Raw genomic sequence first — 144,179 nt, forward strand, 5'->3', positions numbered from 1 at the left:
GCCGCCACCAGCGGATGGAATGAACAAGCCCTCATCACCTCTTTCCGTCAAGGATTGGAACCCAACGTGCGGCTGCATCTCGCTGCATACGAGGACTCAATGGGACTTGAACGCTTCATCCAACTCGCCATCAGCGTGGGTTCTCGTATGCAGTCGTGTCTCCTCGAGCACCAGGGCCAGTCATCTGCCACCAACCTCCTCCGCCGGTCAGAACCCGTCAGCTCCCCAGAACCAGCCACCGAGCCTATGCAAATTGACCATTCACGTCTAACCTCCAATGAAAGACAAAGAAGATTAACTCTGAACTTAGGTTTATATTGTGGATCTCCGGGGCATGTTCTCTCCACATGCCCAACCCGTCCTCCTCGGCCCGTGGTGAGTGCTATTTTCCCTTCCATTCAGAAAATGAAACCACTCACAACTATTGTAATTCTTACTGCTGCAAATACCTCTGTTCCAGTGGTGGCGCTCCTCGACTCAGGGTCAGCAGGAAATTTCATCTCTGGCGCCCTCTGTCGACAACTCAAGCTCAAGATCTCCCCGTCTCCGGTTAACTATCAAATCCACTCCATCACGGGCAAACCCCTGAGCCGTAAGAACATCCGTCATTGTGTGGGACCAATTCAACTCTGTGTTGGCATTCTACATTCCGAAAAAATACATCTGCTGGTTCTGGAGGAATCCACCGCTGATGTGGTTCTAGGGCGCCCGTGGCTCGAACAACATAATCCCACCATCTCCTGGCGCACGGGCGAAGTCCTGAAGTGGGGCGACCACTGCTTTCCAGATTGCTTCCCAACGCTTCCTGTTCCAAGGTCTCCACTCTCCGAATCTCTCTCCATGAACGCAACCTCTATTGAAAGCCCTGTCGAGAAACGCTCCGTGGATGTTCCCCCGCACTATGCCCCCTTCAGTGACGTTTTCTGCCCGCAACGCGCCTCCAAGCTTCCTCCACACCAGCCATGGGACTGTGCCATCGATCTGCTACCGGGTGAACCAGTGCCCAGGGGACGCATCTACCCCCTGTCAATACCGGAGGAGAAGGCCATGGAGGAATACATCAAAGAGGCCCTCAACCAAGGTTACATCCGCCCGTCTACTTCCCCTGCTGCTTCAAGCTTCTTTTTTGTGGCGAAGAAGGACGGAGGCTTGAGGCCCTGCATTGATTACCGTGCCCTCAACAAAATCAGTCAAATTCCGCTACCCGCTTCCCCTCGAACATCGAGGCCCTGGAACATCTCCGTGGTGCCACTGTGTTCACTAAGCTGGACCTCCGCAGCGCGTACAACCTCATCCGGATACGCGAGGGGGACGAGTGGAAGACCGCCTTTGTCACGCCCACCTGACACTACGAGTATCTCGTCATGCCGTATGGCCTGGTCAACGTCCCCTCTGTATTCCAGGACTTTATACACAAGGTGCTCGGAGTTTCTACACAAGTTCGTTCTAGTATATATTGATGACCTCCTCATCTACTCCCGGAGCTTGGCCGAACATCGCCACCACGTTGCAGAGGTCCTCCAACGCTTACGGCATTTCCCCTCTTCCTCAAAGCTGAAAAGTGCTCCTTTCACCAGCCCTCTGTCCAGTTCCTGGGGTACGTAATAGATCACAGTGGCATCCGGATGGACGAGGGGAAGGTCTCCGCTATTCAGTCCTGGCCCACTCCATCTTCAATCAAAGAACTCCAACGCTTCCTAGGTTTCTCCAACTTCTACCGCCGGTTTATCAAGAACTACAGCACCATCGTCAGTCCATTAACCAACCTACTCCGTAATCAGCCCAAGTCTCTGTCCTGGTCCCAACAAGCCACCAACGCCTTCGAGACCCTGAAAAGAGCCTTCACCACCGCTCCCCTCCTCGTCCACCCCAATCCAGAACTCCCATTCGTCGTGGAAGTGGACGCCTCCACCACCGGAGTGGGAGCGGTCCTCTCGCAGCAGCAGGGGACACCAAGTAGGCTCCATCCATGCGCCTTCTTCTCCCGCAAGCTCAACCCGGCGGAGGTCAATTACGACATCGGTGACCGCGAACTCCTGGCCGTCAAGCTTGCCCTCGAGGAGTGGAGGCATTAGTTGGAGGGGGCTACTCATCCTTTCCAAGTTCTCACTGATCATAAAAACCTTGAATATCTGAAGGCTGCCAAGAGACTCAACCCGCGCCAAGCTCGCTGGGCCATGTTTTTCTCAAGGTTTAATTTCTCTATCTCCTACCGCCCTGGTTCAAAAAATACCAAAGCCGACGCCCTGTCTCGCCTCCATTCCCCTGATGAAAAGCCTGAAGATCCTGAAACAATCCTGCCGGAGTCCATCTTCGTGAACCCCATCCAGTGGTCCGAAGAAACCATTCCCTCCTCCAATGCCTCCACACGCACTCCGCCGGGTTGCCCCCAAGGCTTGCAATACGTCACACGGGCACGTCGCACTCCACTCCTGCACAATACCCACTTTTCACTTGGCACTGGTCCCCCGGGGGTCAATGAGACCCTCTCGTTGCTCAAACAATGCTTCTGGTGGCCCAACATGGCCAACGATGTCAGAAGGTACGTGCAGGGCTGCAGGGAGTGCGCCATCTCCAAGAGCCCAAGCCATCTTCCCACCGGCAAGCTCCTACCTCTGCCCGTTCCTGAGAGACCCTGGTCACACCTGGGAGTGGACTTCATCACAGATCTCCCCGAGTCTGACGGTAACGCATGCATCCTGGTGGTGGTAGACCGCTTCTCGAAGTCCTGCCGTCTGATACCCCTGGAGGGTCTACCTACCGCTATGGCAACTGCTGAGTTAATGTTTAATCATGTCTTTCATCATTATGGAATACCTGAAGATATAGTCTCCGACAGAGGACCCCAATTCGTCTCCCATGTCTGGAAAGCCTTCTCGCTCCTGGGTGTGACCGTCAGCCTGTCATCGGGATACCATCCTCAGTCGAACGGGCAGACGGAACGCAAGATCAAGGAGATAGGCCGCTTCCTGCGTACCTTCTGTCACGGCCACCAGAACTCCTGGAACCAGTACCTGGGTTGGGCCGAGTACGCACAGAACTCCCTCCGCCAAGCCACAACTGGACTGACACCCTTCCAGTGCGTACTCTGCTACCAACCCCCACTGTTCCCCTGGGATGGGGAACCTTCCAACGTCCCCGCAGTCGACTACTGGTTCCGGGAGAGCGAGAGGGTTTGGGACTCAGCTCATTACCAACTGCAGAGAGCCCCGCACAGACGCAAGGCGACAGCCCACCTTCGGCACTCCGAAGCTCCAGTATACCAACCGGGGCAGAAGGTCTGGCTGTCCACCAGGGACATCAGGATGCATCTGCCCTGCAAGAAGCTGAGTCCCCGCTTCATTGGCCCGTTCACCATCATCCGACAGATCAACCCCGTCACCTACCGTCTTCAACTCCCAGCACAGTATAGTAGAATCCACCTTACATTCCATGTGTCACTGCTTAAGCCTCACCACCCTTCTGTTGTTCCCTCCACAGAACCTGACGTGGCAGCCGCCGAGCCCCCCCTTCCACTCATCCTGGAGGATGGCACAGCTTACGTGGTTCATGAAATCCTGGATTCCCGGCGCCGTGGTGGTCAGCTCGAATACCTCGTCGACTGGGAAGGCTATGGCCCCGAAGAACGCTCGTGGGTTCCCAAGAATGATATCCTTGATCCTATCCTATTACAGAACTTCCACGCCAATCACCCAGACAGACCTGCCCCACGCCCTAGAGGAAGACCACCACGACGTCGGGGTCCGTGGCCCTCAGGAGCGGGCCGTGGGAGGGGGGGTACTGTCTCAGACACGTCAGGTTCCACCTCACTCCCTTACCCACGCACTCAATCACCAGCTTACTGATCACCGCCACCTGAAGCTCATCAGCACCGCAATCAGCACCAGCATAAAGACACCACACTCACACACACTCACTGTCTGGTCCCGTTTGCACTACCTCAAATGTATGCTTACCTTAAGGACTCCCAACGCCATATCTACCTGCTCCAGACGTCTCCTCCAGCTCCCTTGTCTCCTGCTCCTCTTGTGTACTTACCTGCCTGTGTGTGTGAGTGTCTCCGCCAGCTCCTTCCATCATCTGCATCTGCAACACAGAATCAGGACAGTATTATATTCTCTTCATCTCTCATCTTCCCATTATCCGCTTACCATCACCCAGTGCTCTGCTTATTGTGAAATAAACTTACCTGGATTGTTATTATCTCTGCCTCCGTGTCTCTGTTGTAACAATCATTTCTGCCATTTACCTTAGATGGAGAGTTATGGAGATAGCATTACTGAAATCTATTTCATTGTGTTCAAGATGATCTGTATAAGGTGGGCAATATTGAGAGTAATGATGATTACTTTCTAAAGTTTTAGAAAATATTTTGCTGGCTAGGATAAATGTGTTTATTAACTCTGCAGATAACCAGTTTGGTTTTAGAGTCAAGTCACCTTTATTTATATAGCACTTTTTACAATGCAGATTGTGTCAAAGCAGCTTTACATTGATAACTGGTACATAATTTGGCTGCACAGCAGCTCTTAAAGAATAGTGTCAATGCAGGCAGATCAAAGCACTGTTGAATAAATGTCAAGAATACTGTTGAATATCAAATGTCAAGTGTCCCCAACTAAGCAAGCCAAAGGTGACAGCGGCAAGGAACCCAAACTCCATCAGGTGACATCAGGTGGCAAATAGGTGTTAAAATGGAGAAAACCTTGGGAGAAACCAGGCTTAGTCGGGGGGCCAGTTCTCCTCTGGCGAACAGTACTTTGTTACATTCAGGTTGCTATCATAAGTCTGATAGGATCACAACAAAGTATTTATTTCAGTTCCATCCAGTTGAGGATCGTATTCATCACACCGGTATGGACGGTCTGTTGAGGAACTGTGGCATTGGCTGTCGTGTTGATGATGTCTTCACAATGGATGATCTAGTCGACTCGATCTCTGCTGATACGTCAGGGCTGCGTTGTGGTCGTGTCATGGCACCGGTCCTCGGTCTCATTTGGATACGGCCCGGATCCAGCTGACTACGGTAAACCTCGGGATAAACAGAAAGACTAATATTAGCGTAGATGCCATTCTTTTTCTGATGTAACGAGTACATCTGGTGTTATAGGAAGTGTTCCCGGTTCCGGCTGACCTAATTTATGCAGCCTAATAATCCTTTAACGGATTTGAAAATATAAATTGATAATGTGTTATGTGCATGCCAGGTTAAAGAGATGTGTTTTTAGTCTAGATTTAAACTGACAGAGTGTGTCTGCATCCCGAACAATGCTAGGAAGATTGTTCCAGAGTTTGGGTGCCAAATAGGAGAAGGATCTACTGCCTGCAGTTGATTTCGATATTCTAGGTATTATCAGCTGGCCTGAATTCTGAGATCGCAATAAACGTGAAGGACTGTAATGCATTAAGAGCTCACTTAGGTACTGGGGGGCTAAACCATTTAGAGCTTTGTGAGTAATTAGCAAGATTTTAAAATCTATACGATGTTTAACAGGAAGCCAATGCAGTGATGACAGAACTGGGCTAATATGGTCGTACTTCCTAGTTCTAGTAAGAACTCTAGCTGCTACATTTTGTACGAGCTGTAGTTTATTTATCAAGCGGGAGGAACAACCACCCAGTAGAGCATTACAGTAATCTAGCCTTGAGGTCATAAACGCATGAACTGTTCTGCATTTTTCATTGAGAGCATATGTCGTAGTTTAGATATATTTTTCAGATGGAAGAATGCAGTTTTACAGATGCTAGTAACATGGCCTTCAAACGAAAGATTGGTATCAAAGTGCACACCCAGGTTCCTAGCTGACGACGGAGATTTAACAGAGCAGCCATCAAGTGTTGGACAGTATTCTAGATTATTGCGTGAAGAAGTTTTCGGTTCAAAAATTACAATCTCAGTTTTTTCTGAATTTAGTAGTAGGAAATTACTGGTCATCCAGTTTTTTATATCAGCTATACATTCTGTTAATTTAGCGAATTGGTGATTTTCGTCAGGGCGCAAAGAAATATAGAGCTGAGTATCATCAGCGTAACAATGAAAACTAATGCCAAACATGGCACTGATCTGTGCATTTATGCTCTAAAAGAAATAGAAAATAAGTATAGAGATAAAAAAAAAAAACAACAGTCAGTTCTTGTGTGTTGTATTGATCATCCAAAGCTTTTTATTGAGTTAACCATAAAGTTATTTCTTAAAATGAGACAAGGGGTGTCTGAATACATTGTGAGAATTTTGTCCTATTGATATGCTCACCAGCCACTGCAAGTAAAATTGTGTTGTTGTTCAGCACATAAAGATGAACTGCTTATTCATGATCTCAGACTGTGGTGATGTGGTTTCTCCACTGCATGGATCTTCATGTGTATCTTCAGGTGACTTTTAATAGAGAAACTCTTTCCACACTGATCACACGATATCTGCTGTGGATCCTCTCATGTGATTTCAGATTTGATGACTGATTGAATCTCTTGTCACAGTGTGAACACTTGTACGTTTTTTCTCCAGTGTGGATCCTCTCGTGTGTTTTCAGAGATGATGACTGATTGAATCTCTTGTCACAGTGTGAACACTTGTAAGGTTTTTCTCCAGTGTGGATCCTCTCGTGCAGTTTTAGTTTGCTGTAGTAAACATCTTCTCACACTCAAAGCACATGAACTCTCTCACACCAGTGTGTATTTTCTGATGTTCTTGTTACAGGTACCGGCTGACACCACGTAAACAGCTTATATGCTCTCTCTGGAAACAGAAGAAATAAATGAGACAGGGCAAACTCTGCGTCTGTTTTTCATCTCGCTCAGCAGAAAGAGAGAAACCAGAGGATTTATTAAACATTCACAATTTAAATCCTCCTCTGTTACAAACATTCAATGTTCACTATGAAATAAACACCACTTAAAAATAAAATACAATTTGTCTTTTTTTCCCTCTCAGGAAATACTGAGTTATAAGTTTTGTGTGATTAAATAAATCACAATGACAATAACCACTGTTACCCTGTAAGTTGTCTCTTTCCAGCTAAAAATAAAACAGTGTATGTTATCACTTACATATGGTTACATTTTGTTCCTAAATGCAATTTTACATTTCCAGATAAAGTAATTTTCTTACTCTTCCTAAAATGCTTGAGCTGACAGATTTTTAACTTATTTTTGTTTACCACTTTTAAAATATATCACATTTGTTTTTAACATTAGGCTTTAACCATTACATAAACTCAGCTTTAACATTTGCTTTTTTAACATTTTACAAAATATCATACATTTCAAAAGTATTGAATCTTTACAAAAATGTTCAAGGAGCTAAAAATTAAATCTCTGTCCAACGTGAATATGGTAGCAACAGGTGACATTAACATGCGCGAAAATGCGATTACTGCTATATGTATATATGTCCACATATTCATAAAACAGCCTTACTAGCGGACATTAAAACATTCAGCGACATGCCAACATATTACACTTCAGGTACTTAGCTTAAGTTACTATTCCACCAACCTGGAAACAGAAGAAATAAATGAGACAGGGCAAACTCTGCATCTGTTTTTCATCTCGCTCAGCAGAAAGAGAAAAACCGCAAAGCGGACAAAACTGACGTAAAGCCCCATGGAGCACAATAAGCGCCACGCTACACTCTGCTGGTGAACTTCATAATTACTCCTGACCTCTATTTAAAATATTTTAATGAAAGGAAGGTGGAAACAGGTTCATTACCCCTAAACAAATATTCAAAACATTAATTATAAAATTACAGAAACTACCACAAATGTGATAACACTTTAGTGGGCATCACACGCTCCCTGACAGAGAAGAATGGCTCCCGACATTTGAAAAATATTTACCTCAAAACCGTTTAACTTTTTCAATTCTTAACCTTGATTCTCAAATTTCTATTTAACAAACAAGCATGGTAGGTGGAATGTATGTGGCTGGTGCTGGGTAAGGGTATGGCATGTATGGTGCCTGGGAGTAAAGGAGTGGGTGTGAATATGGCATACAAAGAGGCGGGATGTATGGAAAGAGTGAGTGTGCAGGTGTAGTGTGATGAGATGCATCTATGACAGGTATATAGGGTGCTGTGTATCCGGTCACTGAGTTAACTGTGGTGTCTGTCTGAACTGATGGCTCACCTAATGAGTCATATGTGAGAAAACAGCGTGGCCTTTTCTCACGAACGGACCTTCTAACGTCTGACTAAGTGTGCTCTACAGGTGGGGTCAAAGGTCGAGCTTCTGAGTCAGAGTCTTGGTGTCCATTGTTTTCCTCCCCTTCCACAGGTCCAGTGGATAAAGGTAGGTTTTCATCAGCATGGTGTCTCTTCTCAGTAGGATTTGGTAAGTGTTCAGGTACACTATGTCTTTCTCTCCTTACAGGTGCTGGTTCTGACCCCGTACACTGGGTTCTCAGCAAGTTGACGTTCGACTATTCAATTCAATTCAAATTTATTTGTATAGCGCTTTTCACGATACATATCATTTCAAAGCAGCTTTACAGAAAATGGATGTCAACATTACAATTTAAAGAATGTAGTTAGCAAATAATATACTTTAGGTAATTACAATCACTGTTAGCAGTTTAACTGAAGGTAGAAGTAATGAGCTCCTGGAAAATGAATTACATTAACAATAAATTAGGATATAGAGATTGTGCAATGTGAATGTTGATCTAGATGATTGCGTCTCCTGAAGTCCTCGCAGGAGCTTGCGCCGTCTCTTCACAGGTGATGGTCATCTGAGGTCTTCTTAAGAGGCTGGATCCAAACTGAAGCTGATGTACTCTCTAGTCACCTCAGGGCGGGTGTCCCGAGGTAAAACAGAAAAGCAAAAGGAGAACAATTAGCGTAGCTGCTAACTTTAAGCAAAGATAGTCATGTGCAGTTGATCTGGTATGAGATGCGTTATGTGAATGCTTGGCTAAAGAGATGCTTCTTTAATCTAGATTTAAACTGGGTGAGCGAGTCTGAGCCCCGAACATTATCAGGAAGGCTATTCCAGATTTTAGGAGCCAAATGTGAAAACGCTCTCCCTCCTTTAGTGGACTTAGATATCCTAGGTACAACCAGAAGTCCAGAGTTTTGTGATCTTAAAGAGCGTGAAGGATTGTAGGGCGATAGAAGATTGGTTAAGTACACAGGAGCTAAACCATTTAGAGCCTTATAGGTCATTAGCAATACTTTATAATCGATACGGAACTTAATGGGTAACCAGTGTAGAGATGATAAGATTGGTGTTATATGATCATATTTTCTTGACCTGGTAAGAACTCTAGCAGCTGTATTTTGTACTAATTGTAGCTTGTTTATTGAGGAAGCAGGACAACCAGCTAATAATGCATTACAGTAATCTAGTCCAGACGTCATGAAAGCATGAACTAACTTTTCTGCATCAGAAATAGATAACATATTCCGTATTTTAGCAATGTTTCTGAGGTGAAAGAAGGCTGTTTTTGTAACATATGAAATATGATTTTCAAAGGACAAGTTGCTGTCTAATATAACACCTAGGTCTTTAACTGTCGAGGATGGAGTAACAGTACATCCTTCTAAATGCAGATTGTAGTCTGAGAGATTCTGTGTACAGGTTTTTGGCCCAATAAGTAATACTTCAGTCTTATCTGAATTTAATAGAAGAAAATTACTAGTCATCCAATGTTTTACTTCTTTAACACACTCTGTCAGTTTGGATAATTTAGAGATTTCATCTGGTTGTGTTGAAATATATAACTGAGTATCATCGGCATAGCAGTGGAAACTAATCCCATGTTTTCTTATAATATTGCCGAGTGGCAGCATGTAGATTGAAAATAGCAGAGGTCCTAACACAGATCCTTGCGGCACTCCATAGTTTACTATCGTTATCTTAGATTTTTCCCCGTTTATATAAACAAAATTGTGACGGTCTGATAGGTATGACTTAAACCACCGTAATGCCTGTCCCTGAATACCAGTTTAATTTTGTAGTCGATCTAGGAGTATTTTATGATCTATAGTGTCAAACGCAGCACTGAGATCAAGTAACACTAGTATTGAGACACAGCCTTGGTCAGAAGCTAGAAGCAAGTCGTTTGTAATTTTAACGAGCGCAGTTTCTGTGCTATGATGAGACCTGAATCCTGACTGAAATTTTTCATAGATAGATTTTTTTTGCAAGAAGGAGCACAATTGGACCGACACCACTTTTTCTAGTATTTTAGACATAAATGGAAGATTTGAAATGGGTCTGTAATTTGCTAATACGTTTGGATCTAATTGTGGTTTCTTAATGAGAGGCTTAATAACTGCTAGCTTGAACGGTCGTGGGACGTGACCTAGAGATAAAGACGAGTTGATAATATTGAGAAGAGGCTCTTCTGCTACAGGTAACAGTTCTTTCAGTAGTTTAGGTGGTATTGGATCTAATAAACATGTTGTTGGTTTAGACGCAGTAATAAGTCTATTTAGCTCTTCCTGTCCTATAGTTGTAAAGCACTGCAACTGTTCTTGAGGGGCGATAACTGAGGCTGAATCATAAAACTCTGTCAAAGGTTGTACATTTACAATTTTATTTGTGATACTTTCGATTTTTTCATTAAAGAAATTCATAAAGTCATCACTACTAAACTGTAATGAAACATTTTGTTCTGGTGATATCTGTTTATTTGTTAATCTAGCTACTGTACTAAATAAGAACCGTGGATTGTTTTGGTTATTCTCTATAAGTTTGCGAAGATGCTCAGCCCTGGCTGCTTTTAGAGTCTTTCTATAGCGGGACGAACTGTCTTTCCATGCGATTCTGAAGACCTCTAAACGAGTTTGTCTCCATTTGCGTTCTAGATTACGAGTTTCTCTTTTCATAGCGCAAGTAATACTGTTGTACCATGGAACAGTATTTTTCTCTCTAACCTTTTTTAATCTCATCGGTGCAACAGTATCTAATGTACTAGTAAAAATGGTGCACATACTGCTAGTCATTACCTCAAGATCATTTGCGTGTTCGGGTACGATGAGCAGCTGAGACAGATCAGGCAGATTATTTGTGAATTTATCTATAGTTGTCGGGAGAATTGTTCTGCCTAGTCGATATCGTGGCGCAATTTGACAAATATCATCAGTATGCAGTACGCATGTTACAAGATAGTGATCAGAGACGTCATCACTTTGCGGTAGAATTTCTATATCGGTAGGATTTATTCCATGTGATATAATTAAATCTAGAGTATGATTAAGACGGTGAGTGGGTCCAGTGACGTTTTGTTCGACCCCAAATGAGTTTAGTAAATCAGTAAACGCAGCCCCTAACGCATCATTTATATTGTCTACATGAATGTTAAAATCTCCAACAATCAGTGCTTTATCGACGTTGACCAATAGGTCTGAGAGAAAGTCTGCAAACTCTTTTAGGAAATCAGCATAAGGCCCTGGAGGTCTATAAATGGTAGCCAAAGCAAGAGATAGTAGCGACTTTTTACTTATATCTGAGAGTGTAACATTTAGCATAAGAATTTCAAATGAATTAAACCTATAGTTTGTTCTCTGAGTAACATTAAGTATCTCTCTATAGATTGTTGCTACACCACCGCCACGGCCAATCAGGCGGTATTTATTTTTATAACGGTAGCCAGGTGGACAAGACTCATTAAGACCAAAATAATCATTTGCTTTAAGCCATGTTTCAGTAAGGCAAATTACATCAAGACTATTATCCGTGATAATTTCATTTATGATAACTGCCTTCGGTGTCAGCGATCTAATGTTTAGTAGCCCTAGCTTTAGAGATTGTTTTTGTTCAGTAATTTTACAAAAATCTGGTTTGATCACGATTAGGTTTTTTCTAGATCCTTTATTTTTATTGTTAAACCTCACTATTCGGGGAATAGACACAGTTTCTATAGACTGTACTACACTCACATTTCTATCAATGAAGTGGGCAGAACACAGGCTGTGATTTGAGGTTTGACTTACTAGTCATATGGTGCGAAGCGTCTTGGAGATATTCTCTGACAGAAGATCAGCTCCGATGCTGCTGGGGTGCAGGCCATCAGCACGGAAAAGCCTAGGACGCTCCCAGAAAAGATTCCAATTATTTACAAAGAGCAGCTTCTGTTCATTACACCAAGACATCAACCATTCATTTAGAGCAAATAATCTACTGAACCTTTCATGTCCTCGTCGGTACGTCGGAAGCGGTCCGGACACGATGATCTTCGTCGCGGGCGATGTGGCTCGTACCGTCTCGATCAGGCTTCTGAAGTCCTGCTTCAGCACCTCCGTCTGCCGCAGCCTGGTGTCGTTCACCCCCGCGTGCAGCACTACAGCTCCGATGGTCTCAGCACCGTTGAGGATCGCGGGAATCTGCGCAGAGACATCGAGAACACGAGCACCAGGAAAACAGTGACTGCGCACCTTACCTTTGGCTGTGGTAGCGTGGACGTGGCGGACGATGGAGTCTCCGATGACCACAGCGTCGCGTTCTGCCTCACGAAGAGGGGAGAAGCGGTTCCATGTCGAGACGTCGAAGACCGGGGGCGGCGGAGGAGGAGAGGTCCTGGTCCGAGGCCTGGCTCGCGTCTTCCGCTGCTGAAACACCCAAGGTCCCTGGTGTGACGGCGCCGGAGTGAACGAGGGCTGGGATGAACACGTTGGTGCTCGGGCCCTGTGCAGAGAAACACACGGCGTAGAGGAAGCAGGAGTGTTAATATCGCGCTGCAAACTTACCGAGGGTTGGTGAGCGCCAGCGCGAGAAGTTTCCAGCGCTGTCTGCCGCTCGCGTAGCTCGGCCTGCTTCTCGAGAAGGATCCGGATCTGCCGCTCCACGGCCTCCAGTTCCAACTGCACCGCATGCAGCTCAAACGTGTCCTCACCTGCACACAAAGGTAGAGAAACATCCAATACACTCGCCATTAGAGTAACTTAGATGAAACAATAATATTGTGAGAGAGAAGAGTACAAACGCTAGCGTAGCGTGGGCGTGGCACGCCGCTAATGCTAACGGGCTAAAGCTAGTAGCGAAAGTTCGGGAAGTCGGATAAAACTAGCGATATCAAGGTAATCCAAATGTTTTTTATATAAAATAATGTTGGGGATGTGTTCCCCCACCGAAAAAGAAAGAGTGATAGATTATAAGTTAGATTTTACGAGGCAAAAACAAACAATTAGGAATCAGCTCGACGGAGCTCTGGCTCAAACAACGCGGCAGCAACAAACAGGACGTGACGTCTATGTATATAGTCTATGTATATAGTCTTCTCCCAGTATGCCCTTAATTTTCCTGGCCCTCCACGTTCACTGAGGTTCCGGACCAGCACTCTGTCCCCTGGTTGCAGTACAACCCCTCTTGCTCTCTTGTCATATGCCACTTTTCCCCTTGCACTGGACTTTTTGCTATTCTCGCCAGAAATGCGGTAGGCTTCCGACATCCTTTTAGCCCATTTCTCTGCAAACCCTCTAGGTGAGTATGGTTCCTTTTCTCCAACCAACCCAAACAGCAAATCGACTGGGAGATGTGGGTGACGGCCGTAAAGGAGGAAGAACGGGGAGTAACCAGTTGACTCATGTCTAGTGCAGTTGTATGCGTGTATAACATGCGGGAGGTGATCCTTCCACCGCAGTTTCTCACTATCAGTCAATGTTCTTAACATCTGGAGGATGGTGCGGTTCAACCGCTCGGCTGGGTTGCCTTGTGGGTGATAGGGCGATGTCCGCGAGTGGCCAACCCCTGACAACCGCTGTAATGATTGGAACAGTTTGTTCTCAAATTCACGACCCTGGTCATGATGTAGTTTGGATGGATATCCGAACCGGGGTATGAAATCATTGAAGATGCGCTCAGCTGCTGTTTTCCCGTTCTTATTCTTCGTGGGATATGCCTGAGCAAATCTAGTGAAATGATCAAGTACTACTAGAATATATTCATATCCCCCACAACTGGTTTCCAGATGCAAATAGTCAATACACACAAGCTCTAAAGGGAAGTTAGATGTAATGCTGCCCATAGGAGCTCTTGTGTGTATCGTGGGTTTTTTAGACCTGATACAGGGACATTTTCGGGTGACATAGTCTTCAATTTCTTTAGCCATAAAGGGCCAGTAAAATCTTTCCTGAGCAAGATGGAGCACTCTTTCTGTGCCTACATGACCCATCTCATTGTGTAGGTACTTCAGAGCAATCGGCCTGTGTTTCAGAGGGAGGACTAACTGCTTTTGCTGGTTCGTCATTCTATAAAGGAGGCCGCCTTCAAGTTGCAACTTACTCCACTCATGCAGCAGCTTTCGTGTGGCTCCACTTGCAGTTTGGCATACATTATCTGTCAGTTTTGTGTTTGACTCCTTTAACTCAATAATCTTGCCTATGGCTTGATCCTCTCTTTGAGCCTTAACAAGTTCATCATGGCTGATAGCTGGCAGGTGACTATGAGGTTGTGGTGGAGGATCCGGGGAACACGTTAAGTGTTGCCACCCAGGCCACATCTTTCCGTTCTGCTGCCTGACTCCCCTCCTATGTAGCACGCACTGCCTTGTTCGAGAACTCTTCTGTACAGGCCACCTCATATTTCCCCATGTCCAAGGGGAGCCAAGACAGTGTGTCTGCATCCACATTTGATTTTCCAGGCCTATATCTGATGTCGAAATGGAAATCTGATAGTTCTCCCACCCACCGATGCCCAACAGCGTTGAGTTTTGCTGTACTCATGATATAGGTCAGGGGGTTGTTGTCCGTATACACAGTGAAATGGGAGGCGTAGTACAGGTAGTCTCGGAACTTTTCACACACAGCCCATTTCAATGCGATGAACTCCAGTTTTCCACTGTGTAGGTGATAGTTACGCTCAGCAGGTGTTAAAGTCCTCGAGCAATAGCCAATGACTCTCAGCTTTCCATTCTGGCGCTGATAGAGGACAGCCCCCAGGCCCTGGTCTGAGGCGTCTGTATGCAGCGTGAAAGGTAGGCTGAAATCAGGATACGCTAAGACAGGGGGGGTTATAAGGAGAGTGACCAGTTGCTCTAAAGCTTCCTGATGTTGAGTGGTCCAGTCAACAGGCTGTCGGGAAGGAAGCTGTGGGCGTTTGGTGGTTTTCCCACATGTTGGAGTCTGGGCATTCCCTGACTTAGTTTGGAGAAGCTCATAGATTGGCTTTGCGATCCTGGAAAAATCGTGGATATAGGAGCGATAATATCCCAAGAAGCCAGTCAGTTTCCTTACTTCACCAACTGTCTGTGGTGTCTTGCTTGTTAAGGTTTTGACTGCTTCAAGGTCCCGTGGGTCTATCTTGACACCATCAGCTGACACAAGGCGCCCCACGTACCTGACTTCCTGTCTGAAGAGCTCACACTTTTCAGGTCTCAATTTTACTCCATGCTGTTGAAGAGCCTGGAGCACTTTGCGGAGGGCTTCCACATGTTCATTGAATGTTCTCGCGTAACAGAGCACGTCATCCAGATAAGGGATGCAGCATTCATCCCTGAGGGTGCCTAGCACCTCCTCCATGCTCCGCTGAAATGCTGCTGGGGCATTTGAGAGTCCGAATGGGATACGGACTCATTCATAGAGGCCCCATGGGGTGACGAAGGCAGTCAGGTGTCGTGAACCCTCGGCGATGAAACCCTGATGGTACGCCTTTCCCTGGTCCAAGATGCTAAACCAGGTGTAGCCCCCCAGTGTGTCTGTCAGGTCTTGTATCCTGGGTAGTGGATGTCGGTCAGGCACAGTCTTTTTGTTCAGGAGGCGATAATCAATACAAAGACGTAGGCTGCCATCCTTCTTCCTAACACAGACTACTGGGGCAGCATATGGAGACTTGGATTTAACAATATAGCCTCTCATCAACAGCTCCTGCACGTACTCCTTTACCTCCTTAAACAGTGGCTTCGGGACTGCTGAGTATGCTCTCTGTACAGGGATTTCATCTGTGAGGGTAATCGACATTTGTAAGCTTGGTATGCATCCAAGATCATCACCGTCACGTGCGAAAGCCCCGGCTTCTTCACACAGCATTTTGTTGACTTTTTCCCTTTGTTTATCATCAAGGTGACTGAGGTCGATGGGAGGTTGCCATGATGATAGACGGGCGTCAACAGGTGTTGATACAGCACTGTTAACAGTGACTGTGGGGTCGGGTGCTTCAGGTGAGTCTGTTGCAATCACTTTTTCAACACAGTGGATGCCGCCCAGTGCTGTCTTTCTTGGCAGAGTTACTGCATGTTTGGTGTTGTTACCCACAGGTACAGCTACATAAGGTTTTCTTGGATTTTGTACCTCCAACAGACCTTCACCCACGTCCAGTTCTGTCAACTGCACATTGTTGTCATCAGGCTCAAATAGGAAGACTGCGTCAGATGTACTCATGTGGGGTGGGACTTGGCATTTGACCCAGGCTACCTGACCTGCTGGGATAACCATGTCCTGTCTGCCCGTCCGTAGGCGCCCGCACTGCACAGAGGGTTTGTTGGCTTGGATGAAGCTCACCATTAGCTCTGCCTTCTCTGCTGGTATACACAAGGCATTACAGAGTAGGACGACAAGGCTTGAAATTAGCTTTTCAGGTCGTTCTTGTATCATCTCTTCCAACACGTTGAAACCCAACAGTGGCCTCTCCAGAGCAAGACTGCTGACAAGAAAAGGCACAGTGATTGACAGATTAGGGTCCTCATTCCCCATCAAATTGACTGTAAGGGCAACCCAGCCATCAAACGGGAGGACGTCACCGTTCACTGCATACACCCTTAACTCATCTTCGTCACCTATAATGTCACTGAGTGGCCTAACAGGAGTGTCAGGTAGATATTTACTCTTCCAGTCTCTATCAATCATACTGACTTGAGCCCCAGTGTCTAGCAGAGCACTGACTGCTAATCCATTTAGGTTACAATGGGTGAGAGCTCTCCTTCCAATGAGTTTGGCTAGACGTTCACTTTTGCTGTGAGGTAAGTCATAAGTGGATGGATTGGTTGTCTTGCTTGGTGGTTTCAGTCTCTTTTCCATTACTTTGTCTTTTTTCTGTCCTTCAATTCCAGGTTGATCAGTATGACAAATGTCAGGTTGGGACGATCGCTGAGACCCGGTCACTGTTTGTCCCTCGGCAGGGACCGGCTCCAGTTTCCCTGGCGTGTTGGTCTCTTAAGACAGCCCACTGCCCGGTGGCCTTCTTCACCACAGTGGAAACAGTGAGGGCAGTCAGGATGATTTTGCTCCACGCACTTTTCACAGCCATATGGTTTCTCTCTCCTACGGTCTCCTCTACCTTTTCCACTATGGTTGAACTGTCCTGCCGTCTGTGTCTGCATTGACTGTCTCATGAGCTCAACTGTATTTGTAAGCTGTTCAAGTTTTGCCGTTAACTGTTGAATCACATCTGTTTTCGGCCCCTTCTCCTTTACACTAGGACACTGCGAAGCATTGACTTCAGACTGAGCACTGTGCACATTTGTTAGTCTTTGGCGGGTGGCGGGACCCAGCCTTCGCTGCCTTTCACTTTCGTCACACATCACTTTCTTCATCTGTTTCAAAATTGCCTCATCCGATACTCTGGGGTCCACAAGCAATAGCTTCAACTCTCTGCGGACATCATCATGTTTATGACCTAGTCCCTGATACACGGTGTGGAGAAACACATCCTGCACTGTGCTTGCACTGTACTTGACAACTGTGTCAGCATGTTTTGAGGCCAGCATGATCTTCTGCTTAAGTCCTATAACTCTGTATAAGAACTGCTGGGGTGTCTCAGTGTCTTTCTGTTTGGTGCACATCAGTTCCTGGAACAGTTCGGTGTTACTTTGCTCACCCAGGTGGGAGTGGAGGAAGGCTTTTAGTTCTTCTACAGTCAGATCATCCTTATTCATCAACATGTCTTTAAAAGTCCCTGGCTTGATGACTTTGAGGACGGCTCTTACAACCTCTGCATCACTGAACTGCTCCTTTAAACCGTCTTCCATTTGCCGACAGACACTGTTATAGCTGAGATCTGACCCCTGGTCCCCAATCTGACCCTCCTGGATCTTCAGTTCTACCAGAAAGACTCAGGAGGCAAAATGACGTAACACTGATATTTATTACCAAACGGTAAGCAGAATATATAGAAAGTTTATGATCTTTGGCGTAGGCCCCGTCCGTAGCTCACGATACTGAGGGTTGCAGACGTTGCGTATCCTGCCTGAAGCTGAAGGCAGGGGCGTAGCCAACCCCCGAGGAGTATGGACAGGGACCATCCTGGTGGTGGTGGGGAGGATGGAGGTGAAAGTTTCCGTCAGCATCTGCGAACTCAGACAAGCGTAAGTGCTGATCTTTTATACTCCAAGTGTTAGATAATGATTGGTTAGATCTGAATTGATAAGTGACGTAACATTTGAGTCTTCCCAGCAGAACTTGCGCTAGAGCTTCATTTCTACCAGAAAGACTCAGGAGGCAAAATGACGTAACACTGATATTTATTACCAAGCAGAATATATAGAAAGTTTATGATCTTTGGCGTAGGCCCCGTCCGTAGCTCACGATACTGAGGGTTGCAGACGTTGCGTATCCTGCCTGAAGCTGAAGGCAGGGGCGTAGCCAACCCCCAAAAATGGTGGTGAGACGTGACTGCCGGGACGGAGCCCACTTCCCCTCAAAACTGTGAGGGGGAATGAATACCCACCCGAGAAGAATCTTGCAGTTCCTGAAACAGAGAAAAACATATTAAAACGTAAAAGGAAGAGAGCGACAAGGAAAACAAGCAACACGGAGAGGAGGCCGCAGTCGGCCACGCAGCCACGATAGGCTACACAGAGACAAGGCCGCGATCGGCCACACGGCCACGATGGGCCACACAGAGACAAGGCCGCGATCGGCCACACAGCCACGATAGGCCACACAGAGACAAGGCCGCGATCGGCCACACAGCCACGATAGGCCACACAGAGACAAGGCCGCGATCGGCCACACGCCACGATAGGCACATAGAGACAAGGCCGCGATCGGCCGCACAGCCACGATAGGCCACACAGAGACGAGGCCGCGATCGGCCACACAGCCACGATAGGCCACACAGAGACAAGGCCGTGATCGGCCACGCAGCCACGATAGGCCACACGGAGACAAGGCCACGATCGGCCACGCAGAGACAAGGCCGCAATGGGCCACACAGCCACAATAGGCCACACAGAGACGAGGCCGCGATCGGCCACACAGAGACAAAGCCGCAATGGGTCACACGGCCACGATAGGCCACACAGAGATGAGGCCGCACGAGCCCCCAAAAATTGAACAGCTATAGAAGCTGGAAATGATTAAATGAAATACGAAAACACCACCACCAGTATTTGCATGATTTTACCTTAAACTTGACTTGAGAGAGCTTGTTGAGCTTCGAGGATGGTTTTAGAATCTGGTCTAATATAGGATTCGAATGCAGAGGAGGACCATCTGCCCAGGAGCTTGATGGCTGAAGATGAAACTCCTCGTTGGGCTGCTGTGGTGGCAGCCCCGATCCTAAAAGAGTGACCAGTATATAGCGAGGGGGAAAGGCTGCAGCTTTCTATGGTGGTAGCTAAATGAGTCCTGAACCAAGCTTTAGTGAGGGGTGCTCCATCAGGTAAGAGGAAAAGGGGAAAATGATCGAGAGTTTTAGGCCGGACTTTGAGATATTTGATCATGGAATTGAAAGGACAGAAGCTGTTATTAAGTTTAGAAAAGGTTAGAGTGACACCAGATCCTTGAGAATCATTCTTAGAATGCTTCAGAAAAAGAGTAAAGAAATTGGGTGAAAAACCTAAATCAGAAAAAGACAGACCAAGGGCAGGATTGAAATGTTTAGAATCTGAAGTGAATTCCCCTGGGCGCATGAAACCGTAGAAGGCTGATAGAAACACTGCTTCCAGCAAAATGTTAATATAAGGGGAAAAGAGACCATTGCGGATGGAAAGAATTAATCTTTGTAAAATAGACAAAGTAATTGGAAGGCGGTGATCTGGAGGTTTGCTGGACGAGTTAGCCATCCCTTTGAGTAATAAGCGAATGGATGGCACGGAGAAAAGACTTGGGTAATTAGGATTAAAATATCTTGCATAAAATTGAATGCCTGCGAGCGACCTACGGATGGAAGAAATTTTAAGTTTGCGATTTTCAAAATTGTGAACTAGAAAAGCACAGACGGTCGATATTAGAATGGGAAATAAAGAAATCTGAAGGGAAAAACAAAACATAAGAAATGAAGACCATGCTGAAGTATAAGCTTTAAGTGTGGAAGGAGCCACGCCTTTGGAGATATAGTGACTAGCCGATTTGAGCAATTGGTCTAATTTAATATGATCCTTGCTAGTGGAGGGCATGGTGTTGGATCCTGATTGGCTGAAGGGCAGAGCCGTCTGAAAGCCTGGAAACGAAAGCGAGAAAGAGAGTCAGCAATGATATTACGGTGACCAGGAATGTGCGCGGCCAAAATAATAAAATTATGAACGACGGATTGCCAAATTAAACGTCTTAGAACTGGCATGATCAACAGAGAGGAAGATCTACCTTTGTTGATGATAGCGACCGTGGCTTCGTTATCGCAAAACATCATAATACGTTTGCGAGACCACTCGGAGCCCCAGAGAACACTGGCTACCGCCAAAGGGTAGATTTCATGAAGAGCGGAAGAGACGGAACCTGATTCAGGCTTGGGAAATGCTTTTGGCCATTCCTCGGCAAACCATTGCCCTTTAAAAAACCCCCCGAAACCGATAGAGGGGGCAGCGTCAGTGAACAATTGCAAATCTATGGATGATTCAGGAACATCATTATAGAAAAAGGAAATACCGTTCCAATGATTTATTAAGCGAGACCAAAAGCTGAGATCAGACAAACACCCTTCGTCTACCTGAATTGGGTCGCTTAATTTTGGCACGGAGTGCGCGAGAGTTAACAGCCGAGAAATAAATGTCCTGCCTTGAGGAATAATACTCATAGCGAAATTTAAGTGACCGAGCAGAGAAAGCATGTCGCGCTTAGATACGGAAGGTAACGAAGAAAAAGTTTCCAGAAACTCCCTAATTCGTAAAAGCTTCTCGTTTGGAAGAGAGGCTTGCATGTTGACAGTATCGAGTAAGATGCCGAGAAATTCTAGCGAAGTTGAGGGGCCCATGGTTTTTTCCTCTGAAAGGGGAACGCCGATATCACTAAAAACTTGCTTAAGCGTGTCGAGAATTGAAGATTGGGAAGAAGGAAAATCGATCAGCAGAAAATCGTCGAGCAAATGTAAAACGAATGGAAGTTTACAGGCGTTTAGCAGGATCCAACACAGGGCTTCAGAAAGAGAATTAAAAATATGGGGACTACTTCTACACCCGAACGTGAGCCTCACTGCAAAGTAAAATTTTGATTCCCATCTAACGCCGAATAATGGCCAGTCGGAGGGGTGAATGGGCATAGTCTTGAAAGCATCAGTAATGTCGGCTTTAGCCAGCCAAGCGCCTTGACCGGCTATCTTGATTAAATGAATGGCATGGTCGACTGAAGCATAATGCAGAGAAAACGGAGCTAAAGGGATTAGTTCGTTAACACTTGCGGTATGAATAGAATGAGGAGAAGACATGTCGAAGATGAGACGTTTTTTACCAGAATATTTACGAGTAGCAACGCCGATAGAATTGATCCGAAAAGGAGAAAAGGGAGGAGAAGCAAAAGGGCCAATAACGTAACCTTTATTTACTTCCTTCTCTAACAGAGCTGAAACCACATCAGGCTCTGATAAAGCGGATCGAAGGTTTTTTGTCACAAAAGAAGATGTAAGATGGGAAAGGATGCCCACCCGAAACCCTTGAGACAGACCGGTGATTAAGTAATCAACGAAAGTTGGATCGGGGTGAGAAGAGAGGTAGCTAGAGAGGACTGGAATATTAATAGGTGTTGATGGGTGTCTGTTCAGAATTTTTTCTGAATTTGGGTCTTCCCTCGGGTTGCTGGCCTGTACCGGCGAGGGCAGACTGATTTCGGGTGTGGATCCTTGCAAAAGCTACAAATATGAGCAAATTTACATTGAGAAAAGGAACACACAGACTCATTGAAATTATTACATAGGCTAATGCCGTTAAACTCCACAATAGGGCGACCTTTACGGTCGAGAGGAGCGCTTACGTTTTCAGCACTATGGACAGCGGCCGGGTCTTTAGTAGCGAATGCTTTAGGGCAGAATGAAGCCGAGTGTCCGTGAGCGCTACATATAGTGCATGCTAAGATCTTTTGACCGCCAAAATGACGGACGAGCAGTTCGGTGTCGGTAACTGACCAGTTCAGTTTTGTGTTGTACAGGCAAATGTAAGAAGCGGATTTGGCAGAAAAAGATTTGTGATATTCGTAAAATAGAGTTCCTCCATATCTTTGATTAAAATCCGCCATCATGGTTAGGTAAAGATCGAGCTCTTCCCTTCGATCTGGGAACACTTGGCACAGAATGTCTCGGTAGATGCTGAAAACAATAACGAATTCGCCAAATGAGAGATTTCGTTGTAATCTGGGATCGGACGTTTTGAGAAAGACTGCCACGTCACCACAGTCAACCATTTGTCTGTCAGCTGCAGGTGAAGGAAGCAATAAGGTTGCCAGGTTTATGTTCTTACCTTGGATGATGTTAGCTCTTATTTGGGGTGACACCGTTACTGCAGCAGGTGAAACAAAACTCCTACCAAACTCTTGAGCTGGAACAGCCGTGGAGAGACTGAAGTTTGGCGTAGCGGGCACGGCCGAAGCATGTTGGAATGGCGTCTGGATCGTAAGAGAAGCTGGCAAGGCAGAAGAGGTCGAAGGCACACACGATGAAAAGTTTAATCCGGCAGGTGGAGGAAAATCCGTTGGAGTTGCTAGAGCGCTTGGAAAAGAATTTGCTGAAAGGTTAGAGGACGCAAAGGAATTTTCAAATTTCGAAACCTTTGATTCTAAGCCTTTAACGGTGTCAGAAAGGCTTTGAACAACCTGAATGAGCTGCGAATTAATATCCACAGGTCCGGAAACGGTCGGAGGAGATGTTATCCGTGCAGACTGCGAGGATCTTTTGGCTGAATGTGGAGAAGACGACTTGGCGGCCCTCTTCTTTCCGACTTGTTTGGTGTGGCCTGACGGCGCTGAAGTTGAAGCAGCGGTGTCGGCCGTGATAGGTGGACTGCCTAGGGTATTTTGGGCCATGAGAAGCAAGTCTTCTCTGGATAATCCTTGGCTGACCGGGATTCCGACAGCCTCGAGAGTGTTGATTATTTTGTCCGAGGGCCACTGAACCCATGAGGTGTCGCGGCACTGAATGCGCGTACTACGACGCAGGGGAAGAGGAGATGGTGGAACGAAATCCTCCTCGGAATCTGAATAATCGCACACGGTATATCTGTTAGAAGACATAGCAAATTGGTTTGCGACTGACGCTCCGTTAACTGAAAGTTTCCGTCAGCATCTGCGAACTCAGACAAGCGTAAGTGCTGATCTTTTATACTCCAAGTGTTAGATAATGATTGGTTAGATCTGAATTGATAAGTGACGTAACATTTGAGTCTTCCCAGCAGAACTTGCGCTAGAGCTTCATTTCCCTGCGATGAAGGTAAGACAACTCTCTTAAGGAGAGCAACTTGTCATGTGTTGATGGTGTAGAGTGTTCACTTAAACCTCTGGTGCCTGCCACGTTACTACTCTGTGTGGTGTGTCCTATCTTTACAGATGACTCAGGCTGTGGAGTGGGTGTGTGTTTGTACTGCATAATTTTCTTACTCAGCTCCTCATAACTAGTAAGTATTTTCTGCAACTCTGTGTCATGTGTGTCACTAGACGTAGATAGTGCCATGTGGGTTGTATTAGTAATCCCAATATCGGTAGCCTCACTATCATCAGTTGGGTTAACCTTATTATTAGCATGACTTACATCCCCACTGCCCGATACATCAATTGTTACAGCAACTTGTGAAGCACGACCCCGAATGACTATGTCAATCAACTCCTTTAAGTTTAATAAATGTGCCATCCCAGAATCCTCTAACTCCAGTAAAAGCTCACTGGACATGAAACTGCAAATGTACTCAAAACAACCTTCCTCATCTGTCGACTCAACGCGAGACTCATCCATTCCTGACACTGGACCCACTGACTTGTCAATCTGGAACAGTTCATCTACAGAGAGAGTGGGAAGGGTCTTTTTGATGGCCCACACCAACCTTTTTCTCTCACCATCCGCCATACTGCTTCCCAATTCCTCGCACTTGGTCACAAGAGCCCAGGATCACAATTCGCGCTCTGTTCCTGATGAGTGGTGATTTCAGCACGGCACAGTCATCAGTCTTTATTCATTACAAGTAACCTCTTTATCCGTAGACAGCATCGATGGTATCTGGAGGTCTTTTTCACTGGCTGCAGCTCGCTGGTTGCATTAGGTCACTTCTGGTCCAAGGTTGCAGTATCACTAGATCAGCCTCCGGCCACAAGGTGGAAGTGATCCCGGACGAGCCCCCAATAAACTGTTACAGGTACCGGCTGACACCACGTAAACAGCTTATATGCTCTCTCTGGAAACAGAAGAAATAAATGAGACAGGGCAAACTCTGCGTCTGTTTTTCATCTCGCTCAGCAGAAAGAGAGAAACCAGAGGATTTATTAAACATTCACAATTTAAATCCTCCTCTGTTACAAACATTCAATGTTCACTATGAAATAAACACCACTTCAAAATAAAATACAATTTGTCTTTTTTTCCCTCTCAGGAAATACTGAGTTATAAGTTTTGTGTGATTAAATAAATCACAATGACAATAACCACTGTTACCCTGTAAGTTGTCTCTTTCCAGCTAAAAATAAAACAGTGTATGTTATCACTTACATATGGTTACATTTTGTTCCTAAATGCAATTTTACATTTCCAGATAAAGTAATTTTCTTACTCTTCCTAAAATGCTTGAGCTGACAGATTTTTAACTTATTTTTGCTTACCACTTTTAAAATATATCACATTTGTTTTTAACATTAGGCTTTAACCATTACATAAACTCAGCTTTAACATTTGCTTTTTTAACATTTTACACAATATCATACATTTCAAAAGTATTGAATCTTTACAAAAATGTTCAAGGAGCTAAAAATAAATCTCTGTCCAACGTGAATATGGTAGCAACAGGTGACATTAACATGCGCGAAAATGCGACTACTGCTATATGTATATATGTCCACATATTCATAAAACAGCCTTACTAGCGGACATTAAAACATTCAGCGACATGCCAACATATTACACTTCAGGTACTTAGCTTAAGTTACTATTCCACCAACCTGGAAACAGAAGAAATAAATGAGACAGGGCAAACTCTGCGTCTGTTTTTCATCTCGCTCAGCAGAAAGAGAAAAACCGCAAAGCGGACAAAACTGACGTAAAGCCCCATGGAGCACAATAAGCGCCACGCTACACTCTGCTGGTGAACTTCATAATTACTCCTGACCTCTATTTAAAATATTTTAATGAAAGGAAGGTGGAAACAGGTTCATTACCCCTAAACAAATATTCAAAACATTAATTATAAAATTACAGAAACTACCACAAATGTGATAACACTTTAGTGGGCATCACATTCTTGTAAACTACACAGCAGTGAAAAACTCTTTCCACACACAGAACATGAATGTGGCTTCTCCTTCGTATGAACTGCCAGGTGTTCCTTCAGGTTTGATGCCCTAAAAAATGTTTTGCTGCATTGATCACATGTGAATGGCTTCTCTCCGGTGTGGACTCTCATGTGACTTACAAGGTTTTCTGATCTGCCAAAGCTCTTCCCACATTGACTGCATGCATATGGCTTCTCTCCAGTATGAACTCTCATGTGAAGATCAAGACTATGTTTGATTGTGAAGCTCTTTCCACACTGATCACATGTGAATGGCTTCTCTCCAGTGTGGATACTCATGTGAATCTTAAGGGTTAATGATTGACTGAAACTCTTTCCACATTGATTGCATACATGCGGCTTCTCTCCAGTGTGAACTCTCGTTTGAATCTTAAGATATTGTTTGTCTAAGAAACTCTTCCCACACTGATCACATGTGAAGGGCTTTTCTTCTGAGTGGATCCCTGAGTGCAATTTAAGGTGTGATGATTGATTGAAGCTCTTTCCACATTGATCACATGTGAACGGCTTCTCTCCAGAGTGAACTTTCATGTGATTCTCAAGATAACGTTTGGTTGAGAAACTCTTTCCACACTGAGTGCAGGTTGTAGATTTCTTAGCTCTTCTTTTCTTTAAAAATGTCTTTTTATTCTTTGAGCGACTCAAAGGTTTTTCTCCAGGCTTGTCATGATGTTTCTCCTCCACTTCACTCAGTTCTTCACTCTCCTCCTTCACTTCCATCAGCTCTGAAATGAAAGAGAAAAAGTTTAATTTCATTTTCAGTAATTCAAAATAATTCAAAGAGAAATATGTGAATGGATGGATCGCAGATAAATCGCCTTTGATAATGAATGCGATATTGTGTGGTTTGTCAGTGATCTACGGCTCTGTCTATTAAATGCCGCTCCATTTGAAAGCAGGTGATGGCGATTTAGTGGTAATCAGAGAACCGGCTTTACTGACTATATGCGCGTGACAATCACATGCAATATATTGTCCAGCCCAATTTAGTATTAGTTTAGTATATTTAGTATTAGTTTAGTATATAGGGATGCACCGGTTGACTGGCCATAAATCGTAACGGCCAGTTTTTGTCCGATTTTTCCGAAAGTGGGCCCACGTGCACAGACTGCATTTGTAATCATTCGTGAGCATGTCTTTTGTGTGGAAGTATTTCGAAATCTGTGCGCAGAACGTAAAGATTGCAATCTGCAATGTCTGCAAAGGACAAGTTAATTGTGGAGGAACAACAGCGAAGTCATTCGGCACAACAAACTTGATCAAACATTTAAAAGTTCATCACCCGAAAGAACACGATGAGTATCAAAAGTCTGTTGATAATGCAAAACAGGCAAGACCTTCATCCCTCACTCAACCATCGGTGAAATCCGCCATTCTACAAAACCAGAGTTACAGCCGAGATAGTTCAAAAGCACAAGCCATTACAGAGAAAGTAATGGAATTTATTGTACTGGATGTTTTCTGTTGTAGAAGACCAAGGTTTCCGCCGTCTAATGGCACACATGGATCCGCGATACACACTACCCAGCAGACGATACTTTTCGGATGTGGCTCTACCCGAAATCTACAATGCTTTGTCAGCTCATGTTCGCAGTCTACTTAATGCTGAGGTCAGATACATTAGTTTTACCACCGATATATGGAGCGCTGATGTGAGCCCAATATATATGCTGAGTCTGACGGCCCAATATATTGATGCTGATTTCGAACTACAGAAAGTTCTCTTACATGCACAAGAATTCTCTGGTCCAAATACAGCATCTGCGCTTGTCATGGCTTTTGACGAAATGCTTAAAACCTGGAACATTTCCAAAAGCAAAGTGCATGTAATTGTGCGTGATAATGCCGCAAACATGCGTAAAGCAATGCAGGATGCTCACCTACCTAACCTGCCTTGTTAACTCTTCAACTGGCCATAAATGAAGGGTTGCTTTCACAGCGCAGTGTAACTGACATCGTAGCGACTGGAAGAAAAATAGTTGGCCATTTCAAACATTTGCCACTCGCATACTCCCGACTTCAGAATGTGCAGGCACAGCTGGGCCAGCCAAAGAAAAGGCTACAACAATATGTCCCAACTCGATGGGACAGCACATATGCTGTCAAGTCTTATGGAGCAGAAGCATGCTTTGGGGGCATATGCTGCAGACTACGAATTACCTGCAACCCTCAGCTCGTACCAATGGGGTCTAATTGAGAACATATTGACTCTTCTTGTACCATTTGAGGAGCTTACAAAAGAGATCAACTCTTCCACTGCGACTGCAACAGATGTCATCCCCTCAATCGTTGCACTGAAACGTCTCCTAAAACAAAGCGCTGAAACGGATCATGGTGTTAAAACCATCAAATCCAGTCTTTTAGAAGCGGTTGAGAAAAGATTCAGCAATGTTCTCTACATAATAAGGAGAGGGAGAGACGAGATATGCTGAAGGGAATGAAGTGTGCACGGAGGCGCCAGCAGAAAAAATACTACGCACAGCAAGCTCACTGTTGGCGAGGCACAATGAGATATTGGGAGAAAATTCTGAAGCGATTAAGGATACGGGCAGCCATTCAGCACTGGAAATGCAGAGCTACCTGTCTGAGGCACAGATACCAAGAAGCAAACAGCTGTTGGTGTACTGGCGCACAAATAAGAGCCGCTTTCCTGTGATCGCTGAAGTTGCGCGAGCTTACCTGTCCACACCCTGCAAAAGCGTAGACAGTGAACTGTCGGTATTGGCCATGAAAAATCGTGATCATGCATCCCTATTAGCATATTTAGTATATTTAGTATTGCTCATTTAAATTCTTTTTTCCTATTTATCTTTTAATGTTCTAATTATTTATTTGAACTGTTTTAGATTTTAGGTTCCTTAACTGAACCCTACACTGGTCTATTTCAATTGTTTAAATACTCTATAGCTTTCAATTTGAATGTGATATTCAAATACACAATTCAGGGGAAAAAAATAAAATAAAAAAAATAAGACAGATATTTCACCCAATAAACCTTATCTTCAAATTATTGTTACTTAAAAAATAATTAAGTATTGAATAATGAAACCAATAATAAAAACAAAACAAAAAAACAATACAACTTCTTAATGTGTAAACCGTTCAAACACCAATAAATCCAATAATGTACTTTCAAATACCAGTCTCTGAATTCAAAAGGAAAAACAATATTTTAACAATCCATACCCGATTGAGATAAGATAATCAATAATCCAGGCCTTCTTCTGTCGGATTGAACAGAATTGCACATACAAGAAGAAAAGAAAGTTCGATGTCTGTTCACTCAGTTTTTTTTTTCCTCCGTCCAGGGAAAACTAGCAGTGAATCTGCTAAAATCGCTCGACGATTTCGTCGTAATCAAGATTCGCTGGGAGGCTCGCCATGTTTTATGCGGTGATGAGCTCAATCTGCGTCATCGCCTTGTTCACGTTCAAAAACATTCAAAAATAACTCAAAATCACTCATGAAACAAAATAAAGTTAAGTTTGAAGGAAAATCAATGTCTTTCTAGACGTTTTGTCTGGTTTCAGTTCACAATTAGTCATATTTTCAGTCAGAATGATCTCTGCCGATCTTTCTAGTCTCCTCTCTTTTCTCTCTCTCTCTTTCTTCGCGCGCTGGTGACGTCATCCGCTTGCTTCACGTTGTCTCTCTCCTGATAGGTCGGAAATGAACTCTATCTCACATTCTCTTAAAGGCAACATAATATTCAACTATGTATATTTCAACATAACAAAATAACAAGAAAAATAACAAGAAAAAGAAAACACTCTTTTTGATCATTAATGAAAAGTTTTAACTTTGCATTTATGCATTTAGTTATTAAAGGTGCCCTAGATTCAAAAATTGAATTTATCTTGGCATAGTTGAATAACAAGAGTTCAGTACATGGAAAAGACATACAGTGAGTCTCAAACACCATTGCCTCCTCCTTCTTATATAAATCTCATTTGTTTAAAAGACCTCCGAAGAACAGGCAAATCTCAACATAACACCGACTGTTACATAACAGTCGGGATCATTAATATGTACGCCCCAATATTTGCATATGCCAGCCCATGTTCCCAACATTATGAAAGGCATTAGACAAGGGCAGAACGTCTGGATCTGCACAGCTGAATCATCAGACTAGGTAAGCAAGCAAGAACAATAACGAAAAATGGCAGATGGAGCAATAATAACTGACATGATCCATGATATCATGATATTTTTAGTGATATTTGTAAATTGTCTTTCTAAATGTTTGGTTAGCATGTTGCTAATGTACTGTTAAATGTGGTTAAAGTTACCATCGTTTCTTACTGTATTCATGGAGACGAGAGCGGTCGCTATTTTCATTTTTAAACACTTGCAGTCTGTATAATGCATAAACACAACTTCATTCTTTATAAATCTCTCCAACAGTGTAGCATTACCCGTTAGCCACGGAGCACTATCAAACTCATTCAGAATCAATGTAAACATCAAAATAAACACTGTACTTACGCGATTAGACATGCTGCATGAAGAACACTTTGTAAAGATCCATTTTGAGGGTTATATTAGCGGTTTGAACTTTTTTTATGTTGTTTAAGGCAAGCACAAGCTCCGGGGGCGTGGAGCACCAGATTTAAAGGGCCACACACCCTGAATCGACTCATTTCTAATTATGCCCCAAAATAGGCAGTTAAAAAAATGAATTTAAAAAAATCTATGGGGTATTTTGAGCTGAAACTTCACACACACATTCAGGAGACACCTTAGACTTATATTACATCTTTAAAAAAAACTTTCTAGGGCACCTTTAATTTACTTTTCTCTTCTTTCTTTTTTTAGTAACCCCTCTGGCTTATTTTTTCTTAATCTTATTTCTATTTGTAATCACTCTGGGTTACAATTACAATAATTTTTATGCCTTTTTATAAATTAATTATGCTCTCTGAATCTTTCCATGAATGAGGTTCACTGATCTTTTATTGTTTAAAACATTACAGACAAATCCCATGTTTCTGTAGTGAGAACTATTACATAAATTTGTTCAGTGACACAATTATCTAATGTGATATTAACATTAACTGTTAGATTTTATTGTACTAAAATATTTAAATTATTAAGGGCCGGTCAAAATACTTTTCCTTCCACTGACTTCCATTCATACACATGTGAATGTGGGACACCAGAAACACAAGATCAAGTGAATTTCGCTGTGAAAACAAACACACATTTATGCAGTCAAGTGGAGGAGATTGTATATTTTTACATTTTTGGATTGACTATTATTTGAAAAAAACGAAGAAAAAAAGACACCACTGAGTCTGACATCATATGATGACCATTTCTGTTTCACGAGTTCACACTTACAAACAAGTCAAATAAGTAAATGGTATGTGTATTTGGCATGCTGTCCGAGGAGAGAGCTCTGAGCTCGGTATTTGGCCCAAACCCACACTACTCCCCCAGTATTTCTGGCTAGGAGTGTGAGGAGACGGGGTGGTGAAGGGATAAATAACAAGGGATGCTGAGAAACTGTCGAGGAACATGTGAGTCGACTGTATTTATAATGTCCTCCACTTATGCTGATTGGGTAAAAATATTGATACTGATTGCTGTTTGCTGGTTGGAATGACGTGATGATTGGAAGGATCATTTGAAAGCGCTCCTCCTAAACTCTATTGGTGGGAGGACAAAAATAATCTCAATCCATTGTCTTAGTTTTTACACAAACTGTACAGTGTTGATCACATAACTTCTATAAGAGAAATACAACAGTAAATGTAAATATGCAGAAGTGCTTGAATCTTTCTATCATGAATGTTGTTCAGCATCATGAATGAATGAAGAATAAACACCAACCTCTTTGTTCTTCAGTATCTTCAGTGTGTTTCATTCTGCAGGGTTCTGGATCACTCATGTTCTCACTGTCCTCTTTAATAAACTCAGTCTTTGCAGATTTCAGCTCTTCCTGATGCTCTGATGCTCGTCTGATGGGAATATTCCCGTATTTATTGATGAACTGATGTGGGAGGAGCTTCACTGATGATGTGATTGATGTGGGAGGAGCTGATCTGCCAAAATGGAAAATATACCATTAACTGAGTTTGTTTTTAAATATAATATATAAATATAAATAATGGTCAGAAAAAAAGTTAAAAGCATAAAGACAGAAATAAATGTACATATTTGTAGTCATCAAATCCCCTCAATCTGTTGACAGCAATGAAATGAGCTTTAAGTTTCAATTTACAGCAGATCTGAAGACATCAGCATAATAAATGAGGTGAAAACAGGAACTATTGATATGAAATAAAGAGTGTTTTCAGCAGTTTCTCTGTTAATATTGATGATCCTCAGACTATCAACACTCATTCAACAAGACATTCAGATCATCTCACTTTATTCTGAGTGTTTGCTGTTAGAAACTGATTATTTGAGTCAGGATATATGAGAAAAGACTATAAAACTGCTCTACTGAAAGACAATACTGTGCCACAGATGCAGAATTTTTGACTGTGTTCACTGAGAATGGTAAAGACTGGGTGGAGGGTTTGCCGTTTTTGATGTTTGCTGTGAGAGGAACCGTTCAAGAATCCTGTGTTGTCTGCTCCGAATTTTGATTTGCCTTTTAAGCTACAGGTGGATGCTAGTGGGGTTGGCGCTGGAGCAGTGTTGCTGCAAGAGGACAAGGCGGGAATTGAACACCCAGTATGCTACTTTTCAAAGAAATTCACCGGGTGCCAAAGAAACTACAGTACCATCGAAAAGGAAGCTCTCGCCTTGTTGCTGGCACTGCAAAATTTTGAGGTCTACTTGTGTAACGGTAATATGGGCCCTATTATTGTATACACTGACCACAACCCTCTTGTCTTCCTGTCCCTGATTGCGTCCAGCTGTACCTGCTTACCAATTAAGAGTGAGCCAGCATAAAAAGCAGAGCTCCAGCTACCTGACTTTGAGAAAACATTCCCCCAAGAGCTTTCTCTTTGTCTTTGTCCTGCCTAGCTGGTTGCTGCAGTTACAATTGGTGGTTGTTGAGCTGCTTAATATTCTACTTTGGTATTTTAGTGTTTGCTTTTATTTGCTCATTGTGATTCTCCAACACTTTTGTCATTTGAGTTAGTTAAAGAGATTCATACTATCCTTCACCTGTATGTTAAGTTGTTTGGTTTATAGCTGCTACTATTAACATCCCGTTTAGCAGCTACTCTTCTATTTGCTTACTTGTGTTTTGCTCACTTTTGCCTTCATTTGGAAGCTGTAGGGAGGTGGTGCCATTTTTGTTTTACCCTGTTTTCTCCTGTTTTGGGGCCAGGAAGGGAGTTAGGGTATGCTCTGTTAGCACCCTCTGTGTTTTATTCCACGAGCTGTGAAATGAACATCTTTTTGGAAAATTTGTTGCTTGTGGTGCTATGGCAGGACTCAGATGAACGCTCTTTAAAATTTTACTTTTGTTGCGTTCACATTTACCCCTAGACTTATGTGGGACGTAACAATGTGTATATCTATAACAGATTAAAAGGAAAGAAGAAAGTGCTGATCTGGTTGGGGTGTTTAATGATTATATTACTGAAGTATATAAAAACTTTACTCAAATAAATACAGATGGCACTAAGATCCCTGAAACAGGGTAACATGGATGGGTGTGGTGGTTCCAGCAAGAGGAATTGAAATCAATAGAAGAACATCTAATAATTTAGCAGTATGTAGTGGAGATGGTTGCAATTTTAGTTGCTTTGCGTTGGGTGGAAAAAGGAAAAACTGACAAAATCATAATATGTACAAACTCCGCTTCAGCTCTAGTTAGTCTAATATCGTTCCATTCATGTCGACAAGATATTCTCTACTCAGTTACAAGAATAACACACCAGGGTGGACTAGTTACATTTTTATGAGTTCTGGCGCACATAGGAGTGTAGGGCATTAAAGCAAAGAAAGCATTAAAGAAGGAAAATGTAGAGATGCAAATAAGAATCAGTAAAGCGGAAGTAAAATGTATAATCTGGGAAAAAATGAACAAGAAATGTGGGATAGTGAGGGAAAGGGAGACATTTATACTATATCCAAAAGAGTATTAAAGTAAATAAGGTAGGAGGTGGAGATAGAAAAGAAGAAACAGTACTTATGAGACCAAGACTGGAACACTGCTCTGAATAAAACATTAAGAATGGAGGGGAAATATCAGACGTGTGAGGAGTGTCAGGAAGAGGAACATGTAAATCTACATTGTAGGAAATATCAGAGGGAGAGGGTAATAATGGATAATAGACTAAAAGAACAAGGGGTGCAGAAACTCACTTTAAAAACAATAAGTATGAATGACAGATACTGGGCTTTATTATAGGATATAAAGGTAGTTTTTTTTTACCTCTCCCTGATTCTGATTCTGGATATTATAGATTATACTGTAAACTTGCTGACTGATCCGCACTCCGGAACAGAAGGTGGCGGTAATGCACCATTAAGCTGGATGCCAACCGCTGTTAAAAAAGGAGAAGAAGAGCCTTTATACAGTTTGATCCATTTCTGTGTTGTTTTCATCGAGCACAGCGATACTTCTGCGTCTTTTCTGTCGTCTTCCTGCTAAAATAAACATTTAGTGCAGCATGTGAGGAAAATATGAAGAATTAATTCAGACCTGAGCGATTTTGTGTTCGTTTTTGTGATTGTTTCATGTTTTATAGTGAAAACTGCTCAAAGTTTAAGATATGAGGGGAATTGATGGGAATCGATCTCTAGTTTTGCTGCTGCCTTTTTATTTCTACTCTTTTAACATCTTTAGATCATCTTTGTCACTTTACAGTATTTAAACACACTGGAACAGAAAGTGTTAAATTCATTAAGCCTAACGAGACACATGAGATATTTTACATCAATAAATAATTGTATAATTAATATAGAAACGTAAATAAAAGTTTGTCACCGGAAACATTGCTTTGTGATGCTGTTTATTTTTTAAATATTTTATAATAATTGCACGTTTTTCCATCTAATTACATTATTGCAATAAATATAGTTACTAGAATATCAAACTATTCATTGTCATTATGCTGCTGTAGTTATTTATCCTATTTGTGTTTGTTGTATTATTGTTTTATCCATGTCATATTGTGAGAAATATCAGTATTGTCTTTCAGTAGAGCAGTTTTATAGTCTTTTCTCATATATCCTGACTCAAATAATCAGTTTCTAACAGCAAACACTCAGAATAAAGTGAGATGATCTGAATAAACTGAGATGATCTGAATGACTTGTCGAATGAGTGTTGATAGTCATCTATATTAACAGAGAAACTGCTGAAAACACTCTTTATTTCATGTCAATAGTTCCTGTTTTCACCTCATTTATTATGCTGATGTCTTCAGATCTGCTGTAAATTGACACTTAAAGCTCATTTCATTGCTGTCAGCAGACTGAGGGGATTTGATGACTACAAATATGTGTGTTTTTAAATTCATGCTTTCAACTGTTTTTTTACTACTTTTCTAGATATTTGCCATTATTTTAATGATGAAACAGAATAAAGTTCGATTTAGAAATAAAATGTTCTGAATTAGCATCAGTTGCTTTAAGATTGATGGATAAATTCTGAATGCAATTAGTTTATTTGGTGAAATACGAAAAGAGGTTAATATAGAAAAAAAACCCTCATTATTTAGAACAAGAATCCTTTTCTGACATTCAAACACTGTATTTAAGGATCACAGTGCAGCCCAAAATACTCTTTAATTGTCATTATAAAACTTTATATAAAATTTGATATATGGACTTTAACCCTATTAACAGTAACTGATATATTTTTAATTTTGGCAGATCAGCTCCTCCCACAGCAGTCACATCATCAGTGAAGCTCCTCCCACAACAGTCACATCATCAGTGAAGCTCCTCCCTCATCACTCACATCATCAGTGAAGCTCCTCCCACAGCAGTTCCTCAATAAATGCAGGAATATTCCCATCAGACGAGCATCAGAGCATCAGGAAGAGCTGAAATCTGCAAAGACTGAGTTTATTAAAGAGGACAGTGAGAACATGAGTGATCCAGAACCCTGCAGAATGAAACACACTGAAGATACTGAAGAACAAAGAGGTTGGTGTTTATTCTTCATTCATTCATGATGCTGAACAACATTCATGATAGAAAGATTCAAGCACTTCTGCACATTTAGAGAAACCGTTAATGTTCTTTTCTAACAAAAGCTCAGTAAAGGGAAGTTTGAGAAACTTTCATACTGATTGTCAACATCAGATCAAACTAAATATATATTTTACATTATTTCAATATCTGCTTCACAGTTTTCAAGAGTGTTTCCAGAATTTAGGCATTTTCAATATAGTTTACAACATTGTTATTTTTAGGAATAAACTGTAAATGTTTGAAGTAAATGAACTTTCCAGAATGGCTGACAGGGTTGTAAGTGTAACTTGAGCAAAATCTCTTCTTACAGTAACTTTGGTAACAGGGTTGATGAATGCAGTCATTCATTTGTGTAAAAATTGAGACAATGGATTGAGATTATTTTCTTGTCCCATCATGCTGTAGAGAGAGCCCAGATGATGTCACTTCCTGGTGTCACAGTTTTAAGAAATCCTCTTTTTGAAAGCAGGAAATCATGTCAGAAGTAACAGGGTTGAGTGAATCATGAAGGACACTGATAATAACACATTTAAAGATGCAGTCAGTCTAGACTTTGAGCATGTGAACTTTCTACAGACGCTGAAACGATCATGATATGATGTCACACTCCGTGAATCTCTTTTAAAATATAAATAACAAATAATAATCATTTCAAAATGTAAAAATGTACAATCTACTCCACTTTACTACAAACTTCACTTGATCTTGTGTTTCTGGTGTCCCACATTCACATGTGTATGAATGGAAGTCAGTGGAAGGAAAAGTCTAGTGTGACCGGCCCTTAATAATTACACACTTTTAGGAAAATAAATTAAATATCACTTTAAAAGTTGATGTCAAAATATGACTGTTAATATCACATTAGATATTCTGCTAAATGAAGGATGTTCATTTAAGGGAAGGTGGCAGAGCAGCCATTTGGGAAATTCTGTAGCCAGAAGACCTCCATTCAGTGCTGATTGTCTTAATTTTGTAATAATTTTGAATTTAAATTAAATTAAATTGGCAATTAGATTAAGTGTAGAGCTAAAGTAAAATTGAGACTAAATTCTAAAATTATCTTCACTGGAGTGCTCAAACGACATACACACACATTATACCTTCACCCAGACCTCTGGATTGTGTTGTTGAGATGACCGGTGAGTCTGTACAATTGGAAGACTAATGTTAAAGTTTCAGGGACATATGCAATTTATTTATGAAAATGCATCAAACTAATCTGGATATTTTATAGCAGTTGTCTATCACAGCAAGTCTCAATTTTATGACCTTTTTATTTTATTTTATTTTGATGTACTGAAAATTAGATTACACTTTTTTCCCCTTTTTTTCAGACCTGATGGAAATGAAGGAGGAGAGTGAAGAACTGAGTGAAGTGGAGGAGAAACATCATGACAAACCTGGAGAAAAACCTTCGAGTCGCTCAAAGACTAAAAATACATTTTTAAAGAAAAGAAGAGCCAAGAAATCTACAACCTGCACTCAGTGTGGAAAGAGTTTCTCAACCAAACAAAGTCTTTATGTTCACATGAAAGTTCACTCTGGAGAGAAGCCGTTCACATGTGATCAGTGCGGGAAGAGGTTCAGTCAATCATCAACCCTTAAAGAACACAAGAAGATCCACACTGGAGAGAGACCGTTCACATGTGTTCAATGTGGGAAGAGTTTCACACAATCATCACACCTTAAAGAACATGTGAGGATCCACACCGGAGTGAAGCCTTTCACATGTAATGAATGCAGCAGAACATTTCTCTGGGCATCAAACCTGAAGAAACACCTGACAGTTCATATGAAGGAGAAGCCACATTCATGTTCTGTGTGTGGAAAGAGTTTTTCACTGCTGCAATATTTACATGCACATCAGAAAACACACACTGGTGTGAGAGAGTATGTATGCTTTGAGTGTGAGAAGACTTTTACTACAGCAAAAGATTTAAAACAGCACCAGAGAATTCACACTGGAGAAAAACCTTACAAGTGTTCACACTGTGACAAGAGATTCAGTCGGTTAGAACATCTGAAAAGACATGAAAGGATCCACACTGGAGAAAAACCTTACAAGTGTTCACACTGTGACAAGAGATTCAGTCAGTCAGCAAATCTGAAAGCACATGAGAGGATCCACACTGGAGAAAAACCTTACAAGTGTTCACACTGTGACAAGAGATTTAATCAGTCATCATATCTGAAAACACATGAGAGGATCCACAGCAGAGAGAAGCCGCACACGTGTGATCAGTGTGGAAAGAGTTTCTCTTTTAAAAGTGACCTGAAGATACACATGAAGATCCATGCAGTGGAGAAACCACATCACCACAGTCTGAAATTTTAAGTATATAAATATAATTTCAGATAACTAAAATGGCTTTCTTACTAGTAACAATCACATTCATGCTATCAGAAACTAACATTGTCACTAGTGAAAATCAAATTATTGATATCAAAAATTAACACTATTACTAGTAGCAATTCAATTCTTTATAACAAGAATAGATATTTGCACTAGTAACAAAGTAATTAATGATATCAAAAACTATTTTTACTAGTAAGAATTGTTTCTGTAATGTGAAATTGGAATTTCAACTAGTAAGGAATCAATTATTGATATGAACAATTGAATTTGAATGGCAGCCTATGGCGCCTACTAAGGGAAGCAGGTTGGTGACGGGGAGACGCAGATCTAATAATGTTACTGATTGAACCCACTCTCTGTCATTCAATAAAATAATCACATAGCGAGTGTTTTTGAATGTTTTGTATTTTGTTTGGTGTAATAATTAACATTACATTTGCGAGTATGACTCTCACTCGGCTTGTGAATGTGTATAACTTGGCCACAGCCACTTCAAAACTGTTCACGAGCTTCTATGGGTTTGATATTAGTTGTCATTTGTTGAAATAAATCATAAAAAATAAAAAATACAGTGTGTCGGTGTCTGTCATAGACTGTAAAAAAGGGTCTCGGTCCGCTGAATGTGACCCTCCGATTCTCCTCTTTGGTAATATGGGAAAGGGAGTATTTACAAAAGGGCATTACGGATACGCGTGAGTTTTGTGGAGAAATGTTTGTCTTTCAAATAAAGAAGTATTTTGAGCAAACCAAAATCAAAAAATTTGTTTCTAACCCTTACAGTTATAAGTTATTAACATAAACATGAGTGCAAATTTGGACAGCTGGTGGCGCTAGAGGGATTGAGTTAGAGACTCCAAATTTGCTATGGACACAGTTCGGACTGTCCTCTAACGGTGTGCCAAATTTCACAACTTTTTACCATAAGGTTCTATGGGCTGCCATAGACTGAAGAGCGGAAGAAGAAGAAGAAAAACACCAACAGATACAATAGGTGCCTATGCACCTCTGGTGCTTGGCCCCTAATAATAATGTGAGTAATAATGACATATATGCAAATATAACAGTAAGTGAAAATCTTGGGTGTGTAAAATATATTTAAAATTAAATCTAAAATAATGTTTACTTTGACCTGATGTTGAAAAACAATATGAAAGTTTCTCAAAGCTCCATTTACTGACATTTGTTAAAAAAATCTAAATAATAAAAATGTAAACCAAAACATTTGGAGGATTCCCTTTAGTCCTCTGCCCCAGAAATGTTAATCAAGGAAGGAAAAATGGAAGCAAACAATCTTCAGGAGAGGGACTAGCCAAAACAACAAACAAAAGGATTACTTACTATTGCCCTTTATCTAGCTCAGCATTCCTGTTCAATTCAGCAATGGGCAGAATCTCAGACTTTAAACAGTTCATTGAATATCCAGATCCTTTACCAAAATGGCTTAACAGATTATAGAAGTGATGAAGATGGGTTTGTGATATATAAAAGAATGTTGTCCACATATAAACGTATTATATGATGGTGATGTTTTGATTGGATTCCATATATGTTATGTGATTGTCTTATTGCAGCTACCAAGAGTTAAATGAAAAGTGCAAAGAGTTGCTGTGATAATGGGCAGCCTTGTCTGGTACCTCTTTTTAAGTAAAACTGATTTGATATAATACCATTAGTTATGAACTATGCTGTTGGTGTATTATAGAGTGTTTTAATCCAGCTGATGATATATGATTTAAAACCAAAGTGACTAAGTGCAGTGAAGAGAAAGGACCATTCTACCCTATCAAATGCCTTTTCTACATGTAAAGATACAATCATAAGGCCGTGTGTCCACTAAAGCGTTTTTTTTTCCAGCTGCTAGCGTACTTTTTCAATTGTTTTCAATGGGAACACCACGTTTTTTAAACACCAGGAGTGTAACGAGGTGCTGAGCGTCTTTTTCATGCTCAAGCGCTGAGAGCTTACTGGTCGCCTCGAGTTGAAGAATGTTCAACTTTGAGTAAATCGCTACGCTCATCACTGTCACTTTTTATTCAGCCATCCAATCAGAGTGGAGGAGGGGCAGGACAAATACAACAATAAAAGATTGATATCACATATTGTAGTCTGCCCACCAGTGCTTTACTAATTATTTTAAATCAACATTAATTAATGATTTTGGATGGTAGTTTGGACGGTGGAACATTGGGTGTGATCCTTGTTCAGTTTTGGAATGAGAGAAATGTAAGCAGTATTCATATGTTGCTGTATTATTCCATTCCTATTTCATGAATTTTGCATAGAGTTTTAAGAAACATAGGAGAGATCAGTGGCCAAAACTGACTATAGAACTCTGGGAAGCCGTCTGGACCAGGTGATTTGTTATTTGGTAGGCAACGGAGTGCTTTCTTCTATTTCTTTAAATGATGCATTTTTTTGTCCATAGAGTAGTGATTTGAGTAATATAACCTAAATAAATCATTTATTTCAGATGGATTTTGAGTTATATTGCCGGAGTGATCCTTTATAGAGCTAATAATTGATTTCTCAGTTTGCTGCTTTAGTTATTGTTTTGGTTATACGTTTGAATGGGTAGGTCTCTATAGCTCAGCATTCCTGTTCAATTCAATTCAGTAATGGGCAGAATCTCAGATTTTGAGCAGTTAATGGAATATCCTGATCCTTTTCCAAAATGGTTTAACAGATTATGAACTGACAGAAGTGATGAAGATGGGTTTGTGATATATAAAAGAATATAGTCTGCATACAAACTTATTTTATGATGGTGATGTTTTGATTGTATTCCGGATATATTATGTGATTGTTGTATTGCAGCTGCCAGTGTAAGTCAGTAGATTTTAAGGTCAGTATTTACTCCACTTAAGCACACAAATATTTTGGTTTCTTTTAATTCGGCTAAGAGGACATGCTGTGACATTTGGGTGGGTGTGTGATATTGACAAAAAATTATATCTATTTTGGGGGGGATTTTTTTGATAATGATAATTACATGATATTTTATTGATTGTGTTTATGGGGGTTGTGTCTGGACGGGATACAGCAACGGCGGAAGTGAGGCACAATTTCACAATAAAATAACAGTAAATTAAATTGCTACTTATCAGATTGTGTTTATTAATGACTACACCTACCTCAACCCTAAACAATAATGCAAATACAGTAATTAAATTACCCAATATTAATTTTGTGCATGCCCATTGTCCGTAGCTGTATCCGTAGTCTTTACCGTTTATGTGCTATTGGCTGGTTTAGATCTGCCAGAGATAAATAAATATGATACTACAACCAACAGTAGGTGGCGGCAAGTCCCTGTCTTAATGAGTGATGCATTAAATCATTCATTCAAATGATTGAGTGAGTGATTGACTGTCTTTATAAATGAATGAAAGGATGTATCATTGAATCATTGATTCAAATGATTAATTCAAAACAGCTGATTCATTTAGAAACTGAGCAAATGACTGCCTTTGTCTCATTGTGCATACTGTCATATTAATACATGTGCATATTAATATTAATTACTATTTAGGGCAGATAGTGTGGACAGTAGGCACATCGGGACTGTCTTCAATAATGGATCATTGAATCATTGACTCCACAGTGTTACTCTGAGATGGTCAAACAATATTGTCTAAAATGTAGCTCATTATATGAGGAGCTCTTTTCCAAAAACGCTATAAGTCCATTTTAATGGTTTTCATGAAAATGACATTTTTTTTTTTTTTTTTTTACCTAGACCCATATATTTTGTTAATATTCAATTTATCCTGTTAAAATGGGCTATTGGCTCAGTCTGAACATGTGAAACAATGATTGTTAAATTAAACAACAATATTGTTGATTATAAATTCAAAAGGTATTTTTTTTGTTTCAAAACAATACAAATCCATCCTTTTTTTCAAATAATTGTTGGTTTATGTCTTTAAAAAAAAAAAAAATGAGAACATGCAACATATGGCATCAGGGACTCATACTATAAATGAATATAAATCAAATAAATGCAAATGCATGAAATAAATATCAGCCAAATAAAATAAATAGTAACAATAAATAGTAATAATAATAAATAGTACATTTTCTTGTTGTTTTTTTGTGATTTTCTTTGTCCAGTTGGCATTTTCTACCCCCAGGTGTAGGTCTGGCTCATCCAGGCCATCAAAAGTGTTATTAGAGTTTAAAGCACTCATTTTGAAGACTGAGCACAAACAAACTTCCCTTGCTTCAGAGAACTGCCATGTTAGATTGCATCGAACGCTCACCGAATTCTGATTGGTCGAGAGAACATATCGCATTTAGGCTAAAAACAGGTTCGGCGCTTATAGCGGTTTGGAAAGAAACTGCATCTTGCAGTACATTTTAAACAAGGAAATATAGCGATGTGACATGAAACATTGATGGAGCAGAGAATAGGTTTAGTACACAGCAAAATGGCAAGACAAACTCATTTTTTATTTTTTTTTATTTGGCATTTATCATGTTTTGGAAAAGAGCTCTTCATATTAACTTCTTGTTTAATTACCTTTGCAATAATGCTCACATGCAGTGTTCACATGGTATTCAAGAAAAACAGCACTCTCGCTTGTATGATATTACTGAACTACATCACACCGTACAGGGATATTTTTCGCTTTCATAACTTGACTTATAGGGTGATTCTGATTGCATTCTATTGGCTTCATCAAGCAGTGAATCCGTTTTTGGCAAATAAGCAACATACTTTATAATGTCATCTGGCACATTGTTAATACATCAGTTACAACGTTATGGTATGATAAACATTGCACACACTATATGTGAAGTAACTTCTATTGGTCACACGTCTTAACTTGATATGAAAACTTTCCGGTCCCCCACATTCATATGTGTTTGACTGGAAGTCAGTAGAATGAAACATGTAGTGTGACCATCATCTTAATGATTATAAAAGTTTTTAGAAAAATTAATATCAATCTAAAAGTTGGTGCCAAATTTATGGCAATACTGCATAATATTTAATGTTAAATATTTACAATAGATAATTGTCATCGATCAAATATTTTAATAGTTCTCTATAGAAACATGGGATTTGTCAGTAATGTTTTAAAAATAGATCAAGGTAGCTCATTCATGAAAAGTTTAAAATAATTTATAAAAATGCTTAAAAAATATGCAAAAAGTGTCCTTTCACTTCATATCTCTCTCTTTGAAGTATTTTGATGTACTGAAAATACAATTAAACTTTTTCTTTCATTTCAGTCCTGATGGAAGAGAGTGAGGAGAGATAAGAACTGAGTGAAGTGGAGGAGAAACAACGTCAAACCTGGAGAAAAAACTTTGAGTCCCTGAAAGAATAAAAAGACATTTTTAAAGAAAGAAGAAGAGCCAAGAAATCTGCAAACTGCACTCAGTGTGGAAAGAGTTTCTCAACAAAACAAAGTCTTGATGTTCACATGAGAGTTCATACTGGAGAGAAGCCGTTCACAGATCAGTGTGGAAAGACCTGCATATACAAACAAGATCTTAAGGAACACATGAAGATCCACACCGGAGAAAAGCTGCATGTGTGTGATCAGTGTAGGAAAAGCTTCTCATTGAAACATCATCTTGAGATTCACTTGAGAGTTTCATACTGGAGAGAAGCCGTTCACATGTGATCAGTGCGGGAACAGCTTCACACGAAATTTCAAACCATTTTGAAAGTGACACACTTCCTTCTGCCAGTTGGTGGCGCTATAACTTAGACTCACAATAGTCACATCCATGTGATCCGTCTCCTACAACGAATACACGGATGAAGTTTCATCAAAATCAGTCAATGTAAAGTGTATCCGGAAAGTATTCACATCGTTTCACTTTTTCCACATTTTGTCATATTACAGCCTAATTCTAAAATGGATTAAATTCATTATTTTCTTCAAAATTCTACAAACAATACCCCATAATGACGACGTAAAAGAAGTTTGTCTGATGCTCGTCTGATGGGAATATTCTAGCATTTATTGGATAATTGATGTGGGAGGAGCTTCACTGATGATGTGTGATGTGGGAGGAGCTTCACTGATGATGTGAGTGTTGTAGGAGAAGCTGATCTGCCAAAATAAAAAATATATATTAGTTACTAAGTGTGTTTTATCTTGATGTCTTGATAAGAGAATATAAATAATGATAAGAAAAACAGATGCAGCATAAAGACAGAAATAAATGTAGATATTTGTAGTAATTAAATCCCCTCAGTCTGTTGACAGCAATGAAATGAGCTTTAAGTGTCAATTTACAGCAGATCTGAAGACATCAGCATAATAAATGAGGTGAAAACAGGAACTATTGACATGAAATAAAGAGTGTTTTCAGCAGTTTCTCTGTTAATATTGATGATCCTCAGACTATCAACACTCATTCAACAAGACATTCAGATCATCTCACTTTATTCTGAGTGTTTGCTGTTAGAAACTGATTATTTGAGTCAGGATATATGAGAAAAGACTATAAAACTGCTCTATTGAAAGACAATACTGATATTTCTCACAATTTGACACATGTAAAACATAATACAAAAACATTAATGACACTCATCTTCATAAAACTCTACAGCTAAATAGCTACAGCACACAATATGTCCATATTAATCTAAATATAGTCTGATTTTATGATAACTGCATTAATTTCAATAAAGTAATTACATCATTAACATGTTGCAGTTTTTAATAGCAGAAACTGACAATGTTCCTAAAACCTTTAAAAATAAAGAGAAGCACAAAGCAATATTTAATCTTTCCAGTATCAATCTGTTCATATTTATCTCTATTGACATTGAAGTACAGATTAAAAATACCTCATGGCTCATTATAGGCTCAATGTAAAGTATTTAGCAGTATCATATATTTTAATAATATTAGTCATTCAGTAACAGTTCTTCTCACTCCAAACACTGAAACAATGGTGAGTTGTGACTGAGCTTCAGCAGTTTCAGTGTTTTTTGTGTTCTCAGGATCAACAGTCTCTGTTTGGTTAGAGTCTCCAGGGTCATTCCATGGTCCCTGTTTCTCCTTTTAACACCTCCAGAATCCAGCTGGACACTAGGATCTCGAGTCGATGGGCTTCACCACTGTGCCCTTTCTCCAGACCTTATGAGGCTTGAATGCTTGTATTCTCACAGTCACCTTGTTTTAGTGCGTCTGAGTTTCTGGCTGATCTGTTTGTTGCAGTTGTCGCAGGCTGGTTTTCATGGGTAGTCGTGAATAGAGATGAGCAGCGTGTTTTTTTTTTTTAGTAATTATGCTATTTGTATAGATGTTTTGTCGTTTTGAACAGTATTTGGCGCGTCTACCGTTGGCGGCCGATGACGTCACCGCTCGCGTGCGCCTTCCTCTCATTCAGTTTCAGCGTCGAGTCTTCTGAGGAGAGTCGAGCAGTTCACGGTATTTCTCATATTTACACGATCATCAAACACACTTTACACAGTTTGATCAAGCGACAGACTCATTTCTGTGTTGTTTTCATTGAGCACAGCGATACCTGTGCGTCTTTTCTGGCGTCTTCCTGCTGAAATAAACATTTAGTGCAGCATGTGAGGAAAATATGATGAATTCATTCAGACCTGAGCGATTTTGTACTGCGGTCAAGTGGGCCGCGCGTCGAAAATACACGGTCAAGCCAGCCGCACTTTTTTTTTAGGTCGCGCGTCTATTCCTGCACTTACGGTATGGGTCCTGGAGACGGTCTAAATGCATTTAAAGACGGCAGTTTCCTTTACTCTTGCAGTTAACCGTAAAAAGGGCAAGAACGTAAAGAGACATCAGATAAGTTATGTATTGCTTTTTTTCCCCATCTTATTATGACTCTAATAATTTTTTTATATAAAAAAGACTTTTATTTTCGAATTTGTTCTTTGTATATGTGCTATACATCATATGTTAATGTTAATATTAATTATTATGAATCATTTATTAATTTGATTTTTTAAATTATTTTTTATTATTGCTATTATTTTTATTATTTAATAATAAATATTATACATTAATTATTATACATTATGAATATTAATTAATGTTAATATGAGTTTTATACATAATTTATTAATTTTATTACATTTTTTTTGGATTGTAATGTTTAATATTTGTTTATTGTTCTACATTATTAATGTTAACATTAATCTTAATAGTAATGTTAATTAATATTGATCATTAATTTTACTATTAAATTAAAATTTTTGATTTTAGTGTTTTTATATATACAATAATTATTTAAACATTATTTATTAATTTTAATGTTAATTATCATACATGCTTAATGTAAATTGTTTTATTTTTACATATAAAACATACATACATCAAAAATAAAAATTGTAAAAAGTACCTTTATAGGTTTGCTCATTCTGTCAACTGATATTTATTCAGGGTCACCCTGGCTATTACTGTACTAATTTTCATAACATTTTACTGTACAGTTTGGGAGAAAATTAAAGTCAAACTCACCCACAATATTCATTTTCAAACACTCATAAAAGTGTTTTTTTTTTACATGTTTGCTCATTCTGTCAACTGATATTTATTCAGGGTCACCCTGGCTATTACTGTGCTCATTTTCATATAATTTTACTGTACAGTTTGGGAGAAAATTAAAGTCAAACTCAGCTATAATATCAAAGTGCATTTTAGCACTTGCACTGTGGCCCATATTCAAATACTCATACAAATATTTTCTTTATAGGTTAGCTAATTCTGTCAACTGATATTTATTAAGGGTTACTCTGGCTATTACTGTACTCAAATTCGTATCATTTTACTGTACAGTTTGGGAGAAAATTAAAGTCAAACTCACCTATAATATCAAAGTGCATTCAAGCACTTGCACTGTAGCCTATATTCAAACACTCATAAAAATATTTTCTTTATAGGTTAGCTAATTCCTATAATTTATTTTTATTCAAGGTTTACCTGTCTATTACTGTATTAATTTTCAAGTCCTTTTACTGTACAGTTTGGGAGAAAATTAATGTTAAACACACCTATAATATCAAAGTGCATTCAAGCCCTTGCACCGTGGCCCATTTTCCAACACTCATGAAAATCTTTCCTTTAAAGGTTTGCTCATTCTGTCAACTGATATTTATTCAGGGTCACTCTGGCTATTACTGTACTCATTTTCATATCAATTTACTGTACAGTTTGGGAGAAAATTAAAGTCAAACTCACCTCCACTATCAAAGTGCATTCAAGCCCTTGCATTGTGGCCCATTTTCAAACACTCATAAAAATCTTTTCTTTATAGGTTAGCTAATTCCTTCAATTGATTTTTATTCAGGGTGTAGTGATTTTTACTTCGTCCATCAAAGGACACGAAGTAAAGTAGGGATTGGTACTCACGTCACCGCTGACGTTGTGATTTTAGGACCACACGTCACTTAAGGGGTGATTATGACATTTACATTTACATTTATGCATTTGACAGACGCTTTTATCCAAAGCGACTTACATTGCATTATACTATACATTTGTATCCGAGTATGTGCAATCCCTGGGATCGAACCCATGACCTTGGCATTGCTAGTGCCATGCTCTAACCACTGAGCTACAGGAAAGCATTATGAGTACATCAGATGACCACTTCCCCTTTTTACCTAGTTCAGGGCACCAGTCAAGGTGTTTTACCTTGGCAGTATGAGAACACTCCCAGCAGGGGCTTTCATTCATTTAGAATTAATGTAAAGTGGTCAGCTGATTTATCTGAAAGATTGGTGATATTGCTAACTTGTAGAACCTTTTCTGTATTATCAGCACAAGGAAGACACAAGTGTAATAAAATAAATTTTATTAACAAAAAGATAAACAAGAATAACTAACACAACTACTAAATGAAAACTATGAATGATAAAGGAATAAAGTGCATAAGATACATAGAATACAAGTGATTAAGTTGGGTGTGGCTATGGAAGAGTTACGTTATCTTATGGAAAGATAAACTGTTTCTCTGAAAATAATAAGGTGGAGAACCTTATTATGCACCAAACAAATAAACGAAAGATTATTTGTTATTAACTAACATCAGCTATATTACATCTAATGGAAATTAGGAAATTATATACTGATAATATACAACAATGCCAAGGTCTCTGGAAAGAGGTTTGGTTAAGTGATATTTACGTTCCTCTTGGTTGAGTCCGACGACGGTGACGTCCTCCACTGGCTGTGCTGGGGGACGATGCAGTGGGGAGAGGAGCCAGAATCTGTTTCAACAGTCTTGAACACGAAGCTCTGTGGGATGCTGATCTCCTGAAGCACCAAAGTGTCCTAAAATCTGGAACACGCAGATGAGGCCCTGGTGTAGGTGCAGAAGGTCCTTAACAATCTGGAACACGCAGACGAAGGTACCTTGTAGTGAAGGTTTGCTCTCCTGAACTTAACCTTGTTGCAGATGTCGTTACTCGCTGGACGGAAACTCTGAACGTAGTGTTTGTCAATGTCTCTTTCCTCACAAGCTGGAGGCTTAGAACGTGGTCGTCTCTGTTGCTGCCTCACAAGCTGTAGACTCAGATCACAGGATCTGTTGTTGTCTCTTCTGGATAGACCAGAGGCTCAGAACGGTGTTGTGTCTGTTAATGTCTGTCTCCGTGCAGGACAGACTCAGAACGGCGTATCTGTTGTGTCTCACCCGATGGGAGACTCAGAACAAGGAGTGTCTGTTGAGAGGGTACCCTTTATCCCTTTCTGATGAGGAGGAGATTGCATTTTGGCGCTTCTCCATTCGAGTGCTGTGATTGGCTGTTGGCATCAGAGGGGACACACAGAGTGTGGCCCACCCTTCTTTCTCCTGTGGAACTCATTTACATAAAGCACAAAGTTGGAAGTCTTTACAGTGTCTTTAAAGTTTACCAATGCATTTCTCACTTTCCAAACCACCACCAGAATACCTTTGGCAATATTCTAAACAGATAGAGACTAAACATGATGGAAAAAGACTGAACTGTCATTCAATTGTACATTAACAGCTGGATTTGTATCAGAGGTTGCACTACAAATAGCTGTCACTGAGAATACTTATTTCCGTGAATAAGTATGAAATGGATGTGTAGTTTGCATCAGTTCTAAGGTTTTCAAACATAGTTTTGAATGGATTCGGATGGATCTTTGTGATCTCTCTTTGTTTCACCCATTACTGCTAAGGTCCCGAGGAATTTTTATGGCGGGTCTGTGGCCAACCTTAGGAAGTAGTCTCTAGATGGGTGAAGGGCTGAAACTGCCTATGGACCAATGAGAAGTCCTGTCCTTCCCAGGCTTGGTACAAGAGGTCTTCTTCTTGCCCTCTAAGAGAGGTCTGGACGTTGTCCTTACATCTTTATCTGATGGCGTTGGACAGTTTGTATGTGTTAGGCCACCAAGATCCAATAAAAATGTAGCAAACCTTTGTCCACTGTTACAGATAGAGAGGGGCCCGGCCATAAACTGGGCCCTAGAATGTGCTGTTCACTACAAGGGTTAACCTGACTATTAATGTACTCATTGTTTTTATCAATTTACTGTACAGTTTGGGAGAAATTTAAAGTTAAACTCACCCCCAAACATCAAAGTTCATTCTAGCACATATAATGTCCCGATTTCAAACACTCATAAAAATCTTTTCTTTAGAGGTTTTCTCATTCTGTCAATAGATATTTGCTCAGAATGGCAATGGCTATTACTGTAATTATTTTCATGTCATTTTACTGTACATTTTTGGATCAAATTAAAGGCAAAACTCCACTATATAAGTGCATTCTAACTCTTGCAGCACCCAGTCGACTTGGTGGCAGACAACACCCTGAGGACAACCAACAGAGATGCAACCAAAGATGGAGACCCAGATGGAGCTGATGAGCTCACGTGCAGCCGATGGTCCCGGTGACCGAGGTGGAGCCGGGAATCCTGAGGACAGAGGCTGAGCCGGTGGGACTGAGGATGGAGGCAGAGCTGGGGGGAAGGTAGAGCCAGATGGAGCTGTAGGTGTAGGCAGGTCAATGCTTGACCAAGGGGGAGCCTGAGGGATGAGGGAACCCAGATAAGCTGTATGGCCGATGGTGGATCTGAAGTGTCGAAGGGCCGAAGTGGAGCAGTGGGCACAGAGGCTGGAGGTGGAAACAGGGGATCCTCTGTGCGAGAAGGAGCTGTTGGCCTGAAGACACTTGGCATCTCTTGCTGGCATGTGGAGGATGTAGAAGGCGATGGTGGGGCTGAGGAACTGGCTGAATGAAGAGGTGTGAGAGGAAGGCTGGGTGGGAATTCAGGAAATACAAGGGACACTGGAGATAAAGGTGCTGGAGATACAGGAGACTCTGGAGATATAGCCAGATGGTACACCAGAGACCAGACAAGAAGAGGCCCCAGGGTGGAGTCGCAGGTGGGAGGCAGAATAGCGGCCCATTGGAAATACAGGGTAGAATCACCTCTCCAAAAAAGTCTATCAAGATCACTTCAACAAATCCTTCAGTTCATCAAAATATTTGCCAGAGTTTGACATACACATTTCCACAGCAGTGGTGTTGTGGGCAGAGTTTTTTTCCCAGCCCTCAAACTCCACAATCACTAACTCAGTGATTAATGGTGTTGCCAGCTTGCACACCTGGTCAGACTCTGTAGTTGGTCTGAGCTACAAAACACTCTGTCCTTATCATTGGTATGGGCTTGTCTCTCATGGTGGCCGGTCTCCACTGTCTGCGATGGGCTCAAACAGCATCTCCGTCTCATCGTTCATCGTTGGTGGTGGTTGGCTGGCCTCTGGCACTGGAGTGGGACTGGTGGTGAAGTCAAACAAAGGAACTAATAAGGGAGTAAATGAACACTGGAGGAAACTAATTACATAATTAACAGACTGACAGAAACTAAGTCAAACTAAGAAACACAACACGGCAGACATGTGACACTGTAGTCATATTGACAATTTTATTGATGCTATTACTACTTCTCTGGACCTTGACTGTTGCAACTTTGTTGCTTTCAATGGAGGATGAAAAAACCTCATAAATATCATAATTTGACATGAAACAAATGCGATTTTTGGGTGAACTAACCCTTTAATATAACTCTGATTGTGTTCATCAAAAAGACAAATGTCACTGAAAAGAACATTCCTCCTCCTCTCAATGCTATAACAGGTGCCGCTCTCCCACTCCAGCATGAGATGCAGCCTGTAACACATCAAGCAACATTTTTGCATTCTCACGAAAATAGCATTCCCTTCCTCTCAATGCTGTGACAGGTGCCTCTTACTTGCTTCAGTGCGAAACACAGCCAGTAGCACTTTAATAATTCGCCACTCAACTCTGGGCATGGCAGGCCATCCCCATGCTGTCGAGCTGGATATCAGAAATAACAGAACGAGTCTACTAGCTCCATTTTGCTCGCAGACCACCACGCTTCTTGGGCATGATTTACTCCTCAGTCTCAGGCAACAGGTCTCATGTCCTCCAAGCCAAAGTGCAGTCTCTGCTAGAAAAAGGTGATGTGGAGATAGTTCCCTCAGAATGCAGAGAGTCAGGCTTTTACAGCTGCTACTTCCTCGTTCCAAAGAATGATGGTGGTCTCAGGCCCATTCTTGATCTGTGACGTCTGAACCGGATCCTCATGAGATTAATTTATATTGGTCAATCTGAAAGACTCTGACTTTCATATCTAGAAAGCCCCCCACAAAAGGCCATTCTTGAAATTTGCCTTTGTGGGAGTGGTATACGAATTCATAAATTCCTTCCATTCATACTCTCTAGAGCTCCGCATAACTTTATGAAGTGTGTAGATGCGGCCCTCTCTTTTTTGCAACAGAACAGAAAATCGGGAGCATGGCAGCCTTTTTCAAGTTGGGGACTATTCTTCCCCTCAATAGATTTCAGAAGCTGCAAGGCCATTTGCAACCACTACAGCACTGGTTGAAAGACATGTTCCACCTCGTGAGTGGCACACAGGCCTGCATCTTCTTAGAGTTCGCCACCACTGTGTTCTTGGTCCCCTTGAAATCGTCCCATTTTTATTAGAACAGGATAATGCTGGGCTCTGTTTCAGTTGACAGAATGAGCTAACCTATAAAGAAAAGATTTTTATGAGTGTTTGAATATGGGCTACAGTGCAAGTGCTTGAATGCACTTTGATATTATAGGTGAGTTTGACTTTAATTTTCTCCCAAACTGTACAGTAAAAATATATGAAAATGAGCACAGTAATATCCAGGGTGACCCTGAATAAATATCAGTTGACAAAATGAGCTAACCTATAAAGAAAATATTTTTATGAGTGTTTGAATATGGGCCACAGTGCAAGTGCTAAAATGCACTTTGATGTTATAGGTGAGTTTGACTTTAATTTTCTCCCAAACTGTACAGTAAAAATATATGAAAATGAGCACAGTAATATCCAGGGTGACCCTGAATAAATATCAGTTGACAGATTGAGCTAACCTATAAAGAAAAGATTTTTATGAGTGTTTGAATATGGGCTACAGTGCAAGTGCTTGAATGCACTTAGATATTATAGGTGAGTTTGACTTTAATTTTCTCCCAAACTGTACAGTAAAATGATACGAAAATGAGTACAGTAATATCTAGGGTGACGCTGAATAAATATCAGTTGACAGAATGAGCTAACCTATAAATAAAATATTTTTATGAGTGTTTGAATATAGGCTACAGTGCAAGTGCTTGAATGCACTTTGATATTATAGGTGAGTTTGACTTTAATTTTCTCCCAAACTGTACAGTAAAATGATACGAATTTGAGTACAGTAATAGCCAGAGTAACCCTTAATAAATATCAGTTGACAGAATTAGCTAACCTATAAAGAAAATATTTTTATGAGTGTTTGAATATGGGCTACAGTGCAAGTGCTTGAATGCACTTAGATATTATAGGTGAGTTTGACTTTAATTTTCTCCCAAACTGTACAGTAAAATGATACGAAAATGAGTACAGTAATATCTAGAGTGACGCTGAATAAATATCAGTTGACAGAATGAGCTAACCTATAAATAAAATATTTTTATGAGTGTTTGAATATAGGCTACAGTGCAAGTGCTTGAATGCACTTTGATATTATAGGTGAGTTTGACTTTAATTTTCTCCCAAACTGTACAGTAAAATGATACGAATTTGAGTACAGTAATAGCCAGAGTAACCCTTAATAAATATCAGTTGACAGAATTAGCTAACCTATAAAGAAAATATTTTTATGAGTGTTTGAATATAGGCTACAGTGCAAGTGCTTGAATGCACTTTGATATTATAGGTGAGTTTGACTTTAATTTTCTCCCAAACTGTACAGTAAAAATATATGAAAATGAGCACAGTAATATCCAGGGTGACCCTGAATAAATATCAGTTGACAGAATGAGCTAACCTATAAAGAAAATATTTTTATGAGTGTTTGAATATGGGCCACAGTGCAAGTGCTAAAATGCACTTTGATATTATAGGTGTTTGACTTTAATTTTCTCCCAAACTGTACAGTAAAATTATATGAAAATGAGCACAGTAATAGCCAGGGTGACCCTGAATAAATATCAGTTGACAGAATGAGCAAACATGTAAAAAAAAAAACACTTTTATGAGTGTTTGAAAATGAATATTGTGGGTGAGTTTGACTTTAATTTTCTCCCAAACTGTACAGTAAAATGATATGAAAATTAGTACAGTAATAGCCAGGGTGACCCTGAATAAATATCAGTTGACAGAATGAGCAAACCTATAAAGGTACTTTTTACAATTTTTATTTTTGATGTATGTATGTTTTATATATAAAAATAAAACAATTTACATTAAGCATGTATGATAATTAACATTAAAATTAATAAATAATGTTTAAATAATTATTGTATATATAAAAACACTAAAATCAAAAATTTTAATTTAATAGTAAAATTAATGATCAATATTAATTAACATTACCATTAAGATTAATGTTAATTAATTAATTAATAATGTAGAACAATAAACGAATATTAAACATTACAATCCAAAAAAAATGTAATAAAATTAATAAATTATGTATAAAACTCATATTAAAATTAATTAATATTCATAATGTATAATAATTAATGTATAATATTTATTAATAAATAATAAAAATAATAGCAATAATAAAAAAATAATTAAAAAAATCAAATTAATAAATGATTCATAATAATTAATATTAACATTAACATATGATGTATAGCACATATACAAAGAACAAATTCGAAAATAAAAGTCTTTTTTTATATAAAAAAATTATTAGAGTCATAATAAGATGGGGAAAAAAGCAATACATAACTTATCTGATGTCTCTTTACGTTCTTGCCCTTTTTACGGTTAACTGCAAGAGTATAAAGGAAACTGCCGTCTTTAAATGCATTTAGATCGTTTCCAGGACCCATACCGTAAGTGCAGGAATAGACGCGCGACCTAAAAAAAAAAAAAGTGCGGCTGGCTTGACCGTGTATTTTCGACGCGCGGCCCGCTTGACCGCAGTGATTTACGTTTGTGTGATTGTTTCATGTTTTATAGTGATAATAACTGTTACTGAATGTCAAAGTTTGAGATCTGTGAGGAAAATATGATGAAATCATTCAGACCTGAGCGATTTTGTGTTCGTTTGTGTGATTGTTTCATGTTTTATAGTGATAATAACTGTTACTGAATGTCAAAGTTTGAGATCTGTGAGGAAAATGTTGAATTCATTCAGACCTGAGTGACTTTGTGTTTATTTGTGGGATTGTTTCATGTTTTATAGTGAAAACTGCTAATGAATGTCAAGTCATAAGTCAAAGATCTGTGAGGGGAATTGATGGGAATCGATCTCTAGATTTGCTGCTGCCATTTTATTTCTACTCTTTTAACATATTTGGACTTTATTCCAACTTTATCACTTTACATTATTAAAACACACTGGAGCAGAAAGTGCTAAATACATTGAGCCTGTATCTAATGAGCCACATAACATATTTTAAAATGATAAATAAATGTTTAAATGTTTGACAGCGGAAACATTAAATTGCTTTGTGGTGCTGTTTAATTTTTAAAGTTTTTCCATCTAATTACATTAATGTATTGTATAGCCTATAGTTATTAGAAAATCAAATTATTCATATGGATGCTATGTGCTGTAGTTATATATCTTGTAATGGTGCCATTAGTGTTTGTTTTGTATTATTGATGTTTTATCCATGTCATATTGTGAGAAATAATAAAAAGTATTATCCTCCTGACTCTGACAGCAAACTGTTTCTAACAGCAAACACTCAGAATAAAGTGAGATGATCTGAATGTCTTGTTGAATGAGTGTTGAAACTGCTGAAAACACTCTTTATTTCATGTCAATAGTTCCTGTTTTCACCTCATTTATTATGCTGATGTCTTCAGATCTGCTGTAAATTGACACTTAAAGCTCATTTCATTGCTGTCAACAGAATAATGTTCAATTTAGAAATAAAATTGTCATTTTAAATATTTGTATAGTGTATAGATATACACTATCCTTCAAACCACTTTTTTCAAAGTTTTAATCATATAAAATTTAACTAAATGTAGTTCTCTTATTATTTTATGTATTTTATTAAGTACAGATAAAAAAAAATAACTTGTTTCCTTTTTACATTACATCTGTTAAACTAAATGATGATGCAACATTAAATCATTTTGTTTTTAAAAACAAAAGTTGTTTGAAACATTAAAATGCACTTGCATTTAACTGGTTTTCTTTGTTAAATCATTTTTTTTTTTTTACATTTAATTGATTTTGGCAGATAAGCTCCTCCCATATCACGCACATCAGTGAAGCTCCTCCCACAGCAGTTCATCAATAAATGCTGGAATATTCCCATCAGAGGAGCATCAGAGCATCAGGAAGAGCTGAAATCTGTGAAGACTGAGTTTATTAAAGAGGACAGTGAGAACATGAGTGATCCAGAACCCTGCAGAATGAAACACACTGAAGATACTGAAGAACAAAGAGGTTGGTGTTTATTCTTCATTCATTCATGATGCTGAACAAGATTCATGATAGAAACAAACATTGTTATTTTAGGAATAAACCGTCAACACCAAAATGTTTGAAGTAAATGAACTTTCCAGAATGGCTGACAGGGTTGTAAGGGTAACTTGAGCAAAATCTCTTCTTACAGTAACTTTGGTAACAGGGTTGATGAATGCAGTCATTCATTTGTGTAAAAACTGAGACAATGGATTGAGATTTCTTTCTTGTCCCATCATGCGGTAGAAAGAGCCCAGAAGATGTCACTTCCTGGAGCCAGTTGCATAAACTTAATCACTATATTAAGACTGTGTTTTAAGGCTGTGTTTTAAGAACTAGTTTGACCAACTTGCAGTTAACCAATGGGTAATCAATGTTATTTTCCCAATTTAAATTACACCGATCTACCTTTTTATGTAACAGACTTTAAAAAATTAGAACCACTCTTCAAGAAAAACATTAGTGTCTTAACTAAGTGGTTTATGCAACTGGCCCCAGGTGTCACCGTTTTAAGAAATCCTGTTTTTGAAAGCAGGAAATCATGTCAGAAGTAACAGGGTTGAGTGAATCATGAAGGACACTGATAATAACACATTTAAAGATGCAGTCAGTCTAGACTTTGAGCATGTGAACTTTCTACAGACGCTGAAACTGTCATGATATGATGTCACACTCCGTGAATCTCTTTTAAAACATAAATAACAAATAATAATCATTCCAAAATGTTAAAATATTCAATCTAAAACTGCAAACCACTGGATTGTGTCGTTGAGATGACCGGTGAGTCTGTACAATTGGAAGATTAATGTTAAAGTTTCAGGGACATATGCAATTAATTTATGAAAATGCAAATGCATCAAAATGATCGGGATATTTTATAGCAAGTCTCAATTTTATGACTTTTTTTTTTTTTTTCATTTCAGGACTGATGGAAGAGAGCGAGGAGAGTGAAGAACTGAGTGAAGTAGAGGAGAAACATCATGACAAACCTGGAGAAAAACCTTTGAGTCGCTCAAAGAATAAAAAGACATTTTTAAAGAAAAGAAGAGCCAAGAAATCTACAACCTGCACTCAGTGTGGAAAGAGTTTCACAAAGAAATCTTGTCTAGAGCTTCACATGAGAGTTCATACTGGAGAGAAGCCATTCACATGTGATCAATGTGGGAAGAGCTTCACACAAAAAGTACATCTTGATGTTCACATGACAGTTCACACAGGAGAGAAGCCGCACACATGTGATCAATGTGGGAAGAGTTTCAGTCAATCATCAACCCTTAAAGAACACATGAAGATCCACACTGGAGAGAAGCCGTTTACATGTAATCAATGTGGGAAGAGCTTCAGTCACTCATCAACCCTTAGAGAACACATGAGGATCCATACCGGAGCGAGACTGTTCACATGTGATCAATGTGGGAAGAGTTTCAATCAGTCATCGTACCTTAAAAAACACATGATGATCCATACTGGAGAGAGACCGTACACATGTGATCAATGTGGGAAGAGTTTCACGCGATCACAGCACCTTAAAGACCACATGAGGATCCACTCCGGAGCGAGACCGTTCATATGTCATCAATGCGGCAAAACATCTGGAATCAGCTCTGAAGACACACCTGAGAGTTCATACGAAGGAGAAGCCACATTCATGTTCTGTGTGTGGAAAGAGTTTTTCACTGCTGCAATATTTAAATGTGCATCAGAAAACACACACTGGTGTGAGAGAGTACATGTGCTTTGAGTGTGAGAAGAGTTTTACTATAGCAAACAGTTTAAAACTGCACCAGAGAATTCACACTGGAGAAAAACCTTACAAATGTTCACACTGTGACAAGAGATTCAGTCGGTTAGCACATCTGAAAACACATGAGATGATCCACACTGGAGAAAAACCTTACAAGTGTTCACACTGTGACAAGAGATTTAGTCAGTCATCATATCTGAAAACACATGAGAAGATCCACAGCAGAGAGAAGCCGCACATGTGTGATCAGTGTGGAAAGAGTTTCTCCATTAAAAGTCGCCTGAAGAAACACATGAAGATCCATGCAGAGGAGAAACCACATCACCACAGCTGAGAAGAGACTCAGCCAATTATCTCCTCTCCACCTATAGTTGGCGCTGTTGCTCTGTGTCTGCTGTTGAATTATCCAGGTTGTGGATGAGGAGCGACCCCTGATGTGATTGTGTACATACAGTAGTACATAGTTCAGTGCTATATAAATGCTTCATTTATTCATAGTTAGCCGTTTCTCAATATGCGTTCTTGTCTGTTCTTGTGAAATTCATCAGTTGCTGACCAAGTTCTGATCTAATTCAAAGTTCACATCTAGCCGAAGAAATTTTCAAATCCTCGGATGTGTTCTTGATCCGCCCCTTTTATCGAGTCTTACCTCGGCTAGTCCTTCTGATGATTGCCACTGGCTCTGATGTCTCTGTAGTGGTTAAACATGAGATATAATTCATCTTTTGTATATATAACAGGTGATCTTTGGACTCATGAATCTATAATTTGTTGAAGTGAAAGTGAAATTTCATAACTTTACCATTGTAGCCTACTAGAGCGCTGACTTTGTACATTTGACTGAATTGTTTGCTTTATTTCTTGTTGTAGCTTCTTATACCTTTTGCTTATACTTTTCTAATGGTTATTATTGATCATTAAAACTAACAAAAAGAAACAGTGTTGTGTTTTATGTTTGCAGACTATATGCACATATTACCTGAACCACATGTTTAATATTTTTTAAAATGTAAACAAAAAGAGGAAGAGCTGTGTTTTATAGTTTGTTTGGTTATAAATATACATGCATTGAAGATAATCGATGAACGTGTTGTCTAAAGTACATGCATGGCTATTAATATGTTTAAGATTTTTTAAATGAAAATAAAAAAGAGTGGTGTTTTATAGCATATTTCATTTTATGGTTGCCTAAAATATACAGAGATAACTGGAGTAGCCAGAGCGAGCTGAGTGACATTATCAAGTACGCTGCTGTATCATGAATCACCAGACTTCATTCTCCTGAGTCACACTTGTCAAGGACTAGAGGTCTGCAAGCCCATCGGGGCCCTGACATGATGAGTCCATTCGGGCCGTGCTCGCGACAATTATTTTTTTACAGATCGGGCTCGGGTCTGTCTCGTTTAGCTTCTCACATAGCGGGGTGTTTTTTCAATGTTTTGTATTTTGTTTGTTGGTGACGCAATGGGGGAACGTCCACGTGACCCGGTGTTTCGAAACCTGACTACCAAAACCTCCAATCCTATTGGCCGGCGACAGTCACATAGCGCGACCCAGAAGTATAAAGGCGTGCCTATGGAAACAGTCGGTATATATCGTCTTTGAGGGACTGTTCCGCAGGCAGCCCCAAGCATGGTAAGGAAACGCAGAGTCTCGTTCCCTGTTCTCAGGGAACTATGGTTACATACGTAACTAGAGACGTTCCCTTTCGAAGGGAACTTCTACTCTGCATTGGTGACGCAATGGGGAATGATATACCCACGCCTCCATGCTTAGGGGAGTGCATGCCAAGAATGGCTGAGACAGAAGTCCTTACAGTTCTATAGAAACTGTAGTAGCTCCCCCTCAGGTCACACCGGACTGTCAGTGACAGCATTCCCTAAGGCCAACAGCCCAAGCTGAGCCTATAAGAGGCCTTCCTCACAGGAGAGAAGGCCTGATAAGGCCGCTTAGAGCTTCTGAGACCACCTCCTCCACAGACAGAGTGGTCTCTTCTAGGGAATGAGGGCATGGATCCGAAGGAAACCCCGACCAGCCACTAGAGGGGACAGTGTCACCCTCAATGCCACCAGGGAAGCTGACCTGGTCTTATCATAAGACATGCCAAGTTTTAGCCAATCCCTCTCTGAACACAGAATCTCCAAACGCAACCTTCACAGAAGGAAACAGGTAAGAGTGACAGCAGTAGGGCAGGAGCAACTCAAACCCGCGCGTAGAGACGGGCATCCCGGAGAGCAGAACTCAGCTTAGAGTGCTATGAACCCTCATATTAAGGGGAATGTATACCACTCACCTAGGATCTGCTTAGTGCCTAATTAACGCACTAAGGAGGCTGTGCGCTATACACACCTGATACCTCAGGGGAGCACAAACCAGGGGGCTGAAACTCAGGAGGAGGCCTAAACAGGGTCAACCACCATGAATAGCTTAGGGAGCTAAGAACTATTACGTTTATTATGTAGTACTGTTACATCATGGCAGTGTTCTTAGGTCCTAGAAACGATATTAACCGACACAGAGGAGGTTAATTACCGCCAGGGCCCGTGGCCAACAGTGTGTGTAAAGATCCTCAGATCGAAATACACATCAACATATACCATTATGTTAAGAAAGGTGGCCTGTAAGGCCTAAAAACCTTTAGACAATATGGCATAAGTCTATTGGCCTTTACTAGGAGCATATAGGATCCACCCTGAATATATAGGTGGCTGAGGCTCAACTAGCATATTCCATCAGGTTCAGTGAAACAGAACAGATGTAGTGAAGTGACCAAACCTCAGTAAGGTCCGTCACAATCTCACTGAGGGGTTAGCCACTCAACACACTTGGAACACAGTTCTCTTTTTCCAGTGAGAAGAGTATTCTAGCTGAACTCCAGATGCTACACCGGAGGCCGAGAAGAAGGCCTACCTTAGTATGCACCTGGCAACAGCAAGTGGCTGCTGTAATCTAGACCACCAAAGAGCAGTGTATAAACTTCCTCGGAAGAGACACACAACACTGTTTCCCAATGCGAACTGGCCTTTCGAAGTGGCCAGTTTGCCCAGGACAGACAGGCTCTTGAAGTGGTCGGATTCTGAGCATCCTGCCAGCAAGCCAGCCAGGAAAGAAGCCGCTAAGGGCCTACAGTCCTAGTGACGAGTGGCGTTCAGCCATAGTAAATATAACAGTCCAGTCAACTAAAAAGGAAGGCCTAAGGAGGGCCAACGATTTTATTAACAGGTGGCTTACAGCAACTTCAAGATATAGCAGAATGTGCCAACAAAGAACTGACAAGGAAGCTCCTCAGAGCGAACCAAATCAGAACCAAGAGGCAACCGCCTAATCTGGTAACTCTAAGAGACGCACACCATACCATCACTGGACAAGAAGGGAGGCCGAAGAGGGCCTACCCATTCACGCCGCATGTGGCAACAGCTCGTGATCTAATAGGGAACTAAGCTACAGGAAAGAGTTCCAAAATCTATGGGAAGCTAATCCTGAGCTACCAATAATACACATTCCAACAGGCAATGGAATACAATGGGAACCAATACAGCCAACATGGTCTAAAGGAGGCCAATGGGGCCTACGTTTCAAACAACACGTGGCGCAACCTGTGGCAGTTTAAACAATATATATCCATTTTCAAGGGATAATATACAAAGGTTATTGCAAATAACATTCCTAGCTCTAGCCTAGCCGCTAAGCTACAGGCAAAGAAATGGTAAACAAAGTCTGTTTAAACAACGCCTTCAATCTCATGGGAAGAGAGGAAAGCAACGTACCCGAGCAAAAAATATGTCAGGTGGCCGATTAAAGGGTTATTCGAGGGTTATTCTGATGCCGGCTTTCAGTCACCTCCCTTAGATCTTGCTTCCTATTCCTCGTATCCCGCCGCTTCTACGACTTACTCTGAGGAGGAGGAGGCGGCGCTCGAGCGGCGACACTGGATCGCTGGACCTGCCTCTGAGCCTCGGCTCGAGACGGTCCAGGGCCTCCTGGGTGTTTGGGCCCAGAATCAGATCTAAGCGGTATGCAGTTCTTATATGCTGCTGAGCGTGCCCTCGCCTCTCTGAACTTTCCAACAACCGTCTCAACGGAACCGCCAAAAAGTTCAGAGGGCGAGACTGGGGCATCGAGGAGAAAGCCCTTTTCTTTCTCCCCGATGTCCGCCATGTTCAGCCACAGATGTCTCTCCATGGCCACAATGGCCGCCATAGATCTACCGATCGAGGCGGCCGTCTGTTTGGTGGCCCGGAGAGCGAGATCTGTGGTGCGGCGCAGCTCAGCCACCGCTTCAGGGGACAGACCCTGCCCCTGATCCAGATCCTTCAGCAGAACAGCCTGGTAAACTTGCAACACCACCATCATGTGCAAAGCCGCGCCAGCCTGACCTGCTGCAGCGTACGCCCTGCCGTTCAAACGTGACGTCATCTTAAGGGGTTTGGACGGCAGGACCGGAGCTTTCAGTGACGGTGCACTGCCTGTAATGAGATAGTTCGCAAACGTCTCGTCAATGGGCGGCATCGCCACATACCCATGCTGGCGCAATCCCCCCACATCAGCGAAATTTCCCCACTGATGTGTATGAATTCTCGCTGAGTATGGGCTCTTCCATGCCTTCTCGATCTCTACATGGAGATCTGGAAGGAATGGAAGGCTCACCGGAGTTACGGGGTTATAGTCAGAAAGAAATCGTTTGTCCAATCTGCCGCGAACGGTTTCCTTCCTCTCGCGCTCCCACAGCAGCTGCAGCCTGCTGGCAGCGCACTCCATAACCTCCAATAACTCGGCGTACGCTGAACAGGGAGGTCTGGAGAAAGAAGCTGCTTCGCTTGCTTCTTCCTCCACTGCCATCGCATGCTCTTGGGGGCTGGCAGCCAGAAGAACACTCGCTCCTGTATCTGAAGATGTCAGAGATAAGACATCTTCCTCATCCAGGATCGCATCCTCATCAGGCTGAGAGATGGTCACACCTCTCTCAAACTCGGCGGCGAGCTCCACCTGTGAACCCCATGAACACAGTCTCCACTCTGCCTCAGCACGGGCGGGACCAGATCCACCGGGCACAGATGTTGACGCCCCTTCTCTCGAGAAGAGGGCCAGGCGAGAACAGAGCGTTCTGATAGGGAAACGCTCACAATTGACACAGACAGCACCCTCAAGCACTGTCCGCGCGTGTTCTTCCCCCAGACAATGAACACATAGGGTGTGTGTGTCCTCCGGTGTCAGGAATCTCGGACACAGATCAGCACACTTCCTAAAGTTCTTACCTTTCTCAGACATAGTTGAATTGGAATGGATTCTTAATACCAAAGAATACACGGCAGCAGTCGACACAACAGTTCCGAAAAGATGATGCATACCGACTGTTTCCATAGGTGCTCCTTTATACTTCCGGGTCGCGCCATGTGACTGTCGCTGGCCAACAGGATTGGAGTTTTGTCTTTCAGTAGAGCAGTCTTTTCTCATATATCCTGACTCTGATAATCAGTTTCTAACAGTAAACACTCAGCATAAAGTAAGATGATCTGAATGTCTTGTTGAATGAGTGTTGATAGTCTGAGGATCATCAATATTAACAGAGAAACTGCTGAAAACACTCTTTATTTCATGTCAATAGTTCCTGTTTTCACCTCATTTATTATGCTGATGTCTTCAGATCTGCTGTAAATTGACACTTAAAGCTCATTTCATTGTTGTCAACAGACTGAGGGGATTTGATGGTGTTTATGTCTGTTTATTTCTGTATTCATGCTTTCAACTGTTTTTTTTTCTAGAAAAAAAAACTTTTTTTCTACTTTTCTAGATATTTGCTATTATTTTAACGAAGAAACAGAATAATGTTCAATTTAGAAATAAAATGCAATATAACTAGCCTTAGTTGCTTTATGATAGATGGATATAAATGCTGAATGTAATTAGTTTATGGATGAAATACAAAAAGTGGTTAATCTAGCAAAAAATAAAACAAAAAAAATCATTGTCAGTATTTAGAACAAGAATCATTTTTACAGGTTTCATAGAAAGAGAACGATGTGAGCTCGTGTGAGTGGGTGAGCAATCTAACAGAGGAAGAGGATGGTAAGACAATGGGGAGACAATGACAACAGGCAGTAGCTTGAGGCACCAGAGGCTTGAAACTTTGAGCTGCAACTGAAGCCAGGACAGGAACGGGCACAAGACACAACATAAGACAACAAGAGAGAACAGCAAGAAAAGGCAAAACAGAAATAAAAACTGACTTGGCACAGCGACTAAAAAAAATAAAAAAATAAAATGCAACTAACAATATGAAATGCCTCACCGTTGATAACTGTCTGTCTGTCTTTCTGTCTTTCAGTAACACACGATTCATGCCAAAAAAAGCCAAAAATCTCACAAGCCACAAAAAAGGCTATTTTATAAGTTGAGTGCAACATAATAAAAGAACAACAAAGAAATAATATTAGCTTAAACAGTTTCCTTCTTTAGATGCAGTTAATTGTATCTTTAGATGCAGAAAAGGCCTTTGATAGGGTACAATGGTAATTTATCTTCACTGCACTTAGTCAGTTTGGTTTTAAATCATGTCATCAGCTGGATTAAAACACTCTATAATACACCAACAGCATCGGTCATAACTAATGGTATTATATCAAATCAATTTTATTTAAAATGAGGTACCAGACAAGGCTGCCCAGTATCAGCGCTACTCTTTGTTGTCAAGGTATGTCACAGCAGTCTAACAGAGGAAGAGGATGGTAAGACAGGCGAGATCAGATCCAGGCAAAGCTAGGCTGGAGAACCAAGGAGATGGATGGGGTTGCAACAGACAATGACAACAGGCTGTAGTTTGAACCACCAGAGGCTTGAAGCTCTGAGCTGCAACTGAAGCTGTATTAGTCTCACTGCACAGCATTGAGGACAGCAGCCGGGGTGGGTCGGGATGCAGGACAGAAATGGGCACAAGACACAACACAAGACAACAAGAGAGAACAACAAGTAAAGGCAAAACAGAAATAAAAACTGACTTGGCACAGCGACTAAAGGAAAAAAAATGGAACTACATATGAAATGCTTCACTGTTGATAACTGTCTGTCTGTCTGTCTTTCTGTAACACATGATTCGAGCCAAAAACAGCCAAAAATATCTCACGAGCCACAAAAAAAGGTATTTTATAAGTTGAGTGCAACATAATAAAACAAAAACAAGGAAATAATCTTAGCTTAAATAGTTTCCTTCTTTAGATGCAGAAAAGGCCTTTGATAGGGTAGAATAGTCATTTCTCTTCACTGCACTCACTTTTTTTTGTTTTAAATCATATATCATCAGCTGGATTAAAACACTCTATAATACACCAACAACACTGGTCATAACTAATGGTATTATATAAAATCAATTTTACTTAAAAAGAGTGTAGTAGACTTAAGTTTGTAGTGGGGGAAGGAAGAGGTCAGGGACGGCGAACAACTGCTGACTGAGTCTTTATTGAATATCAAAACGGTTCAACAGAAAGACAACGAAAATAAACAATCCACAAAGGGCTTCACTCCAGGTTCGGCATACGCTATCCACAAGGGCTTCACTCCACGTTGGGCTTACACTATCCACAAGGGCTTCACTCCACGAACCTCGACTCGACTCAGTCAACAGTTCCCCTCTCTCTCACACACTCCTGCTTCTCACGGCGTTTTGTCCTGTCTCCGCACCAATCACTGGAATGAGAAACAGGTGTTCGTGATTTGTATTCAACCCACTCACTTACCACGCGTCTCCCGCTATTCTCTCCGGTTGCAGACCTCGCTGAACCACGCCCCCCTAGCCACATACCCCCACCGCCCGACTCAGGCCGGGGAGCCGTCCCCCCCCCCCCCCCCCCCATTTCTGGAGAGGAAATCGGCCACAGCCATCCGAACACCCGGCCTGTGGACCACCTTGAACTTAAAAGGCTGTAGAGCCAGATACCAACGAGTGATCCGCGCGTTGGTATCCTTCATGCGGTGGAGCCACTGCAGGGGAGCATGGTCCGAACAGAGAGTGAATTCCCGTCCCAGGAGATAATAGCGGAGGGTGAGGACGGCCCACCTGATAGCCAGACACTCTTTTTCTACGGTACTGTACTTAGCTTCTCTCAGAGAGCTTACGGCTAATGTACAGTACCGGCTGTCTTATCAATTTGGGGACGCACCTGCCCATGCCCCAAGTGGAAGCCCAGATACTTTACCTCCACGCGCCCAATTGCACACTTCTTCGGGTTGGCCGTGAGCCCAGCCCCTCTCAGCGATCTCAGGACGGCTCTCACATGCTGCATATGCTGCTGCCAATCGTTACTATAGATAATAATATCATCTAGGTAGGCAGCCGCATACACAGCATGGGGCCGGAGAATCTTATCCATGAGTCGCTGAAAGGTAGCCGGTGCCCCGAACAGCCCGAACGGAAGCGTAACGAATTGGTGTAATCCGAACGGCGTTGTGAAAGCTGTCTTTTCTTTGGATAAAGGCGACAAGGGGATCTGCCAGTACCCTTTCGTTAAGTCCAGTGTCGAATAAAATCGAGCCGCACCTAGCCGGTCAAGCAATTCGTCCACCCGTGGCATTGGATACGCGTCGAATTTCGACACTGCATTCACCCTGCGGTAGTCCACACGGAAACGAACCGAGCCGTCGGTCTTGGGGACCAAAACTATCGGGCTCGCCCAGTTACTGCTGGACTCTTCTATTACTCCCATTTTCAGCATTGCCTCTAATTCGTCCTGAACTACTTTTTTCTTGTGTTCAGGTAACCTATACGGCCGGCGGCGAACCACCACGCCCGGCTCCGTCTCGACATGGTGCTGAATGAGGTTGGTACGTCCCGGCAGGGGAGAGAACACGTCTGCAAATTCTGTTTGCAATTTGGATAAATCAGTGAGCTGGGAGGGTGAGAGGTGATCTCCCCCCGGGACCAGAGTGAGGGATTGAGTTTTTATATTCGCCTCTGGTCCGAGATCATCCTCCCCGCTAATCACCGTCGCCAGCAACACTGATTCTGCCTCATTCCATTTTTTCAGGAGATTGAGGTGATAGATTTGACGTGCCCCCCTCCTGTCGGACCGTACCACCTCATAATCGAGCTCGCCCACTTGCCGTGTGACTTCAAAGGGTCCTTGCCACTTTGCAAGTAATTTCGAATTTGAAGTAGGGAGTAATACAAGCACTTTCTCTCCCGGTGCAAATTTGCGTAAGTTAGACCGTCTGTTATACAGCTGGCTCTGTCTGTGCTGGGCTTGTAGCAAATTCTCCATTGATAGCCGCCCCAAAGTGTGGAGTTTTGCTCTCAAGTCCAGCACATACTGAATTTCGTTTTTGGCCTGAGATGGTCCGTCCTCCCAAGCCTCCCTGAGGACATCCAGCACCCCACGGGGCTGGCGTCCAAAGAGAAGCTCGAAGGGGGAAAACCCCGTGGAGGCTTGCGGGACCTCTCGCACTGCGAATAACAGAGGTTCTAACCACTTATCCCAATTTTTGGCGTCCTCTTGAACGAACTTACAAATCATGGATTTAAGCGTGCGATTAAAACGTTCGACCAGCCCGTCCGTTTGTGGGTGAAAGACGCTGGTACGAACTGATTTAATGCCCAATAATTCGTACAGTTCGCGTAACGTGCGTGACATAAACGCCGTGCCTTGATCAGTGAGGATTTCTTTTGGAATCCCCACTCGGGAGATTAAACGAAACAGTGCATCCGCAACACTTTTAGCGGAAATGTTGCGGAGAGCCACTGCTTCAGGATATCGCGTTGCATAATCAACAATGACTAACGCAAAGCGATGTCCCCTTGCTGATCGTTCTAATGGCCCGATGAGGTCCATACCAATTCTCTCGAAGGGGACCTGCATTAATGGAAGTGGGCGCAATGGTGCTTTTGGGGTGGCCGGTGGGTTCACCAACTGGCATTCACGACAAGACGCGCACCACCTGCGTACATTCTCGTGAATGCCCGGCCAGAAAAATCGGGTCATGAGACGATTTAGTGTCGCTGTCTGTCCCAAATGCCCCGCCATCGGATTAGAATGAGCCGCGTGGAAAAGCATTTCCCTGCGGCTCTTTGGCACTAATAACTGGGTTGTATCTTCCTTTGTCTGAGTGTCTTGGGTCACTCGATACAACCTATCTTTTATAATCGCGAAATATGGGTAAGCAAGCGGACGTCCAGGCTGGAGAGGCTGACCATCAATCATACAGACCCTATCAAATGCATGTTTTAATGTCTCGTCCTGAGACTGCTCCAGGGGAAAATCATCGCGTTCCGGAAGAATTAGTCTTCCGGCTTCACTCAGATCCCCTGCAGCAGTACTCTCCGGTCTCTGATCAGTCTCTCCCACCTGTACTCGCGCTTGCTCACCCCGCGTTCTTTTCCCCCAAGAGGCATCCGAGCATAAACATCCCAATAATTGCTTAAACGCGGGCCAATCCGTCCCCAAAATTATCGGATGCCGGAGGTGCGGGTTAACTGCCACCTCAACACTATGCTTTTGTCCCCTAAATTTAATTATGACGGACATTACAGGATATTTTACCACATCCCCGTGCACGCACCGAACCCCAACCATGCGGCCTGTATCCAATGCCCCAGATGAAATCAGGCTTTGATGGACAGAGGTTTGGTTACAGCCCGAGTCCACCAAAGCCTGATAGGTACCCCCCTTGATACTCACAGGTATTTGGTACCCGCCAGCCTGACCAGGGGCGGCCTGTGGATCGTCGGGGACCCGGATCACCGTCCCGACCTCCATAACCGGACATTTATCTACAAAATGATCCGGATCCCCACACCGCCAACAGGCCGGCCCAGACCTGCCCGCCGCTCCAGTGGCAGAGAGTGGCCTAATAGATGGCGCGGAGAGAGGGGAGAAGCAGGAGCGGGGTCCGTCCCGGCAGCAGGGAGTCCCGCCCCCCTGGGCGAGGCTCTGGGTCCATAGGAAGGTGCCTGTCCCGTTCCGCCCCGCCCTCGGGGCGGAACACGAGGTGGGCCGGGCGGACGAGACCTAGGAAGAGGGACAGGTCTAGAGAGAGAGGGGGACAAAAGAGAGGGAGAGAGAGAGGCAGCTGGAAGGGGTTCGCCGCCCCCTTGATACGCCACCAGGTGATCCTCCGCCAGTTGGATGGCTGAGTCCAGCGACGTGGGGCGGTGGCACTGGACCCACTCGGCCGTCTTTTTCGGGAGCCGAGTGATGAATTGCTCCAGCACCACGCGATCGACGACCAGGTCCACGTCGCTTCCCTCAGCCAGCAACCATTTGCGGCACGAGTCCCGGAGCTGCTGGGCCAACGTGAAGGGCCGGCCAGACTCACCCAGGTCGAGGGAGCGGAAGCGCTGTCGGTGCTGCTCTGGGGTCCGACCAACCCGCTGGACGATGGCCCGCCGTAGGTCTTCATAGACCAGGAGGTTCTGGTCGGGGAGCTGCTGTGCCACCACCTGTGCTTCTCCCGAGAGGAGCGGGACCAGCCTCATCGACCACTGGTCCCGCGGCCATTTACACGCCTCAGCGGATCTCTCGAAGAGCTCTAAGAAAACTTCTGGATCATCCAGTGGGCCCATCTTATTCAAGGGCAGGTGGACAGGCACAGCGGGCTGTTCGGTGGGCTCCCGGGGAACCTCCCGGTCAATCCAGCTCCGGAACGCCTCGCGGTCCTCCTGCTGGGTCTGCAGAATGGCTTGGAAACACCGCTCCTGGTCGCCTCTTAACTCCAGCAGGGCCTGTTGTTGTTCGCGGTGCAGGACCGTGAGGGACGCGATGATGTCCGCAAATGTGGCGGAGGACGGAGACTGCATAGCGACGTGCTCCCGTCTTCCTTCCCGGGTTTCGGCACCAGTGTAGTAGACTTAAGTTCGTAGTGGGGGAAGGAAGAGGTCAGGGACGGCGAACAACTGCTGACTGAGTCTTTATTTAATATCAAAACGGTTCAACAGAAAGACTGTGCAACGCACAACAACGAAAATAAACAATCCACAAAGGGCTTCACTCCAGGTTCGGCATACGCTATCCACAAGGGCTTCACTCCACGAACCTCGACTCGACTCAGTCAACAGTTCCCCTCTCTCTCACACACTCCTGCTTCTCACAGCGTTTTGTCCTGTCTCCGCGCCAATCACTGGAATGAGAAAAAGGTGTTCATGATTTGTATTCAACCCACTCACTTACCACGCGTCTCCCGCTATTCTCTCCGGTTGCAGACCTCGCTGAACAACGCCCCCCTCGCCACAAAGAGGTACCAGACAAGGCTGCCCACTACCACTGCATATAACATATATGGAATACAATCAAAACATCACCATCATAATATAAGTTTATATGTGGACAACATTCTTTTATATATCACAAACCCATCTTCATCACTTCTGTCAGTTCATAATTTGTTAAGCATTTTGGTAAAGGATCAGGATATTCAATTAACTGCTCAAAATATGAGATTCTGCCCATTACTGAATTGAACAGGAATGCTGAGCTAGAGAAAGGGCAATAGTAAGTAATCAATAGTAAGTTTGTTGTTTTGGCTAGTCCGTCTCCTGAAGTTTGTTTGCTTCCATTTCCCTTTCAAGGGAACTTCAGCTGCGTCAAACGCTTTGGGAACGCCTCGGTGTGATTGCATCGTGAAGCACGTATGAAATCAGTCCAGTAGGGTGACAGAACATCATAGGCGGGTGACGTCACTGACCAGGAACTATAAAGCCTACCCGAAAAACACTCATTCAGCTTCTGTGTCTTCAACAAGCGCTACATGTGAAATTGTTTGGTCAATTTATTGTCGTCTGTCTACCAATTATTTATTATGGTGAGCAAACAGCATTTCAGAAATTGTGTTCATCCATGGCCTTGTTTCATTTCGGGCAGAGATACACACCAGATGTGTGTTGTTTGTTTGAGAGTGCAGCATGCCCAGGCAGCTCTCGAGGGAGCTTGTGAGCATTGTGAGCATTGTGATCTTCTTCATGAGGCCGTGCTTCTTCTTGAGGCTGCACTCCCTCTTTGAGGAGGGCGGCTCGGCTCGGGTCCCGCTTCTGCCAAGGCTTACTGGTGCCTGATGTTGTGTGGTTCGCAGATGGATCTAACAGAGGGTTTAGAGATGGGCGTGCCCTATCTCAGCCTCCACCTGTTGGATCTAATGTCTCTATTCGGAGAATAGAAAAGCACGAGATGTGGCTGTTATAGCAGCAAGGGGTGGGCCAACTCCATATTAAACCCTTTGGATTAAGAATGGGATGTCAGTAAAGTACATGTGCACGTAAAGGCGGGTTGTCTCTCAGAGGAGGAAGTGATGCGTCAGACTCTCCGCTGTGTGTCTCTCTGTCATCCTGGAGTTCATGTTTTCCCCCTCATTATTCCTGATGCTCCACTGACTGATGAAGACAAAGCAGAAATGGAGGAGATCCATGGAGGATATATCCAAACGAGCTCCAAGTATCAAAGGTTCCTCCAAAAGCCAATAAAGAGAGTATGAGTTTTCAGCCTTCTGAATGCGGAACAAACTCCACACTTTAAAAAGATTTCTGTAGAAAGATGGTAACTTTGACAAGTCCATTTTCAAAGGGTTCAGCAAAAACAACTGTTTGTCCAGTCCAAAAGCCCCAAAATTTCGCAGTATGGTACAGGCAACTGCCCTCCAACTAACATCAGATGCACCATCAAAAAGTCTCTGTAAAAACTGCAAACAAAATGTGGCAGTCCTGCTTTGTAGATGTATCAGTCCTTGCCCCCCTTCTTCCTTTGGCAAGTACAAAACACTCTGTTGCACCCAGTGTAGTTTGTCCCAAAAGAAGTCTACAAGAACAGCTTGAATTCTTATTAAAAGTTCAGGTGGAGGATCCACACAGGCCAGCCTGTGCCATAGGGAAGATGCAACAAGATTGTTTACAACAAGAGTACGTCCTCTGTAAGACATATTAGGAATCAACCATTTCCACTTTTCCAGACAACTCTTAATTTTCTCAACAACCCCTTCCCAGTTCTTCTGGTGAATCAAGTCATCACCCAAAAAAAAAAAAAAAAAAAAAAAAAAACCTCCTAGATATTTTATACCACCTTTACCCCAAATTAACCATCGGGAAGGTTTGGTTTGCCATCGGCCCACTGCCCAACCAAAAGTGTCTCACATTTTTTTCCAATTCACTCTGGCAAAGGATAAAAGAGTAAAATCATCAATTAATTTAAGTAAAATCTGCAAATCATTTTGTCCACTAATAAAAACCATAACATCATCAGCATAGGCAGACAAACAAACATTGTTTTTACAATTAGGTAAGCATACCCCCCTTCAACTTTAGTCTTATCTGCTGTAACAAAGGTTCAATAGTGAATAGGTTCAACTTCGTTATAGAGTACCTTGACCATTTCTATAAACTCTTGACAAAAACCGAAAGCTTTTAAAATTCTCCATAAATAAGAGTGCTCAACTCGGTCAAGTTTTTTCCTGATCCAGAGAAATCAGGCCAAAATCTAAATTTAACAATTTTGAAACTTCTAACAAATCCCAAATCAAGGAAACATTATCAAAAATGGATCTACGAGGAATACAATAGGACTGGTCCGAGTGTATGACCTGATCCAACACTCCAGATAACCTGTTAGCTAGAGCCTTGGAGAGTAGTTTATAATCACTGCAAAGAAGTGAGACTGGGCGCCAGCACTTTATATCAAACAGGTCTCCTTTTTTAGGTAAGAGGCTCTGCAGCAACTCACCGGCATCATGCCTTTAGACAAGCTGTCATTTAGTACCTGCAACAAATCCACTCTGAGCTCTGTCCAGAAAGATTTGTAAAAATCAACTGGGAGCCCATCAATCCCAGGAGCCCTCCCAGACTCTATGCCTTGCAGGGCCTTATACAGCTCTTCCAAGCTCAGAGCACCTGAGAGAGCTGCGGAAATCTGCGGTAGGGAGGCAAAAAAGCACTTTCTTCTTCAAACCCAGACTTTAACTCACTTCTGTAAAGATTTTTATAAAAACTAACCACTTTCCTTTGAATATCCACAGGACCTAGCAACACCTGCCCATCTTCAGAGTGTAAGGCCTGAATTAACCGCCAAATTCTCCAAAGATCATTGTAGCTCTCTAGTTACATTTTGAGTGTACTGCTGACAGAACTGCCTAATCTAGATCTTTCCAAAGTCCTACCACTGTTGTAAAGTTTGAAACTCAGGTTTAGTTTTCCTGTAGTTCTCCCCCCCAAAAAATTGAAAGACTCCCTAAAATAATGATCACTCAACAATGAGATGTTAAAATGCCAATAAGCACTTCTAGGTTTAACAGAACCTAAAACAAAAAACACATTGCACCATGGCATGGTCTGAGAAACCTATTGGAGTAATTGAACAGCTTTTAAAAATGTTGAGCTGATGTTTAATATAACGCACTGACACTAGTGTTCTTGTCATAGGTTTCTTATTAAGATTATATTTTATAAAACATTTATTGTGATATTTAAGAACCCTTTTGCCCACAGTATGTTTGTTCAGTGTGTTTTGTTGTGATGTATTTAGTGAATGTCTCTCTGCAGACAGATGAAGGTGGTTTAATGTGTCTTCAGTTTCTCAGATCTTTATAGTCAGCATTTAAACACAAGCTGTCTATGTAGGGAGTGAAGCCAGTCACTAGACTTTGAAACAGAACTAGTGAGTCCTGTGAAATAAATGACCAGTTAAAGACAAGAACAAGAAAAAGTGAAATATCAAAATACTTTGGTATCATTTTTGTTTTATTTCCATCAATACATACAATAAAAACAGAAAAATGTTCCAGTAAAGGACAATATTGAATGACATTTCAAAGATGTGCTTTTGTTAGTCGATGGTGTTTTTTAGGAAGTGAAATTGTCTGAACTAATGCAGTCTTCATGTTAGACTTCAGCAGATTATATGGCTTTTAATGAGGTTTGGCTTAATCTTTGTGAGTTTTCAGCTAAGTAAATACAATAACAAAAGTAGGAAACCAAAGTATGAAGGAATCACACCCCTTTGTGGTCCAACATGACTAGGCTCTAGTGCACAAAGCAAGGTCCATAAAGACATGGATGAGTGAGTTTGGTGTGGAGGAACTTGACTGGCCTGCACAGAGTCCTGACCTCAACACCTTTGGGATGAATTGGAGCGGAGACTGTGAGCCAGGCCTTCTCACCAACATCACTGCCTGACCTCACAAATGAGCTTCTAGAGGAATGGTCAAAAATTCCAATAAACACACTCCTAAACCGTGTGGAAAGCCTTACCAGAAGAGTTGAAGCTGTTATAGCTGCAAAGGGTGGGGCAACTTCATATTAAACACTACAGATGATGTCATTAAAGTGTGCATGTGCATGTAAAGGCAGGTGTCCCAAAACTTTCCAAAACTTCTGGCAACATAGTGTATCTCCTTATTATGAGAGAGTATCCAATTATCATGATAAAGAGAAAGCATCTCATCTCATTAAAATAAAAATATTATTACAAGTATCTCAATATTACAAAATCTGTCATTATGACTAGAATGTATCTCATTATGAGATATAATTTCTGAATATTATGACTATTATGATAAATTATCATTATTATGTGAAAATAAGTCATAATTATGAGAATGTTTCTCATTACTATGACTTATAAATTATATATTTTGTACTCAACTGTGAAAAACTGACTGAATTTCCATGCCAAATATGTATGTGTGAAAATGTGCTGTTGCTCGTGGCTGTTAGGAAACTAACTCAGTACATACAGATTAACTTCTTACTGTGATTTCAGACTGTGTTGATGTGGTTTCTCCACTGTATGGATCTTCATGTGTTTCTTCAGGTGACTTTTAAAACAGAAACTCTTTCTGCACTGATCACACGTGTGTGGCTCCTTCATATGAACTCTCAGGTGTGACTTCAGGTATGATAACACAGCACTGATCACATGCGTACGGCGTCTCTCCAGTATGAACTCTCATGTGAACATCAAGACTTTTTTTGTGTGAGAATCTCTTTCCACACTGATCACACTTGATCGGCTTCTCTCCGGTGTGGATCCTCATGTGAATTTTAAGATTGTTTCTGTTTGTGAATCTCTTTTCACACTGTTCACACATGTACTGCTTCTCTCCCGTGTGGATTTTCATGTGTTCTTTAAGGTGTGCCGATTGTGTGAATCTCTTCCCGCACTGATCACATGCGTACGGCTTCTCTCCAGTATGAACTCTCATGTGAGCATCAAGATTACGTTTGGTTGAGAAACTCTTTCCACATTGAGTGCAGGTTGCAGATTTCTTGGCTCTTTTCTTTACAAATGTCTTTTTAGTCTTTGAGCGACTCAAAGGTTTTTCTCCAGGTTTGTCAAGATTTTGTTTGTTTGAGAATCTCTTTTCACACTGGTCACACATATATGGCTTCTCTCCGGTGTGTATCCTCAAGTGAACATCAAGACTATATTTGTTTGAGAATCTCTTTTCACACTGATCACATGTGAACGGCTTCTCTCCGGTGTGGATCCTCATGTGTCCCTTAAGGTGTGCAGATTGACTGAAACCTTTCCCACATTGATCACATGTGAACGGCTTCTCTCCGGTGTGGATCCTCATGTGTCCCTTAAGGTGTGCAGATTGACTGAAACCTTTCCCATATTGATCACATGTGAACGGCTTCTCTCCAGTGTGAACTCTGATGTGAGCATCAAGATTACGTTTGGTTGAGAAACTCTTTCCACATTGAGTGCAGGTTGCAGATTTCTTGGCTCTTTTCTTTACAAATGTCTTTTTAGTCTTTGAGCGACTCAAAGGTTTTTCTCCAGGTTTGTCATAATGTTTCTCCTCTACTTCACTCAGTTCTTCATTCTCCTCCTTCACTTCCATAAGGTCTGAAAAAAAAGTAAATGTTTAATTTTATTTTCAGTAAATCTTCCAGTTATTATTTTTTAAATATTATAGGCACAAGTCAAATGTTTGTGTAGTGAGAAATGATGATTTGCTGCTCAGGAAACAATTTTGATCAGTGTTGAAAACACTGTTTTTTAACACTTTGATGAACAGAAAATTCAAAAGAACAATATTTATCTGAAATGGAAAGCATTTGTAACATTATGTCATTATGTAACACAATATAAGGCATCTTGCGTATCAAATCATCTTAGGTCCAGTGTGACTGGCCCTTAATAATTAAAAGCGTTTCAGTAAAATAAATTAAATATTAATCTAAAAGTTAGAGCGCAAATTATGGCACTATTGTCTATTTTTTAAAGTTATAATCATGCTAGATAATAACTTTGTTCATCAAATAAATTTTTATATTAGAATGATTTCTGAAGGATCATGTGACTCGGAAGACTGGAGTAATGATGCTGAAAATTCAGCTTCGATCACACGAATAAATTAAATTTTACTATATATTCACATAGAATATGTATAGTTAGATTACTTCTAAAGTAAACTTGATTTTGTGAATAATCTACAAACAGCACATTAAATCATCAAGTCTCCTCACATTCATTCTCTAGTTCTTCACATTCGTCACTGACAGGCCCAGCGGAGGGTCTTTGTCTCCTCAGGTGTGAATCACAGCATTATTCATGATGCTTCACGCCCTCGATACATACAGCCATTCTGACACTAAAAGTGTCTTACAAAAGATAAATCACTATATAGTTTTGTATAGGGCTGACCCCTAATAATTGACTAACCGTTAGTGAGCCAGAAGAGGCCTGATCGACCAAGATTTGATTAGTCGGTTAGTCGCAAAAAACTTAGCAGGAAACTCAAACATTCGCCTATCATTCATCGACCTCAAATATGGCTTATCACTTGAAACATGTAAGCAGAAGTAACTTTACAATCCTCTCGCTCTAATGTTAGTCTGGTTCGATCAATGTGCGCTGTTATCTGGCTCATGTCCATGTGTTTGTGTGGAGAGTGTGTTTACTGCATGACATGGAGGCGCCGGTGCGATCATCTATCATGTCTATCATTGTGCTGAATACAGTGGAATCAGACTTTAGACATGAAAATGTTTTTAAGAAACTGATAAAAGCACAAATATCAGGACATGTCAAAACTTCTGCCCCAAAACCCCCTCAGACCCCAGAGGATTCAGTTATATGGAGCTTTGTTGGTAAAATGTCTGCTGGAATGTTGAAAAATGTTCATTGTTAAAATGTAGTATTTTAATTCATTTTTTTTCTTTACAAACCATTGTTGTAATGAACTTAACCTTTAAGAATGTTTTAAAAACTATTCATGTTGAGAGACAACATACAAATACGCTTACAGACAAATATGACCATTATATAAGGAAAAGACAGAGTAGGGGACAGAGAAATTATTTATTTCTAAAAAACATCAAATTTAAATAACTCAAAAAAGTACCAGTGTGTTTGCCACATTGAGAATGTTGTGTAGAATCAATCCCTCATTCATGTACTACATGCTAATAGTGATTAGCTAAGTGCCAAAGTGGGCTAAAAACATGCTAAGAACTGTATAAAAACTACATAGTAATCATCTGTGACAACTACCAACCACCTAGTAACACCATAGCAACCACCCCAAGTACCTTAGCAACCATCTAGCAACCACCCAGGTTACCTTAGCAACCAAGTGGCGGATTTTGCCACTGCAAGCACCATTCACATTTTCTTCAGGAAATGTACATTCTAGAATTATAGTATTCCCCAGTCATTTCCTATGGTGCCAATTTTTGTCCACAAAGGACCAATTAAGGAGTTTTGTTTTTTAACATTGTATAATCAAGTCCATTAATTTTTTGTGATTTTTTTCTTTGAAAAGTAAGACAAAATGATAAAAAGCAAATTTAATGTATACAAAAGTGAAAAAAATTGCAAAATAAGTCAGAAAAAAAAAGTGTAAAAAACATATTCTGTATTCGGCCAAGTGTTTCATTATATTTGGTTTCGGTGCATCTCTACTCATTATTATGATTTTTATACAAGCACATGACACGGCTTAGGGTTGAGCTCTGAGTATGAATAACTTCTATAATTTATGATAAATATATCAGTAACTATAAATCTGATTACTTCTTAAAAAGCAAAACGTGCAGAAGTGCTTGAATCTTTCTATCATGAATGTTGTTCAGCATCATGAATGAATGAAGAATAAACACCAACCTCTTTGTTCTTCAGTATCTTCAGTGTGTTTCATTCTGCAGGGTTCTGGATCACTCATGTTCTCACTGTCCTCTTTAATAAACTCAGTCTTTGCAGATTTCAGCTCTTCCTGATGCTCTGATGCTCGTCTGATGGGAATATTCCAGCATTTATTGGAGGACTGCTGTGGGAGGAGCTTCACTGATGATGTGACTGCTGTGGGAGAAGCTGATCTGCCAATATCAAAAATATATCAGTTACTAAGTGTGTTTTATATTGATGTCTTGATAAGAGAATATAAATAATGTAAAGTCTTCCAAATATAAATAATGATAAGAAAAAACAGATGCAGCATAAAGACAGAAATAAATGTAGATATTTGTAGTCATCAAATCCCCTCAGTCTGTTGACAGCAATGAAATGAGCTTTAAGTGCCAATTTACAGCAGATCTGAAGACATCAGCATAATAAATGAGGTGAAAACAGGAACTATTGACATGAAATAAATAAATATATCAGTTACTGTGTTTATAGGGTTAAAGTCCAGATATCAAATTTTATATAAAGATTTAAAATGACAATTAAAGAGTATTTTGGGCTGCACTGTGATCCTTAAATACAGTGTTTGAATGTCAGAAAATGATTCTTGTTCTAAATAATGACAGGTTTTTTTTTTCTATATTAACCTCTTTTTGTATTTCACCAAATAAACTAATTGCATTCAGAATGTATCCATCTATCATAAAGCAACTGAGGCTAATTCAGAACATTTTATTTCTAAATCGAACTTTATTCTGTTTCTTCATTAAAATAATGGCAAATATCTAGAAAAGTAGTAAAAAAACAGTTGAAAGCATGAATACAGAAACACACATATTTGTAGTCATCAAATCCCCTCAGTCTGTTGACAGCAATGAAATGAGCTTTAAGTGTCAATTTACAGCAGATCTGAAGACATCAGCATAATAAATGAGGTGAAAACAGGAACTATTGACATGAAATAAAGAGTGTTTTCAGCAGTTTCTCTGTTAATATAGATGACTATCAACACTCATTCAACAAGACATTCAGATCATCTCACTTTATTCTGAGTGTTTGCTGTTAGAAACTGATTATTTGAGTCAGGATATATGAGAAAAGACTACAAAACTGCTCTATTGAAAGACAATGCTGATATTTCTCACAATATGACATGGATAAAACATAAAACAAAAACATTATTGACACTCATCTTCATAAAACTCTACAGCTAAATAGCTACAGCACACAATATGTCCATATGAATCAAAATATAGTCTGATTTTATGATAACTGCATTAATTTCAGTAAAGTAATTACATCATTAACATGTTGCAGTTTTTAATAGCAGAAACTGACAATGTTCCTAAAACCTTTAAAAATAAAGAGAAGCACAAAGCAATATTTAATCTTTCCAGTATCAATCTGTTCATATTAATCTCTATTAACATTGAAGTACAGATTTAAAATATCTCACGGATCATTATAGGCTCAATGTAAAGTATTTATCAGTATCATATATTTTAATAATAATACTCATTCAGTAACAGTTCTTCTCACTCCAAACACTGAAACAATGGTGAGTTGTGACTGAGCTTCAGCAGTTTCAGTGTTTTTTGTGTTGTCAGGATCAACAGTCTCTGTTTGGTTAGAGTCTCTAGGGTCTTTCCATGGTCCCTGTTTCTCCTTTTAACACCTCCAGAATCCAGCTGGACACTGTAGGATCTCGAGTTGATGGGCTTCAACACTGTGCCCTTTCTCCAGACCTTATGAGGCTCGAATGCTTGTATTCTCACAGTCACCTTGTTTTAGTGCGTCTGAGTCTTTGGCTGATCTGTTAAAGTATGTTTGTTGCAGTTGTTGGAGGCTGCTTTTCATGGGTAGTCGTGAATAGAGATGAGCAGCGTGTTGTTTTTTAGTGATTATGTTATTTTCATAGATGTTTTGTCGTTTTGAACAGTATTTGGCGCGTCTACCGTTGGCGGCCGATGACGTCACCGCTCGCGCGCGCTCCTTCCTCTCATTCAGTTTCAGCGTCGAGTCTTCTGAGGAGAGTCGAGCAGTTCACGGTATTTCTCATATTTACACGATCATCAAACACACTTTACAGTTAATGGGGGCAAGTTTCCAAGCACTGAAAATAATTTATGTGGCCCTGATAAGATCTACGGTGGACTATGGCAGTATAGTGTATTCTTCAGCAGCTAGATCCCATTTAAAACAATTGGATGTGATTCAGGCTCAGGCGTTGAGAGTGTGTAGTGGAGCTTTTAAAGGAATTGAAATCAATAGAAGAACATCTAATAATTTAGCAGTATTTACAGTGGAGATGGTTGCAAATTTAGTTGCTTATGCATTGGGTGGAAAAAGGAAAAACTGACAAAATCATAATATGTACAGACTCAGCTTCAGCTCTAGTTAGTCTAATATCGTTCCATTCAAGTCGACAGGATATTCTCTACTCAGTTACAAGAATAACACACCAGGGTGGACTAGTTACATTTTTATGGGTTCTGGCGCACATAGGAGTGGAGGGCAATGAAAAAGTGGACAAGGTCGCAAAGAAGGCATTAAAGAAGGAAAATGTAGAAAAGCAAATAAGAATCAGTAAAGCGGAAGTAAAATGTATAATCTGGGAAAAAAATGAACAAGAAATGTGGGATAGTGAGGGGAAAGGGAGACATTTATACCATATCCAAAAGAGTATTAAAGTAAATAAGGTGGGAGGTGGAGATAGAAAAGAAGAAACAGTACTTACGAGACTAAGACTGGAACACTGTGCTCTGAATAAAACATAGTAGAACAAGGGGTGCAGAAACTCACTTTAAAAACAATACTAAGTATGAATGACAGATACTGGGCTTTATTATAGGATATAAAGGTAGGTTTTTTTTTTTTTTTTTGCTCTCCCTGGATATTATAGATTATACTGTAAACTTACTGACTGATCCGCACTCCGGAACAGAAGGTGGCGGTAATGCACCATTAAGCTGGATGCCAACCGCCGTTAAAAAAGAAGAAGAAGAGCCTTTATACAGTTTGATCAAGCGACAGACTCATTTCTGTGTTGTTTTCATCGAGCACAGCGATACTTGTGTGTCTTCTCTGGCGTCTTCCTGCTGAAATAAACATTTAGTGCAGCATGTGAGGAAAATATGATGAATTCATTCAGACCTGAGCGATTTTGTGTTCGTTTGTGTTATTGTTTCATGTTTTATAGTGAAAACTGCTAAGTCAAAGTTTGAGATATGAGGGGAATTGATGGGAATCGATCTCTAGTTTTGCTGCTGCCATTTTATTTCTACTCTTTTAACATCTTTAGATGATCTTTGTCACTTTACAGTATTTAAAAACACTGGAACAGAAAGTGTTAAATTCATTAAGCCTATAACGAGCCACATGAGATATTTTACATCAATAAATAATTGTATAATTAATATAGAAACGTTAATAAAAGTTTGTCACCGGAAACATTGCTTTGTGATGCTGTTTATTTTTTAAATATTTTATAAAAATTGCACATTGTTCCATCTAATTACATTATTGCAATAAATATAGTTACTAGAATATCAAACTATTCATTGTCATTATGCTGCTGTAGTTATCCTATTTGTGTTTCTTGTATTATTGTTTTATCCATGTCATATTGTGAGAAATGATCAGTATTGTCTTTCAATAGAGCAGTTTTATAGTCTTTTCTCATATATCCTGACTCAAATAATCAGTTTCTAACAGCAAACACTCAGAATAAAGTGAGATGATCTGAATGTCTTGTTGAATGAGTGTTGATAGTCTGAGGATCATCAATATTAACAGAGAAACTGCTGTAAACACTCTTTATTTCATGTCAATAGTTCCTGTTTTCACCTCATTTATTATGCTGATGTCTTCAGATCTGCTGTAAATTGACACTTAAAGCTCATTTCATTGCTGTCAACAGACTGAGGGGATTTGATGACTACAAATATGTGTGTTTCTGTATTCATGCTTTCAACTGTTTTTTTACTACTTTTCTAGATATTTGCCATTATTTTAATGAAGAAACAGAATGAAGTTCGATTTAGAAATAAAAAGTTCTGAATTAGCCTCAGTTGCTTTATGATAGATGGATACATTCTGAATGCAATTAGTTTATTTGGTGAAATACAAAAAGAGGTTAATATAGAAAAAAAAAAACCTGTCATTATTTAGAACAAGAATCATTTTCTGACATTCAAACACTGTATTTAAGGATCACAGTGCAGCCCAAAATACTCTTTAATTGTCATTTTAAATCTTTATATAAAATTTGATATCTGGACTTTAACCCTATAAACACAGTAACTGATATATTTTTAATTTTGGCAGATCAGCTCCTCCCACAGCAGTACATCATCAGTGAAGCTCCTCCCACATCACTCACATCATCAGTGAAGCTCCTCCCACAGCAGTTCATCAATAAATGCTGGAATATTCCCATCAGACGAGCATCAGAGCATCAGGAAGAGCTGAAATCTGCAAAGACTGAGTTTATTAAAGAGGACAGTGAGAACATGAGTGATCCAGAACCCTGCAGAATGAAACACACTGAAGATACTGAAGAACAAAGAGGTTGGTGTTTATTCTTCATTCATTCATGATGCTGAACAACATTCATGATAGAAAGATTCAAGCACTTCTGCACATTTAGAGAAACAGTTAATGTTCTTTTCTAACAAAAGCTCAGTAAAGGGAAGTTTGAGAAACTTTCATAATGATTGTCAACATCAGATCAACCTAAATATTTATTTTACATTATTTCAATATCTGCTTCACAGTTTGCAAGAGTGTTTCCAGAATTTAGGCATTTTCAATATAGTTTACAACATTATTATTTTTAATAAACTGTGAACACCAAAATGTTTGAAGTAAATGAACTTTCCAGAATGGCTGACAGGGTTGTAAGTGTAACTTGAGCAAAATCTCTTCTTACAGTAACTTTGGTAACAGGGTTGATGAATGCAGTCATTCATTTGTGTAAAAACTGAGACAATGGATTGAGATTATTTTCTTGTCCTCCCATCATGCTGTAGAAAGAGCCCAGATGATGTCACTTCCTGGGTGTTTTTGAAAGCAGGAAAATCATGTCAGAAGTAACAGGGTTGAGTGAATCATGAAGGACACTGATAATAACACATTTAAAGATGCAGTCAGTCTAGACTTTGAGCATGTGAACTTTCTACAGACGCTGAAACGATCATGATATGATGTCACACTCTGTGAATCTCTTTTAAAACATAAATAACAAACAATAATCATTTCAAAATGTAAAAATATACAATCTGCTCCACTTTACTGCAAACTTCACTCGATCTTGTGTTTCTGGTGTCCCACATTCACATGTGTATGAATGGAAGTCAGTGGAAGGAAAGTCTAGTGTGTCCGGCCCTTTATAATTACACAGTTTTAGGAAAATAAATCAAATATCAGTTTAAAAGTTGATGTGAAAATATGGCTGTTAATACCTCATTAGATATTTTTGTCATTGATCAATTATATTTAATAGTTCTCACTACTATTGATATTTTTTATAAATAAATCATTTCTCGGTCTCCTACTTTGTCTTTTCCTTATATCATGGTCATAGTGACTATTGATATTTCTGATATTTTTATACCATCATATGTCACCAAAGTCACCACATTTATGTTTTGGCTGTCTGGTCTTACTGGAATGATTTTTTTTTTTTTAATTAAAATAAATATAACAACAATAAGCTTATTTTACATAAAATATGGTACTTTTAGAGATAAATGAATACAAAAAATCACAAAAAGTACATAAATTGATTTTATCGAAAATAGTGATTTGACATTTATTAAAAAAAAATAAAAAATAGGATTACACCTGAGACCTTCATGCCCAAATTTGTCCACAAAGCACCAATTAAGAGTTGCTAAACGAAGGATGTTAATTTAAGGGAAGGTGGCAGAGCAGCCATTTGGAAAATTCTGTAGCCAGAAGACCTCCATTCAGTGCTCATTGTCTTAATTCAGCAAATCTACATTTAATAATTTGAATTGAAATTAAATTAAATGAATTGAATTTAAAATTGAAGTGAGATTAAGCGTAAAGCTAAATTAAATTGAAACTAAATTCAGTAAAATCAAGTGAACATCACAGGAGCGCTGGAAAGACGTACACACATTATATCTTCACCCAGACCTCTGGATTGTGTTGTTGAGATGACCGGTGAGTCTGAACAATTGGAAGATTAATGTTAAAGTTTCAGGGACATATGCAATTAATTTATGAAAACGCAAATGCATCAAAATGATCAGGATATTTTATAGCAAGTTTTATTTCATTTTGATGTACTGAAAATTAAATGAATCTTTTTTTCTCTTTCATTTCAGAGCTGATGGAAGTGAAGGAGGAGAGTGAAGAACTGAGTGAAGTGGAGGAGAAACATCATGACAAACCTGGAGAAAAACCTTTGAGTCGCTCAAAGACTAAAAAGACATTTTTAAAGAAAAGAAGAGCCAAGAAATCTACAACCTGCACTCAGTGTGGAAAGAGTTTCTCAACAAAACAAAATCTTGAGCGTCACATGAGAATTCACACTGGAGAGAAGCCGTTCACATGTGATCAATGTGAGAAGAGCTTCACACGATCATCACACCTTAAAGAACACATGAAGATCCATGCTGGAGTGAGACTGTTCACATGTGATCAATGTGGTAAAACATTTACTCAGTCAATAAACCTGAAGACACACCTCAGAGTTCATACGAAGGAGAAGCCATATTCATGTTCTGTGTGTGGAAAGAGTTTTTCACTGCTGTGTAGTTTACATGAACATGAGAAAATACACACTGGTGTGAGAGAGTACATGTGCTTTGAGTGTGAGAAGACTTTTACTAAAGCAAACTATTTAAAACTGCACCAGAGAATTCACACTGGAGAAAAACCTTACAAGTGTTCACACTGTGACAAGAGATTCAATCAGTCATCAAATCTGAAAAGACACGAGATGATCCACAGCAGAGAGAAGCCGCACACGTGTGATCAGTGTGGAAAGGGTTTCACTACTAAAAGTCACCTGAAGATACACATGAAGATCCATGCAGTGCAGAAACCACATCACCACAGTCTGAAATCATGATAAGTAATTCATCTTTATGTTCTGAGAAGAGACACAGAAGAGATCTCTATATGAATCTGCTATATAAATGCTTCATTCATTCATTCATTTATTCATAGTTAGCCGTTTCTCAATATGCGTTCTTGTCTGTTCTTGTGAAATTCATCAGCTGCTACCCAAGTACTGATCTAATTCAAAGTTCACATCTAGCCAAAGAAAATATCAAATCCCCGGACGTGTTCTTGATCCTTCTTGATCCTTTTATCGATCCTTACCGTCTTACCTCGGCTAGTCCTTCTGATGATTGCCACTGGCTCTGATGCCTCTGTAATGGTTACACATGAGATATAATTCATCTTTTGTATATATAACAGGTGATCTTTGGTCATGAATCTATAATTTGTTGAAGTGAAAGTGAAGTTTCATAACTTTACCGTTGTAGCCTACTGGAGCACTGACTTTGTGCGTTTGACTGAATTGTTTGCTTTATTTCTTATTGTAGCTTCTTATACCTTTTGCTTATACTTTTATAATGGTTATTATTGATCATTAAAACTGTCATTTAACAAAAAGAAACAGTGTTGTGTTTTATGTTTGCAGACTATATGCACATGTTACCTGAACCACATATGTTTAAAGTCTGTGTGAACCGGAAGTTGAAAATGACTTTTCTCCAGTGTTGTGACGTATTTCCCAGTGAAACAGAATATTGAATAGAGGGCAGCTTTTTTACTTTAGCGCTCCTCATCTCCATCTCTCGCTCATAGCAGACTAACGGTTGCAGAGGAGTGGTTTACGTGTTTTCAACCCAAGCCGTCAAACTGACGTTATCAGAGAAGGAACGCCATTCCAGACCGGAAGTAACTTTTCAGATTTTGATTAAAGATTACCGCAACTAATTTTTTCTGTGTTTTAACTTGCACGGATTAATTGTTCACCACAAGACTAGTAATATGCACTAATAAAGTAAATAGGGTCGATTTTGATTTAATCTGTACTTTAAAATTTTTAAAATGTAAATAAAATGTTCCTTGTCTAGTGTTGTCCTTCGACGGTTGTTAAGTTTACGTGTTTGTTGGTAGTTCTGATTTGCCTTTCTTGCCTACATCCGGATTTATCAGTTTTGCCTGGATTTACTTTTATTAAATCAGTTTGTGCTATGAAAATTATGTAAAATAATGAAAATAATTAGAGTATATAGAAAAAGTCTTTCACGTGTCATTTTACTTAAACAATTTGAATAAACGAGTCTGTGAATATATTTCTGTGAGAAAATTTTGGGCAATACATTTCTGGGCAAATTTTTATTTATTTTTTTCTCTCTCTCCATTTTAACACCTATTTGCCAACTGTTTGCCACCTGATGTCACCTGTTGGAGTTTAGGTTCCTTGCAGCTGTCACCTTTGGCTTTGTCACGGTTCATGGATTCATTGACTCGCTCTCGTGTGTTTGTAATTGTGGGCGTCGCCCTTTATGGTCTGATTGTGATCTGTTGCCAGCTGTGTCTTGTTGAGGTGTGTATCTGAGACCCCTTGGTCTCGGATACCCGTTGCAGCCCTGCTCCACCCTGCTCATCACCATCTCATCTGCATCTGTTCATCTGCAGTCAAGTTATTGTACAGCGAATTCTGTCAATAAACATTGTTAAACTCGCACTTGGATCCTCTGTCTTTGTTACATTGCCGGACAGAACGATCTGACCACGTTCATGGATCCAGTGAGATCGACGGAGCTCCAGGAGCACTTGAGTCTTGAGTAGCGTTGGTAATGACGTTATTGACGGGACGCGCAGCGTTGTGGGGAACAGCGGGGAGAGCGATCATCCGTGCTGCTCCTCGTTCCCAGCCCTGTCTCAGGAGATGAGACGGGTGTTCGACCATTCGGTGGCGGGACGGGAGGCCGCTCACAAGCTCGCGGACCTGCAGCAGTAATTCGAAAACACAGCTGGCCCCAGGGTCTGCGCAAATATGCGTTTCCCCCAGTGAGCCTTTTCGCACAACTCTTGTGCAAGGTCAAGGAGGACGGGGAGCAGGTCTTGTTAGTGGCGCCGTACTGGCCCACTCGGACCTGGTTCTCGGACCTCACACTCCTCGCGACAGCCCCTCCCTGGCCGATTCCTCTGAGGAAGGACCCCCTGACTCAGAGACGGGGCACCCTGTGGCACCCGCGTCCCGATCTGTGGAACCTCCACGTGTGGTCCCTGGACGGGATGCGGAGGTTCTGAGTGATCTCCCGCAAGCGTTTTCTTAGACACCATCACTTCCGCTAGAGCTCCCTCTACTCGGAGCCTCTATGCGCTGAAGTGGAACCTATTCGTTGAATGGTGCGCCTCTTGCCGAGAGGACCCCCGATTATGCTCGGTCAGATCCGTGCTTTCCTTCCTGCAAGCAGGGCTGGAGCCAAGGCTGTCTCCCTCCACCCTGAAGGTGTATGTTGCCGCTATCGCTGCACATCACCACGCAGTTGAGGGTAAGTCCCTGGGGAAACACGATCTGATCGTCAGGTTCCTGAGGGGGGCAAGGAGACTGAATCCTCGCCCTTCCTCCGTACCCTCTTGGGATCTGACCCTGGTTCTCACAGCTCTCCGGGGTCATCCCCTTGAGCCTTTGCAATCAGTCGACCTGAAACTAATGTCTCTTAAAATGGTTCTTCTGGTTGCATTGGCTTCCCTTAAGAGGGTAGGGGATCTGCATGCATTTTCGGTCGACGAAGCGTGCCTAGAATTCGGGCCCGGTGATTCTCACGTCATCCTGAGACCCCGGCCTGGATATGTGCCCAAGGTTCCTACCACTCCCTTCAGAGATCAGGTAGTGAACCTGCAAGCGCTGCCCTCGGAGGAGGCAGACCCAGCCCTAGCTTTGCTCTGTCCCGTCCGCGCTCTGCGTGTGTACGTGGACAGAACGCGAAGCTTCAGGACCTCAGAAGGGAAAGGCTGTCTCCAAGCAGAGGATGGCCCACTGGATAGTGGATGCCATCGCCTTGGCGTACGATTCCCAAGGCGTGCCTTGCCCGCTTGGGTTGAGAGCCCACTCCACCAGAGGAGTGGCCTCTTCCTGGGCGCTGGCTCAGGGCGCCTCGCTGACAGATATCTGTAGAGCTGCGGGCTGGGCGACATCTAACACGTTCACTAGGTTTTATAGCCTACGTGTAGAGCCGGTATCCTCACGTGTACTCGCATCCACTAGCCGGTAGACGCGTTGAACCCACTCTAAGTGTCGGCTTGCAATGCCATTCCCGCCCCCTGGGCCGGATACGTGCATATTTTTTACTCCAGTCGTGTTCCCCGCTTGGCGAACCCTGTCGAGTTCCTCCGCCTCCCCCTTCAGCTCGGACATTGCGGAGTGTCTGATGCCAGGCCTACATCCGTCGCTGACGCTGTCTGTTGGCTGGGGCCCATATGTCGTGACTCCTCTACGTGAGCGGTTCCATATGTGTAATTGTCCACGGGTTTAAACTTCCTACGGCGAGCCCGTGTCTTTCCCTTAGCAGAGCCAGCTCTGCTGTCACCTGTCAGATGAGTGTCCCCCTACCCAGGTGGAGCCATCCCAGGGACCCCATATGTGTACTGCCCCCCGGGCCAGTCCATATGTGTATTCTCCACGTAAACTCCTCCCCCATTGGGTAGGTAGTGGCCTCCGCAGCGTCCCCTACGGGTTCGCTTCCCCAGTGTAGTCTAGTTTACTTAGTGGGTATGTCGGAACAGCAGTAGACTCTCTCGGCGTAAGCTCGTCCCCCTTCACCGTCCCAATTGGTGCGACGGGTGGCTAGAGCTTGCACTGGGCACTGGAAGGGGTTTCGTAACTGTGGCGCTTTATTTGGGATCCCAATTCGTCGGTCACTACTGACGTACGTCGAACGTGACCGACTGAAAGGGAACGTCTCGGTTACGTATGTAACCCTCGTTCCCTGAAGGAGGGAACGGAGACGTACGTCCCGTCGCCACAGTTTCTGTACCCTCGCTGTTGTGCGGACACCAGTTGTCTCCTCAGCAAAAAACAGAGTGCGATTGCATCTGCTTCCTATTTATATACACCTGTCGGAGGCGGTGCGCATTATGCAAATATCGCACGCCAATTCCATTGGCTTGTTTTAGTTCACTCGAAGCTGATAGGGCTCTCTAGCGATATCCCAATTCGTCGGTCACTACTGACGTACGTCTCCGTTCCCTCGTTCAGGGAACGAGGGTTACATACGTAACTGAGACGTTTAGTTTACCTGTAGTTCTCCCAAAAAAACGTGAAAGACTCCCTAAAAAAATATCACTCAACAATGAGATGTTAAAAAGCCAATAAGCACTTCTAGGTTTAACAGAACCTAAAACAAAAAACACATTGCACCATGGCATGGTCTAAGAAACCTATTGGAGTAATTGAACAGCTTTTAAAAATGTTGAGCTGATGTTTAATATAACGCACTGACACTAGTGTTCTTGTCATAGGTTTCTTATTAAGATTATATTTTATAAAACATTTATTGTGATATTTAAGAACCCTTTTGCCCACAGTATGTTTGTTCAGTGTGTTTTGTTGTGATGTACTGTATTTAGTGAATGTCTCTCTGCAGACAGATGAAGGTGGTTTAATGTGTCTTCAGTTTCTCAGATCTTTATAGTCAGCATTTAAACACAAGCTGTCTATGTAGGGAGTGAAGCCAGTCACTAGACTTTGAAACAGAACCAGTGACCCCTGTGAAATAAATGACCAGTTAAAGACAAGAACAAGAAAAAGTGAAATATCAAAATACTTTGGTATCATTTTTGTTTTATTTCCATCAATACATACAATAAAAACAGAAAAATGTTCCAGTAAAGAACAATATTGCATGACATTTCAAAGATGTGCTTTTGTTAGTCGATGGTGTTTTTCAGGAAGTGAAATTGTCTGAACTAATGCAGTCTTCATGTTAGACTTCAGCAGATTATATGGCTTTTAATGAGGTTTGGCTTAATCTTTGTGAGTTTTCAGCTAAGTAAATGCAATAACAAAAGTAGGAAACCAAAGTATGAACGAATCATGCCCATTCGTGGTCCAACATGACTGCGCACCAGTGCACAAAGCAAGGTCCATAAAGACATGGATGAGTGAGTTTGGTGTGGAGGAACTTGACTGGCCTGAACAGAGTCCTGACCTCAACACCTTTGGGATGAATTGGAGCGGAGACTGTGAGCCAGGCCTTCTCACCAACATCACTGCCTGACCTCACAAATGTGCTTCTAGAAGAATGGTCAAAAATTCCAATAAACACACTCCTTCCCAGAAGAGTTGAAGCTGTTATAGCTGCAAAGGGTGGGGCAACTTCATATTAAACCCTATGGATTAAGAATGGGATGTCATTAAAGTTCACATGAATGCAGGTGTCCCAAAACTGTTGGCAATATAGTGCATCTCATTATTATGAGAAAGTATCCCATTATCACGACAAAGTAACATTACGAGAAAGTATGTAATTATCTCATTATTACAAGAAAGAATCACGAGAAAGTATCTCATCTCATTATTATGAAAAAGTATCTCATTGATCTCATTACAAAATCTGTCATTAAGAAGATATATATTCTGAATATTAAGACTATGATAAATTATCATTATTATGTGAAAATAAGTCATAATTATGAGAATGTTTCTCATTACTATGACTTATAAATTCTATATTTTGTACTCAACTGTGAAAAACTGACTGGATTTTTATTTCAAACATGTATGTGTGAAAATGTGGCTGTTAGGAAACTAACTCAGTATATACAGATGAAATTCTTACCATGATTTCTGACTGTGGTGATGTGGTTTCACTACTGCATGGATCTTCATGTGTATCTTCAGGTGACTTTTAAAACAGAAACTCTTTCCGCACTGATCACACGTGTGCAGCTCCTTCGTATGAACTCTCAGGTGTGACTTCAGGTATGATAACACAGGAAATGTTTTGCCGCACTGATCACATGCGTACGGCTTCTCTCCAGTATGAACTCTCATGTGAACATCAAGACTTTGTTTATATGTGAATCTCTTTTCACACTGATCACACTTGAACGGCTTCTCTCCGGTGTGGATCCTCATGTGAACCTGAACATTTTTTTTGTTTGGGAAACTCTTCCCGCATTGATCACATGTGAACGGCTTCTCTCCAGTGTGGATCCTCATGTGAATTTTAAGAGAGTTTCTGTTTGTGAATCTCTTCTCACACTGTTCACACATGTACTGCTTCTCTCCAGTGTGGATTCTCATGTGTTCTTTAAGGTGTGCTGATTGTGTGAAGCTCTTCCCACATTGATCACAAGCGTATGGCTTCTCTCCAGTGTGAACTCTCATGTGTCCTGTAAGATGAGCTAATTGTATAAAGCTCTTCCCGCACTGATAACAAGTGAACGGCTTCTCTCCAGTGTGAAGTCTCATGTGAAGCTCAAGATATTGTTTGTTTGAGAATCTCTTTTCACACTGATCACACTTGAACGGCTTCTCTCCGGTGTGGATCCTCATGTGAAGCTGAACATTTTGTTTGTGTGGGAAACTCTTCCCGCACTGATCACATGTGAATGGCTTCTCTCCAGTATGAACTCTCATGTGACGCTCAAGGTGACTTTTGTTTGGGAATCTCTTTCCACAAGGATCACACTTGAACGGCTTCTCTCCAGCGTGAACTCTCATGTGAACCTGAAGATTTTTTTTGTTTGGGAAACTGTTTTCACATTGATCACACATATATGGCTTCTCTCTGGTGTGGATCTTCATGTGGTGATTAAGACTTTTTTTATTTGTAAATCTCTTTCCACATTGATCACATGTGAACGGCTTCTCTCCAGTGTGAACTCTCATGTGAAGATTAAGTCTTTGTTTGATTGAGAATCTCTTTTCACACTGATCACACATATACGGCTTCTCTCCAGTGTGGATCCTCAAGTGAACATCAAGATTACGTTTGTTTGAGAATCTCGCTCCACACTGATCACAGGTGAATGGCTTTTCTCCGGTGTGGATCCTCATATGTCCTTTAAGGTGTGCAGATTGACTGAAACCTTTCCCACATTGATCACATGTGAACGGCTTCTCTCCAGTGTGAACTCGCATGTGAACCTCAAGATGTTGTTTTGTTGAGAAACTCTTTCCACACTTAGTGCAGGTTGTAGATTTCTTGGCTCTTCTTTCCTTTAAAAATGTCTTTTTAGTCTTTGAGTGGCTCAAAGGTTTTTCTCCAGGTTTGACATGATGTTTCTCCTCCACTTCACTCAGTTCTTCACTCTCCTCACTCTCTTCCATCAGCTCTGAAAAATAAATAAATAAATAAATGTTTAATTTTTTTTCAGTAAATCTTCCAGTTATTATTTTTTAAATATTATAGGCAAAAGTAAAATGTTTGTGTAGTGGGAAATGATGATTTGCTGCTCAAGAAACAATTTTGATCAGTGTTGAAAAACAAGTTGTTTTTAACATTCTGATGAACAGAAAATTCAAAAGAACAATATTTATCTGAAATGGAAAGATTTTGTAACTTTTTATGTAACACAATATAAGGCATCTTGTGTATCAAATCATCGTAAGTCTAATGTGACCGTCCCTTAATAATTAAAAGATTTTCAGTAAAATAAATTAAATATTAATCTAAACCTTAGAGCCCAAATTATGGCACTATTGTCTATTTTTTTAAGTTATAATCATGCTAGATAATAACTTTGTTCATCAAATACATTTTTATATTAGAAAGGATTTCTAATTATTAAGGATTTCTATTTCTGAAGGATCATGTGACTGTGAAGACTGGAGTAATGATGCTGAAAATTCAGCTTCGATCACACGAATAAATTAAATGTTACTATATATTCACATAGAATATGTATAGTTAGATTACTTCTAAAGTAAACTTGATTTAGTGAATAATCTACAAACAACACATTAAATCATCAAGTCTCCTCACATTCATTCTCTAGTTCTTCACATTCGTCATTGACAGGCCCAGCGGAGGGTCTTTGTCTCCTCAGGTGTGAATCACAGCATTATTCATGATGCTTCACGCCCTCGACACATACAGCCATTCTGACACTAAGAGTGTCTTACAAAAGATAAATCACTATATTGTTTCGTATAGGACTGACCCCTAATAATTGACTAACCGTTAGTGAGCCAGAAGAGGCTTGATAGACCAAGATTTGATTAGTTAGTCACAAAAAACTTAGCAGGAAACCCAAACATTCACCCATCATTCATCAACCTCGAATATGGCTTATCACTTGAAACATGTAAGCAGTAGTAACTTTACAATCCTCTCGCTCTAATGTTAGTCTGGTTCGATCAATGTGTGCTGTTATCTGGCTCATGTCCATATGTTTGTGTGGAGAGCGTGTTTACTGCATGACATGGAGGCGCCGGTGCGATCTGTCATGTCTATCATTGTGCTGAATACAGTGCAATCAGACTTTAACCATGAAAATGTTTTTAAGAAACTGATAAAAGCACAAATATCAGGACATGTCAAAACTTCTGCCCCAAAACCCCCTCAGACCCCAGAGGATTCAGTTATATTGAGCTTTGTTGGTAAAATGTCTGCTGGAATGTTGAAAAATGTTTAGTGTTAAAATGTAGTATTTTAATTGTTTTTTTTTTTCTTTACAAACCATTGTTGTAACGAACTTAACCTTTTAGAATGTTTTAAAAACTATTCATGTTGAGAGCACCATACAAAATACGCTTACAGACAAATATGACCATGATATAAGGAAAAGACAGAGTAGGGGACAGAGAAATTATTTATTTCTAAAAGACATCAAATTTAAATAACTCAAAAAAGTACCAGTGTGTTTGCCACATTGAGAATGTTGCGTAGAATCAATCCTTCATTTATGTACTACATGCAAATAGTGATTAGCTAAGTGCCAAAGTGGGCTAAAAACATGCTAAGAACTGTATAAAAACTACATAGTAATCATCTGTGACAACTACCAACCACCAAGTAACACCATAGCAACCACCCCAAGTACCTTAGTAACCATTTAGCAACCATCCAGGTTACCTTAGCAACCAAGTGACATTTTCTTCAGGAAATGTACATTCTAGAATTATAGTATTCCCCAGTCATTTCCTATGGTGCCGATTTTTGTCCACAAAGGACCAATTAAGGAGTTTTCTTTTTTAACATTGGATAATCTAGTCCATTATTTTTTTGTGATTTTTTTCTTTGAAAAGTAAGACAAAATAATAAAAAGCAAATTTAATTTATACAAAAGTGAAAAAAATGGCAAAATAAGTCTTTTAAAAAAGGTGTAAAAAACATTCTGTATTCGGCCAAGTGTTTCATTATATTTGGTTCCGGTGCATCTCTACTCATTATTATGATTTTTATACAAGCACATGACACGGCTTAGGGTTGAGCTCTGAGTATGAATAACTTCTATAATTTATTATAAATACAACAGTAACTATAATGACTAGAATTATGGCAACATTGTCTAAAGCTGTGAACCAGATATAAAATAAATATAAAATAAATCAGTTAAAATAATATTTAGTTTGACTTGATGCTGAAAATCAATATGAAAGTTTCTCAAACCTCCTTTTACTGACCATTTGTTGAACACAAACAAATAAGACATGAATCTTTCTATCATGAATGTTGTTCAGCATCACGAATTAATGAAGAATAAACACCAACCTCTTTGTTCTTCAGTATCTTCAGTGTGTTTCATTCTGCAGGGTTCTGGATCACTCATGTTCTCACTGTCCTCTTTAATAAACTCAGTCTTTGCAGATTTCAGCTCTTCCTGATGCTCTGATGCTCGTCTGATGGGAATATTCCTGCATTTATTGAGGAACTGCTGTGGGAGGAGCTTCACTGATGATGTAATCACAGTGGGCGGCGATTCACTAATAATGTGATTGCAGTGGGAGGAGCTGATCTGCCAATATCAAAAATATATCAGTTACTAAGTGTGTTTTATATTGATGTCTTGATAAGAGAATATAAATAATGTAAAGTCTTCCAAATATAAATAATGATAAGAAAAAACAGATGCAGCATGAAGACAGCAATAAATGTAGATATTTGTAGTCATCAAATCCCCTCAGTCTGTTGACAGCAATGAAATGAGCTTTAAGTGTCAATTTACAGCAGATCTGAAGACATCAGCATAATAAATGAGGTGAAAACAGGAACTATTGACATGAAATAAAGAGTGTTTTCAGCAGTTTCTCTGTTAATATTGATGATCCTCAGACTATCAACACTCATTCAACAAGACATTCAGATCATCTCACTTTATTCTGAGTGTTTGCTGTTAGAAACTGATTATTTGAGTCAGGATATATGAGAAATAGACTATAAAACTGCTCTATTGAAAGACATTACTGTTATTTCTCTAAAGCTAAATAACTACAGCATACAATATGTCCATATTAATCTAAATATAGTCTGATTTTATGATAACTGCATTAATTTCAATAAAGTAATTCAGTGATTAATATGTTGCAGTTTTTAATAGCAGAAACTGACAATGTTCCTAAAACCTTTAAAAATAAAGAGAAGCACACATATTTAATCTTTCCAGTATCAATCTGTTCATATTTATCTCTATTAACATTGAAGTACAGATTTAAAATATCTCATGGCTCATTATAGGCTCAATGCAAAGTATTTAACAGGATCATATATTTTAATAATATGAGTCATTCAGTAGCAGTTCTTCTCACTCCAAACACTGAAACTGTAATGACTCATCCCTAGACATGGGATCCATTTTGTAAGCTTTATTAAAAGTATGCGTCGTCGTACAGGCAGGGGTCAGAACCAGCAAACACAGCAATGAAGAGCAGGCAGAATCGTGGTCGGAAACAGGCAGGAGGTCAGGGAAACAAGCAAGATTCACAGTCCAAAGAACAGGCACTAGGTCGGTGGGCAGGCAGCAACGGGTCAGTAACGAGAAACATACAAAGACAGCAACAGGTAATCCAACAGGGTATAAACGCTCAGAATTGTCAGCCGGAGCAATGATCAAGACTTCGCATAGCAACAGTGTCTGGGAGCTGCTAAATAGTGTTCATAACGAGTAGCAGCTGGCGAGTGATCAGAGTCCAAGGCACGGGGTTATGGGAAATGTAGTGCGAATCAGTATACATGGATGAGTGGATGCGTGAGTGTCAGTATTCAGGAGATGGAGCCCTCTGCCGGCCAGTAGAGGGAATCACGGGGTTCGTCTCCATGACAGAAACAATGGTGAGTTGTGACTGAGCTTCAGCAGTTTCAGTGTTTTTTGTGTTGTCAGGATCAACAGTCTCTGTTTGGTTAGAGTCTCCAGGGTCATTCATGGTCCCTGTTTCTCCTTTTAACACCTCCAGAATCCAGCTGGACACTGTAGGATCTCGAGTCGATGGGCTTCACCACTGTGCCCTTTCTTCAGATCTTATGAGGCTCGAATGCTTGTATTCTCACAGTCACCTTGTTTTAGTGCATCTTGAGTCTTTGGCTGATCTGTTAAAGTATGTTTGTTGCAGTTGTTGGAGGCTGGTTTTCATGGGTAGTCGTGTCTTAGTCACCACAGAAAAACCAGCAACAGTGGCACTATTCTGTCTATTGCAAGAATGTTCTCATAACTCACTTTGATTAGCTTAGAAATGCTGTGAGACCTTGAGAAGAATCTGGGAAACTTTGGGAAAGTTACATCTTGCATCAATCAAGAAGATTAGAGGCTTAAAACAGTGATACGTCAGAAATATAATTTATCACAAAAACTGAGTCATAATATATTGAGTCATAATTTAGAATATTTTAAGACTTTGAACAAGAAGATACACAGAGAAGTATTCTGACCAAATTGTCAGTCATTTAAAATGAATAGTTTAGGCCAGACTCGACTTACTTTACCTAACCTGAGAATAATAAATAATATGGTTAAAAGTGTTGATCAGAGAACACACCGCAAAACAATCTGACATATTAAAAGATTCACCCTTGATATCCAATAGCCTCCCATATACATTTCAAAGAGTTTGTTCTAGTCAGTTTAATGTTCATTCACACCACGAGGCTTCATGAAGTCAAACTTACTATGAACTTTAAACAAAACTTTTTCCAAAATAAACTGAAATGATCTCATCACAGCTTTACACAACCAGCAGAAAGATGAGCAGCGTGTTGTTTTTTGAGTGATTGTTATTTTTATAGATGGTTTTGTCGTTTACAGTATTTGGCGCGTCTACCGTTGGCTGCAGATGATGTCACCGCTCATGCGCGCCTTCCTCTCATTCAGTTTCAGCGGCGAGTCTTCTGAGGAGAGTCGAGCAGTTCACGGTATTTCTCATATTTACACGATCATCAAACACACTTTATACAGTTAATGGGGGCAAGTTTCCAAGCACTGAAAATAATTTATGTGGCCCTGATAAGATCTACGGTGGACTATGGCAGTATAGTGTATTCTTCAGCAGCTAGATCCCATTTAAAACAATTGGATCTGATTCAGGCTCAGGCGTTGAGAGTGTGTAGTGGAGCTTTTAAAGGAATTAAAATCAATAGAAGAACATCTAATAATTTAGCAGTATGTAGTGGGAATGATTGCAAATTTAGTTGCTTTGCATAGGGTGGAAAAAGGAAAAACTGACAAAATCATAATATGTACAAACTCCGCTTCAGCTCTTGTTCGTCTAATATCGTTCCATTCAAGTCGACAAGATATTCTCTACTCAGTTACAAGAATAACACACCAGGGTGGACTAGTTACATTTTTATGGGTTCTGGCGCACATAGGAGTGGAGGGGAATGACATAGTGGACAAGGTCGCAAAGAAGGCATTAAAGAAGGAAAATGTAGAAATGCAAATAAGAATCAGTAAAGCGGACGTAAAATGTATAATCTGAAAAAAAAATAAAAATAAATAATAACCAGAAATGGCAAGAAATGTGGGATAGTGAGGAGAAAGGGAGACATTTATACCATATCCAAAAGAGTATTAAAGTAAATAAGGTGGGCAGTGGAGATAGCAAAGAAGAAACGGTACTTACGAGACTAAGACTGGGAACACTGTGCTCTGAATAAAACATAACAAGGGGTGCAGAAACTCACTTTAAAAACAATACTAAGTATGAATGACAGATACTGGGCTTTATTATAGGATATAAAGGTAGTTTTTTTTTACCTCTCCCTGATTCTGATTCTGGATATTATAGATTATACTGTAAACTTACTGACTGATCCGCACTCCGGAACAGAAGGTGGCGGTAATGCACCATTAAGCTGGATGCCAACCGCCATTAAAAAAGAAGAAGAAGAGCCTTTATACAGTTTGATCAAACGACAGGCTCATTTCTGTGTTGTTTTCATCGAGCACAGCGATACTTGTGTGTCTTCTCTGTCTTCTTCCTGCTGAAATAAACATTTAGGCGATTTTGTGTTCTTTTTTGTGATTGTTTCATGTTTTATAGTGAAAACTGTTAAGTCAAAGTTTGAAATATGAGGGGAATTGATGGGAATCGATCTCTAGTTTTGCTGCTGCCATTTTATTTCTACTCTTTTAACATCTTTAGATCATCTTTGTCACTTTACAGTATTTAAACACACAGGAACAGAAAGTGTTAAATTCATTAAGCCTAACGAGACACATGAGATATTTTACATCAATAAATAATTGTATAATTAATATAGAAACGTAAATAAAAGCTTCTCACCAGAAACATTGGTTTGTGATGCTGTTTATTTTTTAAATATTTTATAATAATTGCACGTTGTTCAATCTAATTACATTATTGCAATAAATATAGTTACTAGAAGATCAAACTATTCATTGTCATTATGCTGCTGTAGTTATTTATTTGTGTTTGTTGTATTATTGTTTTATCCATGTCATATTGTGAGAAATATCAGTATTGACTTTCAATAGAGCAGGTTTATAGTCTTTTCTCATATATCCTGACTCAAATAATCAGTTTCTAACAGCAAACACTCAGAATAAAGTAAGATGATCTGAATGACTTGTTGAATGAGTGTTGATAGTCATCAATATTAACAGAGAAACTGCTGAAAACACTCTTTATTTCATGTCAATAGTTCCTGTTTTCACCTCATTTATTATGCTGATGTCTTCAGATCTGCTGTAAATTGACACTTAAAGATCATTTCATTGCTGTCAACAGACTGAGGGGATTTGATGACTACAAATATCTACATTTATTTCTGTCTTTATGCCTTAAATGTTTTTCTTACAGTTCTTTAATACTTTTCTAGATGTCTGCAATTATTTTAAAGAAGAAACAGAATAAAGTTAGAATTAGAAACAAAAAGTTCTGAATTAGCATCAGTTGCTTTACGATAGATGGATATAAATGCTTCATATAAAAGAAAGAAAGAAAGAACTTGTCATTATTTAGAACAATAATAATTTTCTGACATTCAAACACTGTATTTAAGGATCACAGTGCAGCCCAAAATACTCTTTCATTGTCATTTTAAATCATTATATTTTGCCACTTTCCTTCAAACCACTAGATTTCATTCATTTGTCATCAAGAAGATTTTAATCATTTAAAATATAATTAAATTTAGTATGATCTCTTATTATTTTATATATTTTATTAAGTACAGGTTAAAATAACCGTTGGTTCATTTTTACATTAAATATATCTGTTACACTAAATGATGATGGAAGATTAAAACATTTTTTTTTTCACAACAGTAATTTGAAACATTAAAACAGACACATGGATTTAATGGGTTTTCTATTTAAAATTGCTTTTGTAAATTTAAACACAGTAACTGATATATTTTTGATTTTGGCAGATCAGCTCCTCCAACCAATCTTCAGTTCAGTAAATGAAGCCACGCCCACTGCAATTCACCCGTGAAGCTCCTTCCATACCAATCACATCATCAGTGAAGCTCCTCTCACATCACGCACATCATCAGTGAAGCTCCTCCCACATCAGTCACATCATCAGTGAAGCTCCTCCCACAGCAGTTCATCAATAAATGCAGGAATATTCCCATCAGACGAGCATCAGAGCATCAGATCATCAGGAAGAGCTGAAATCTGCAAAGACTGAGTTTATTAAAGAGGACAGTGAGAACATGAGTGATCCAGAACCCTGCAGAATGAAACACACTGAAGATACTGAAGAACAAAGAGGTTGGTGTTTATTCTTCATTCATTCATGACGCTGAACAACATTCATGATAGAAAGATTCAAGCACTTCTGCACATTTAGAGAAACAGTCGAACTATGAAATGAGAGATAATGTTCTTTTCTAACAAAAGCTCAGTAAAGGGAAGTTTGAGAAACTTTCATAATGATCGTCAACATCAGATCAAACTAAATACTTATTTCACATAATTTAAAATCTGCTTCATAGTTTTCAAGAGTGTTTCCAGAATTTAGGCATTTTCACTATAGTTTACAACATTGTTATTTTTAGGAATAAACTGTAAACACCAAAATGTTTGAAGTAAATGAACTTTCCAGAATGGCTGACAGGGTTGTAAGTGTAATTTGAGCAAAATCTCTTCTTACAGTAACTTTGGTAACAGGGTTGAAGAATGCAGTCATTCATTTGTGTAAAACTGAGACAATGGATTGAGATTATTTTCTTGTCCCATCATGCTGTAGAGAGAGCCCAGATGATGTCACTTCCTGGGGCCAGTTGCATGAACTTATTCACTGTATTAAGACCAACTTACAGTTAACCAAGGGGTAATCAATGTTATTTTCCCAATTCAAATTACACCAATCTACCTTTTTATGTAACAGACATTTCCTAAAAAATGAGGACCACTCTTCAAGAAAAACATTAGTGTCTTAAAGGGGGGGTTGCATGCGATTTCACTTTTTTAACTTTAGTTAAAATGTTGCTGCTTGAGCATAAACAGTTATTGCAAAGTTACAGCGCTGAAAGTTCAATGCACACGGAGATATTGTCTTTTAAAGTTATGGCATTTTATTGCCTACAAAAACGACCGGTTTGGACTACAACAAGCTTCTTCCCGGGTTGGTGACATCATAAACCCTTGCTATTAACATAAACACTGCCTCCGGGAACACGCAACAAAGTGGGCGAGGCCATGTGGCGCAGCATAATGAAAGCGGAAGAGTTGTTTACACCGAACGCGAGCTGTGTGACGCGACGCATCAAAAGATATAGAACCCATTATAATCTGTGATATTTTCTACACTGGATGCGGCGCTGAAGACAGATTCCTGAATCTACACGAGTTTAATGCTGGATTTACACAAAGACTTTTACTGAAAGATGAAGCAGTTCCCACTTTAAAAGCAGAAGCTGCTGTTTATCAGCCCCAAACTGTAAGTACGTTTTATTGTCTTTTAAACGTAATGTTATAGTTCTGTTGCTATTTTTAATGCATCTAGGACGTATACAAAGAGCAACTCGTTTTTGCTAGCCAGTGCTAGCTAAGTTCTAGTTCAACAAACACCAACAAACGTCTCTGTTCATAGACAAACAGTTGTTCATGCTATAAATTAAAAGATACCTTTACAAAAATGCGGCTACTCAGTCATGTATTCGGCTACAGTAAAGATTTAATCAGGATAAAACTGTATATTTAAAGCTAACAAACAGCAGTGACAGCTTATCTAAACACTTTGACACAAATACTAAATTAAATACCATTCATAAACATCCTTCAAAAGCCGCGATTACAGAGGTTCTATTTTTTCCTCTTCATCTGGGTCTGATTCGGCTCAATTTGATACAGCAATGTAGGCGCTATTATTTACTTTCCACCTAAGCGCGTAACTACGAATGGTAAGGGGCGTGGCGTTTCCGGACGCTTCAGCGAATCACGACAGACTGGGCCAGTTACCAACCTGCTAACCAATCTGAGCACATTGCGTATGTCGGAGGGAGTGGCTTCATAGAAGCAGGAAGTCAAACGAGCCGTTCATATGACAGTGCAAACAGAGGTGTAGAATAAAGATAAAATATATGAAAAATACAGCATTTAAAAAAAAACGAAGCATTAAGACATGTTAAACTGTGCCCCCAAAACACAATCAAGCCTAGAAAAAAAACATGTAACCCCCCCTTTAACTTTTAAGACTAGTCTAAGTGGTTTATGCAACTGGCCCCAGGTGTCACAGTTTTAAGAAATCCTGTTTTGAAAGCAGGAAAATCATGTCAGAAGTAACAGGGTTGAGTGAATCATGAAGGACACTGATAATAACACATTTAAAGATGCAGTCAGTCTAGACTTTGAGCATGTGAACTTTCTACAGACGCTGAAATGATCATGATATGATGTCACACTCCGTGAATCTCTTTTAAAAACATAAATAACAAATACTAATCATTCCAAAATATTAAAATATACAATCTAAAACTGCAAACCACTGGATTGTGTCGTTGAGATGACCGGTGAGTCTGAACAATTGGAAGATTAATGTTAAAGTTTCATGAACATATGCAATTAATTTATGAAAATGCAAATGTATCAAAATGATCGGGATATTTTTTTAGCAAGTCTCAATTTTATGACTATTTTATTTTATTTTGATGTACTGAAAATGAAATGACTCTCTTTTTTTTTCTTTCATTTCAGAGCTGATGGAAGTGAAGGAGGAGAGTGAAGATCTGAGTGAAGTGGAGGAGAAACATCATGACAAACCTGGAGAAAAACCTTCGAGTCGCTCAAAGACTAAAAAGACATTTTTGAAGAATAAAAAGAAATCTACAATCTGCACTCAGTGTGGAAAGAGTTTCTCAACCAAACAAAGTCTTAATGTTCACATGAGAGTTCATACAGGAGAGAAGCCTTTCACATGTGATCAATGTGGGAAGAGTTTCAGTCAATCATCAACCCTTAAAGAACACATGAAGATCCACACTGGAGAGAAGCCGTTTACATGTGATCAATGTGGGAAGAGTTTCAGACAATCATCAATCCTTAAAGAACACATGAGGATCCATACCGGAGCAAGACTGTTCACATGTGATCAATGTGGGAAGAGTTTCACGCAATCATCACACCTTAAAGAACATGTGAGGATCCATACTGGAGAGAGACCGTACACATGTGATCAATGTGGGAAGGGCTACACGCGATCACAACGCCTTAAAGACCACATGAGTATCCACTCCGGAGTGAGACCGTTCATATGTCATCAATGCGGAAAAACATTTCTTCTGGAATCAGCTCTGAAGAGACACCTGAGAGTTCATACGAAGGAGAAGCCACATTCATGTTCTGTGTGTGGAAAGAGTTTTTCACTGCTGCAATATTTACATGCACATCAGAAAACACACACTGGTGTGAGAGAGTATGTGTGCTTTGAGTCTGTTTTACTACAGCAAACAGTTTAAAACTGCACCAGAGAATTCACACTGGAGAAAAACCTTACATGTGTTCACACTGTGACATGAGATTCAGTCGGTTAGAACATCTGAAAACACATGAGACAATCCACACTGGAGAAAAACCTTACAAGTGTTCACACTGTGACAAGACATTCAGTCAGTCATCATATCTGAAAACACATGAGAAGATCCACACTGGAGAGAAGCCGCACACGTGTGATCAGTGTGGAAAGAGTTTCTCCATTAAAAGTCGCCTGAAGAAACACATGAAGATCCATGCAGAGGAGAAACCACATCACCACAGCTGAGAAGAGACTCAGCCAAATCTCTCCTCTCCACCTATAGTTGGCGCTGTTGCTCTGTGTCTGCTGTTGAATTATCCAGGTTGTGGATGAGGAGCGACCCCTGATGTGATTGTGTACATACAGTAGTACATAGTTCAGTGCTATATAAATGCTTCATTCATTCATTTATTCAATATGCGTTCTTGTCTGTTCTTATGAAACGTCATCAGTTGCTGCCCAAGTTTTGATCCAATTCAAAGTTCACATCTAGCCAAAGAAAATTTCAAATCCACTTTTATCGAGTCTTACCTCAGCTAGTCCTTCTGATGATTGCCACTGGCTCTGATGTCTCTGTAGTGGTTAAACATGAGATATAATTCATCTTTTGTATATATACTGGGCAATCTGAATGAATCTATAATTTGTTGAAGTGAAAGTGAAATTTCATAACTTTACTGTTGTAGCCTACAAAAGCGCTGACTTTGTACATTTGACTGAATTGTTTGCTTTATTCTTATTGTAGCTTCTTGCCTTACTTATACTTTTCTAATGGTTATTATTGATCATTAAAACTAACAAAAAGAAACAGTGTTGTGTTTTATGTTTGCACTATATGCACATATTACCTGAACCACATATGTTTAATATTTTTTAAAATGTAAACAAAAAGAGAAAGAGCTGTGTTTTATAGTTTGTTTGGTTATAAATATACATGGAGTGAAGATAATCGATGAACGTGTTGCCTAAATTACATGCATGGCTATTAATATGTTTAAGATTTTTTAAATGAAAACGAAAAGAGTGGTGTTTTATAGCATATTTCACTTTATGGTTATCTAAAATATACATACAGGGATAACTGGAGTAGCCAGAGTGAGACATAATGTTACATAAAGCACCATCACTTCGAAGGAATTATATTTGAAAGACTTTTGGCTAATACTGTGTAACCCTTTTCACCATAAGCTCGTGATGATGCAAGTACGTTATACAGCAACGTATAAAGTATTGAACCCTCTTAACCCTAATGCTTGGTAAAATGGTGAAAGAGACATTCCATTGTATAATAACCCTGTCTAAGAACACTATAATTCTCACTATATCTTTGCTCATCAATGGGTACCTGAAAGAATATTACGTGTTTTAAAACATAGAATATAACAACAGAAAACACTGAGCTACACAAATACAATGGCTGGTGACAGAATAATAAAAAGGATCGCCATAGCTCAATTTCATCCTTTTATATTATACAAAACTCACATAACAGTTGAACAGCAAAAAGCAAATATGAAAATAAAATCCAAATTAGAAAAAAACAAACAAAGTCATAAGTCTGTGATAACCTGAGTGCACTCTTATTTTTCAGTTCTTTTAGCAGGCCTGCATTAAGTTAGTTCGTTGGCGCGCTTAATGTTGGAGCTCATAAAATGAAGAAAGCAACAATACCTTCTGGTGTAGAGTGAAGAAAAAAACACGGATCCTACCGCGACTGTAACTCTCTCTCTCCTCCGGCGAACTCCGTTTGCAAGCGGCACAGCAAGGGTTAATCAGCGTCGTCTGTCCAGCATCGACAGCCAACCGGTCCCCAATGAAGAAAACATCTGCGTCAGCCAGCGAATCTCTTCCCGATATTGTCTTCCCTCGTCCAGCATGCAAACGATGTGTAAACGTTAAACCCACATTAATAGCATACTAGCCCTCGTGCTCACTCTCGTGCTCAGTTCTCGTTTTTTTCTTTTTCCCTTTTTTTTTCGTTTTCATTCTCGCCTCTCGCGGGATTTCACATAGTTCAACAAGATACTTCATTAATCTCTAACATTAACAGACTGATTAGTGATCTTCTCTTATGTAATAAACCATCCTTAAACATTTTAGAATACAAAACTTAACTGTTAAATTTCCAGGCACATCTGAACAGCACAAAAATAATTAAATGATAAATCTTGCATATGCATTAAACACTTTATCAAACAAAATACAATAACCCATATATTTCAGAAATAAACAAAATAACAAAAAAATGATATTGATCAGGTCATTACACTCTCCCCCCACCAATATAAGACATGCCCTCATGACTTAGTGCTTCAGCAATGTAGACACAATCTACTAGTGAGTGTAATCTTAAGTGACTTACACCTAAAAGATCACTGGGCACTTATCCACTTATAAAGGCAAGAAACATATCTCGTAATAGGAGCTTTTATGACACTTGGATTTCCTAGTGTGTCATATGTTTATATGGATGGAACTCTTCTGACTCTCTGAGTTCTGCTAGTCAGAGTCTCAGGCTTTGTACCATCTGATAACATTTGAGTTTCCTAATTAACAACTTCATTTCTTGGAGACTTTTCCATTTCACCTGTTTCATGTGTCCCTGTTTCTCGACTTATCTCAGCAGACTCTGGTTGAGACCCTCCTTTGTCTGTTACTGTTTCCTCTGTAACCTCTTGGATTGCTTCTGGCTGTGTCACCTCTTGACGTTCAGTCACCTCATCCCACGCCATATCCAGGTCCAAGCTAAATGGTTCTGACATTCCTTTTTCTACTTCAGTCCTGTTAGCTTGGGCAGATAAGTCATAGCACATCTCACTTCTTTCATCCTCAGAATCTGTGTGCTCTTTCCCATGAAAATTATCTGTTTTTTCTTCTTTGTCTTTGTTCTCTGATGTCTCAGATGAAACATTGCTTCTCTCTGACACACAGTTCCGAAGTTTATGAAGTCTCTTTCGTTTCTTTTGAAGGACTCTCACACCAGGTACAGGGCCAACCGCAGGTGTTGGATCCAAGCATGCATTTTGTCCAAGAGGCAGGATGTGATTCCGGTGGAGAATTTTGATAGGTCCATTCCCATCTTCTGGTTTCAACCGAAACACTGGTAAGTCTGGCATCTGACTGTCCACCACATAAGGATTTGAAGCCCAGCGGTCTGCTAATTTATGCTTCCCCTGCAACCCTAGATTCCTTATCAAGACTCTGTCTCCAGGCAACAGCTGTGAACACCGAATCTTCTGGTCATACCTCCGTTTATTTCCTTCGTTCTGCTTGGCAGCAATGGACTCAGCAAGTTCATAGGTAGCTTTTAACTCCTTTCTCATCTCAGTTACGTACTTTAGGTAAGTTTCCTGCTGTGTGTCATCGCTGGATGTCCCAAAACACAGATCCACTGGGAGCCTTGCCTCACGCCCGAACATAAGGTAATAGGGCGAAAACCCAGTAGCCTCATTTGAAGTGCAGTTATAGACATGGACAAGGTGTCCAATGTGCTGACTCCATTTCCTCTTACTGCTTGGCTCCAGAGTCCCGAGCATGTTTAACAAAGTCCTATTAAACCTCTCAGGCTGGGGGTCTCCTTGAGGATGGTAGGGCGTAGTTCTTGATTTTTCAATTCCAAGTGTGCTAAATACCTCTTGTACAAGCCGACTCTCAAAATCTCTCCCTTGATCACTGTGCATCCTCTTTGGCAATCCATAATGGACAAAGTACTTCTCTATCAACACCTTCGCCACTGTGGAGGCTTTCTGGTCTCTCGTTGGAAAAGCTTGGGCATAGCGGGTGTAATGATCAGTAATAACCAGTACATTTTCTGTACTGCTTGAATCAGGTTCAATGGACAAAAAGTCCATACAGACAAGGTCCAGTGGTCCATCGCTTTGCAAATGAGACAGCGGAGCAGCTTTCTTGGGTAGCGTCTTTCTCTTTATACAACGGATACAGGACTTGCAGTAGTCTTCCACATCTGACTTCATCTGTGGCCAGTAGAATCTATCTTTAATTAGGCCGTAGGTTTTGTCAAGGCCTAAATGACCACAGTCATCATGCAGAGATGTTGTTACCATCTTCCTATACTTTTCTGGCAAAACTAGCTGAGAGCGAGGGGGGTTTCCAGGAGGACTTGTGACTCGATACATGACTCCTTTCCGTATCTTTAAATGATCCCATTCTCTCAACAACAGAGAGCAAGTTGGATGCTTTGTCTTGTCAACTCGTGTCAAGTCTCCTTTGTTGAGAGCTGACCATATCTCGCCAATGCCAGGACATTCTTGCTGAGCATTTGACAGCTCAGTTGAACTCAGAATAGGCATCTCCTTTACACTCAGGGTAGACATATTACAGTAGGCTTGCGGTATAGCATGTGAAGAGGGTCCCAATTGGTCAATTTCCCTACTAGGACATGGATTTCTACGTTTATTCACTTCAACCAACTGACACATGGCTCTCACACTGGCTGCAGATATGTCTTTCCGTTCCGATACTTGAGTGAGCGTAGGATGTGGCAGACGAGACAGTGCATCTGCATCAACGGATAAGCAACTTTGGAGTAATCTTTCACAAAGCGCCTATAGTATCCACAGAAGCCAAGAAATGATCGCAAAGCAGTCACAGTGTTTGGTCGGGGCCATGTGGTTACTGCTTTAGTTTTTTCTGGATCGGTAGACACTCCATCTTGAGATATAATATGCCCCACGTCACTGATGGTTGACAAAACTGGCATTTATCCAGCGACAACTTGAGACCCTCATCCTTCAAGCGGTCCAGCACCTTTAACAACCTGTCCTCATGCTCTTGGAGTGTTGCTCCGAACACGATGAGATCATCCAGATATACCAAGACTTCAAGCAAGTTCATATCTCCAACAGTTTGTTCCATAATTCATTGAAAGGTTGCTGGAGCCCCTGACATTCCTTGTGGCATCCTTTCAAATTGGTAGAAACCCGCTGGGCAGATGAAGGCTGTCTTCTCTTTATCGGAGTCACTCATCGGCACCTGATAATATCCACTCCTCAGGTCTAACACACTAAACCACTTGCTTCCGTTGAGACAGACCAGTGCATCTTCGATCCTCGGTACTGTGTACTGATCTGGAACAGTGCGTCGATTTAGGGTCCTGAAGTCCACACACATCCTTATTTTTCATCCTTTTTCCTCACCACCACTATAGGTGAGGCATACGGACTTCTTGATTCCGTGATGATCCCAGCATCTTTAAGCTGTGCCAGATGTTGCCTCAATGCCTCTAGATCAGCAGGCGCCAGTCGGCGAGATCTCTCTCGAAAAGGTTTGTCCTCTGTGGTTTTGATAGCGTGCTGTGCACTTTTACAGCAACCAACATCAAACTCGTGGGTAGGGAAAACCTCATGTCGTTCCATAATTTTGCCCACCAATCTCTCCTTCCACTCCTCAGGGACTGGTGAATCTCCGAAATTAAAGGAAGATGGGGTCAATTTTCCTGCTGACTCAGTGTTAGGCTTTTGGCTTACAGAAGACGAGGACACCACATCTACAGGAAACAGGTGAGCAACAGGCATTCGTCTGGTCAATGTAACTTCTTTTTTCGATACATTCCTGACCAGCACAGTGATTTTCTTTGCCATTACAACAGTGGGTACCTGCAACTCTGGTCTGACCAAAAGCTCTCCTAAAAACCTTGCATCGTCGCCGGGTTCACCAGAATGGCTTGAGCACGTGGAATCCCTTGAAACTTTGGCACACCGGTCACTTGAACTACCCCTCCAGGGCGCACAATAATGGGTTTACTTTGTGTGAACCACACAGTTCCTCTCTTGTGGTTGTCATCATCATCAGGTAGGCATTCTAACAGCTGTTCAAAAGCCCTTTTGAAAGCAGGATGAATGTGCATGCTACTGACGAAATTCTCTCCTATTCTCTCTTTACAGCTCTTTAGTAGTCGTCTCACTGTCGGTGTGTTTGTGCCAACGAGTATGAACGCTTCACCTCTCACAACTAGGTCAGGACACACCAACACAAGGGCATCAATAATCTCAGTCACTCCAACGTCAGCTTCCAAAAACTCCAGCTTAAGTGACAAATAGCCATCATATGGGTAATCAGCAGGACTGAGACCCCATATCTGCAAGGCACTGATAGGTGTCAATGGCAGGTGTGTCAAGTATCTGTTGTAGAAGGATCTGTACAGCAAAGTCACTTGAAAACCAGTATCGAGTATGGCTTTAGCATAGATGCCTTCAATCTGTACTGGTACAGCAGAACTTGGCCCCACTAAGCCCTCAGGTATAGTGTCCTCCACTTTCGTCTGGTTTAATGCACTTGGTGGAGCGTGTTTTCACCACAGGGAAGCCAGGCCGTTCCTTTACTGGTTCCCGCGGTAGTTTCCCAACTTCTTGTCAGTTTGATGAGGCGCTTGTTAACCCTCTTGAGATTTTCTTCACCATCACATTCCCTTTTGAAATGTCCATCCTCCCCACATCTACAGCAAAATATCCCTGGTCTATCTTCCTCAGTGCCAACTCTTTGCAGGGTTTCACTCCTCCTGTGTCTAACCTTGGCAGGGATTTCAAATTGTGGACCTTGGGTATTTGGCGGGGATGTTACTGTAGCAGCTTTAAGGCTAATCATTTCTGCTTTCATGACAGTAATGTCTCTTCTGAGTTGTTCCACTTCAGGATCAACTTTAGTTTCAGGAGTGGTCCTGGGGACAGGAGTAACAGTCAGTGACATCGCTGGGCTTTTGACATCATTCCTGCTCTGAAGCATGTCCTCTTCCTCTCGGACCTCTTTCAATAAGTCACTGAAGGTAGGTGGTTCACGCAGCTTATGTGTCATGCGAATGCGAAGGGCAATCATGTCGTGTGGCAAGGCACCTCTCACAATCTGCTCGATGCGAAGTCGATTCATTTCCAACAGCTGCACCCCTCCTTTCCTGAACACACAGTGTAACAGTTTATCTAGCCTCATCAAATAGGCGGACAGCTTCTCACCTTCACATTGAAATGTGTGTCGGAATCTAATAAGAAGATCAGATGGACTTTCAGTTGTTCCAAATGCTGTCTCCAGAGCTTGCATGTAGTCATATGAAGTAGCAGAAGGGTTCTGTGCTCGTAGAAACCTCACTATGTCAGCAGCTGGACCTTTAAGACTTTCCACTACCCTCTGCTTTTTCACATTGTCACTGCATTGCCATTCATCCAATAAATGCATAGTTTGCTCTGCCCAAGCGTCATACTCTTCTTCCCCACTGGGGGTGGGCCTCACTCCAGAAAACATGCGGAGCTTCCTGTAGCTTTGAGTATCAGCAGGTGCAGTATTGCATTTGTCCACCAGAGAACTTATGGCATTTATCAGAGCAGTGTTCATGTCAAGAGGAAAAGGGTTAAGCAAGCCTTTAACATCAGTAATAGTCTTTCCTTCATGCTTCAAAAAGGACAACAGCTTGGCTTCAAAACCTTCACCTTCTGCGAGAACAGGGAGCACATGAACAGGCCAAGGACCAGCTTTTCCAGGGAGCCCAACACAATCAGGTACAGTCTGCTTAGTAAGATCAGTGGATGTCTGAATCAGCACAAACTGGGTTTTGGAAGCTACATCTAGACAGCGATCCACTATTTTAGCAATTCCAAAAGCTTTAACAAGATTCAAAGCTTGAAGCAGAACATCATCTTTGACATTGGCATCAAAACCACTTAACACTACTGCATTCTCACGAGCTATTTGCTTCCTTTTACACCAAGCTTCAATCTCATCAACATTCATTTTGTGAGCTTAGAATAGATAAGTGAGAACTGAGGGATCTTACAAATCTATGGCGATCCCGGACGAGCCCCCAAAAATGTAACCCTTTTCACCATAAGCTTGTGATGATGCAAGTACATTATACAGCAACGTATAAAGTATTGAACCCTCTTAACCCTAATGCTTGGTAAAATGGTGAAAGAGACATTCGATTGTATAATAACCCTGTCTAAGAACACTATAATTCTCACTTTATCTTTGCTCATCAATGGGTACCTGAAAGAATATTACTGGTTTTAAAACATAGAATATAACAACAGAAAACACTGAGCTACACAAATACAATGGCTGGTGAAAGAATAAACAACAGGATCGCCATAGCTCAATTTCCTCCTTTTATATTATACAAAACTCACATAACAGTTGAACAGCAAAAAGCAAATATGAAAATAAAATCCAAATTAGAAAAAAAACAAAAAAAAAAACAAAGTCATAAGTCTGTGATAACCTGAGTGCACTCTTATTTTTCAGTTCTTTTAGCAGGCCTGCATTAAGTTAGTTCGTTGGCGCGCTTAATGTTGGAGCTCATAAAATGAAGAAAGCAACAATACCTTCTGGTGTAGAGTGAAGAAAAAAACACGGATCCTACCACGACTGTAACTCTCTCTCTCCTCCGGCGAACTCCGTTTGCAAGCGGCACAGCAAGGGTTAATCAGCGTCGTCCGTCCAGCATCGACAGCCAACCGGTCCCCAATGAAGAAAACATCTGCGTCAGCCATCGAATCTCTTCCTGATATTGTCTTCCCTCGTCCAGCATGCAAACGATGTGTAACACGGATCACTCCCGCGACTGTATGAAAATAATGTTACTGCAAAACCACGAGCTAATTTAGCCGGAGAGGCTAACAGGCATAAGCTCGCATCACAGTTCAAAAACACACACCTCCGGTGGCATGTCACTTTTCCTCAGTCACAAACTCCCACGCAGAAAGTGCGGTTTCTAATAAACAAATTATAGTCCAACTTAAAACGTTAAACCCACATTAATAGCAGACTAGCCCTCGTGCTCACTCTCGTGCTCAGTTCTCGTTTTTTTCTTTTTCCCTTTTTTTTTTCCGTTTTCATTCTCGCCTCTCGCAGGATTTCACATAGTTCAACAAGATACTTCATTAATCACTAAATCTCTAATATTAGCAGACTGATTAGTGATCTTCTCTTACGTAATAATCCATCCTTAAACATTTTAGAATACAAAACTTAACTGTTAAATTTCCAGGCACATCTGAACAGCACAAAAATAATTAAATGATAAATCTTGCATATGCATTAAACACTTTATCAAACAAAATACAATAACCCATATATTTCAGAAATAAACAAAATAACAAAAGACTGATATTGATCAGGTCATTACAACTGTAAATATTACTATAAATGACAGCAACACATCCCCCTTTGCCTTTCTGACGAGGACTGTGTCAATAATCGCAACCTTGAGGGCTAGACTCATTTAAAGTAATGTAATTGTCCGGTTTTAGCCAGGTTTCTGTCAAACACAGCACATCTAGATTATTGTCTGTGATAATATCGTTTACAATAAGTGCTTTTGGAGAAAGGGATCTAATATTCAACAACCCAAGCTTTATAATTTCTTTATCATTATTATCTCTATTTTTTATTTGTTGAACATCAGGGGTACAGACACAGTCTCTATGTGATAATATTTAGGCGTAAGAGTTTCTATGTGTTGGGAATTATCTGATTTCTGTGACGTGAGGCAGCTAGCAGACGGTCGGTACGAGTATAAAAAGGACAAAAGTACTTGATCTTTAATGTACTTAAATAAAAAGTACTGATTGATAAATGTTTATCATGTAATTTTATATGGGCCGCTTATACAATTTTATTTTATATATTTTATATAATCCTTTTACTCAAAATAATTATGAAGGATTAGGAATTGTCTAATAGCCAGCACTAGTCATTATGGATGGAAGATTAGTAGATGCATATACATATATGTATATAAAATATCTAATGTGTGTTGACAAACAATATAAAAACTGACGAAACATACAGGGCTAAAAACATTTTAAGAAATTGCTGCAGCAGGGAAGATGAACAGGCATTTAAAAAAAAAAAAAAATGGGTTACAGTTGCACAAATCTGGATAAAATGAGAATCAAGATTTTTTTGTTTTTTTTTGTTTCTTTCTTACTTTCAAATAAAATCATGATTCTCCCATGATTCTGAATAGACGATTAAACAAAATTATGTATGATTATTTACTAGAGAACAAAATATGAATTGCTGCAGTTAAAAATATTAAAGTAATTCATTTAATGAAATGGGTTTGAATGAATGATTTAATGACTATTGTTATAACTACTTTTGTCATAACTACAATGTTTTTGAACAAATCTTTTGAATGAATCATGTCCAATACATTTTACGTCACTTTGGCGCCTCCTAGTGCCGTAATAATGTAATCTTATCCGTTATTTTGGAGCGGCAAGGTTTAAATGGACACAATGGACAGTTGTGACCTAAATATGATTTTCAGTTACAATAATTAATACATTCAGAGGATCCCCCAGTTCTTGGCTATTTTTTTTTTTTAATTCACTGGAGAGTCGGTCTGAACAGATCATTGCAGCTGTTCTCGAGTCAACAAATAAGCGATTCAATGATCAGTCCAATTCGCAAATTAATTGTTGATGTGATTTGTGAACAGATTTAACAGGATGATTGAAAAGAATCAGTTCGTGCATGATTCAGACAGATACTGCTTTTTCGTCTCTGAGCATGTGACCATTTCTTCATTTTAAAATAAAGAGTAACAATATTTTTCATGAAATGTAGTGGAATAAAAAGTATGATCTTATGCCTTGGAATGTAGTGAAGTAAAAGTACAAGTTGCTCAAAATAAAATTACACGAGTAAAGTACAGATACTTGAAAATGTATTTAAGTAAAGTAACAAAGTAAAAATAATTAGTTATTGTCCACCACTGGTTTTTAAATGCATTAGAGTGCATTAAAGGTATTCAGTTTTCAGTAGGAAAGGTGTCATTTAATTTAAGTAATAATGAACATTTACAATGGAAATGATTCAATCAAAAACCAACTTTAGCTTGATAAGAAACAAAATGCATTGTGAAAAGCGCTATTTAACCCTTAAAGACCTAGAGCATTTTTGGGGCTCCTGACTGACTGCATTTTTCTCTGGTTTTCTAACCTATAACCTAGCAGTCAGCATTAAGTGCCATATATCATTTCAAACAGGACAACTTGAAGTTTCAGTTTAGCAAATTTAAAGTGCCAATTTTACTGTGACGAGCAGGGCGGGCGAGAGCCGTGAGGGAACGGCGCGAGGCCGGTGACGCGAGTGATAATGAGCGTCACCTGCGAGGCGTGCCGGCCTCGAGTCTCTCACGGAGGAGCTCCGGAGGCATAAAAGGAGGAGCGACTACAATGAAAGACGAGAGAGGACCAGGCCTGGACTTTATTTTATGTTTTGTTATGTTTGTGTGGCCGGCAGACGTCCGCGAGGGTCTGCCGGCATTACTTTCGTTTTGTTTGTTTATTTTATATTAAAGTTTTGTTGAATGTTCGCCGGTTCCCGCCTCCTTCTTCCCATATCTACTAACCTCGTTACATTTACATTTATTTTGTCTGAGAATGGATAAAATTTCCAAAATAAAAAAAAAAAAAAAAAAAAAAAAAAAAAAAAAGCCAGCAAAAATCTAGTGTTTTTCACTGGAAACTGACCCAAACCTCCTGAAGTTTTATTTTTTTTTATTTTTATTTTTTTTATATTTTGATGTTTTAAACTTTCAAATGAAATTTTGTCTAAATGTAACAATCTCTAAGAAAGTTATAGCTATTTGTTACAATATTACTTTAGATAAAACTACAATATTACTTTTTAGGGATAGACAGGTAAAGTTCCCTATTTATTGATAATGTGTGTCCAAAAAATACCAGAGGGTAAAATAAATACAAAAAAAAAAAAAAAAAATGTTATACAACAGAACACTAAAGCAAAAGTGACGTATTAGAGAAATATATATTCAATCTGAACATGAATAAAAACATTTAGTGTTGCATGTAATGAAAACAATTATGAAAACTGTCTTGTACAACAAATGTTTTTTTCACAAAATACACACAAAATGACAGAGAAAAATAAGTAGTTCAGCTGAACTACTAATGTTAATGATCTTCACAAACTATAAAATAAGTATTTCGATAATATAACAACCAAACAGAGAAATCCTGTGGCTGAACTCCTCACTGAACGCATTAAATTTGATTGCAGCAGTTCACTGTGTAGAGATGTGTTTGAAAACATAAATTGCAGTAACTTAACTTGATGTGAAACTGTTTTATCCTCATTTTTGGTTCAGCCGTGAATCTCCTCTTTACAGTACATTTTAAAGCAGACAGATTGGATTAGCGGTTCAAAATTTATTAAACATTTTTGGACGATGGTTATTTTTTGCCACCGGCGGCCGTCTAGGTTTTTAAGGGTTAAATAAAGATGACTTGACTTGAGATTACTTTTAAATCATATCATCAGCTGGATTAAAATGCCCTATAATACACTAACAACATTGGTCATAACTAATGGTATTATATCAAATCAATTTGACTTAAAACGAGGTACCAGACAAGGCTGCCCAGTATCAGCGCTACTCTTTGTTTTCAATGTATGTCACAGCATTCTAACAGAGGAAGAGGATGATAAGACAGGTGAGATCAGACCCAGGCAAAGCTAGGCTGGAGAACCAAGGAAGTGGATGGGGTTGCAGCAGACAATGACAACAGGCAGTAGCTTGAGGCACCAGAAGCTTGAAGCTCTTAGCTGCAACTGAAGCTGTATCAGTCTCACTGCACGGCCCCGAGGACAGCAGCCAGGGTGGGTCGGGATGCAGGACAGGAACGGACACAAGAAGACACAACACAAGACAACAAGAGAGAACAACAAGTAAAGGCAAAACAGAAATAAAAACCAACTTGGCACAGTGACTAAAGAAAAAAAAAAATAATAATGAACTAACTTAATATGAAATGCCTCACCGTTGATAACTGTCTGTCTGCCTGTCTTTAAGTAACACACGATTCACACCAACAACAGCCAAAAATATCTCACAAGCCACAAAAAAGACTATTTTATAAGTTGAGTGCAACATAATAATATAACAGCAAAGAAATAATCTTAGCTTAAACAGTTTCCTTCTTTAGATGCAGATAATTGTAGATAATTGTATCTTTACATGTAGAAAAGGCATTTGATAGGGTAGAATGGTCATTTCTCTTCACTGCACTTAGTCACTATGGTTTTAAATCATATATCATCAGCTGGATTAAAACACTCTATAATACACCAACAGCATTGGTCATAACTAATGGTATTATATCAAATCAATTTTATTTAAAAAGAGGTATCAGACAAGGCTGCCCACTGTTACTGCTACTCTTTGCACTTTTCATTCAATTATTTGAAGCTGCAATACGACAATCACATTACAAATATATGGAATCAAATCAAAACAAAACATCACCATCATGAAATAAGTTTATATGTGGACAACATTATTTTATATATCACAAACCCATCCTTATCACTTCTGTCAGTTCGTAATTTGTTAAGTATTTTGGTAAAGGATCAGGATATTCAATTAACTGCTCAAAATATGAAATTCTGCCCATTACTGAATTGAACAGGAATGCTGAGATATAGAAAGGGCAATAGTATGTAATCATTTTGTTTGTTGTTTTGGCTAGTCCATCTCCTGAAGATTGGAATGCCTCTGTGTGATTGCGTCATCAAGCACGTATGAAATCAGTCCAATAGGGTGACGGAACATCATAGGCGGGTGACGTCACTGACCAGGAGCTATAAAGCCTACGCGAAAAACACTCATTCAGCTTCTGTGTCTTCAGCAAGCTCTACATGTGAAATCATTTGGCCCATTTATTGTTGTCTGTCTACCAGCTATTTATTATGGCAAGCGAACAGCATTTCAGAAAGTGTGTTCATCCCTGCCCTTGTTTCATTTCGGGCAGAGATACACACCAGATGTGTGTTGTTTGTTTGATAGTGCAGCATGCCCAGGCAGCTCTCGAGGGAGCTTGTGAGCATTGTGATCTTCTTCATGAGGCTGTGCTTCTTCTAGAGGCTGCACTCCCTCTTTGAGGAGGGCGGCTCGGGTCCCGCTTCTGCCGAGGCAGACCGGTGCCTGTCGTGGGGTTCTAACAGATGGATCTAACAGAGGGTTTAGAGATGGGTGCTGCCCTATCTCAGCCTCCACTTGTTGGATCTAATGTCTCTATTCGGAGAAAAATCATTATTACAATACTTAATAATACAAAATCTGTCATTATGACAAGAAAATATCTTGTTATGAGATATATTTTCTGAATATTACGACTGTTATGATAAATGATGTGGTTTCTCCACTGCATGGATCTTCATGTGTATCTTCAGGTGACTTTTAGTACAGAAACTCTTTCCACACTGATCATACGTGTGCGACTCCTTCATATGAACTCTCAGGTGTTTCTTCAGGTTTGATGACACAGGAAATGTTTTGCCGCACTGATCACATGTGAACGGCTTCTCTCCCGTGTGGATTCTCATGTGTTTTTTAAGGTGTGCTGATTGTTTAAAGCTCCTTCCACATTGATCACATGCGTACGGCTTCTCTCCAGTATGAACTCTCATGTGTCCTGTAAGATGTGCTAATTGTTTAAAGCTCTTTTCACACTGATAACAAGTGAACGGCTTCTCTCCAGTGTGAACTCTCATGTGATCATCAAGATTAGTTTTACGTGTGAATCTCTTGCTGCACTGATCACAAGTGAACGGCTTCTCTCCAGTGTGAACTCTCAAGTGAAGTTCAAGACTTTGTTTTGTTGAGAAACTCTTTCCACACTCAGTGCAGGTTGTCGATTTCTTGGCTCTTCTTTCCTTTAAAAATGTCTTTTTAGTCTTTGAGTGGCTCAAAGTTTTTTCTCCAGGTTTGACATGTTTCTCCTCCACTTCACTCAGTTCTTCACTCTCCTCCTTCACTTCCATCAGCTCTGAAAATATAAATAAATGTTTAATTTTATTTTCAGTAAATATTCCAATTATTATTATTTTTTTTAAATTATAGGCACAAATCCCATGTTTGAGTAGTGAAAAATGATGATTTGCTGCTCAAGAAACAATTTTGATCAGTGTTGATCAAACTTTGATAAATGTTGTTCTTTTGAATTTACTGTTTATCTGAAATGGAAAGCTTTTGTAACATTATGTCATTATGTAACACAATATAAGGCATCTTGCGTATGAAATCATCTTAGGTCTAGTGTCTGTGACAGTCTGTGACAGTCCCTTAATAATTAAAAGCTTTTCAGTAAAATAAATTAAATGTCAATCTAAAAGTTGGAGCCCAAATTATGCCACTATTGTCTATTTTTTAAAGTTAATATTATGTTAGATAATAATGTTGTTCATCAAATAAATTTTTATATTAGAATGATTTCTGAAGGATCATGTGACTCTGAAGACTGGTGTAATGATGCTGAAAATTCAACTTTAATCACATGAATAAATTAAATTTTACTATATATTCACATAGAATATGTATAGTTATATTACTTCTTCTAAAGTAAACTTGATTTTGTGAATAATCTACAAACAACACATTAAATCATCAAGTCTCCTCACATTCATTCTCTAGTTCTTCACATTCGTCATTGACAGGCCCAGCGGAGGGTCTTTGTCTCCTCAGGTGTGAATCACAGCATTATTCATGATGCTTCACGCCCTCGCCACATACAGCCATTCTGACACTAAAAGTGTCTTACAAAAGATAAATCACTATATTGTTTTGTATAGGGCTGACCCCTAATAGTCGACTAACCATTAATGAGCCAGAAGAGGGATAGACCAAGATTTGATTAGTCGGTTAGGCGCAAAAAACTTAGCAGGAAACTCAAACATTCACCCATCATTCATCGACCTCAAATATGGCTTATCACTTGAAACATGTAAGCAGTAGTAACTTTACAATCCTCTCGCTCTAATGTTAGTCTAGTTCGATCAATGCGCGCTGTTTTGTGGCTCTAGGGTGACCACCTGCTAATAAGCCCAAGGGGGGACAAGGGGTATGTTTCTGAGGGACAATGTGGGACACTGCCTGGCGAGGCGGTGACCCCACCCCACGGGCAGACTCACTGTTAATGGTTTACTCATTTCTAAAACATACCACCTTACATGATATATTAATAATGCCCTTTTCCCCTAAACATGTGTAATTGCTGATGTATGCTCATGAATAGGCCAACCAATGTGTATTTTTTTTCTAAATAAAGATTCATAATATTTTGAACATTCAGTGAATTGACAGATGCACATCCACTTACGATATACTTTTGTTACAATGTATTCACTTTAAGTAAATAATAATATAAAATTATAGGATTAACAGGAATTGTAGTTGCTCAACACCACTGGAACAGTAAAAAAAAAAAAAAAAACTCTTAACTCACAACTCCAGCTAGAAAGTCATTTTTAGGTCGGAGAAAGCATCCATTGATTTGGATGTCTCTTTCTGTTGGACACGTTTCTTCGTGTCGTTTGACATCGTATTCCCCTCCATGTCCGATTGAGAAGGATGTTTTGCAAAGGTCACAAAAAGCCCTCTCGGTATCCTCCTCAACACCTTTCAGCCACAAATATTCATTTTCCCAGTTTTTATTGTACCCACACCTTCTCTTTTTAATTGATGATGGCGGTGCCTCAGACTCAGTCTCTTTCTCCATTTTTCGAATCGGAAAGCGCGCATCTAAAAGTTCCTTGCCATTGTGTCTGGTATGCACGTGCGTGTGCTGTCATGACAACCACGTAAAAGTTGACAACAACCTAGTCATCAGTTCAACTGAGGGGTGGGTGTGGCAACAGTAGCGTTCGTTTGACTGCCTGGGGCTCGAGGATATAGAGCGACCAACTTTTTTTTGAGCAAGCATTGATTATGCGTGACGCGGTCTCAATTTGCGGGATGCATGAATTGGGCTTCAAACGCTGTGCGCGCACGCGCTACGCGGGACGGGTGGTCACCCTATGTGGCTCATGTCCATGTGTTTGTGTGGAGAGCGTGTTTACTGCATGACATGGAGGCGCCGGTGCGATCTGTCATGTCTATCATTGTGCTGAATACAGTGGAATCAGACTTTAACCATGAAAACGTTTTTAAGAAACTGATAAAAGCACAAATATCAGGGCATGTCAAAACTTCTGCCCCAAAACCCCCTCAGACCCCAGAGGATTCAGTTATATTGAGCTTTGTTGGTAAAATGTCTGCTGGAATGTTGAAAAATGTTCAGTGTTAAATAATATTTTTAAAATGTAAATGCTTTGAAAAGCAAGACAAAATAATAAAAAGCTAATTTTGCTAAAAATTGCAAAATAAATCAGAAAAAATTTGTTAAAAACGTGTTCGGTATTCGGCCAAGTGTTTCATTATATTTGGTTTTGGTGCATCTCTACTCATTATTATGATTTTTATACAAGCACATGACACGGCTTAGGGTTGAGCTCTGAGTATGAATAACTTCTATAATTTATGATAATTACATCAGTAACTCGTCTGATGGGAATACTCCAGCATTTATTGGAGAACTAATGTGGGAGAAGCTTCACTGATGATGTGACTGATGTGGGAGGAGCTTCACAGATGATGAACTGCACTAGGAGAAGCTGATCTGCAAAATTAAAAATATATCAGTTACTAAGTGTGTTTTATATTTATGTCTAGATAAGAGAATATAAATAATGTAAATTTTCCCAAATATAAGTAATAAGAAAAACAAATGCAGCATAAGAACAGAAATAAATGTAGATATTTGTAGTCAACAAATCCCCTCAGTCTGTTGACAGCAATGAAATGAGCTTTAAGTGTCAATTTACAGCAGATCTGAAGACATCAGCATAATAAATGAGGTGAAAACAGGAACTATTGACATGAAATAAAGAGTGTTTTCAGCAGTTTCTCTGTTAATATTGATGATCCTCAGACTATCAACTCATTCAACAAGACATTCAGATCATCTCACTTTATTCTGAGTGTTTGCTGTTAGAAACTGATTATTTGAGTCAGGATATATGAGAAAAGACTATAAAAATGCTCTATTGAAACACAAAACTGATATGTCTCATAATATGACACATATAAAACATAATACAAAAACATTATTGACACTCATCTTCATCAACCTCTACAGCTAAATATCTACAGCACACAATATGTCCATATTAATCTAAATATAGTCTGATTTTATGATAACTGCATTCATTTCAATAAAGTAATTAAGTGATTAATATGTTGCAGTTTTGTATTTGTATTGAAGTACAGATTTAAAATATCTCATGGCTCATTATAGGCTCAATGTAAAGTATTTAGCAGGATCATATATTTTAATAATATTAGTCATTCAGTAACAGTTCTTGTCACTCCAAACACTGAAACAATGGTGAGTTGTGACTGAGCTTCAGCAGTTTCAGTGTTTTTTGTGTTGTCAGGATCAACAGTCTCTGGTTAGAGTCTCTAGGGTCATTACATGGTCCCTGTTTCTCCTTTTAACACCTCCAGAATCCAGCTGGGCACTAGGATCTCGAGTCGATGGGCTTCACCACTGTGCCCTTTCTCCAGATCTTATGAGGCTCGAATGCTTGTATTCTCACAGTCACCTTGTTTTAGTGTGTCTGAGTCTTTGGCTGATCTGTTAAAGTATGTTTGTTGCAGTTGTTGGAGGCTGGTTTTCATGGGTAGTCGTGTCTTAGTCACCACAGAAAAACCAGCAACAGTGGCACTATTCTGTCTATTGCAAGAATGTTCTCATAACTCACTTTGATTAGCTTAGAAATGCTGTGAGACCTTGAGAAGGATCTGGGAAACTTTGGGAAAGTTACATCTTGCATCAATCAAGAAGATTAGAGGCTTAAAACAGTGATACATCAGAAATATAATTTATCACAAAAACTGAGTCATAATATATTGAGTCATAATTTAGAATATTTTAAGACTTTGAACAAGAAGATACACAGAGAAGTATTCTGACCAAATTGTCAGTCATTTAAAATGAATAGTTTAGGCCAGACTCGACTTACTTTACCTAACCTGAGAATAATAAATAATATGGTTAAAAGTGTTGATCAGAGAACACACCGCAAAACAATCTGACATATTAAAAGATTCACCCTTGATATCCAATAGCCTCCCATATACATTTCAAAGAGTTTGTTCTAGTCAGTTTAATGTTCATTCATTCATTATGTTATTTTTATAGATGGTTTTGTCGTTTACAGTATTTGGCGCGTCTACCGTTGGCGGCAGATGACGTCACCGCTCGCGCGCGCCTTCCTCTCATTCAGTTTCAGCGGCGAGTCTTCTGAGGAGAGTCGAGCAGTTCACGGTATTTCTCATATTTACACGATCATCAAACACACTTTATACAGTTAATGGGGGCAAGTTTCCAAGCACTGAAAATAATTTATGTGGCCCTGATAAGATCTACGGTGGACTATGGCAGTATAGTGTATTCTTCAGCAGCTAGATCCCATTTAAAACAATTGGATGTGTATATCTATAACAGATTAAAAGGAAAGAAGAAAGTGCTGATCTGGTTGGGGTGTTTAATGATTATATTACTGAAGTATATAAAAACTTTACTCAAATATATACAGATGGCACTAAGATCCCTGAAACAGGGTAACATGGATGGGTGTGGTGGTTCCAGGAAGAGGAATTGAAATCAATAGAAGAACATCTAATAATTTAGCAGTATGTAGTGGAGATGGTTGCAATTTTAGTTGCTTTGTGTTGGGTGGAAAAAGGAAAAACTGACAAAATCATAATACAGACTCAGCTTCAGCTCTAGTTAGTGTAATATCGTACTTACGAGACTAAGACTGGGACACTGTGCTCTGAATAAAACATAGTAGACTAAAAGAACAAGGGGTGCAGAAACTCACTTTAAAAACAATACTAAGTATGAATGACAGATACTGGGCTTTATTATAGGATATAAAGGTATTATTTTTTTTTTTTTTGCTCTCCCTGGATATTATAGATTATACTGTAAACTTACTGACTGATCCGCACTCCGGAACAGAAGGTGGCGGTAATGCACCATTAAGTTGGATGCCAACCGCCGTTAAAAAAGAAGAAGAAGAAGAGCCTTTTTACAGTTTGATCTTCTGTATTGTTTTCATGGAGCACAGCGATACTTGTGCGTCTTCTCTGGCGTTGTAACGATCACCGTCTGTTCCTGTCACTCCCCGGACTACACTTCCCACAATTCTCCCTGTCAGTCACATGTTCACTCCACACCAATCACCTGTCGCCACATACAGCCATGCACACGCTCCTCACTAATCACCACACCCAGCTGCAGCTTGTTACCTGGACTATAAAAGGACTCTCACTCACACCATCCAATCGCGAAGTCTTGATTACCATTGTGTCATTTCTGAGCGTTTCTATCATGTCTGCCTGCTTGTTATCGTTCCTGCCTGTTTCTTGTTTTTGACCCGTTGCTGCCTGTCCTGATCATTGCCTGTCCCTTGACTACGACTCTGCCTGTTCCTCACTGTTCCTGTTTGTTCCTGTTTTGACCCTGCCTGTATGACCACTCTCTCTTGTAAATAAATGCTGCATTTGGATCTCCCGCCTGAGTCTCCATTCGTAACAGAGAGAGAGTGGTCGTACAGGCAGGGTCAAAAACAAGAAACAGGCAGGAACGATAACAAGCAGGCAGACATGATAGAAACGCTCAGAAATGACACAATGGTAATCAAGACTTCGCGATTGGATGGTGTGAGTGAGAGTCCTTTTATAGTCCAGGTAACAAGCTGCAGCTGGGTGCATGGCTGTATGTGGCGACAGGTGATTGGTGTGGAGTGAACATGTGACTGACAGGGAGAATTGTGGGAAGTGTAGTCCGGGGAGTGACAGGAACAGACGGTGATCGTTACAGGCGTCTTCTTTTAACATCTTTAGATCATCTTTGTCACTTTACAGTATTTAAACACACTGGAACAGAAAGTGTTAAATTCATTAAGCCTATAACGAGACACATGAGATATTTTACATCAATAAATAATTGTATAATTAATATAGAAACGTAAATAAAAGTTTGTCACCGGAAACATTGCTTTGTGATGCTGTTTATTTTTTAAATATTTTATAATAATTGCACGTTGTTCAATCTAATTACATTATTGCAATAAATATAGTTACTAGAATATCAAACTATTCATTGTCATTATGCTGCTGTAGTTATTTATTTGTGTTTGTTGTATTATTGTTTTATCCATGTCATACTGTGAGAAATATCAGTATTGTCTTTCAGTAGAGCAGTTTTATAGTCTTTTCTCATATATCCTTTCTCATTTATGACTCAAATAATCAGTTTCTAACAGCAAACACTCAGAATAAAGTGAGATGATCTGAATGTCTTGTTGAATGAGTGTTGATGGTCTGAGGATCATCAATATTAACAGAGAAACTGCTGAAAACACTCTTTATTTCATGTCAATAGTTCCTGTTTTCACCTCATTTATTATGCTGATGTCTTCAGATCTGCTGTAAATTGACACTTAAAGCTCATTTCATTGTTGCTAGCAGACTGAGGGGATTTGTTGACTACAATATGTGTGTTTCTGTATTCATGCTTTCAACTGTTTTTTTTACTACTTTTCTAGATATTTGCCATTATTTTAATGAAGAAACAGAATAAATTACGATTTAGAAATAAAATGTTCTGAATTAGCCTCAGTTGCTTTAAGATTGATGGATAAATTCTGAATGCAATTAGTTTATTTGGTGAAATACGAAAAGAGGTTAATATAGAAAAAAACAACTCATTATTTAGAACAAGAATCATTTTCTGACATTCAAACACTGTATTTAAGGATCACAGTGCAGCCCAAAATACTCTAAATCTTTATATAAAATTTGATATATGGACTTTAACCTAGGGCTGGGCGATGTATCGAAGGCTTTTGTCACGCGCATTTCGTCAGTAAAGCCGGTTCCCTGATTACCGCTAAATCGCCATCACCTGCTTTCAAATGAAGCTGCATTTAATAGACAGAGCCGTAGTTCACTGATAAGACACGCAATATCGCGTTCAATATCGATATGTATCGCCGTCGATATTGAACGCGATATTGCGTGGCTTATCAGTGAACTACGGCTCTGTCTATTAAATGCCGCTTCATTTGAAAGCAGGTGATGGCGATTTAGCGGCAATCAGGGAACCGGCTTTACTGAAGAAATGCGCGTGACAAAAGCATTCGATACATCGCCCAGCCCTACTTTAACCCTATTAACAGTAACTGATATATTTTTAATTTTGGCAGATCAGCTCCTCCCACAGCAGTCACATCATCAGTGAAGCTCCTCCCACAGCAGTTCATCAATAAATAATGGAATATTCCCATCAAACGAGGAGCATCAGAAGGAGCTGAAATCTGCAAAGACTGAGTTTATTAAAGAGGATAGTGAGAACATGAGTGATCCAGAACCCTGCAGAATGAAACACACTGAAGATACTGAAGAACAAAGAGGTTGGTGTTTATTCTTCATTCATTCATGACGCTGAACAACATTCATGATAGAAAGATTCAAACACTTCTGCACATTTAGATACACAGTTAAACTATGAAATGAGACATAATGTTCTTTTCTAACAAAAGCTCAGTAAAGGGAAGTTTGAGAAACTTTCATAATGATTGTCAACATCAGATCAACCTAAATATTTATTTTACATTATTTTAATATCTGCTTCACAGTTTGCAGGAGTGTTTCCAGAATTTAGGCATTTTCAATATAGTTAACAACATTGTTATTTTTAGGAATAAACTGTGAACACCAAAATGTTTGAAGTAAATGAACTTTCCAGAATGGCTGACAGGGTTGTAAGTGTAACTTGAGCAAAATCTCTTCTTAAAATAACTTTGGTAACAGGGTTGATGAATGCAGTCATTTATTTGTGTAAAAACTGAGACAATGGATTGAGATTATTTTCTTGTCCTCCCATCATACTGTAGAGAGAGCCCAGATGATGTCACTTCCTGGTTGTTTTTGAAAGCAGGAAAATCATGTCAGAAGTAACAGGGTTGAGTGAATCATGAAGGACACTGATAATAACACATTTAAAGATGCAGTCAGTCTAGACTTTGAGCATGTGAACTTTCTACAGACGCTGAAACGATCATGATATGATGTCACACTCCGTGAATCTCTTTTAAAACATAAATAACAAATAATAATCATTTCAAAATATACAATCTACTCCACTTTACTGCAAACTTCACTTGATCTTGTGTTTCTGGTGTCCCACGTTCACATGTGTATGAATGGAAGTCAGTGGAAGGAAAGTCTAGTGTGACCGGTCCTTAATAATTACACAGTTTTAGGAAAATAAATGAAATATCACTTTAAAAGTTGATGTCAAAATAATGCCGTTAATATAGCATTAGATATTTTTGTCATTAATTCAAATATATTTCTCAGAATATTTCAGAGCAATGTTTTCTTTATTTCTTTCTTAATATTATTTATAAATTATTAAGAATTATTTAAGGGAAGGTGGCAGAGCAGCCATTTGGGAAATTCTGTATCCAGAAGACCTCCATTCAGTGATGATTGTCTTAATTCAGTAAATCTTAATGTAATAACATTTGAAACTGGAGTCAGATTAGGCGTGGAGTTAAAGTAAAATTGAGACTAAATTCTAAAATTAGGTGATCTTCACAGGAGCGCTGAAAGGACACGCATTATACCTTCACCCAGACTGCTGGATTGTGTCGTTGAGATGACTGGTTAGTCTCTACAATTGTAAGATTAATGTTAAAGTTTCAGGGACATATGCAATTAATTTATGAAAATGCATCAAAATAATCTGGATATTTTATAGCAGTTGTCTATCACAGCAAGTCTCAGTTTTATTACTTTTTTATTGTATTTTCATGTACTGAAAATTAAATTACACTTTTTTTCCTTTCATTTCAGAGCTGATGGAAGTGAAGGAGGAGAGTGAAGAACTGAGTGAAGTGGAGGAGAAACATCATGACAAACCTGGAGAAAAACCTTTGAGTCGCTCAAAGACTAAAAAGACATTTTTAAAGAAAAGAAGAGCCGAGAAATCGACAACCTGCACTCAGTGTGGAAAGAGTTTCAAATACAAAGATCATCTTAAAGGTCACATGAGAGTTCATACTGGAGAGAAGCCGTTCACATGTGATCAATGTGGCAAAACATTTCTTCTGGAATCATCTCTGAAGAGACACCTGAGAGTTCATACGAAGGAGAAGCCACATTCATGTTCTGTGTGTGGAAAGAGTTTTTCACTGCTGCAATATTTACATGCACATCAGAAAACACACACTGGTGTGAGAGAGTATGTGTGCTTTGAGTCTGTTTTACTACAGCAAACAGTTTAAAACTGCACCAGAGAATTCACACTGGAGAAAAACCTTACAAATGTTCACACTGTGACAAGAGATTCAGTCGGTCATCAAATCTGAAAACACATGAGAAGATCCACACTGGAGAGAAGCCGCACACGTGTGATCAGTGTGGAAAGAGTTTCACTAAAAGTGACCTGAAGATACACATGAAGATCCATGCAGTGGAGAAACCACATCACCACAGCTGAGAAGAGACTCAGCCAAATCTCTCCTCTCCACCTATAGTTGGCGCTGTTGCTCTGTGTCTGCTGTTGAATTATCCAGGTTGTGGATGAGGAGCGACCCCTGATGTGATTGTGTACATACAGTAGTACATAGTTCAGTGCTATATAAATGCTTCATTCATTCATTTATTCATAGTTAGCCATTTCTCAATATGTGTTCTTGTCTGTTCTTGTGAAATTCATCAGTTGTTGACCAAGTTCTGATCCAATTCAAAGTTCACATCTAGCCAAAGAAAATTTCAAATCCCCGGATGTGTTCTTGATCCACCCCTTTTATTGAGCCTTACAGTCTAAAAATCCTTTCTTTGTATTGGTCTTATTAAGTATTAAGTAATAAGTAATATTCTAATTTTCTGAGATACTGAATTTGGGATTTTCCTTAGTTGTCAGGTATAATCATCAAAATTAAAAGAAATAAACATTTGAAATATATCAGTCTGTGTGTAATGAATGAATATAATATACAAGTTTCACTTTTTGAATAGGATTAGTGAAATAAATCAACTTTTTGATAAAATACTAATTATATGACCAGCACATTTAAATACAAAAGATGAATTATATCTCATGTTTAACCACTACAGAGACATTAGAGCCAGTGGCAATTATCAGAAGGACTAGCCGAGGTAAGAAATCTTGGCCAACTGAAAAGTATGAACATGAAAAGTATGAGCATGTACAGCACTCAATACTTAGTTGGGGCTCCTTTTGCCTGAATTACTGCAGCAATGCGGCATGGCATGGAGTCGATCAGTCTGTGGCACTGCTCAGGTTTTATGAGAGCCCAGGTTGCTCTGATAGTGGCCTTCAGCTCTTCTGCATTGTTGGGTCTGGCATATCGCATCTTCCTCTTCACAATACCCCATAGATTTTCTATGGGGTTAAGGTCAGGCGAGTTTGCTGGCCAATTAAGAACAGGGATACCATGGTCCTTAAACCAGGTACTGGTAGCTTTGGCACTGTGTGCAGGTGCCAAGTCCTGTTGGAAAATGAAATCTGCATAAAGTTGGTCAGCAGCAGGAAGCATGAAGTGCTCTAAAACTTCCTGGTATATGGCTGCGTTGACCTTGGACCTCAGAAAACAGTGGATCAACACCAGCAGATGACATGGCACCCCAAACCATCACTGACTGTGGAAACTTTACACTGGACCTCAAGCAACATGGATTGTGTGCCTCTCCTCTCTTCCTCCAGACTCTGGGACCCTGATTTCCAAAGGAAATGCAAAATTTACTTTCATCAGGGAACATAACTTTGGACCACTCAGCAGCAGTCCAGTCCTTTTTGTCTTTGAGACGCTTCTGACGCTGTCTGTTGTTCAAGAGTGGCTTGACACAAGGAATGCGACAGCTGAAACCCATGTCTTGCATACGTCTGTGCGTAGTGGTTCTTGAAGCACTGACTCCAGCTGCAGTCCACTCTTTGTGAATCTCCCCCACATTTTTGAATGGGTTTTGTTTCACAATCCTCTCCAGGGTGCGGTTATCCCTATTGCTTTTTCTACCACATCTTTTCCTTCCCTTTTCCTCTCTATTAATGTGCTTGTACACTTGCTCTGTGAACAGCCAGCCTCTTTTGCAATGACCTTTTGTGTCTTGCCCTCCTTGTGCAAGGTGTCAATGGTCGTCTTTTGGACAACTGTCAAGTCAGCAGTCTTCCCCATGATTGTGTAGCCTACAGAACTAGACTGAGAGACCATTTAAAGGCCTTTGCAGGTGTTTTGAGTTAATTAGCTGATTAGAGTGTGGCACCAGGTGTCTTCAATATTGAACCTTTTCACAATATTCTAATTTTCTGAGATACTGAATTTGGGATTTTCCTTAGTTGTCAGGTATAAGCATCAAAATTAAATGAAATAAACATTTGAAATATATCAGTCTGTGTGTAATGAATGAATATAATATACAAGTCTCACTTTTTGAATGGAATTAGTGAAATAAATCAACTTTTGATGATATTTCAAGGTTTAGCTTCAGCAGTTACAGTTTTTTCAAGTCATGTCCAAAAGAATGTATTTAAAATGCACATGAACACCAAAATGTATTTAATAGACTAAAAACCCATTAATATACAGTAGTCAACATTTGAAGTAGATCAAAAAAGTTCATCAAAGTTGTCCTTAGAAGGTTTTAGTACAACTTTGATGAAGGGTTTTGATCCGCTTCAAATGTTGACTATTTACAGACATACTGACATAAATATTTTAATTAAACTTTATTTGTAGTTCTTCCTTATTGCACAATGCATATTTCTAAATATTAAACCTAAAATGTGTTTAATATCACTATTAGTAAGGATAGTATGATCACTGTATAATTTGAATGCAAGATTCATATACGTGCTAAATTGCTTGCAATAGTTCCACTTTAGCACAATCAAATATACTTAAGTTTATCTTTAGTTGGACCTCAACACAGAAATACTTGTTCCAGTTTAGCAGACTTTAAGTATACAAATTTAGTATACTAAAAATACAGTTGCAGGGTATTTATATCAAGTACAGGCAAATGTAAATACAATTGTAGTACACTTAACATAAAATAAATGTATTTCAAATAGTTTTTAGTAGATTTATTTTTCACTAGGGACTATCTTAGATTTCTTCCATATTATTGGGACCTTTTGTAACAAGAGAAAATGTGATGAAATATTAAACACAACTGGTCTGCACAGGTCTCAAACTCCATGCCTCCTACATTATCAGGGCCTGGACTTTTTTTAACATCTATATTTTTAAAAGACGTTTAACCTTATAAACTTTGATATTTTACTAGATAATGTTCTCTGTTGTAAATCATTGATTTCTGCTCTAAAATGATTATCAAACCTCATTTAATTTATCAGCAAAATCCAATGCATTTCAAAATAAAACAGTATTTTTGTACCCTCTGTCAGTACTTTCACAGAATATTTTATGACACTGTAAATATATTTGCAGACTTGCATGCACATGTTTAAGTGTGTGTGTGTGATACTCCTGGATGTGTAAACACAGGTTGGGCAGCCAGTTGTTAAATAAGTCTAACTTAGTTTTTTTTTTACTCCTATTTCTCTTCACCAAAATGCGTTCTAGGTGGTAGTCATTTCTGGATTTGACAAAAATGATTTTGCAGTTACACTTTGACTAACTGATGATACAGAAAACCACAGATGGGGACTATTACAATTACAATATAAAAAATAAAAAAAATAGTTAAGTCAGTATATATAATAACAATATAAATGCTCAACATGTTTTGGGAACGCTGTAAAAAAGAATGTGATTTTAACGGTAAAATATTGTCAAGTCAAGTCACCTTTATTTATATAGCGTTTTTTACAATGCAGATTGTGTCAAAGCAGCTTTACATTGATAACTGGTACATAATTTTGGCTGCACAGCAGCTCTTAAAGAATAGAGCAGATTGCAGGCAGATTAAAGCACAGTTGAATAAATGTCAGGAATACTATTGAATATCAAATGTCAAGTCAAATGTCAAGTGTCCCCAACTAAGCAAGCCAAAGGCGACAGCAGCAAAGACATTGAGTTAGCTCTCTAACAAATAATACATTTCAATATTTGCTGTTTTTTTGTACCTTCAGTGGGAAAATTAAAAGAAGAACAACAGAGACTTGCAGATCCATCATGTGTCAGAAACAGAATGACTACAGAAATAATGCTTCAGGACCTTTCATGTCTGTTCAGAAAGGGTTGGGTTTAATAAGGATGTTGAAAAGTTACTGCTAAGAAAAGGGAATCTATAACTTCATCAGGTTTCGGCTCGTTTGTGAAAACAAGCAGAATGAGTTTCTGTGGAAAAGCCAAAGGCGACAGCAGCAAGGAACCCAAACTCCAACAGGTGACATCAGGTAGCAAACTGTTGTAAAAATGCTAAAAAAAAAAAAAAAAAAAAAAATGTAAATAGGTTAACAGTAAGTTCCCATATACTGGGAAAAACTGTAAAGCAAAAGTAAAATGCTGTAAATTTTTACAATTTTTAGAAGTAAAAAAGAACAAATCAATGTATAATTTACAGTAAAAAACTGTAAACTGATATTCCCACAATTCCCTGTGACACTCCACATTTGAAAGTATTTTGTTTAAATAATCATGTTTCTTAATAGTTTTGTTATCAGTTATGTATTTTATGTTACATCTTCTGTTGTTTAATGAATGTTTATTGCATTATGTAAGTGTTGTGTTACCATGGTGGTGTTTTGTGTTTGCGTGAATTACTCTTTTCACCTTCTTTATATTAGTAAATACTTCAGCTTGTGGAAAAGCTACTTGTGATGATTCTTCATGTCTTTCTCATTTACCACCTGGATTATATGGTGGTTGCCAGTATATGTTAAAGGTACAAAACAGATTTTAGTAATAGAGTGCATTGTTGAATTTACTGGATTAAATTCAAACTTCTAACTGAACCAAAAGTTAAACAAATTTCCTGTCACTCACTGAAGAGATGTTTTAATACACATATGTAAATATTTTATTACAGACATTTCTCACAATTTTTAAAATGGCAATGTTTTTCTTTAATTATTTATTACATTCTATAATAACTTTTCCTTTATGCAAAGAAAATTCATACATGTGTTCATTTTGATGCAGTAATTTGTTTAATGTTAAAAGTACATAAACCAAAGAAGAGCAGAGCAACAAACAAGCTTTATTCAGTATCAGATAGTGTATCATATTGAGTTTCTGCTGGTCTATGACGTTCATCTGGATTCACTGAAACAGGAAGTAGAAGAGCAGAGGAGACAAGAGCAGGATGAAGCTTCCCTTATACACTCCATCTAATCAAGACAGCAAGGAAACTCATATTAATTAACACCACACCACTACTACTATCACTACTGCTACTACTAAGAAAACTGCATCTTCGTTGTTGATCAATTTAACTTAAAAAAAAAAAATAGAAACTTCATAAGCTTCTCCTTTTCATGCTGCTTTACACTATTTTTTACTACTTTTAATATTGTCCTGCTTATTAACAATCACATGTTCATACTGAATTATTATTGTTAGTAAAATATTATCATTTTAAGTTACTGTGGATGAAATCAAGCTGCTAGTGCATGATGAAATAAAGGCCAATACCTGCTGCATTGCAAAGATCAGTGTCACAGCAGCGATTAATCCGTAACCCGTTTTTTTGATGTACAGTCTGTGGTTCACACTCAGGTGCGCACCCTTTAGTTATGATAGACACCTCAGCAGACTCTTTTAACGCATTGGTTCTGCATTTAGTAATTCCAACTGGACATGTCTCCACTTTCAGTTCACAGGAGCCCGTCAGAAGAGACGTTGTGCACGAGTAACACTTGAGAGAATATCCTTACAAACAGAGAAAGACATTGAGTTAGCTCTCTACAGTATGACTAACAAATAATACATTTCAATATTTGCTGTTTTTCGTACCTCCAGTGAGAAAAATGAAAAGAAGAACAACAGAGACTTGCAGATCCATCATGTGACAGAAACAGAATGACTATACAGGATAATGCTTCAGGATCTTTTATGTCTGTTCAGAGAGGGTTGGGTTTAATAAGAACACATTGTGAAATCCGCAAGGCACTATGAAAGTTACTGCTAAGAAAAGGGAATCTGTAACTTCATCAGGTTGGGGCTCGTTTGTGAAAACAAGCAGAATGAGTTTCTGTGGAAAATGAAACGTCATTTTATTATTTGTGCATATTTCTTTCAGAGAGTGTTAAAATGTATGACTGATGTGTTAAAAGCCCATTTTTAATATATGCAGTGTAGCCTATAATTTCCAAATAAGTGTAAATATATTTAATAAGTTTACACTGGCAGAAAAGAATCCTGTACACACAAATATATATTAAACAACACACCAGCAGCAGAACTGCATGCAAGAGAATATGAGTTGAGTGGTTGAGACTGAATTCAAATGTCTTTTTTTTTTAGTTTATGTCTCTCCATCATCGTCATCATCATCCTCACAGACTGAGATCAGTCCAGGTCGCTCTGTGACTCTCTCCTGTCAGTTGTATTCAGATACTGGATTCTCCTGTTATTCTGATGAACTTCATCTGTCGTGGGTGAATCAGACTGGTGTTGATCTGAAGACAGACTCCAGATATCAGATATTATTCTCATCAGATCACTGTATCATCACTCTGACTACAACACTCCTGAATGAAGATGACAACAGAGAGTGGAGATGTCAGCTTACTCTCAGAAATCAACTCCAGACCTCAGTCAGATACACTGTCAAGTATTCAGGTGAGAAACAACTATTACTACTGTAAAATATGATGTTAATGTTATGACACGTTCATTTCTACTGGCAGCTTTACACCATTAAACTATCAGTCAGTCTGTAAATGCTTCATCAATAACTGTTCATAGTTGAATCCCCTTGACTTCAGTCATGTCCAGTTTCTCTTCTTCTTCTTCTTCTTCCACACATGTTTCCTGCAGTGATTGTGATGATTGTTGAGATGGCAGTGTTTGCTGCTCCTACTGTGATTCTTCTTCAGATCATCTGTGCAAGAAGAGCTGGTGAGTTTGAGCTTCACACAATCTGATGATTCACACTCATCTGATCTGGATCAATGATGGTAAAAACACATACGAGAGGTTAGTCCATGCTTTTATTTTGCAGGGAGGAAGGACTCGCAGCACCCAGAGGAAATAGAGATGCCTACAATATTACAGTAAAATACTGCTGAGTTTGGAGACCATCTGAAACAAGATTTAAAACAGCAGAAACTCACAGAGGATTGTTCATTGTTTGATTTTCTTCTTCTCAGAAAACAGAGAAAAACTCCCTGAAGAAATAGTGACACCATCAAGTTTAGATTCAAATATCTTTTACAAATAAAAGGCCAGATTTATGTTCATTTATATGGTTTGATGGATATTTTCCTACAGTGTTGAATGTCATTTTCTTGTGCTTCATATATAAACTGCTTTAAATATAATATTAAATCCAGTAATGGACAGACTGTTTGTAAAATCCTCTCTCTGTTCTGTGTGATGAAGATGATTTGCTGATTCTCATATCTTGCCTTTTCATTCCTGTTTTTAGCATCTTTGATTATTTTGGATGATTTCTACTAATTTTCTTAATTAAACCTCTCCAATTGTTTAATATGTCTCATTTCCTGAGATGTTTGTCACAATTAAGGTGATCCATGAGCTTGTAATGTGAGGATGAACAGCAGCAAAGATAAACTAATAATTAAATGATTCATTCATGTTCATAATAATTCACATAACTTTATTCTGGTTAGTTCAGAAATCCACTTTGATAAACTGATGACTTTAACACACTTCACCTTCTGTCACAGCCGGGTTACAAGAGCACAGTTATTGGTTTAGACTTGTTAACTGAAAGATAGAGATGAGTGTCATGCAGCACGTAAAGAAAGAAGAGGAAGTGACATCAGAATGATTCAGAATGATTCAGTCTAAACTGGTTCAGAGTTGATCACTGCTCGATGTGGTTAAACTGAGTTCTCACACTCAACATGTTTCGGTAACACTTTACAATAAATAATCCTGAACTTATACCTGAATTAATAGTTACTTCAACATGAGCTCATGATTAGTGAAGATATGAACTAATCATTAACAAATGAAGAGCAATTCATAACTTCTAAAACGGCTATACTTAATTTATTATTTTAGTTACGGAAGTGTAGGATGGATATGAACCATCTTAATATTGTAAGAAAGTCTTGACTCTGGAATAGATCTTCATACAGACTCTGAGTTTGAAACTAACAGTAATGATCTCATGAGCAAAAGAATATCCTATAAACCCTGTTCAGAGCAGATGTGTGTTGAGCAAGATGTGTGTTCTCACCCTGAACAACATGTTTCACACAGATGTAAAGCAACACTTCACTGTGGTTTAGTGTCAATAAATAGCAACCCGATGTCATCACTCTGATCGGAGGAAGGAATGAGTGTGATCTGTGTGTGCTGAGACTGATCATTCTCTCTTCACTTCTCTCTGTTCTGCTCTGACAGTTCTGTCTGCCGTGTCGTAGTTCATTGTCTCTTTGTGTTGTGCTGGATCACATGACTCTTTGTGTTGGCCATGTGATCCTCTTGTCCCGCCTCCTTGTTTCCCATATTACCCTTGTTTAGTTTTTGTTGAGTACTCGTTTATCTGAGTGGGATCACCTGTTCTTCCCCTCTTAATGGGAGAAATGAAGCTTTTTAAAGCTTTGAATCAACTGAACCAATTGCTTCACAATTTGATTCATTGTTTGGAAGCGTTCGAATCATCACACCCCTGCTGGTCAGAACAGTGTAAAAACAGACAGTAAGAACAGCATTTGTTGCAGTGTGTTCAGTGGACAGCTCAGCTAAACAAGCCAGTAAGAGACTATTAACTACTATTATTCCTTTTCATTATACTAATGTCTCATTAAAACATCTACAAACGTATAAAACTGATCAGAGCCCATAGAGATTTTGTTCAATGATTCATTGCCGGAGGATGATCTCAGTGAATCCTTATGATTAATGGGTGAACCATTGAAATTTCGAAATGTTTTTAACACTTATGATGTAACAAAGCCTTGTTTACTGAAATCATGTGACTGGCAGTTTGAAACACGCTCCGAACCCAGTCTCCGCACCATGGGCGGGCATTGAGGTGCCTGGCCCACCCTGGGATTCAACAGTGCCCACCCTGGATGAGCCTGTCTCCCTTCACCAACTCCATGTCCCACCTTTCACCAGTTCTTGCTTGTGTGCTCAATATTATTATTATTTTTTATCAATTTTATCAAAAATGTGTTTGCCCTGATTTTCAAAAAAATATTTAAAATGGATTTGCGGGCGAGAGCCGTGAGGGAACGGCGCGAGGCCGGTGACGCAATGAGCATCACCTGGGAGGCACACCAGCCTCGAGTCTCTCACGGAGGAGCTCCGGGAGCATAAAAGGAGGAGCGACGACCGTGAAGGACGAGAGAGGACCAGGCCTGGACTTTATTTTATGTTTTATTATGTTTGTGTAGCCAGCAGACGTCCGCGAGGGTCTGCCGGCATTACTTTCCTTTTGTTCTTTGTTTATTTATATATTAAAGTTTTGTTGAACGTTCGCCGGTTCCACCTCCTTCTTCCCACATTTACGAACTGTGTTGAGCGAGGAAATGTTTGGTTTTGTGCTAAGCACATCGCTGCTGCTTAACGTTAGCTGTCATTTTTTAAACAACTATGCTGAGCTATCTCGTGTGACTATGGATATATATGGCAATTTTTTATTGATTGACAGCGTTTGGTGATTCCCTAGTTATTTTTTGTAGCAAATATGCTTCTTTGGGGCCCGTATGGGGCCACAGATGGGGCTCCAGTGGGACAGCCTAAATCCTGGGTTGACTGTGGGTTGACGCACACTTAGCAGAGTGGGCCCCTGTTGAGGCCATTTGTGGGCCTACACTACGGGTAAAGTGTGGGAATACTGTGGAAAATGCACAGATGTGTGGGAACATACCTTTGGCTTTAACAAACAACAAGATTAGTTTAGATTAGTCTACTTTGCATTTGCCACAACACACGCAAAACAATTTAACTTATTGAAAGAATAAATTAGAAGTCATATGTTTCAAATAATTTCATTTATTCACAGTCATGTTAAAATATACACTATATTGCCAAAAGTTTTGGGACGCCTGCTAGCCTGACTTCGTCATACTCATATTCTAGGCAGAATGTGAGTCTGATACTGCTCCATTGCACTTGAATTATGGGGCGTGTCTTAACCGAACCAGTAAAAAAACAAAAAACTCTGCACTCAATTGGATAGACCTACAACCAATCAGAGCAACGCAGTAAGTGACTGTGGCGAGGGGGGCGTGGTTTAGCGGGGTCTGCGGCAGGAGGGAGTGTCTGGGGATGTGCGGTGATTGAACGGGTTGAATGTAAATCACGAACACCTGTTTCTCGTTCCAGTAACTGGGCGAGCCCGATAGTTTTGGTCCCCAAAACAGACGGCTCAGTGCGGTTCTGTGTGGATTATCGCAAGGTGAATGCAGTGTCGAAATTCGACGCGTATCCAATGCCGCGTGTGGACGAATTGCTTGACCGGCTCGGTACAGCTCGCTTTTATTCGACACTGGACTTAACAAAAGGGTATTGGCAGATCCCCTTGTCTCCATTATCCAAAGAAAAGACCGCTTTCACGACGCCGTTTGGATTACACCAATTCGTGACCCTTCCGTTCGGGCTGTTCGGGGCACCGGCTACCTTTCAGCGACTCATGGACAAGATCTTACGGCCCCATGCTGCGTATGCGGCTGCCTATCTGGATGACATTATTAGTTTTAGTAATGATTGGCAGCGGCATATGCAGCATTTGAGGGCTGTCCTGAGGTCACTGAGAGGGGCTGGGCTCACGGCCAACCCGAAGAAGTGCGCAATTGGGCGCGTGGAAGTAAGGTATCTGGGCTTCCACTTGGGATATGGACAGGTGCATCCCCAAATTGATAAGACAGCAGCGGTTGCAACCTGTCCGCGTCCCAAGACCAAAAAGGAGGTAAGACAGTTCCTCGGGCTGGCGGGATATTACAGAAGGTTTGTTCCTAATTATTCGGACCTCACCAGCCCGTTGACTGATCTGACTAAAAAGGATGCACCAGATACGGTCCAGTGGACGGAGCTGTGCCAGCAGGCCTTCACCCAGGTGAAGGCTGCTTTATCTGGCGGGCCGTTACTTCATTCCCCTGATTTCTCTCTCCCCTTTTTGTTGCAGACAGACGCGTCGGACAGAGGGCTGGGTGCGGTCCTGTCCCAGGAGATAGAGGGTGAGGAGCGGCCGGTGCTGTACATTAGCCGCAAGCTCTCTAAGAGAGAGGCTAAGTACAGCACCGTGGAGAAAGAGTGTTTAGCCATCAGGTGGGCCGTCCTCACCCTCCGCTATTATCTCCTGGGGCGGGAATTCACCCTCTGTTCGGACCATGCCCCTCTGCAGTGGCTCCACCGCATGAAGGACACCAACGCGCGGATCACTTGTTGGTATCTTGCTTTACAGCCTTTTAAATTCAAAGTGATCCACAGGCCGGGTGTTCAGATGGCTGTGGCCGACTTCCTCTCCAGAAATGGGGGGGGGGGGGGGGTGTTATGCAGGCCGGACGGCTCCCCGGCTCAGTCGGGCGGTGGGGGTATGTGGCGAGGGGGGCGTGGTTTAGCGGGGTCTGCAACAGGAGGGAGTGTCTGGGGATGTGCGGTGATTGAACGGGTTGAATGTAAATCACGAACACCTGTTTCTCGTTCCAGTAACTGGCGTGGAGACAGGATAAAACGCCAGGAGAAGCAGGAGCGTGTGAGAGAGAGAGGGACTGCTGACAGTCGGACTAAGTGAGCTGTGCTCGTGTCGTAGAGTGAAGCCCGTCCTTGGATGTGGAATTATTGAGTGTGCGTTGCACCGTCTTTTTGTTTATGTGTTTGATATTTTTCTCTGGTGAGAATAAAGACTGTCAGCAGCCCAAAGCCGATCCCTGTCCTCTTCCTTCCCATTACACAAAGAACCTTCGTTACAGTGACGTATGTTGAACTTGTACTTAAACTTTTGCCGAATCCCGTTGGAAGGACGGCAAACACATCTTTCCCATCGACAAATGCCTTGATTGCGGTTCTTTGTTCGTCTTTTAAAATTAATGCGCTGTCGATTTCTTTTATTACAGACATGATAGCGGAATCTAAACATCTTACTTCTCCAGCTGCAGTCATCGTTGGTGAAAACCAATTCAACCCAAGCGCTCTTTGATGACGTGGGTGGTTACGTAACCGCAGATAGCCTGTCCATCATCGATTAAAGCCCGCCCTGGCAATTTGATTGGCTCGGCCTTCTGGGAGCCGAGCATAATTACTCCACAGTGGATCGAGTCCAGACCGAACTTCCCGTCCAAAAAATGTTGTGGGCGGGGTTCGGGCTGGCACCCAGGCTAGACGCCTGCCATTATGTGCACATGAACTTTAATGACATCCCAATCTTAATCCGTAGGGTTTAATATGGAGTTGGCCCACCCTTTGCAGCTATAACAGCTTCAACTCTTCTGGGAAGTCTTTCCACAAGGTTTAGGAGTGTGTTTATGGGAATTTTTGACCATTCTTCTAGAAGTGCATTTGTGAGGTCAAGCAGTGATGTTGGTGAGAAGGCCTGGCTCACAGTCTCCGCTCTAATTCATCCCAAAGGTGTTCTATCGGATTGAAGTCAGGACACTGTGCAGGCCAGTCAAGTTCCTCCACACCAAACGCGCTCATCCATGTCTTTATGGACCTTGCTTTGTGCACTGGTGCGCAGTCATGTTGGAACATCCCCAAACTGTTCCCACAAAGTTGGGAGCATGAAATTGTCCAAAATGTCTTGGTATGCTGAAGCATTAAGAGTTCCTTTCACTGGAACTAAGAGTTCAAGCCCAACCCCTGAAAAACAACCCCACACCATAATCCCCTCCACCAAACATTACACTTGGCACAATGCAGTCAGGCAAGTACAGTTCTCCTGGCAACCGCCAAACCCAGACTTGTCCATCGGATTGCCAGACAGAAGCGTGACTGGTCACTCCAGAGTAACGTCTCCACTGCTCTAGAGTCCAGTGGCTCGTGCTTTACACCACTGCATCCGGCGCTTTGCATTGCACTTGGTTGCTTGGATGCAGCTGCTCGGCTCTCCACGCATTGTTCTTGAGCTAATCTGAAGGCTATTGTAGTTATTGAGCTATTGCATACTGTGCATCTCAGCATGCGCTGACCCTGCTCTGTGATTTTATGTGGCCTACCACTTCATGGCTGAGTTTCTGTTGTTCCCAATTGCTTCCACTTTGTTATGATACCACTAACAGTTGACCATGGAATGGACTTATTGCACATTTGGCAACCTATCTCGGTACCACACTTGAGTTCACTGAGATTCTGCAAAATGTGTAGTGCTGGGGAGTCTCCAGGAATGTGTTTGGGAACCCCTGTTGTAGGCAAAATTGTGAGTGAGCCCACTCCCTTGGCTGAGAAGCAACCCCACACATGAATGGTCTCAGGATGCTTTACTGTTGGCATGACACAGGACTGATGGTAGTGCTCACCTTTTCTTCTCTGGACAAGCTTTGTTCTGGATGCCCCAAACAATCTGAAAGGGGATTCATCAGAGAAAATGACTTTACCCCAGTCCTCAGCAGTCCAATCCCTGATGTTTTTTTTTCTGGAGAGAAGTGGTGTCTTTGCTGCCCTTCTTGACACCAGTCCATCCTCAAAAAGTTTTCACCTCACTGTGCATGCAGATGCATACAAACCTGAAACCATTCATGTAGGAATTAAATTTTGGGTCCATGACCAGGAAACTCCCCTGACATTAATCCCATTGAGAATCCTCAAGAGGCAGGTGGACAAGCAAAAACCACAAATTCTGACAAACTCCAAGCATTGATTATCCAAGAATGGGCTGCCATCAGTCAGGATGTAGCCCAGAAGTTTATTGACAGTATACCAGGGTGAATTGCAGAGGTCTTGAAAAGAAGGGTCAGTATTGACTCTTTGCATAAACTAAATGTAGTTGTCAATAAAAGCCTTTGAAACTTAAGAAATGCTTGGATTTATACTTCAGTATGCCATAGTAACATGTGACAATAAAATATAAAAGTCTGCTGTAGCAGCAGTCCTTGTGAAAATGAATTTTTAAACTTCTAAGATGAGTTTTAAACACGTAAATCATGTTAAAAGCTGCATACGGTGGCCATGCTGGATCATTCCTGATCATCAACCCCAGTGAGTGAACGGCACTATGAACTATGAGACTAATGATGAGCATAGACCATATAGAGAGAATTAACTTCAGTGCTTTTATTTACAACATGCGCTCATTCATGGCTGATTTATTTTTATTTTATTTTCAAGTAGAACTGATTATCAGTCTATCTGTACATGTGATGTCACTTCCTGGGTGTCACAATTTTAAGAAATGTCCTTTTTTTTTAAAAAAAAAAAAAGAGGGAAATCAACTATGTAACAAGGTTGAGGGACACAGATAATGTTAATAAAAATTAACGTTATGGTCGTGATATATCGTCTTGCTTGAGCTTGTGGTTTTGGTGTCCCACATTCACATGCGTATAAAGAGAAGTCAATAAAATTAAAAGTCTAATTAAATGAGTGTTCACACTAATGAAGAAAAACAGCAAAATGGTTAAATTTTCTAGCATTTGTCTATATTTTAACTTTGATTTTTTTTTTTTTTTTTTTTTATTTCAGCCCTGATGGAAGTGAAGGAGGAGAGTGAAGAACTGAGTGGAGGAGAAATATCATGTCAAATCTGGAAAATAAACTTTGAGAAAAGACGAGACAAGAAATCTACAACCTGCACTCAGTGTGGAAAATGTTGTCTTGAGCATCACATGAGAGTTCATACTGGAGAGAAGCCGTTCACATGTGATCAGTGTGGAAAGAGTTTCACAGACAAATGTCATCTTGAGCTTCCCACTGGTGAGAAACCGCACACGTGATCAGTGCGGGAAGAGCTTTGCACAATTATCACACCTTAAATGTCCCATATTATGCCTATTTTTCAAGATGCAGTTTAAGTCTCAGGTGTCCCCAGAATGTGTCTGCGAAGTTTCAGCTTAAAATACATCACAGATCACCATTATCACAGATGAGTAAAATTAAGTCTGGAATGATTCACAGTGTGATGGATGTTAATGTACTTGTAATGTTAATGTATTTCACTAATTATACTTTCTTTCGATTTGTATTTATTTACTTAGTATTAATTTGCCTACGAAAACCTCATCATTTTGTTTTGTATCTTATTTTTGCTATTTTTGGAAAAAGTTTTATATTTCTATTACGTGATGGCGCAATTTTTGTTCAGCCCGCGCTGAGTCCTCAGACCGCGTTGAGAGGAGGTAAACAGTTAGCGGTGCTCTCTCAATATAGACTTATAAAGGTTCTAAAAGTTTGATTAAGTCAATAATATGCAGTAATATTATTTTTACTAATGAATGAATTGGATTTAATAGTTCATTACCGAGTACAGTGGCTTGAGTATGTGTGTGCGCGCCACTAGAACGTGGTGATTTTAACAAATTAAATAACTGCCTTTAATTTGTGTTGGTAAAAATCACAGATAACATGTATTTCTCAAACTGTGCTCTTTAATCCATCCAGAGAGCCAGAATAAACTCCACAGCAGCAGCAGCAGCAGCACTTCCAGTTGTCTCCTTGTCTTCTATCACACAACGCAGATTGGGCAGTAGCCAGAATTAGGCCGGTTACACTCGCAACCTTTCAAACCTTGATTATCTTGTTCAGGGGCCGTATTCACAAAACATTGTATCTTACCACTAAGAGTTCTCCTAAATAGCAGTAAAAGTTCTTAGCTAAGAGTTTTCTCTTAAAACCTATTCACAAAGCTGCTGAGACAAACTTTTACTAAGGAATAGACAGAAGTCTTAAGCTAAGAGTAAGGGTGGGGTTGACCTCATTGCTATGGAGTAAACACACAGTGATTGGCTGATGGGGAGGAGTCAGTGATTTAATCATAGAAATATTGTAGAATGAGGTGTCATGTTTCCACATTAAAATAAAGGTTGTTGCCCTATTCAATGTTGCCCTATTCAAAATAAAATGTTGCCATATTGTTGCCATAAAGGTTTTAAAATATAGGCTAAGTGTCACTAATTAAACTAGTATATACAGTTAATATATATATATATATATATATATATATATATATATATATATATATATATATATATATATATATATATATATATATATATGTGTGTGTGTGTGTGTGTGTGTGTTTTTTTTTTTTTACTCTATTCGATCATTTGTAAGTGTGAACTAATGAAAACCACTGGCACAGGTAATCAGACAATCTTTATTTATTTGCTAAAGATTTTTTTTGGCGTCTCATCGTAGATTCAAATCTATAAATCAAAATGTATTGCATTTAGGAAGAAAAGGTTCAGCACCTAAGGCTCTGTCGCTATTGCCTCAATGGTGTTCAGTGTCTTTGGGTGGATTAGGACTGTTTGTGATTTGGTCTTACCCACGTAGAAGGCAACGTTCTCAGGACCTTACGCAACGTTCCCTAAAAGTTCTCAAAATGTGATGAAATTTCTGAACCTTTACAGAACATTCGGGATGTTCCTAAACCTCCTCTTTTGGTAATGAAAGTGCTGCAGTTCAAGGTTCCTTATATGACTTTAGGGGGACTTTCCATTTTGGTTATTTTATGGTCAAAAAAAGAACGTTACAAAGAGGATATTTGAAACATTAACAGAACGTTTCCACACAGTCCTCTGTTGATCATTTAATAACGTTCCCGATATGAGTTTAGGGGAACGTTCCATTTTGGTTATTTTATGGTCATGCATGAATGTTACAAAGAGGACATTTGGGAAGTTATCAGAACGTCCTATTGATAGTACCCTCAACATTCCCAGAACGTCCTGAATGTTCCCTGAAGGTCCACCAAATAACGTTCCCCAAACCTTAAAAGAACTCCACATC

General features: G+C 40.1%; 4 protein-coding genes and 1 pseudogene across 4 annotated transcripts; 2 read left to right on the plus strand and 3 right to left on the minus strand.

Moving 5' to 3' along the window:
* Positions 1–3,957: 3,957 nt before the first annotated feature.
* LOC137002603 (zinc finger protein 180-like) lies at positions 3,958–31,456 on the minus strand. The gene is made up of 6 exons (XM_067362365.1): positions 31,399–31,456; positions 28,553–28,561; positions 25,542–26,279; positions 6,426–6,634; positions 4,190–4,249; positions 3,958–4,086 (listed from the first exon to the last, which is right to left on the minus strand). Exons 1-6 carry the CDS (start codon positions 31,454–31,456, stop codon positions 3,958–3,960), a joined length of 1,203 nt encoding a protein of 400 aa, XP_067218466.1.
* Positions 31,457–35,561: 4,105 nt separating this feature from the next.
* Positions 35,562–85,340, plus strand: LOC137002613 (zinc finger protein 271-like). The gene is made up of 11 exons (XM_067362377.1): positions 35,562–35,628; positions 37,011–37,390; positions 37,475–37,928; positions 43,382–43,572; positions 48,627–48,758; positions 49,778–49,887; positions 50,017–50,210; positions 56,899–56,939; positions 57,015–57,354; positions 57,686–57,925; positions 84,610–85,340. The coding sequence occupies exons 1-11, from the start codon at positions 35,571–35,573 to the stop codon at positions 84,912–84,914; spliced, it is 2,445 nt and encodes an 814-aa protein (XP_067218478.1). The 5' UTR covers positions 35,562–35,570; the 3' UTR covers positions 84,915–85,340.
* LOC137013785 (gastrula zinc finger protein XlCGF57.1-like) lies at positions 74,526–75,527 on the minus strand. Its single transcript, XM_067377730.1, has 2 exons — positions 75,049–75,527; positions 74,526–74,952 (listed from the first exon to the last, which is right to left on the minus strand). The coding sequence occupies exons 1-2, from the start codon at positions 75,525–75,527 to the stop codon at positions 74,526–74,528; spliced, it is 906 nt and encodes a 301-aa protein (XP_067233831.1).
* A 5,307-nt stretch (positions 85,341–90,647) lies between the features above and the next one.
* Positions 90,648–118,034, minus strand: LOC137002623 (zinc finger protein 845-like). The gene is made up of 2 exons (XM_067362387.1): positions 117,537–118,034; positions 90,648–91,991 (listed from the first exon to the last, which is right to left on the minus strand). The coding sequence occupies exons 1-2, from the start codon at positions 118,032–118,034 to the stop codon at positions 90,648–90,650; spliced, it is 1,842 nt and encodes a 613-aa protein (XP_067218488.1).
* Positions 99,934–103,481, plus strand: LOC137013794 (oocyte zinc finger protein XlCOF6-like; annotated as a pseudogene).
* Positions 118,035–144,179: the final 26,145 nt, after the last annotated feature.

This window comes from Chanodichthys erythropterus, chromosome 3 (assembly GCF_024489055.1).
Source record: "Chanodichthys erythropterus isolate Z2021 chromosome 3, ASM2448905v1, whole genome shotgun sequence".
Classification (NCBI taxonomy): Eukaryota; Metazoa; Chordata; class Actinopteri; order Cypriniformes; family Xenocyprididae; genus Chanodichthys; species Chanodichthys erythropterus.

What these genes read in the sequence shown, in the direction of transcription:
- LOC137013785 (XM_067377730.1), bottom strand. Translation starts at nt 75,527, where the DNA reads ATGGAAGTGAAGGAGGAGAATGAAGAACTGAGTGAAGTAGAGGAGAAA. An exon ending in AAGCCATATATGTGTGACCA is followed by an intron (nt 74,953 to 75,048) that starts GTGTGAAAAGAG and finishes TGTAAAGAAAAG; the next exon opens with AGCCAAGAAATCTGCAACCT.
- LOC137002603 (XM_067362365.1), bottom strand. Translation starts at nt 31,456, where the DNA reads ATGAGTGATCCAGAACCCTGCAGAATGAAACACACTGAAGATACTGAA. An exon ending in ATGTTCTGTGTGTGGAAAGA is followed by an intron (nt 6,635 to 25,541) that starts GTTTTTCACTGC and finishes TTTGAGTGTGAG; the next exon opens with AAGATGTTTACTACAGCAAA. An exon ending in CAGAGATAATAACAATCCAG is followed by an intron (nt 4,087 to 4,189) that starts GTAAGTTTATTT and finishes TCTGTGTTGCAG; the next exon opens with ATGCAGATGATGGAAGGAGC.
- LOC137002613 (XM_067362377.1), top strand. Translation starts at nt 35,571, where the DNA reads ATGAGTGATCCAGAACCCTGCAGAATGAAACACACTGAAGATACTGAA. An exon ending in ATGTGAGGATCCACACCGGA is followed by an intron (nt 37,391 to 37,474) that starts GTGAAGCCTTTC and finishes GTTCATATGAAG; the next exon opens with GAGAAGCCACATTCATGTTC. An exon ending in GTGTGATCAGTGTGGAAAGA is followed by an intron (nt 37,929 to 43,381) that starts GTTTCTCTTTTA and finishes ACATTTTTAAAG; the next exon opens with AAAGAAGAAGAGCCAAGAAA.
- LOC137002623 (XM_067362387.1), bottom strand. Translation starts at nt 118,034, where the DNA reads ATGGAAGTGAAGGAGGAGAGTGAAGAACTGAGTGAAGTGGAGGAGAAA. An exon ending in AGTGCGGCAAAACATTTCCT is followed by an intron (nt 91,992 to 117,536) that starts GTGTCATCAAAC and finishes AAGTGTGGAAAG; the next exon opens with AGTTTCTCAACAAAACAACA.